Raw genomic sequence first — 118,338 nt, 5'->3', positions numbered from 1 at the left:
GTGGCTCTGCCCTTTCCCGTTGTCACTTCTGTAGGCTGCTGCCTGGCTGTTCGGTGACCTTCCCCGCTGCTCCCACTGCTCAGGCAGTATTTTGGCCCCTGGCCATCTTAAACAATTAATGGAGGGGTGGAGAAACTTGCCATGTTAAATTACTTCCTCCTTTGGGAGAGGGTGAGGTCTCCACATCTCTCGCCTGATACCAATGCAGTTTGTTGCTGTTGCCTGAAGCGGTCACTGCCTCTCTGTTTTCCTTCTAGAAGTTAGAAAAACAATATTTCAGAGCACTCTTTTTGTATTTCTCGGTGTTTTGCTTAACCTGCAGCGCTGCCTCAGGATCTCGCGGAGTGGAGAAACTTCTCTGGACTTAGAGAAACGCAAGCCAAGAGAAGGCAGGGGGAAGATTTTGCTGGAAACCTCTTTGGGAAGCTGGAGACCTTCTTGGGATGCCTGCCGTGGGCTTGTTCTCCTCTAGCAGCTATTCAGATCTTCCCGGGCGAAGGCAGCTCCCTGCCACAAAGCATCCGCATTAAGCAGGTCTGTGCGGAGGGCCAGGCGTGTTCTGAGGGACGCAGATAGCAGCGGTGCCCTACGAGCAGCCTTCGAGCGTTGCTGGCTCTGCCTGTGTCTGTAAGGTCCCTGCAGGGCTGGGGAACACAGCACCCTGCGCTCGCTATGCCCCTCCACCGTCTAGCACTGGAGTTGGCTGTCAGAGAAACCTTTGAGGTCCCCTCCTCAGCCCCGGTAGTGTCATGAGTTAGATTAGTTGGAGCTGTGCTGGGGGCGGTGAGGGCTTGGATTACAGTCCAGAACTCAAAGTGCTTCGGTGGTTCACGTCGGAGGGGAGAGGAGACGCCCCGTCGCACACATGGAGGAAAAAGAGAAAAAAAGCTGCCTTTGGAAGTGAGGGGGAATAAAGGAGGCCGGGAACATGGTAAGGAAATCTCTGCAAAGGGCTCCTGCCCTGGGCACGAGCAGTGCTGCGCGGGATGGAGCCGCTATCGGGGCAGCCTGCCTGGAGCCAATGCACCGTGCTAATGCCGGGAGTGGGAAACGGCTCTTCTGGCACTTCCCGTTACTCGGATGGAGCACTGTACCCTTGGGTGCCAGCCCTGGGTGGTGGCTGCAGGGACATGGAACTCTTGTTGGCACTGACCCCCTCACGGGGTGCCTATGGGGGTGCAGCCCTGGAGCGAGGAGCTGGGATGGGGCAGGTCAGGCAGGGCCCTATCTTTCAGGCTGCCTGGATGCTGGGCTGTCCTGCCCTTGCCCTTTGCTAGTCCTGCTCTGGGGCTGTGGGCACTGCTTCCTTGCAGAGCCTGGAGATGGGGAGAGCATCAGCTTTTTTTCTCCTGCCCAGGGGGGGCATCTAGGGGTTCAGAGAAACCCCTGGAGCCAGGCAGGGGTCCTTCCCTTTCAGTGTCAAGTTTGCACGTGGGGATCCTTGTTTGGGGAGGGGAGAGACAGGCGAGCCCAGCCGGGCAGCAGAGCACCCTGGCTCCCTGGGAGTGGCTGCAGGGCTGTCCCCTGCCCAGCCACACTGGCGCTGCCCTGCAAACAGAGGTGCCCAGCCCTGGGGTGGCAGAGGCTGGAGGGATTGCTAGCCCCGTAGCACCCACTGAGCACCACTCTGGCTTCTGGTTCCTGGGCTCAGGCTGGGATCTGTGTGCCCAGCAGCCCTAAATCTCCTGGACCTGTCCTGCTGTGTCATGGGCTGCTTCTCCACAGCAGAGGGAACAAAGTCCGTGAGGGGGACAAGTGGCTTGCATTGCTGCTGTGCCTGGCAGTGAGTTGCTTTTTTTCTTAAAAGTTCAGCTTCTGGGCTTGGAGAAGCTTGGCTTTCACTGAAGGATGAGTTGTCCAATTTTGGGTTTCTGCAACCTGAGCTAAGCTCACGGACCCATGTCTCTTCCCTTTGCCACCCTCCAGCTCCCCTGCTGGGGACCCCGTGGCTGTCTACCCTCATATGGCCATGTCAGAGCTGTGCTGTGCTCTCCTCTCCCATCCTGCTGTAGAGGCCTGCGGGCATCTCACTACTTCCACTTTTCCATCCCAGTTGGGAGACCTTTTTCCTTCACCCCATGCCTAGTGTGTTCCTGGTAATTTTTGGTCTGTGCTGGTTATTGTATGAAGCTGAAATCAAAGGAGAGCACTGTTCGGGGCTGTGCAGGGTGGGTGCTATCTCTTGCAGCCCCATGGGCTCCATTTTGCCATAGGGACTGGAGCAGCGCTTGTGAAGCTCCTGCTCTGGGAGGCCTGAGGCAGAGACTAGCTGCTGCTACTCTGCTCCTGACTTTCTGATTCCCAAGGGCTTCATCCCCAGTTTAGGTCCTCCTTCACCTTTTTCTAACGTGTGATGCAAAAGCTGTCTGAAGCAGGGGCCTTTGTGCAGCGCGGTGCCAGGGTGGGGTTGTGAGCATATAGGGACCATGCATTGCTGCTGAGGGGGCCCATGTGCTTCTTAGGTGCTGAGCTCAGGCCTGGCAGCTCAAGGAGCAAGAACGAGGGGCCAAGCTGCCACAGATCCAGCAATGGGCACTAGTCACACTGCAGACACCTGTGGTCCATGGCCAGTGTCCATTCGCAGTGCTGTGGTGGACCAGTCTGCATTTTGGGAGGTGCATTTCTGTGAGCAGCTGAGTTGTGACTGTAGCTCCAAGCTGTTCTGTTTAACTTGAATTTTTGGTGTCCTGGTGAATCAACCAAATGCTGCAGGCAAAAGATTTAGATCTAAGTGAATGTGGGTCAGTCTGTTGGCCTGCATGAGGCTTCCCCATGGCCTCGGGCAGTCTGCAAGCCTCTCAGAGGCTTGGCTCCTGATGGAGATCTGGCACTGTGCAGCCGCTGGCTGCCCTGTTCTGTGTGAGGCAGGTGATTCCTCTTCATGGGGTGCCAGTCATGTTTCAGTGTTAGGGATGATGTGGTGTGTATATGGGTGCATAGGGCTGTTGCAGCTGGAGGATGGCTAAAGCACCAAATGTGTAAGATGCAGTAGGCCAAAGTAGCCCACTTCCATTAGAACTGACTTTTGCATCTGTGAAAACCCCATGGTGTGAGCAAGGCAGGAGCCTGTCTGGGCTCTGTCTACCCTGCTCATCCCATCATGGCTTTCATGGCTGGGGATCTGCCCTCGTTCCCTGGTAGGGATTTCTCCTCCATGGGAGAGGGAGCGGGCTTCACCTTGCCTGGTGCCTGCTGCTGCATAGGGCACAGGAGATGGTCAGGGCATATGGCCAGACCACAGTGTGCCCCACTTGAGGAACACCTTCCACCCAAGCAGATGTAAAACCCTGTGCTCTTGGGTGGTTTGGCTGGAAACAAAGAGAGCAACAGCCTTGCTCCTCCACTGCACAGTGTGGGGGTCTGGTTCCCAGCCTCTATCCCCAGATTGTGAGGGACAGTTTCCTCACTGGGAAGTTGCTAAAGCTGCAGTGGCTGGCCAGGGAGCCCAGGGCTGCTTTTCCACCCTTGCTAGGGTGATTGCTGCTGCTCTTCAATGGTAGCTGGGGCACTGTGGACCCAGCATGTGAATTCAGTGAGGCTTCTGCAACGGTGTGCCTTGGACTTGCCTGGGCTGCTCCTCTCATATGGTGGCAGGCTCCAAGTCTCCAGTCATCATGCGGGTGTGTAGAGTAGAGCCTGTGTGTATCACAAGAGGTGCAAATGCTGGTGTCTTCCTGCAGAGAAGCTCAGGTGGCACCTCTATGCTGGCAGGAGAGAGGATGGGTTTCAGCAGAAAACATAGTCTTTCTTTTGTCCTCTGGTTATGTCTTCTCCTGGGGTGGGAAGGAAATTAGTCTGGGAATCACAAAGAGCTTTAAGCATTGGGGATCTTCTTTCTTTATTTCTGTGCCAAAGCCATGAGCAAGATGTTGGAACACAGACAAAGCCCAGAGACATAATCCCGAGCACATGGAAGTGGTCTGAGAGCATCTTCTCTGGGGTAACAAGGATGACGACTTGTGCATTTTGCCCAGCTTCTTTCCAAAAACACTGGGCAGGTGAACATGCTGTTCATTGTAGCAATTTAAAAAAAAAAAGGTAAAATGCAGGTGATGTGCCAGCTGCATCCATGTATCTCTGCCCAGCAATCACCAAATGTGTTCTAGTACCAGGTGGGAATGAAGATACCAAATGTTTATGGGGAGATGCTGCAGGTGACCAGGAAGGACTGTACGCTGAGTGTCAGTGCTTAATTTCTGAAAATCAGCATCCAGTAGCATAACCATCTCTGACCATGCTGCTGGCCATCCACCTGTAGGTGCAGTCAGCTCTGAGGACATACCATGCTAGCAGAAGAGATCATAATGTGAGAGCCTTGTGAGCATCTTGCTGCTGGCCACTTCAGAAAAGATAGCCAGCATGTCTGCTTCTAAATACTAGAGCACAGTCACAGCTGCTCAGCTCCTGGAGCCTAATTTTTTAGCTTCACCTCAAACATAACCCTGTCTGTGACCAATCTGTGCAAAACTGAATCATTCTACAGTCTGTGGGCACAGCCTAAACCTGAGCATTGGTGTTTAGTGTGGGTGGAAGCCACGGACACAGAGGCTACAGGTCTCTTTAGTACCGAAGTGCTGAAAAATCTCCGTTAAAACAGTCAAGGTGTCTTCTGCAGGTGCTATAAACTTAACCCACCTGTGGGCACTCAATATCAGAGCACCTTTTGTTCCTATTCCTGGCTTTTCACCCATGAGGGAGCCCCCTGTTCCTGTTCTGCAGAGCTCAGTGTAGCCAAAGTCTGAAAAAGTGAGTAGTAGCACCAGGTTTGAACATGTTGCTGACTGAAGAGCAATGAAAAGCAAGGATAGCCTGCTAGGGTAAGCTGCCCACTTCTGGTGGTGGGATGATCTGTGCTTTCTACACCACTTGTGATACTGAGTTGTGACTCACTGGATGTGCCCTTGTTGACTCTAAAGGTTTGACCATGCTAATACCTCTCTGCTGCACAGAGTGCCTCGCCTCTGTTGGCTGGCCTAGTCTTTCATTAAAAAATGAACAAAAAAAAAAAAATGGGGCCTTTCTTGTGGTAAGTGCTCCTGGCTGGTTTCATATGTATCCCATTTCTTGCATCACTGGACACCAAGCTGAAACTTCCAAGATCAAAGCAGCACAGAATGAATCTGAAAGTCTTTCTGTCTGCTCAAATTTACCACCCTGGCATCAGGCTGGGATGCCCAGGATGAACCCTTGTTCCAGCTGGTGCAACCAGCCATTGATTTGAATGGAATCAAATGGCTCAGTGGCAGAGAAATGGGGACCAGATGAAGACTGCTGCATGTGCTCCTCCTGAACATTGGTGGATGTGGTAGAGGGGAGTCCCCATGGGGCCTTCTGGTCGCCCCCAATGGGATGCGATGCTGTGGCTGGGTGATGGTTTGTGTGGTGCGAAGAAAAGCTGTAGGAGTTCTGGAGAGCTGAGCTAGGTGTCCACCTTGAGCTTCACAGCCTGTGTTAGGTGTGGCAGCATTCGAAGGAGACCGAGTTGCAAGGCTTCCTGAGCAGGTTCTTTCAAGAGGATACCTTCCCTGAGGCTGCCTGTCAAATTTCAGTGGCTCCCAACAAAAACCTAGTGCTGCTGAGCCTCCAACATAGTTAAAGGATGTGGATTATTTGCTGTCTGTTGTCATCTTTCTGAATACATTTACCTTTTGAACAAGGTCCTTCTCATATGCTCAGGAGGCTGGTATGCAGACCCGTTAATGGATCAAGGGGAAAAATGCCTGTGGATGTATTCTTCTTTGTGTTTGGGCTTATAACCACCCACGTTTTGGCATACATCCCTTCTGTGCACAAAGATGTCTTTTAGAAATCGCTAGTTAAATCTCCACCCTCCTTTGATATGTATGGAAATAATGGGACACGTGAGACTGTCTTCTGTTTGGAAAAAAAGCTATAAAGGGAGTAGCTTTAAAAGCCTGTGTTTAGTCCTTTCTAACTCAGGAGTTTAGTAAAAGCAATGCACTGAATTTATGACTGATTTACTTAGCTTTCTGGGAGGCACGCATTTAGCATTGTATCCGAATATAGGGGAAATGTTTTCATCCGACTGCAGGTCCCAGGCTTGGCTGCTCAGGGGCAGGAGAGCTTGAGCATGTGTGTGTCTGTTCCCCAGTGAGCTCAGAAAGTCTTGGAGCAAAGCTGGGTCCCTCTGACCAGGAGCACTTCTCCCTGCGGGGCACAGACTGATGATTCTTGTGGTGGCCCAGGGCTGAGCTGGCATAGCCACAGCCATCTCTGGGCTGCCTGCGCTGTCCTTCTGGCTGATCCTTCCTCACAGCCTCTTCTTCAAGGTGAGGTGTGTGCTGGCATCTGATGGCTGTTGCCAGCTGTTTTCTCATATCGAAGACATGCGGGGATGTGCTGCTTCAAGGAAGGCTCCATTGTGTGCTTACTGTTTTCTCATGCGATCAGCCAGCCCCTCCTGGAAGTGCTACTCAGCTTCAGAGCGGATTCTGTTCCCTGTTGATGTAGCAGGATTTGTATTTCATGAACACATGGTAATACAGAGTGTTTAAGGCCAAAAGGAACTGTGGCTCATCTGTTATATGGGATACTGGGACCATAGAGTGCTACCTAGCTTCCACCCTGAGTCTGGGAGCTCTCTTTTAACTAAAACATGATCTTTTCTTAGTGGCATCCACACTCAATTATGGAGGTTGCAAGAGATGGAGAATCCACCAGTCCCCATGGGAGTCTGTCGAGCAGCTTGTGCACCTTGCAGAGGAAGGAGTGGGATCTGAACGTGATCCAGCCACAGCCTCGAGCTCAGAAAGCTGGCCCATAAGTAATAATCTAAATGCTGACCCTGTGAAGATCGTTTCTGGCACTCGTCAGCTGTCCTGCTGAAGGATTATCATTTTTCCTCTGAGCACAGCAGGCTGCCCATCTGTTGTAAGATGCCCCCAGATGGGTGTCTGAACACAAGGTGTTGGCTATGGCTTAATGCCTCTGACTAAAAGGTGTTAAAATGAGCTGACCTGTTTGGCTAAGAACTTACCTAGGGTATTTTAGAGCTGGCTGGTATAAACAAATCTTTCATCTGCCTAGAGTGCCCTGTTATTTGGTAGGTGTTAGGCACAAATGGTAAGGGGTACAAGATGCTACTGCTCAGGTTGGTTTGCCAGATGGATGACAACGTCTGAAGTTGAGAGTGAAGCAAGTACTGTAACTAATAGTAAGGTGAATGAGCTCAAGCAAATTCTGCTGTTGGGTAGCACAGAGAATGGATTTTAGTGCATTTGCAAGAAGAGCCCTGTGAAGAAAGGGAGTTTGCTGTAATGTCCCAGGACTTGTCTTGTGTAGAGGTGGCCTGGGAAATTCTTGGCTCCATCTGTGATATCTAACAGGATTTAGCAAGTCTTGTCCGAGCCTGTTGTAGGAACATGACATTCTGAACGTGGAGATCCCTGGCTGAACTGTGGCCAATGGTGCCAAACCAGGGCAACCTGTGCAGTCTGGTAGTGGGAGTGAAGAGGAGAGCCCTGGGTGGTCTTGAGGAGGTGGAGAGGTATGTGTGGCTAGTGCTGGGCAGTGAAACCACAGCCACCATGTGCCCACGCTCTTCCAGCATGAGTCTGTTGCTGGGAAGGGTGTTCCAAAAGTACCCAAAGCTTTACATCACACAGAGTACAACTTAGTTAATTAATTGCATGGTTAGATCTATGCCAATGATATCTGAAAAAAATCTGTGCTTAGACAGTTATTTCAGATTAAGGACTTAATCCCTTGATTAAACTAAACCAAAATGAGCTGGTCTCCAGATGTAGGATGGTGTTTTATACACAGCTCTTCTCATCCACTTGCAGGCCCTTGTTTCAGCAGGCCCTTCCCTTCATCAGGAAGACGTCTGTTTAAGGACAGGGCTTTCAACTGTTTTCTCACATGCACTCTAAACACCTATATCATCTGCCTGATTTATTGCTAATAGAAAGTAACAGGCCTTTGGGAGCAGGGGCTCATTCCTTGCTCTGGATAAGACACACCTTCTGCTCAGTTCACTGAGACCTTAGTACATGTCCCTGTGAGGAAAGGCTTCTTTCCAATTCCCAGTTCTGTTTCTAGCTAGAAGATGACTTTCTTGGATTGTGGGTCAGTGTTTCATCCCCACTTTGGCCTCTTCAATCTGTTCAGCAGTTCTCAGCAACTTTTCTGATGTGTTGGGTGTTGTGCAGACAGAGCAGAAAGTTACAGACGCTGTTCCAGAGAAGCTGGAGTATGAAAACCTAAAGGAAAGGGTAGAGAGGAGTAAGTGTGAATAGAGAGCTCTGGTGGGAAGAGGTGCCAGACTGCTGTGTCCGAATGCACGTGATGCCATTTGCTTTGGGGAGCAGGGTTTGGTCAGGTGATGCTCAAACAGCAGAGAGCTTGCTGTGCAAGCTGCCCCGTGCGTCTGGCTTCCCTCGGGGGCACGTTTAAGCAGAGGGCTGGGGAAGGCCTTGCTTCTCCAGGTGCGTGGGCTTTGCTCTCCAAAGAGCTGCACCAGAATGTGTCTTTGGCAAGGGTGAATATTGAGGTTAGAGTATGCTTAAGAGCAGGTTTGATTCTTGTGTTGCTGTATCAGACCTGTACAACATCCTGCAGGGGGTGTTGGCCAGGGGAACAGGCTCAGGTGACTGTTGCTGGTCCTGTTGCCATGTGCCAATGTCTGCATTTGGCCACCTGAAGCATGGTACAGTCACACTACCTGTACCAGGTTGCCTCTGCCCTCCACTGCTGCCTGCATTTTGCCCTGGCATGAAGACAGCATTGATATAGCTGTGCACTAGCTCCAAAGCTCGAGGCTTGCAGGAGGTCACGCTTCGCTTTCAAAGCGATCTGGGATGTCCCCCTTGAGTGAAAACAAACCAGCCCTGGCCTGGCGGGGGGATCACCCAGCTTTGGGCCTGCCTTTCACTGGCTGAACACGCCCAGACCTACAGCATGCGCAGAAGCGGGACCTCAGAGCTGAAAAGCAAATACATCATTTTTCCCTTTGTTTAATTAAATGAGAGATCATGAGTTAATCGCTTCCAAGCGCTTGTTTTCCTGCAGTGCCTGGAATGATAATCCTGCGCGTTGCCCAGTAGGAGCTGCTTTGGCTGCCGCAGCCGCGTCAACCCGGAGAAGGGCCGGGGGAACAGTGGGAGGCATCTGGAAATGATTCTCTGAGCTCCGTCTGCAGAGCACCACTCCCTGCAAGGCTGTAGGAGCTGGTTTATCCACAGGCTGGAGAGCTGTCCTGCCTGCCCCAGCAGCAGGGGAGCTAAGCCAGGCTACAGCCGTGACCAGCACAAGGGATCCCACGGTGGAGTGCAGAAGGCAGCTCGTTTTCAGAGGCACAGCCCATGGGTGAAGCTGGCCTGGGTGAGACTGCAAACACTTTCCTCCCAAGTGGAACTGGGTGCTGTGCTTTCCTCCCTGAAACGCCTAAAACAATAGCCCAAAGAACAGGTAGAGCCATTCCTGGTTATCTCACAGGAAGGTGGTGTGATTACAGCAGTGTGAATGCCTACCTCTATAGCTGCAACATTTAATAGTACGTTATTTTAGTGAAAACATCCAGAGGCAGGCAGGGTGCCGAAGGCAGGCGCCCTCCTCCCAGCCTCCCCCTGAGCCTCCGACTGAGCAGCAGAGGGGGGAGCTGGCACTTGCTCTGGGAAGATTTTTTTTCTCTTGAACTCATTGCTGCTGTGTGATTAGAGCGGCTCAGGAAATGGGGCTGGGAGAGTTCTCCTCCCTGCAGAAACGGAGTGGGAAATCTCAAATTTTGTCAGAAAAACAAGCCTTGTTTTTAGCCAAGGACCTTTTTGAATGGAGAAATGTCTCATTTTTAAAGGCAAAGCAGCCTGGCTTTCGGCTTTGTATCAGAAAGTGGAAAGGCTTCGTGGAAAGCCCAGAGGTCTGTTTTTACTGGAAATGAGGTTTCTCAGCTGAGAGCTGAGCAGCCCCAGCCAAGCGGTGCAGCACAGCAGCCTGTGCTGGCGGAGGGACCAGCTAACCCAGTCCTGCTCAGCGCCTGCTGTGTGCTCCTTTTCCCCCAGTCCCAAAGCTGGCTGGGGGCCACGGGCAGGCCCTGTGCTGCAATGCTTGGACCTCTGCCTCTTCCCAGTTTCACTCTTATTTATACTTTCCAGTTCTGGGGAGTGGGAGGGTTGGGTTGTTTCTTCCCCTCACCTTTGCAGACTCTGGTCTCCTCTGTCCTGCCTTCACACTGTCCGTCGGTACCTGGGCAAGAGGGGAGGAAAGTGGGTGCGTGCAGGACGTGGCCAGGCTCCGGGTAGCCGGCAGAGGAGGGCAGAGCTGCAGGAGCTCCTGGCAAGGTCTCCCTGCTGAGCAGGAGCCGAGACACTTGGTGACTCAGAGCTGGGCATACCACGGCATCACTTGCTGTGCTCGCAGCCTCTCCCGGCTCTGCTCCACCGCCCAGCTATGCTTCTCACCCTGCCAAGCCACGGCAAGCGCTGGATTTAACTGGGGCACGTTGGGATATGTAGTTTCGTTCTTTGGCTGCTTAGATGGGGGTCTAGGTTTCTTGGAGCTGAGCTGCAGATCCTTTAGCTAAATTCCTGCTGCAAGATGGATCCTCAACATGTTACATGGGCCAGTCCAGCCTTCTAGAAAGGAGCGCTGTCTGCCATAAGTCATGGCAGTTAGCCTGGTCTCACCGTACTGATGGTTTTTAGGAGTCTTCAGACAGCTAAAGACTGGGCTTTCGGCAGGGAAGATCTGTGCCTCTTCATGTTCTCCTTGACAAAGACTCGGCATTCTGTAGACAGAAGTCTTGAACGAGATATTGACTTCTTAGCAAGGTGCTTGGGTGAGTTGTAGGGAAAATGGTGCCAAAGCTTTGTGGCCAAGATGGGTCCAGCAGCATTGTAGCCCTTTCCTGCACCAACTTGTGTTGTCCTGAGCCACTTGGGTTGCTGTCCCAGGCGCTTGCTGGGAGAGCACAGGTATTCTGATGCTGCGCAAGGTGTGTAACCCTGGGGATCTTCTTCCTGCTCCTCTGGCAGGCTGACCTCTTGTTCTCCACACCCATAGGAGGCTCTCCAGGATTCAGACTTAATTGGTGAGCAGCAGGTCCCAAAGAGGAAGAAGTTGAGTCCTGAGTCAGAAAGAAATGGCAGGAGTTCCCAGTGGCTGGAGCTGCTACGTAGCGCTCTCTGTGCCCACAGAGGTAGGCAGAAAAATCAGTTGGTGCACCTAGAAAAGCTCAAGAAGCACCTGATTACTCCAGATGCCTCTTGGCAGGCTCCTCTCCCACCCTGCAGCATCTGCTTGCACCAGGAGAGGTAGATGTGTCCCCTGAGCAGGGTTGTAACTGATCCTAGGCTCCTCTTCCTGCTGCCTGCTTGTTAGTCCTGACTTGGGGCTTCTGCCCAGACACTTGTAACCTTATATTTCCCTGACTCCTGGTTCTTGCTGCAGTCTGTGATGGGGAGAAGGGCTCTTAGGGCTGAGCAGCAGAGCTTTGCCACAACAGTCTTTATTGCTCTATTCATTTCACTGCATCTGTGGCTCCTGTTATATGCAGGGGAGGGAGGGCAGCCCATCCCACCCTACACATTTCTCCCTGTTCAGATCCAAGCCCTCTGCCAGCTGTGAAGCCCTCCTGGGCTCTCCCTACTCCCCTGCCATTCTGGGTGGGACTGTGTTAGGTTGTTCCCATTACACTGCTTTGCCCATGGAGCCCATCCCATCCTCACGTGCTCTTTCCTCTTCCCTTGCTGTGCTCCAAACTGGCAGCCAGCTCCTAGCTGAGGAGCAGTGAAAGCTGGTATGGCCGGACGTGACCTTAACCTGGGCTTTATTTAGCGCCTTGATTTATAGAGGAGTTATTTTAAAAGAGTGTTTCTCTTTTGGGAGGTGTGGTGAGCATGTGGTGGAGTGGTGGCAGTGAGCTGGAGTTCATAGGTTCTCCCGTGCTATTAACAAAGAAGCATTTGAGTCCCAAGGCACCTTTTTGTTTGGGGAGATGCTCTCTGGCTTGCTTGGAAAGCGCTCCTATTAATGTTTGTGCTGGGTGGCTGAAAAGGAGCAAGTGTCCAGGACCCTTCCTGTGAGGGGGATGAGGCAATACTGTTGGAGGCTGGGAAGCCTGAAACTTGCAGCCCTGGAGGAGGCTGCTTCCTCCAGGAGACTCCTGTGCTGGGCTCTGCCAGCTGTGGAAGTGTGCCAGGGCAGGAGTGCCCTCTCCTTGGATTCTTGCTGGGTTTAGCTTGTTCTCCTCCTCTCTGGGCACTGTCCCCTCAACCTGGGTTGCAGGTGTTTTTCCTCATGCCTGCTGGGGGTTGCATCGCCTGCTTGAGATGAAGGATGTGGTTTGTAGGTAGGATGAGCTCTAGATTTCAGGTTTACAGCCTCTGGAGCACAGGATGCTATCCTCTTCTCTTCCTGTCTCGAGCTGGTTTGTATGGGTTCCCTGTGCCTCCAGACCACGGCTCCTCCACACCTGTGGCAGCAGACACTGCCTGCAGGCTAGATGTGTGAGTCTGGCCATCTGCACTCCATCACTGAACAGGACCACACGGCCTCTTGCAGCCCTTGTTGAGGGCCACTCTGCAATCTGAGAAGTTAATACAAATAAGCAGCCCCATCCCTAGGATTGTAAGTTGGTTTAATGAGCCCATGATTGGAGGCGAATCTGCTGCTGTTGCAGGCTCCAAGCTCTGCCATGTGTCACCCTCCGTGTTTCAAGGTGGCTTCTGAGCCCCTGAGGCTCTGCCATGCTTCACCCTCCACCCAGGCAGGACCCATCCCTGGGAGGCCGCCATGGGTGGGTGGGAGCACTGAAAAGCACTGTTGTCTCCATGTTCATCTGTGGCACACGGAGGCTGTGTCCATCCTTGTTCTGTAGCTGCCCAAAGATGCTATGATCGCATGCAGCATGATGGGATGTATGAATTTCCTCCCATGTTGGGGGCTTTTCATGTGGAATTAGCAGAGATTGGTGAAAATATCTCCTCTTTCTACCAAAAAGTAGGGGTTGAAGCCTTCTCTCTGTCCCTTCAAAGCCTGCACAGCTATCATGGCTTCGTGGTATAGTCTAGCCAGAGAGAGATAAAGCCTCTGTGCTAAAGAGTGCACTGTTAAGACTAAACTGTGCAATGGCTACAGGCTATGGTTATTCTGTGTTTTACTAAAGGAAGGATAATATATGACTTGGTTTATTTTAACCATATAAAGGATTTTTGATTCAGTGCCAATGTTAATAATTATCTTGTGAAGGCTTTGCTAAGGCAGTAGGAATGGTGTGAGAACCTGAGTGATGCACTGACTCATGTGCAAATATTTTGACTTCTTTGTTTTATTTGCAATACTAAACGTAACAAATTTCATTTAGGGGGGACTGATATCTAAAAGAATTTTGCTCAAGCACGGTACAGGGGCAGAAGATGACACAGAACCAACCCCAGCTGGTTTTGACTGATATTTTGAGCCTGTGGACTGTGGAGGGTCAGAGGGAAATTGTTGTCAGATGCTACCAGCAGTTATGCTACTGTGATAGAGCCCAAGCACTTGGCTGGGCTCTCTGGGGTGGCTGGTGCCGGCTGGGAGAGCACCTGTGTCAAGGCCAGTTTTATCTGACAAGGGCACAGACGCTTGCTGGGACAGTTGCTGTCAGCAGAGGTTACTGGAGGCACACTTGCCTTCAGCGGGCTGTTCTTGGCCTCTCTCTGTCATTTCACAAGAGCGTGGGAGAGGAACGGTGTGTAATGTTCACAGTGTTAGATCAATGTTTAGCAATATTCATACGTCCAATTTTAAGATGCTTCATCCAATTTTAAGATGCTTCATGTTGGCTTGGTACCAATTTCCCTACCCTAGAGCCCTCTCCGTGCCTTTTTTTAGCAGGTCCAGGATACCACGTAAAGGGAACATTTCTTATTTAGGCTGTCTTCTCGGGTCTGTACAACTCATCCCACAGTTCCTATCAGTCCACTTTCTCTTCTTATCTTTCCTGAACTCTGCTGAGTTCTCCCCTTGTACCCTGTGTGGGGATGGTCTTGACTAGAACTGTGCAGAGAGCAGTCAGCTCTTGGCAGTTTTCTCTTGACCTCCACAATATCTAGTGGAAGATTTTTCTCTGGAGACCTGTTCCTGCAGAGGAGGAAGTGCCTGGGAACTTCCAGCCTTTCCATTTCAATTAATGGAATAAAAGTTGGGGGTTTATATCATTCTTTTCTGAGTGTAAAGAAGCCTGTTTATAACAGCCTTCTCCTGCCATTTAGGATTGCGGTTAAATGCTCGGTCCTAGCATTCAACACTTGGAAGTGTGCACATAGGCCTCCTGCTTTTTGAGTCCTTGGGTTAAGAATATGAAAAATAGCTCCTTAACCTCTGTTTATCTGGTTGAGTTGACCTTGAGGGGTATTGCAGGAGGCAGCTGGTCCCTCAGAAGAGTTACAAACACTTCAGGAGCCTGCTGCCATTTAGCCTTGCTTGTTGCTGACATCGGGAGAAACAGCAGAAGTAATGAAGCAGTGCCGTGCCACGGGCAGCGTGTGGTTTGCCTGTCACCCACGTTCTGCCAGCTCAGGGTAGGCAGGGATTGTGGAACCATTGCCTGGGTGTCCTCATCTCTCCTGTGCAATCCCGCAGGCTGTCTTACAAGAAGGCTTTACAACACAGCAGTGAGTTTATATTGTGCTTAAAACACCCAAACCTCTAAAGCAGGAATTTAAAGACTGTTGAGCTGTGAGAGATGTGAAGGCTGGAGTGAGGAGCATCATCTCTGCTCTGGCTGCAGGTCAGTTCAGGCTTGCTCTGAGACTGTCGTGTTTTCTCAAGCCAGCGGAGGTATCTGGAGCGATGAATATGTGCTCCCTTGGAGTGGAAGAATCGAAGCAGTTTGCTTCCTCCCGATCCTTTCATCCTACTGTTCCCTGGTGGTGGTGTAAGCTGTTGTAGTGCTGCTTTGTTTAACTTTCTCTCCCAGTCTTGCTGTGGGATGGAGGTATGTTTTCAGGCATGTCCATGCAGCTGTTCCTGTTCTGCGGGAGGCTGTCGGACTTCTGGGCCAGCGGCTGAAATGCTTTTCTTTTCTCTAGTGAAGGGAAGTGGATTTAGATCAGATGAGGATCTGGCCAGACACCTGAGTAAACTTTCATTTGGTTTTGTAGCAAAACTCACTCTCACTGGCTGTGAGTTAGTCAGAGGGGTCCCCTCTAAAATAGAAGGAAAGGAGGGATCCCGATCCTCTTTCCAGATGTGTACAGATTTACATTTCTATTATTATTTTTTGGCAAGCTCTCTTGATTTACACCCATATGATAGATCAGATTTTGGCTTCTAGCACTGGAATTGGTGCTGAGACCGTGGGCAGGCTCTGGCTGGCAGGCTCTCCCAAATGAAGGTGGAAGTAGGGAAGCCATCGCCTCTGATCCCCACGCAGGAAACGGGCATCCTACATACTGATGCGCATGCTCAGGCACCAAAAGCCACCCTGTTCACACGCCGTCTGTGGATCCTGTTGTGAGGCATCTCTCGCTGCAGAAAATTCCTGGCTCCCGGAGTGAACCTCTCATGAGAGGCAAACAGCTTTGAATAATGAGGAACTGCACTGGTGAACAGCTTTCCCCAGTACGAAAGAGCTCCAGCAGCTTATCCTGTGCAGGGACTTCAGAGCACAGCAGGCTGAGGAGCTTCTACCCAACTATTGTCCCTGCAACTCCCCTTACCCCACTGAGGAGCGTAACACAGGGCTTTAATGTACCCAAGTGCTGGCCAGCATCTCCAGCCCTGGGTATCCGAAACACGGGGCCTGCTGATCCATCCACCCCATGATACTCTCGCTCGCTCGCACGCACTCACGTGCTGCGGTAATGGTTTAATAGCAGCCCCACCCAGCGCAGTCAGGAGAAGGACTTGCTGCGTAAGCAAAAGCTGGGAAATCTCGCCGCTGTGCACAGCACTCTGCGAGCGCTCCACTCGCGTTTTGGGAGAGCTTTTTTGTGTTTACCTGGGATTGCCGGTGCCAAAAGAAGCTAGAAAGGAGAGCAGTTTGTTCCTTTGATCTTCTCTCCTCCTGCATTTGGAGATGGCTGCGCTCCTGGGTGTAGGGCTCATCAGGGCACCAGGGCGTATCGGGCTGTGGTACCGCTAACGCTTTCTCTCTTGGCAGGACTCAGAGTCGCTGGACGGTTGCATTCAGAGTACGTTATCAGCACTCTACCCTCCGTTTGAGGCTACCGCAGCCACTGTTCTGTGCCAAGTTTTTGATGTGGTGGAGAAGACGTACCGTGGGGATGGACTGCGCTACCTCATAGACTTCCTGATTCCAGCCAAGCACATCCTGCAGTGCATTCAGCAGGATGCCTGTGTGAGTACATCATGCTCTCTAAGGCCTGCGAAGGCTTTCTTGGAGAGCTTTTCTTCTCCTCTCGTATGTAAAACGACTGGCAAAAACTGCTTGCATGTGTACGGCAGCCTAGGTGGGAGGGCAGGCAGACAATTAGGAAACAGTTGAGAAATTGTTATTGAAACTTAACCATGCAGAGATCAGATGTGGAGCGGTGCCCTCGCCTTCCATAACCAGGAACACTGAACAGAAGGCTTAAGGGATTCAGAGGAAGAGGTTTAGAGAAGCGTTTGCTGGATATGGCTGACTCGGGTGGCTTCTAACCCCAGCCATTCCCTGGCCCTGTGGATGGAGCTGCTGGGCTCCCGCCGCTGGCAGCAGGACGTGCGGGGCGAAATGCTGCCAGTCAGTGTTTTTCCCAGAACTCCAGCTCCCCTTTGATGGTTGCTGGAACGGTCGCAAGGCTCAGTAGCCCCGAGGAGTCACGTTACATTTACTGCCAGAACGAGTCCAAGATTAACGTGCTTTACTGTTGGGAGTCTAAAATGTTAGAAACGATGAGTCAAATGCCTCCATCACAAACTTGGCTCAAAGTCTGCAAGATGAAAAAAACCAACCCCAACAACCTAAAACTAGGGTTCGTGCTAACCTTTTTGTCTCTGAACCTAGAGGGTGCGTGTGGTCAGGCTTTTGATAGAAGTCCTCATGGTGGAGGGCAAGGGGCTTCTGGGAGGAGGAAAAATATTAAATAGAAGCTGAAATAGTTACTCATTTGTCTCAAGGAGGTGAAATGCTGAGGGGAAGGACTTATCACATATGATGGATCTATGTAACAACCCCTGGGAGCTGGTCACCCTGCAAGTGCTTTGGTGCAGTCTTTGTCCTGCCGCACTGTCACCAGTCTCTAGCTTTTGGTGCCGGCTGTGTAAACCCAGGAAGATCCAAGGTTGTGCATAAGGACTTTGGGGAGCTGCGCTCTCACCCTGAACGCTCGAACAGGAATTATTCCATCGGTGTATCTAGCTGCCACTTTCTAATTCGATGGTGCGTAGCATGTTTTTCCCCTTTAAAGAAACAAAAGGCTTTTAGCTTGTACAAACTGGTAATTATTGCAAGACGTTTCACGGCTTTCCCCAAACCGCCTTCCTCCCTGAAGGAGGCAAGGTAACAATTTCCCCACGCCCTGAGATCTCGGCAGCTTCCAAGCGCCTGGCGGTGCCCTGGGCAGGTGAGGCGGTGGAGGGGAGGGAAGGGAAGGAGCCTGGCTTGGGAGCGGAGCCCATTGCTCGGTGTGGCCCTCTGCCCCCCCATGGCTTGGGGGAGCTGGGCCTGCAGTGCTGCTCTCCCAAAGGGGAGGTGTTCAGGGCAGTGGCCGGGTGCCAGCGAGGGAGTCTGCTGGGCAGTGAGCGGGGCTGGCTCTCCCTGGGCAGCCGGGCAGGGGCTGGTGGGGCCACACACCCACCACAGGCCATGGCTGCCCTCGGGCCCAGGCCCCTGTGGGACAGGGGTGTGGTGGCAGGGAGGGCCTTGTGCTGCCTGGCAGCCAATGAAAGGACAGGTGAGGCTGCGGCAGCCAATAGGAGCGTGGGGCTGCCTTGATGGGCAGAGTGGCTTTGGCTGAGCTGCGGGCTGTGGAACAGGAGGTGCTGAGGTGGGGGGCCCTGAGGTGGGAAAGGTGTGAGGGCGGTGGGTGCTGGGGGGCCCTGAGAGGTGTGAGGGCGGTGGGTGCTGGGGGGCCCTGAGGTGGAAGAGGTGTGAGGGCTGTGGGCCCTCGAGGAGCTCAGGGTGCTGACAGTCCCCCAGGCTGGCCTGGAGGCAAGGGGGTTGGTGGTGGCTGTGTCCTGTTGGAGGGGGGAACCAGTGTGGTGGGGCTGTCCTACACATGCAGCACGGTTTGGGGAGGGGGTGCAGGGGCAGGGGCCATGCTTGGAGCCACCCTCCTGTCACAGGCCCAGGAATGGGGGCAGGCCCAGGGCCTGCCTGGCACCCCCTGGCCTGCCCAGGAGCCACAAAGTGCAGGGATGGCGGGGCAGCCACCGCCAGTGACCGGCTGCCGAGGGCTCAGCATTAGGTATCAGGGGTCTTTGCTGAGGTGTGACATGTCTGGGAGAGTGGGCAGCACGAGGCAGAGTGCAGGCACAGGCCTCTCAAAGAGCACAGCTGGATGCCCTGAGCCTTTCCTTCTTGCTTGTGACCCCTTCTGGCCCTGACTCATGATTTTGTACTTCCAGAGTGACAATACAGGGAGACCAAGGGAAGCTCTAGGTACCTTGTACTGTCTTTAGAAGTGGGCCCAGGCTATCTGTATTTCATTTAGAAGTCTGCTTGTTTGAATTTTTATTGCTGAAAGTTATTTCTTTAATTTGGTGGGGACTCTTCTTCCCCAAACCCCAAAGCCACTGTGTTCCCCTTCTTTTGTCTTCACTGTCTGAAATCACAGGACTATTTCTTGTTACTTGTTGTTTAAAAGTTTTGCCTGCTTTTTAGAGAGTCTAAACAAAAGCAATGTTTCCTCCTTAGTTTGTAGTTCAGCTGGTACATGTGAACTTTTTCTAAGGGGGGGAAAAAAAAAGTAACTCCTGTCTGAATGGCTACTGTAGGAAATCTTGAGAGTGCTAAATCTATTTCTCAGATTCTGCAGTGACAGAAGTGTAAAGCAGCTTCATGAGGTATTAGACAAGGTCATAGGCTTCGCCTTGGTGTATTAAAATCAATAGCCTGTATGTGATCCCCAGGGGCTGGAGAGGGCTGTGTGGAGGGGTGTGCCAAGGAGTCTGTCTCTACTCAGCACAGAGTAAGAAACCAGGTTTTGCCCCTGGCCTTCAGGTGAGATCCTGAGCTAAATGGACCATTGGTCTGTTCCAGCCCAGCCATCCCCAGAGCTCTAGGAGCTACCACCTTTGTGCCATCTTTGTTGTTGGTGCCTAGCTCTTTCCTCAGAGGCAGATTTATTCCTGGCTGCAACCACTGGGCGTAGAGTCTGTTCCTGGCACTCCTCTGAGCTTGGTTTGGCTTGGTAGCAATTGGACATGAGAAGAGCACATACTGGAGCCTCAAAGTGAAATGTGAAAACAACTGAAATGAGCCTCTTCATGTAATCTTCCCTTTGAAGGTCCTTTTTGGAGCAGGAGCAGCATGAGGATGCTCCACGTTTAAAGTTCTGAAATGTTTAGGCTATTGAAGGACTTACATTCCTGCTTGCACGTTACTCTAGCTCTTGCTGCAGTTTAGATTGGGGCTTTGTAGGGTTTTTTAGGAACTTCAATGCATTCTGTGTTTTGGTGGTTTTATTGGTGAGTTTTCGTCCACTTGTCAGTCAGTAGGCAGACAGGTCATCTAAATGGTGAGGTTTGATTTTTGGATTTCTTGATGTATGAATGGCCCCCAAATAGGTTACTCTGCATCCAGGTTTTAACAGAAACTCAGTGTCAGGTAGGTGCAGATGGAATTCAGCTCTGTTTACTACTGATTGTGTTTCACTTTTCAGTCATATAAACTATTTGTAGTAGTTTGGGAACTAATCTTTTTTTTTTTTTTTTTTTTTGTCTGCGTGTTCTTCCCCCCAGAGGCCCTTGGTACAGATGGTCTTAATGTACCTACTAGAAAATATTCTAATGGCAGCAGAAGAGTTGATGTGCTCTGGTGTAGGGTGCAGTGGTATAGTCTCTTCTGAAAAATAGCACATTGGTTTTGTTTAAAACCTTGTGTACAAAATATTTGGCTTGGGCACTTACTGTAAGAGATATGAGATACAAGCTGTATTGACTGAGGTGCTTTGTGAGTCTTGAGCTTGATGGAAAAGTCAGTGAAGTATGTACAGCCTGAGACTTGCTGAAGCCAGTAGCAACTTCTGCAAACTGGCTGCTGTCTTGGTTTGCTAAATTTAACTGTGCTGTGTAAGAAAGGAACTAGCTGGTAGAGGCATCTGTGTCTTAGAGATCAGAAAGCATAAGAACATAAGACTACCTTTGAGGGAAGTACAAGTTACTGTGCGTTCGGTTATAGGACTTTTAAACTCGAGAGAAAAGAAAGGGAGGTGGGTCTGCTCCAAGTTCAAGGTTAGAATATAAAGGTAATATTAATATGAGCCTTCAAACAAATGAAAACTAAAGTAAGGTTCAGTTTAGTAGTAATACAGCATGTAGGTACAACAGTAAGGCAGTTGCACTGAATGAACAGAAATAAAACTACCGCGACTGAAATGGATATGGAATTGACTGTGGTGAGGAAAAGGGCCTGGCTGGTCTCCATCCTGGAATATGGAAGAAGTTACCATGTAATGCCGAATGTCTGATAACAGGGTTTTTTATTGAATCTGTTAAGTCAGGGATACTAACAAAATACAGAGAACAAGCTGAGTGTACAACAACATGCACTGAGCAAGGACTGAATTAACTGACCCATTAAAAACTGGATAACACTTTTTCATGTGGCTTGTTCTATGGCAGGTAGTGTAAGACTAACCTTTCTCATAAACAAGCTCTCTCTAGAGAGAAAAGTTTTGTTGTCTAATCTCTTCCATAAAGGATTTAGTATGGAGTCATATGGAAAATTAATTACTGTGTCAAAGGGATGGAGGTTTGTGGAAGTATTGCAAGATGGGTAACAAACTGGTGAAGGGGACGGTGTTTGTACTGCAGTGAAAACTGAATTGGAGGCAGGAGTCACGAGACACATATTACTGCTTATCCATGACCTTGGCATAAAAAGTAAAAGTGTGCGTATGACAGATATTTGTAATGAAACCAATCTGGGAGACATGAGCAATAACCTAAAAGAGAAGAGTGATAAATGTATTGCACAAGATGAGCTCTAAAACTTTGGACTTAAGTTTTTATAATGGTAGACTCAGGACAAGCATGTGCCTCCACAAAGTAATAGGCAGAATTTCTGTTGTGAACTGGGGTTCATCAGCTTGGAAAGAAAAACTAGCAGGTGACTGGGTTACTGTAGGGACATGACTGAAAGACAAGTGTGAGCTTAGCTTTAAGAGATGCTTCTAGCACAGTTGGGAAGTGTTGGTGCAGTGTTTTGCAGTGCTCTGCACAATGAAAAAGTGCAACAAAGAAATGTGTTTTTTAAAAAAATAAAAAAGCATCACCAAGAAGGTGCTTCAGGCAGGTCAAGGGAGATGTGGTAAGGGGATGTGACATGTCTTAATAATTTTAACCAATGGGAACCCATCAGGAGAATAAGCTCCAGGGTTGAGGAGGAGAAATCACTGAATCTGATGGTTTGGACTTTCAAGCCTCTGAACAACTTTGCATCAGGTGCAGTGAGGATAAGAAACCTGGCTGGGCTGAAGGTATTACCTGTTGTTTCAAGGTGTGTGAGGATCCAGGAGGTTTCTTCCAATTCTGTGGTTTCTCTGCTAAATGGCAAAATACATGAACTAAAGTGTTTTTGGTTTTGTTTTTCTTTCATCTGTCTGGCCTGCAGAATACAGCATTTTTATAAAGTAAGAGAAACAAGATAAAATGTCTGAAGTCTAATGCTGCCAATACTAAGACTTTGTGCTTCCAGATGACAGCTTTCTAATTTAAGTATTGCATCTGATAAAGGTGAATCCTATCTAAACCCTTGTCCTGACAGAGAAAGATTAATTTAATCATGAAACTGATGGCTTATGTCATGGCTCAATTCAAATCTTGCTTTACCCAAGCAGAATCAAGTTCAAAGCACTGATTTTATTTTTTGAAGTTGTGAAAAATCTGTAAATAATTGAGTCAAGTCAGTTCAGCCATGAAACTTCAGTTCTTTTATTTGATTTGGATTTGTCTGAGACTTGTCCTGAGCTCTGCTACAGTTTGGGAATGAGGAAGTCCTGGTATGCTCAGTGCAGTTCCTTGCAGCTTGCTGATGGGGCTTGCTGCCTTCTTTCTCTGTGGTGCTGTGATGCTGCCTCCTTTCTCCTGCTTTGTCTTCTCCGTATCTCCTCCTGTTCACTGGTAGGTTGCAGCCATCCCTTGCTGCTGCATCCCATGTAACTTGTCTCCACCTGTCTTGCATAGGCTCTCGATAGCAGCAGGTGAGTGATGCTTTTTACCTGGCTCCATGCTCTTCAGTTTGGCTTAACTGAAATTAGGTGGTCATGCTTCATACTCCAGCAGAGAGCATTACGGAGTAAAAGCAAGTCCTCAGACCTTGGCATTTTCATTTTGCATTCCCTCATCAGCAAAGCTTTTCATTACCTCCCTTCCCCCAGACCTCAGTCTAAAGACCCAACACTGCTTCACCAGAGAAAAGACATCTTGTGGTGCCAGACTGACTAGTGGCATCCCATGGAATGAGGTTTCTGCATCTACAGCCTCTTTCTGGAGGCTGGTATTGAGTGTACCTGGTACAACTGTGGATGCTCTGGAAGTAGGGTATATTATTTGCCACCTTCTCTGTTAAGGCTGTGGATGGTCTTTAGTTGAGGACAGTGGGTTTTGTCCGTGTGTTGTAAGCAGACTGTTGCTTGCCTGCCTTTCCCTAATGGAACTTGGTTAGGGATGCTGTATTTTCAGCATCTGAATTTTCACTTTCTTAGTCAGTCCAGGTGGTCCTAATGAGTCAGACGTGAGGTAGACGTCAGGGTCTCGTTGCCTGAACACTGGGAGGTGAGAACTGATTTCTCTAAACTGGGGTTCTGGGGCTTAGACCTCTGCCTGTCTGTGCCGACCCTGCTTTAAAAGAGGGCTGAGACTTCTGACAGCTTGTTGGCTCATATTCAAATTCTGAGATGCTGGTGATTTGTGTTGGTAGCTTTTCTTGTTTCTGCTTTTTAAAGAGAAGACCTCAATAGGAAAAATCCCTTACACTAATAACTAAAGACCCTAAATTCAACTGTTCTGTTGCTACAGCTGTGAAAGAGAAGCATTGATCTCTCTTGTCCAAAAGCTTGAGCTGAGATCAGTTCCTGATGCTGAAAATGCTTTCTCTTTTCTCCATAGGTTCAGTACTGTGGCTTGCTGTTTCGCCATGAGGGCTGGCCCCTGTGTATTCACGAGAAGATTGTAGTCCAGCTGGCTTCCATTGACTGGCGAATCTTGAAGCCTGGTGACTTCTACCTGCAGGTGGTCCCCTATCTGAAGAAGTCTCCACGGATTGTATTGAAATGTCTGGCGAAAGACAAGCATAATGTAGAGGAAGTCGTGATTCCAGAAGTTTCCTATACCTCTATTTTTACTCTGGAATGGTTGAGTACTTTCAATGGAGAGCGGATGGGTATAGCACTGGAAAATTGTTTACTAACCACTGATGATAAAATATTTCGTGTCCCCTGGGATAAAGTGGTTAATCCTGAATTTATAAATAAACCAAAAATAATTGAAAACAATATCATCTCTCCAGAAATAATAGAGGAACGTTCAGGTTTGTGCCTCCCCATGGACCATGCTGAGTGCAGTTCATCAGACCTAGGATCTCAGTATCTACAGGAACAAAGTCCAAATCGAGACAACCTGGTCATTAGCAGCCCAGTTCCACAGTTAAGTGAAGCTCTTGTCAATGGTGTTTGTACAAGTCCTGTGCCTCAAGAGAACTTGAAAAGTGACCTTGAAGGGGAGTACGTTGAGCTGACAGAAGTGTCACTGCCCAGGTTTGGGCCACAAACAGGCTCTCTAACCCAGTCACTAGCTTTAAATTATCTAACTCAGCCCAGAACACGAGTGAATGCATCTAAAGGCAAGCACAGGTTTATTGTCATTCAAGACAGTACCTACTCCAAGAACTTAATTCAGTCAGCACTTATGCAGAAGGAGCACTGTCAAATGGACACTCTGAGGACTTCTTCTACAGAAGTTCTCAAAAATGTAATTCCGTTGGAAAGTGACAAAATGATGGCACGTGAAGAGCTGTCTCCAGAAGGTGAGCTGATACCAGGTGGTCCTGGAAACATGGGGAATAGCTTTCCTGTGGCTCAGTCTCCTGCCTGCAGTGCAGAGGATTCATCTGCAGAGCAGGAGACCCGCAGCGAACACTCAATTGATTGGCGATATGCACTGTGCAGCTACAGCGACGTGGGTGCTGGAGATGGTGTCAACTGCAAAGCACAAATGCCTGGTGCTCCTGGAAACATGGAAGGAGAAAGTGATGGTCCTAGCGGAAATCCTGGTGTTGGAATGTTGGAGCAGAGCCTAGAAACAGTTCTAGATGCTACTGCTGCTAAAGAGGAGGAGATGCTGAGCGTACATGGAGAACCACTGCCTGAGGGTCAAAATGAGGTGACACAGATGGATGCCTCTCCTGTGTCTGTCCTAGGGCCTTTGGGACCATGTTGCACACTGAAGGAAGGTGCTGATGTTTCTTGCCAGAGTGTCAGTGAAAGTGTTGCACCAGACCAGGCCACTCCGTTGTTTATCACACCTGAGAGTTCAGAGGTAGGTGTGGAGAGAGGCTCTCCCTCAGGGAGCCCGGCAGACGCAGGAGCAGTCGGTGCTCTCTGCAGCGATCAGGAAGTGAATCTTAGTTCTCCACTAAATCCTCCAGAACAAAACCAAGGAGAAGTAGATGCATTCGAGCTGGGAAGAAGGGACAGCCCAGAGGAAGTCAAAGAGATTGAACAAGTATTGACTGTAAATGACAATCAGACTAGTCATAATCACTGTTCTGTCAAAGCTCCTACAGATGGACTTTTGTCAGATGGTGAAGAGCAAAAAGTCTCTGCCTGTCAACATAAGAAAGCTGAAGAAGCTGGTCTGTCAGCAGAGAATGATCAGACAGCAGAACAATTGAATAACAGTGACTCTTTGATGGGCCCTGATGCACAAGCAGAAAGCTCAAGTCCATTCAGAACCCAGAGGTCTGGAGAGCAGTGTGAGGAATCACAAAGACTGGCAGAAAACCAGAATGGTAAAAGTGAAGAGAACTCTGTGCTGAACCCAGAGCGTATTGCAGTGCGGGACTTGCAGGGAGGAGAGGAGAACCAGGGAAGGTTTTCTTACGGGGAAAAGTCAAAGACTGTAGCCTTAAAAACACTGGAATCCATTGAAGAGGAACTGGAGGTTGGACCACTGTCCTCAGGACCCACTGAAGGGCACATAGAGCCCACTGCTCTGCACTCCCACCAAGAGGCAGCTTCTAGGGCATCATCTCCTAAAGGTACAGCAACTGGATGTTTGTGTGTTTATCTGTTTGATAACATGGATTGAAAACAAAGTCCTCAAGAGGTATTGCTGGCAAGTATGTCTGGGAGGCTTTGGGGTAACCACACAAACTACAGGAAAGTGATTAAGTTGTCATTTTGTGGCTTGAAATTAGCTTTCTCTTCACAGGTGGGTTTGTTGTTAAGTATTTTGTTTAATAGTTCTTTGCAAATTTACATCAGTACAGAACAAAGTTCCAGTGTAAGAGACTTTTAATTTCAGTTAATGTGATTGCTGGTGATCTCCACCCGTTACATTCATCGCATGCGCATTATGGGTGCACGCAGTAGGAATGCTTGAGAATGTCTAACTGTACAAGTCTTCCATAGTTGAAAATTGGCTTTAGGAAGATAGTTGTGGTAAGAGGAAGCAGCAGTGGATGCCACAGCAAAATACTAGCTGTGTAACATGACCTGAAGATCAACAAATGTGTGTGCTGGTAACTGATTTAAGAAGCAAACTGTGGAGTTGAGGGATTCCCTGTCTCTTCCCTCCCTTCCCCTCCAGCGTGCTTTCTTCAGCTTGGTTATGTTTCAGGTAGGAGCTGTTTAGCTTGAGTGGGAGAGCACAGAGAAATTAAGTATCTAGCTTCAACTCAAACAATATGTTCAACCAGGTATTGCCCAGACTTCTTGATGCCTGGGTTGCTGTGCTGGAGCTGTGCTCCTTAAGAAGGCATTGAATGGGCAATCCAGACCTCTCCGCCTTCTGTGCCAGACCGTAGGCAGGCAGTGTGTAACTGCATGGACATGATGCTGGTTTTGCCTAGCTCTGCTGAGTCTGAAAGCTGTAGCTAGATATGCAGATCACATCGAGGAGCGTGTGTGTGGCGGGGGCGGGTGAAACATGCCATTCCAGTTCAACAGCTCTCCTTCCCTGAGACCCCTGGCTAGGAAAATTACCTGGCTTGAAATATTAGATTGAGAACTCTTGAAAGGGTCAGAGGTACAGACCCGCATTGCTAGAGCATGTCTGACCCTGTGGAGGAACAGATCGAGAGCTGGTTGTCTTGGGTCAGGCTGCCAGTGTAACGCGCTGGCCCTCAGCTGTGTGGATAAGAGCCTACATCACCGCTGCAGCGCTGCTCCAGTTGGCTGCAAATGCTGCTCTTTCTCAAGTGTCCAAAAGTCACATTTTACCTGATGCCTTAGTGTGACCTCCTAATGGAGCTAAAGTGTCCATTGATTAAAATGAAATTTCATTAGCACCTGCACCAAAGGATTTTAATTCCACAATTAGACAAACCCACAGTTGCCAGGCTTCTGGATACTTTTGGAGTGTCAAGCATTTATCTTCTGTGAAATGGAGGGGGTCAGCTCAAAAGCTTCTGTGTGTGCATCTCTCTGAGTGTCTGCCACCATAAGCAGGAAAAAAGAGGTCACCTTCTGCCTGTCTGTAGCTTGTGGGGGATGTATGCCAGGAAATAACCATGCCATGGGTATCCAGTCCCCTGACTGAGCTGAACCTGGCTTGACTTCATGTTTGCACAGGACTGGACCTCAGAAAACCTAGGCTGTGTTGAGTGCTGGGTGTACGCTTTCCTCATGACTCTAGTGGCTGCTTGGTCAGTATTCCCATCTCGTCTGTCTAAAATTAGCCAGGTCCAGCTCGTGTACGAGATAATAAGTGTGATGTTCTCACAGCTCCACAGAACAAGTCTTGGCTGCTGCTACAGATGTCAGTAATGATGGACCCCTCTGGGGTATGTGTGAGGTTTGTTACAATGAAAGACAATTTAAGTGTTTCTGGGGATTTGGCTGAAACAAGTGACATTTGCAGTCCAATTCTGATTATGTTAAACTTTCCCGTTGCAGTTAAAAAAACCCAGCCCTGTTATCTCAGAGTTTGTAAAGCAGAAGAAAAAACCTAAATCACCAGGAAACCTCCCCAGACCAACCAACCAAACTCTTTAAGGCACAGGGCAGCTCAAATATCTGTTAATGCCAGGAGTATTTCTTAAACACTATAGCTGGAACTATAATAAGCTTAATCCATGCAATTACATTTGATTGCTTTGATATCCAAACAAGCCATCCCCTTATCTAGCCCCATTAAACCCTCAGAGATAAAATAATAAGATAATTCAGAGATAAAATTACAAAGTGAAGCAAATGTCCTACATTCAGTCCTACAAATGGACTTTTATCTTCCAGACACTCTGTAGGCGAGTTAAATGTAACTGTTTCTTGTTGGGGTCATTTTGCTCCTGTGATTGGAAACTGTGGATATCTTGCCTAAACTATAAATAACAACAAAGTTTAAGCTTTACTGGGTCAATTCAGATCTGCAGTTCACACCTCAGCAGTAGCGGGCAGACGCACAATTTGCTCTGTGTGAGGTGGAAGAGCTGGCTTATTATGGCAGACATTGTCGATTATGTCAAGACATACTCAGAAATGGGGCAGCTGAGTTTGCTGTGTCTGCAGGTTTTTCCTTGCCCCTTAACTCTCTCCCCTTCATCTCACTCCCAGCAAGCTTATTTTCTGCACAAATATGATCTAACTTAGATTTCGAGTCAAAAAGTTGTTTTGAGTTGGTGGCTTAAAATTTACACTGGTTGCATTCACAGATAATGTGACTGCTGTTTTTCCCTAATGACTAAGTGAAAGTGAATTTTGAAACTCTGCAGCTCTGGGAAGAATTCCTATATTTTGGGAGTGGAAAATATCTTGTTGTTCAAGAAATTGGCTGAAAAGCCATGCTGGGGCATATTCAGCAGCACCTGTTAGGGCGTTCCGTTCCCTGTTACTACATGATGTTAGCATAGATGATACTGGTGCAGGGGCACTTTGCAGGAAAAATGCTAATGTCTCTTTGAAATGCACACAAGCAAATCCTCTTCTACCACTTCCTTAACCTCGGGGAAAGGTGGAACCTGCAAACACGGCAAATTCAGATGTCCCAGTTCTCAATTTGGTTTTTGATGTAATCCTCCGCATTCTACAATTTCCGCTTTAGTAAGTGCCTCCACCCCAGATTGCAAATAACAAACAGTGTGCTTGGGCCTGTTTGGAGAGAGGTGGGGTCTGCGGATCTGAACTGAACCCGAGAAACTTAGGGAAGAGGTTGTTTGGGCAAGATGTACGTAGTCTGGAGGCTGCACAATTCCAGTGAGGTTTCCCTGGGGCTGAAAAGCCCCAGTACCAGGACTGTGTCTGGTGGGCTGAGCAAAATGCTTCTCTTCTAGCTTTTGGGAGCTGCTACCTCATTCCTAAGCAATATCCAAAGCAGGGCTGCCATGTACATTTATGTCTGTCTTGCCCTGGTATGGTACATTCAATATAGTGATGCTCTCTTTCTGGTTTTCTTTAAATGCCACCTCTTTGCAGGCTTTCTTCGTTTCATGCAGATTCCTTTACTATCAACTGTGTGGTTCTGCTTGTTGCCAGGCCTTACAGCTCCTTGAGAAGATGATTTTATGTTTTCCTAGAAAGTCTGTCAGTCTTTAACGTGAAACCTTTGGGACATGACTTACATGATACTTACATGACTTACACGATATCTTCTTCAAGATACCCCATCTACGGGAGATTAGTGCCCCTCTAAAACGCCTCTTCAGGAAGATCTAGCAGCGTTGCCCGAAGTGAATGACCCCTTCATCCACTGGAAGGTGGAGGCTGAGGTAGTACTGGGAACAGAGCTGAGCTCTGATGCATCCCAGAACCGTGCAGAGCCCTGAAGCCATCGTGGCTGCTTACATGGCCAAGTGCAGCAGATGCCAGGCTGGGCACCCCTCAAGAGGGGTGTTACCAAGGAGTAATGGAGCCAGGTCATTATGGCCTCGATGGTGCAGAGCTCTAGAGCCCCTCCTAGTTTCCCCCCACTCTCGGATAATTTTGTGCAGTGAGCCATGCTGCTCAGGGCACTTCTCTCACCCACTTTAGCAATTTTGAAAGCAGTTTGGGCTGAGCCTCAACCTGTAAATCTCCTTCACTGCTAAAACTTGTATTGAAAGCCACTTCAAGGACTGCTTTGTTCCTGGTCCTGCTCTTTAATGAAGTATTGGAATCTGTTAGTAAATAAACTGAGTCAAGTGTCAGCATTGTTGATGCAGCAGGAAGGTAGGATGGTTGAAGTCAATTTTAAATAGCAATTAAAACGTCTGACTTCATACCAAGCAAATAAATACTCTACTCTCTTATTTTCCTAAAGAAAGGTTGATTTATTTGGTGGTAGATACTGAAGTATCAGGATTTGTAACAAAGTGTAGCCTTTTCTTTAGGATATCTTTCTGCTGAACAGTGGGATGGCCTAGCTTCCTACGTAGGATGCTAAAGAAGTATTGTTGAAGATGTATTGTTGGCTTCTAATTCTTATAATGTTGGTAACTGAGGAATAATATTTCTTATGCATTAGGTATTTTTTTTTCTTCTTGCCAGCTACTTTTACATGAAAATTGAAACTTGATAAAACTAGCATTAGTTTCCATGTAGTAGCTAAGATACTTAATTTTAGAAATAACTGATTCTGATAACTTGTGCTTTAGAGCTGAGGTGTCAGGCAAAGGAAGCATTTCTCCAGTTCTCAGAGCTGATTGGTGTAAGCATCCTGTTCTTCAGGGTTTTACCATAGGTTTCTGCCTTTTGCATTAACTGTTAATTAAAAAAGTTTGGATGAGCAGAACAAGGTCTCTTTGGCTAATTTCCAGCTGATTTGTAGGCCTCGAGTTGACTTCGTATTTTCAGGAACTAGTCTGAAAGTGGTGTTGGGGGAGTAATTCTGCTCTGATGGAGCAGCTCTCCCTGTCAGAAACTGGTTTATCACTTCAGCATGCTCAAGATGCTGGAGCTGAGCCAGGGACTTGCACTGCGCCAGACTTTCACGCTGTGAGCAGACGTGTACTGCTTGATATTGTTACCTTTAAAAGTGACTTTGACTAGAGTAATCCTAATCTGAATTGTGTTTTTTGTACCTTGCAAACTTCACCATAAATTGGTTTATTTTTTTAGAATTACAGTAGTATTAATGCTGTAACCAGTTTTGGAACACGCATGCTACTGGCACAGAGACTGGAGGAGCTGCAGAGTGCTGAGGCTGGGGACGCGTCCCTCCCCAGTCTGGTACTTACCTGGGACCTCTTGGGTGGAGCTCTGCTCCAGCTTCTGACTGCTACTTTCTTACAGGGATGGTGTCAGAAGGGGCAGAGACAAGAAAAGAAGCAACTGGCACAGATGTGTTGAAACCAGTGAGTAAAGTCAGTGCCCTGGAGGAAACCTCAACACCTATTACTCCCCCAACATCCCCAGCTTCTGGGACTGCCTGGGGTGGTCGCTCTGCACCTACCATAGTCAAGGATGTGAACCCAGAAGTGCTCAGGAGCGGAGTTGCCTGCCTGCCTGGTGAGTAGCTGAGCCAGAATGTGTCTGGGAAACGTGGTTTGTAGGAGGGCAGGGGAGATGAGCCTCTGTTTGCAGCACTGCAGACTGGTGCCGATTCCATTTCTTTCACCCCAAACCTCTCCAGAAGCAACGCTGCTTGAATCCTCTAAAGTTTCTGGATGGGAAGGACAGGAAGTAGAACTTCCCTCTCATGAAAGTAATGTTAACTTGCTCCCAGGAGTCTCAAAATGTTAACCAAGCACGTATGAGTCAGAAATACCAAATCTGTGGGCTCATACCAGTAGCTCAAAAAGAAAAGAGTGAGGGTGCAGCTAATGATGGGCTGGTGGGCCTGACATCAGGCCTGGTCAAAAGAATAGGAACTTGATTCACTTGGTAGTTAATTAAAGGACAGGAGTTTAGAAGGTGCTATTTGACAGTGCCCTTGTAAAACCAGTTTTATTCTTGGTAATGAGAAGTTTGGTTGATTTAAATGTAGCTGCCTAGATATAACAGATTTTTAGAAAACATTTGATTTTGTGACACACAGGGTTGAAAGGAGTATCCCAATGAAGTGTGGATGAGCAACGCGTGGGATGAATGATAGAGTGGCTAAATAGCAGATGACAGAACTAGCTATCAAGGGAGGGCTTCCCAGAATTGTTCTGCTGAGATCAGTTGTAGGTCAAATGTTATTCAGTGTTTGCATCTGATACAGCAGCAAGTATCAAGTTGCTGCAGATAAAACTTCTGCATGGGACAAATATTGGCAGAGTGTTAAACAAAGCTGAGGCTGTTGGACAGAGCAGCCAGGATCGCTTGGTGTGCAGGGCCCACACAAGAGGTCTTTGTGTTCAACCAAATATGAAGTAAAGCAGAGGAAGTCGGATCTACCTCTCCAGTGCAAAACAGCCGTTTGGCAGCGTCTCCGTCAGCAGCCTCTGTGGGCTTGTGTCCTTCCACAGCCAGTGAGAGGGTTGTCCAGTGTGGGGCAGGACAGTTCTCGATCAGTTCTGGAGGCACATATGAGTTGAAAATTGGCCAGAGAGCAGAGAAGAGGTCAGGCAGACCTGTGCAGTGTGGAGAAAGTGGGAAGGAGACCAGAAAGGCAGCACAGTGATTTCCCACTCGGTGCTGGGGCTGCAAGACCAATTTTGACCTCAGATGGGTAAAGGAGAGGGGCTGACTAGCCAGATTCAGAAAGTCATTTTACCTCTGCATACTTGTTGGTGATGCCTCTCAAATAGTCTGGGCTGTTCTGATGCCTTTGTTCTAAAAGGAAATGGTGAATATTGGAGATGGTGCAGGAAAGGGTGACAGTCCTTGTAACTGATTGGATGTCTTACAACAAGAGACTGGAAGGTTCTTTATCTTGTACGATGATTGAGAATGAGATGAAAACACCTTTGTGCAGGGAAGGAGGAAAGGGAAATAAGACTTTTCCAGTCTTCTGGAAGAAGGTGAAATGAGAAACCAAGTGCAGGGCAGAGTTATGTTACATTCAGACATGTAACTTTGCATTGGGAGGTAAATTGCTAGAACAAATTCCAAAGGAGGATTTCTAATCTGCTGATCTGCTGATCAGGTTGGACATTTTAGGATGTGTACAATGGCCAAAAAAATTACAGGGTTTGAGAGAGGGGTCTTTAAGTGAAACTCACAGTCCATGCTATTGTAGAAGCCTGGCTGTGTCAGCTCTAGTAGTTTCCTTTGTCACAGATTCCTATCGTAATACACAACTGCTAAACGAGGCAAATGCACTTGAATATGGGATGAAGGGATGTGCCCTTGAAATGCCTTGAAGAAACAAGGTTTGGGTTGGTACCACTTCCAAGAGAGTTTGTGTCTAAGGGAGGAATCACGTTTGCTGTAGAAGCAGTGTTGGATTTGACTGACATCTCTTCTCTCATGTGTCTCCTTTTGGATTTCTGTGGGCACTCCTCACACCAGAGGGAATGCACTCACCACTCGGTTAAATGCTTTGTGTTAGACATTGGTAACAATAGAATAAATACATCAGAAAGGAAAACTTCTATAATGAATAGCGCGTAAGAGCTAATTCATAAACTAGTAGCTGATGAAGTTAGGAAGAAATTTTCCTTTCAGGAGGGTTTCAGTCCTGCATTCTGCTCTTGAATCATCTGGTTAGGCCACTGTTGGAGACCTAGCCCTGGTGGCTGAGGTTGCTTTTTTGACCTGGTCAGGCAATTCCCAGGCTCCCATATGGAAGTTCAAGGTTTAATCAAGTTCTGGTGATGCCCAGCCTCCCTGATGGACAAAAGATGTTGCTTCAGAGTAAGAATATTTTTACTGAGCCTGGTTATTGAGCCATTTTTTCCAGTAATTGAGTGCTTTGCTTTTTCTTATTTTCTGATGATCCCCTTAGCTTATGAAGCAAGGCATATTAATAAGCTTTTTCTAATTTCTCTCCAGCTCTTTGATTATACAGTGTCCAGAATACGGTATTTCAGAGTAATAAAACTCCTCCTGAATCACACAGATGATGAAAAATTTTGTTCCTGCTGTTAGCAGGAGAAACCCTGTGTCACAGTTCTGGTCCCTGGGAGGGAGAAAGCCCTGCTTCTAAATGATGCCCATCTGTGTCTGTGGTCCTTACTCAAGTCACGTCCTAGTGACAGATTGAGATCACACCATGGTTTTCTGTGCTTGGGGCTGTCCATCTGTATCTGTTTTACCTGTCAGCTCACATGCCTGTCCCTGGGATGGGAAGAGAGGTGGTCCAGGACAGTATCTCCTGTGGTAGCAATAAAGTTCAGAAGAGACAGAAAGACATAGTTTTCTCTAAGCCTCTGGATTTGTCTTGTGCCTGGGGTTTTTTTTCCCCTTCTCTCTCATACAACTTGTGTGACAGGAAACGGCTCCTGTTCTTGTGAATTATTTTTCACACAACAGAGGTGTAGTCCCTACTGTTCTCCAAATCACTTACCTGCCTGGTGACCATGCACGAGTGCAGAGCGCCGGTCGCTTGAGCAGGCTGACTCCATGGGCACTGCCTGCTTTCGAATGGCAGAGGCAGCTCTGGGTCTCCAAAGTGGTGTGTTTGCCTGCTCTTTACCTCTCCTTTGCATCTGGAGGGGAGGCTGGACGTGATTCCAGAAACGGTGCTGTTGTGTCCTTCTCTTCAGAGTTCTTGGTGTGTGTTGTGGCTAAAGCCAGACTATCGTTTACTTTTGGGAGCTCATAGAGCAGGCTTGGTTCCTGTGATGAGCTGTGTCGCTGGACTTCTGGAAAGCGGGGGGCAGAGAACTGTTGTTCTGGCTAACTGAAGCAGAGGGATTTCTCCTTCCTCAATGTATCACAACTCAGCTGTGTTGCCCATACTGTGCCTTATCTATTCCCTAGGCACTGAGCAAGCTCTAAGCTAATGAAAGCCTGGAACTGACTCTGCCCTTGTCAGAGCTGTAGGCAGGCAAGAGTGTGCTCCGGGGCTGTCCGCTCTGCAGCCTCTGAGGAGGAGCTCTGGGCTCCTGCTCCAGGGCTTTGCTCCCAGGAGATGTCTGGTTCCGTGCTAGGCTCAGCCTGCAGCATGCGTGCCTGGTCTCATTAGGTTGCGCATGTTGTTCTGCAAACCTGTCTGTGTTCTCTTGTCTGACAGCAGTGTGAATATTGTGACATAAGTGGAGGTGAGATTATTTATCTTGAGTTTGAGATTCTTGCTTTTCTCACAAGGTTGGGTTATCATTAGCCAACTTCATCTGTATTTTATGAAGAATGTGTGTTTGGGTAGAAGAGACTAGTCCAAATTTGACACTACCATAAGAAAAGACAAGCAGAGCTCAGCTACTTCACTCTGCAGCAGCATTTGGGTACTTTGGGAGTGTGTTTACAGCCTGCTGCAATCTGCAACATGCACTATATCAAGATCTGTGGAGCATTTCCAGGAAGGTGAGGGGGTGGTGGTAGGGGAGTATGAGGCATACTGACCTGGAACCAGGCTCTGACTTCCTTGTGTGACTTTTCCCCCCCTGCCTCTTTTTACAGGTACCAGGGATAAATCAGGACGTGCAGTGGCCATAATAACAACAAGGAACACAGCCTGGTTAAACCCTCACTGCAATACCACTGAGCTTGTACGCCTTCTTCTGTACTTGCATAGCATCCCAAGGTTTGTGATGCTCTTGGGCTGACAGGGTGGACAGCTGCTGCCGTGTTCACTTTGCCTTTCGGGGGGTGAAAGCCAAGGCAGTGAGTGGAACGGGTTGACTTTAATGGCCTAGGAACCTGGTCCAGACAAGTCCCAAAACTGTACAGATGGGGATGTCCTGCTAGGGTGAATGGGCTCATGTTCAGTAAGCACTTTGGCTATTCTGTATGCGCCTTGTGCACATGGTGTGATAAAATTGGGTACGTACCGAAGGTTTTCATGCATCGCCATGAATCCAAGCCCTTCTTACTATCCTTCACTAGCTCAAAGTGGGATTTGGGAGCTATGATGGGGCAGTCATGCAGCAGCTCTGTGATACAGCCTTGTGACATGATATTTTAGGGCCAGGCCTCCAAGCTGAGAGGGAGGGAGGATCTGCAAGGGTTGAGAAAATCTGCCTTGATGCCTGGCTGACAATTGGTTTTGGAGTTTTCAGGCTGGAGTGCGCTGCAGCTACTCTTCCTTTCACTGTGACATTCTTACCCCCCAGCTCATCTCAGGCTCTACTGAGACTGTTTTTCTTTTAGATGATTAAAATAATAAGAGGTAAAGCTAACAGTGATTGTTTTGAAGCCTTTAAACCATTGATAAAGGGAGCAGGCTTAATCCATGAGAGAGCTTCTGGTATTCGTGCTTTGGTTATTATGCTTCTCCCTTCAAATCTGATTCTGGGCAAGATAGATGCTGGGTCTAATCCAGAATGGCTATTCTTGGGAAGCAGTGTGGCTAAGGCCAAGCTTGTCCCTGAGTGCAATTAGGAAGGACTGGTTTTCCTGTGTGGATTACACAAAGTGGGTATCTGCACCTTTGCGATCAGTGAGATGTGTCCTAGGAATTGGAGAAATGGAAAGTTCAGGTGGAAATAGCAAAGGTAAAAACTGAATAATCCAGGTGATGGCTTTCATGTATATATTTTTGGTTAGGGGAAGGTGGACAGTGTCCTTACAGAGCTGTAATGTACTGGGTTTTTTCACCTTGTCATGACTATGGGCTCTGTTTCCAGAGTCTTGTTGATTTGCATTGCTGGCAAACATGACCTGTTTTTCTCTGTCCTTGCAGACCAGAATGTCAGGCTTTGGGTCTGACTGTTCTTGTGGATGCTCGTCGCTGTTCACCAGTTCCTGCTCTCTTCAAGGCATTCAGCATATTGCAGGTGAGCCTTGAGCTTGGGCAAAGGAGCACTAGTTGGCTTGCCATCTTGGTTGCATGTTACATCTCCATCTGCTGCTTTTGTCTCCATCTGCCACCTGGCTTTCAGTTGGCTTTGGGAGGTGGAGTTATGTACCCAGCCCTGTTTTAGGAAAATGACCTGGACTTGCCAGACTGCAGACAAAGCAAAACACCTAAGCCAGTCTGAGTTAGGGGAGAACACCCCTCCCCACCCCTCCAAATTTGCTTCCATCTCTGTGCTGAGGAGCACGTACCCAAGTCATGAACTATCGTGCTCAGAGCTGTTGTCCCCAGCACAGAGAGGCTGTGTGAAATATGCAGGGATTTTTGCCCACCACAGAGAAGAGAGGAAGAGAGGCCTCTGCCTGCTGCTGAGGGGAGGGAAGGACGCTGCTTGTCGTGCCAGGTGGAAGAGCCCATGCAGCTGTTGATGTGGCTGTCGGTGAATGATTGGAATCGGACATGCTGTAACTCTATATTGCTTCAGGTCAAAGGCTTTCATATCAGTCATTTGGAAAGCAAGTGGGTTGTGTTGCCCCCGCTCCCAGATAGAAGCTATCTGCTGCTATTAGAAAGCCAAGGAGATGCTGGGTTGTAGCTGTGACTAATCTTGTTTAAGCAGGTGTTCCTTTTAAATCAGAGCTTAGGTCTCTTAGGACTCAAACTCTGCAAACTGGAACAGGGCAATGTTTTAATGAAGTTGGTGTCTCTGTGGTTTATGTGCTTCAGTGCCACATCTGAGAGTTGGGGCTGAGTCAGAGGTCTGTCCTCCTGCTTCCTGGGCTGGGTGGAGCTGTGAGCTCTATCAGAGTGCTCGTTCTCTGTGGTGAAGGAATAATCTGGTGCCCTGCTTGGTTCTGCAGAGGTAACAAGCAAGTTACCTTCTCTTTTATGCTGTGCCCACATGGCAGTGGGCTTGCTAAAGATTTTGAGTATTTTGTTGCCCATGATTGCACAGTTGTCTTAATGGGATGATTTGGAAATCAGCAATGCGTTGAGACGCAATGTGCTTTTTGAGTCCCCAGTCTCATACGAGCATGCGAGGAATAAAGCCATGCCAACCTTAAATTTCCTATCCTCTGAAACTAGACGGGGGAGGGGGGAGCTTTTTTCAGTGCCTCTAACATCCTGCTGTGAGGGCTGTTTGGCTCTGAGCACCTTGTTATCAGGGTGGTGCAACAGTTAGTTAACAGGGATTAATGTGCTGCTAGAGTTGAGTGTGTGCTCCAGGTAACAGGGACTGACAGAGGCTTGATTACTCTGCTTGTGGTTTTTGGATCCTTACCCTGACTCTTCTGCAGATTCCGTAAACGAGACCTGTTCAGCTAGCTCATCATCTGGTTATGGCACAGGAATAATCCCCTGGCTCCTCTGAGCCTCTTGGAGATCCTTAGTGTTTGTCTCTGTGATCCCATGGCAGTACTCTCATCTGCTCTGAAACGAGGACAGAGAAATACAGAAAACTGACTGTAACGACAGTGAGGCAGGCTGAGCTTTCTAGAGCGTGGCAACGTTTGCTGGCCAGTGGATGCAGAAACACAGACTATATGTTATGCCTCAAAGGTCACAGAACAGATCATCTCCTTGGGGTCCTTTCTGAAATCCCTGACACATCTCCCAGCGTCTCTTATCTCTGGCAGACTGTCTTTTGGAGCTCATTTCTCTGCTGTTCTGCTCTTTACTTCAACGGGATTATATTTACATGGCTTTTGTGAAGCCTGCTGTGATAATGTATGTGGAATCTGTTCAGTGTTGAGATCCAGTGTTGCTTGTTCAATTTTGAAGGGACGTTTTCCCCCCCCCCCCGAGCAGTGAGGAGTGCTGCTTCACAGTAGGTAAGCACAGATCGGATGCCCTAGTGCAGAGTCCCTTCCTGCTGCAGTGCTTGGATCTGTTAACCCTAGAGAACCTTCCTGAGGAGGGAAGACTGATCCCACAGGCTTCTGGTTCAAGATCTGTCAGTCTGAGGAAATACTTCACTCTTCCATCCTTCCAAAAGAAATGTGTGAACAGACTTTTTAAGTGCTAATAGACTGGTGCTAGCAGGTAGCTTTCCCTACAACACTGGGAGACTGCCGGTTGCTCTGTCTATAGCCACCTTGTAAACTGGTGAAAGCTTCTCACCCTCTCTGCCTTCGGGATGGGGGGAGTTGTGTTCTGCAAGACTTTCTTCCTCCTTCCTTTTTAGACTATGGGTGACTGGGAGGTCCTTCTGTCCCAGACAGCACTGGGAGCAGGGGCAGAAAGCGCTGCAGCAGAGCTAACTCAGGAAGGAGCAAGGAGGAACTCTGGCAGCTCTGTACGGAGGAGAAGGGAAATGTGCAGTGCATACATGCTGCAAGAATAGATCGTGCTTGTTCCTGTGGGAAGCTGCGTAATTGATGCTTTGGAGTAAGGATTTTTGCAGAGGTAAATGCTGCTGTGATGTTTGCTCACAGGTTGTCACCAGTAAGCTCTGTGCTGTGGGACCTGTTCAGAGGAACTTTGCTGCTCAGTAGTGCTGGTCGGTGAGCAGGCAGGGCATGAACACACATTCCATGTGTGTGCTGACCTTCAGTGAACAGGTATCTGGGATTTGCCTCTGCCTGAGTCTTTACAGAGTGAGATTCTTTTGGATTTCGCATCAGTGCGAACACTTAATCCTGTAATCTGCTGCATCTGTGTGTGAGTTGGGAAGGGAAGAGTCTGTTCCTGAAGGCAAAAGAGATAGTATAGTAGCCATTGAAAGCAGAAAAGTTCTGCACAGAGCTTTGTGTTCAAGAGGTATATTTACATGCCCTGTTACTGTGAAAGTACGGAGGACCTTGGTTGGACGTTAAAGACCAGGGACCTCCTACTACTCCATTAAAAGTGGTCACTTTGAGATTGAACGTGGTACCTGGGGGCTCTCCCATCTGCACAGGTATTCCTGGCAGCCTGTGCTTCGAACTGTGCCAGCGTTAAGTCTGGTCATGGGCTTCCATTTGGGTCAGGAAGCCAGAATACTGTTTGAAACTTCAGTCTGAGAAAGATCTAAGAAAATATCTAATTCGTTTTTTTTAAAGAAGAATAATAAAAGGATGGGTGTTTACCCTGGTGCTTTCCGAGCTCCTGTTGATGCCCCTCTATTCTATGCTGTCCTCACTGTGACTGTTTCGGAAGGTGAGGGGTTCACTTACATGTGTGTGACTGTTTCTTTGCTTCCAGTTAGCTGGTTTTGTTAGCAAAGGTGGTAAGAGATTGCAGAAAGCTGCAGGAAAGCTTCCTCGAGTAGCATCCTGCTGCTTCCAGCTCTGCCTGTCTCCTGAGGTGCTCCTGTAAACTGTTTTAGTCAATTTGGATTGCTCCATCAGTGCTGGATGAGACTGACTTCAGCTGTTTAAAGACAAAAATATGGTAAAAAATACTTGATTTCTTTGGAGGTATTACTTCTTCTTGGGTTGGAAAACCCTGAACTTCTCCCCTGACAACTTTACTTGTGAATCGTTTTTCAGTTTCTATTTTCAGGAGTAATGAGCAAGCGAGTGTTTTGACTGTTGTAACCTCATGTTACACCATCACTACCTTTATCCCTCACTCAGATTGCACATCTCATGACTGTTGCAGGGAAGAGGGGTTGTGAAAGAATGAGTTTGTTTAGTGCCATGATCTGTCTTGAAACTGTGGCTAGTCTTCATCCTTCAGCACTTCCTAGCAGACAAATTCAGAGTTGCTGATACAGCTGTAATACCTCCCCATCCTCTCCTCAGATGAGCTTCAATATTTACCTAATACAGCCTAATTATGCAATAAATTCTTTTTGGCCTTTTGATCACTGTTCAAGTAACAGTGAAAGTGTGAATAATTTGCTTTGGAGAAGGAGCTCTGAGAAGACTTAGAAACCTCTCATGGTTTTGGAGGGTGTTTCAGTTGGGATTTTTTTTCCTGCCTGTTCAAAAGGATCCTGTTTTAGGACTAGATGAGAGAAAAGTCTTTTCCTCTGCTCTGGAATCTCTGCTGCTGCTTTCACTTGCAGAATTGGGTCTCCTTGTGTTGGCATTGTTTCTTAATTGCTGCACTGGGCCCAGTGTCAGGTTAAGTGATTCAGTCTGTGGCTGGTCCTCTTGCCTCTGTACTCTGGCTCTGCTGCTAGTGTTGGGTATTTAACCCTAAACACTGCTGGAGCCATTTATTTAAACAGAGTTCCCCTGCTGTCATGGCCTGTTGTGCGGCAGGTTCCTTGCAGCTTGAGCAATACCAGAAAGGATCTGTTGCTTGACTGTTTGAGATGTTTCCAGAGGCAAAGACCATCTAGGAGACATCTAGATGGGATGGCTCTTCTTTTTAACCATGTGGAATGACAGGCTGTTCTCCTTGCTATCCTGGTCCAGGTGTCATGTATATAGTGGGCCCTGTCTCCATGGTCTGGATCTTTCTGCTACATTTCCCTCTTCCTGCTGTCGCTCTTTGTGCCTGTTTCTCACTTCCCTGTAGAGTGCTTCTATAATGGGAGAGCTGCTCCCGGATCACCGAGTTTGAACTACAGCTGCCAGACATCCATTGTATTTGGAATTTCTGTTGGTTTAACAGTAGCAACAGGATGCAAGTCCTTGATTGTGAGTTGGCAGTAAGTAAAGACAAGACGACGTTTTTGGCACTGTGAAGGAGAAAAAAACTTCCTTTCAGTTAGGAGAAGTGACCAGGAAAGTTATCAAGAAAAAACTTGGACATTGAACATAGTGGTGTTTTTGTTTGGTTTTTTTCGTTTAACCTCCTGACACATTTCCCTCTGTAGAAGGCAGAGGTTTTTTTAGTACAGCCAAGACCTGACCTCTTTCATTGCTTCCTTAAATACTGCAGGACTAGTTGGTCTGAAGGATACAGCCTTGGTGCTCTGTAGAATGGCCTTCCCTATACCTGGTGACTGCCTTCCAGGCTTCATAAATACTTTTGAAGAATAAATTGCAATCTCCTGTACAAACCTGGTGTGGTACATTCTCCTTAGCATCCCAGGCAGATTGGTAATGGATTTGCGCTCTGTTCTGTTGCAGGACATAGATCCTCACTGCATTCATGGAGTACTGCTTCTGGTTGAAAGAGATCTGACTTTTCGGATGGAGAAGCCACCAGCAGGACAGGTAATGGAACCATTCATCCGGGGGCTGCTGGGGAGCTCTTGATAGCCTTTATTTAACTCTCCAAACAGCAAATTCTCTGTCCACTGATGTATGTTTATTCTCACATGAAACCTCTGTAGTTGCTCTCTGTATTTTATGCTTGTGGTCTCTTACGGGTGTGGTATTTATAGGGTTGTAAAATTTTATGTGAGCTGAACAGATCTCTGTCATGCTCTGTTTATTGCTGAGTCCATCAGTGACATTTGCGCCATAATTATGTCAGTCTGCTGGGGCCCTCAAGACACAGGGGGTTTGTTTGGGACCATGGATAGCTGTATGGAGGGGTCCTGCACACCCAACAGTAATAGAGATGATTTTCACATTCCCCTGTTAACAAGAGGGGAAATCCTTGGTCAGGAAGAGATCACATTAGGCTAAATCCCGCACTCCATCTGTTGAAGGTACTTGTTGCTTTCCTAGATTTTTGCATATCTCATGTTTCCTCTTGTCATAGCTGCTGCTGTCAGTGGCTGAGAGACTTCTGCAAGAGGGGGAAGAGGAGATGGGTATGTGTGTGAGGTTCCCTTTGCAGCTGAAATGTCTGGGAAGATTAACAGGAGGTGCTAATGGAGGAGGGAAAATCATCACAACATCACTGAACACCCCCACTAGAAGTAAATCTGCCTTGGTATTCCATAGCTGTATGAGAAATGTAGGCTCCCAGCCACTCTGTGGTGGGTGAAGAGTATCAGACTGCATCTTAGTCATCTCCCTCTGCTCTAAGACTGTTACAACCTCCAAGAGTGGACTGAAATTCTGTGCCTGCCGAAACCCTGTAGACTTCAGAGTAGGCCACGACCTCCCTTTTGGCTCCTGTGGATAAAGGCATTGTGAATAGCATCAGGTTTGCTGTGTGTGTGGCGGGCTGCTCCAGAAGGCTAAAGAATAACAAATGCTGTTAGACCATTTCCTCATTGCCCCCATGTGGAAGAATTTGAAGTCAGGGAGGGGGCTGCAGGTGTGTGCATTCAGGGAGAGCTACAGAAGACATTAAACACATCGAACAAATCCAAAGTGTGTAGGAGGGAACAGAGCAAAGGCTAATAAAGGCACAGGCATGCGGGAGGAATCAGAAGCATCATCACTATTTTGGGAGGAGGTGGAAACTTCATGATGTGTGTTGGGGGGATTAAATGTCTGCACCTGAGTTTCTGTGTCTGGGCTGGCTTCCATGTACCTGCAGGAGCACTTGTCTGTTTCTCTGGTGAGTATAAAAATGCTCTGAGAACTTGCCTTCTGCCAGTCTGTAGGATATCTGTGTCAAGATCCAGGAAACACTTGGAGCAAATAGCTGCTGTGATGAGTGGAGAGTTGAGGGTAGGGCAGAGGCGGGTCCGTTAGACTGTTGTTTTCTAGGAAGTGAGATGGGAAGCTGGGGGCTGGATTTAACCTCTCAGACTCTCCAAACAAGTGCAAATTGCAGCACGATGTGGGAACGTATGAGGGAGTTGCTCTGCTTATACTAGGAGGTACTGGCTCTGGAGAAGGCTGGCTGCTGCCAGACTTCCATCACAGATGTTCTGCTTGGTGAAACAGCATGTTGTGGCCTGCATTCCCTCAGGGTTCTCCCACTAAGCTGTACAGCAAGCTGCTCTAAGATTGGGGTTTTTTTTTCTTTCATATTGTAGTCATGTTGCAGATACACACTGTGTGCCTTGTTTCTATGCAAGATTGATAAAGAAATAAAGGATACTGTCTTTCATTAACCTTCCCCCTTCTTCCTCTAATACTCATACCTTAATGCAAATGTGCTTTTATTTCTTCTATTCCTATGCAGTTTGAACTTCTCACCTCCATGAAATCCCTCCATAAGCACATAGACAGCTCACAGCTGCCTCTAGAACTGGATGGGACCTTCCCTTATTGCCACCGGGACTGGTTAAGCTTCCGCATGGTGAGTAGGATGTCCTGGATTCTTTGGTATCTGAGAGAAGAAATGGCGTGGTAATGGGGCTGAAGCAAGAGGAGCCTGTCAACAGCTTAACCTACAAGCATTAAAAGACAGTGGTTCCTGTAATAGCTGTGTATGCAAGTGAATTTCTGTTATCAGAAGAATACTAGTACTGTCTTCATAAAATGGATGCACACTGTGGCCTATTGGCATGACTGCAGGAAGTAAAATTTTAGTTTTTAACTCATCTGTTTGAATTACATTAATTCTTCCTTCCCTTCAAAATATGGTCAAATCTGAAACAGAATCCTGTTTTGTTGTGATATACAGTGGCTCTTCTGTTATATTTGGAGGCTTAAAGGCAGGCACTTCTTAAACCAATCTCAGGAGAAGGTGTTAGTATCATGTTGCCATTGAAGTAACAGTCAAGAACTTGTGCATAATAAAAATAGTTAGATCTTGTTGGTTTTGGAGCAAGTTCCCCAGACCAAGCTAAGATCTCCTTTAGTAAAAACTGCAGTCCTTGCAGGAGTGAAACTTGGAAGTTCCTGATAACTAGTTCACATATTTCTAGGAATATCTTTTTCCTCCTTTAGATGTAGTTGACTTATTTACCAAAGTTGTCATTAAGAACTCTTTAGAAAGCATCTAAACTAAAAATACAGAGAAGGTTAACCCAGGGGGAGTGTTGTATTCCTCCTTGAGGTGAGCAAACAAAAGCTTCCCCATGCAGATTCCATTCAGTGAGACTTAGGGCCAAGGTAACAGCAGGAGGCAGTACCAGCAGGACGTTCCTTCTCCCTGTTGTTTGGCTGCTTTGAGTACACCTTGCTACCATGAGCCTGTTTGACCTGTGTGCTTTTCTCCAGAACGTGGCCCAAGGGATCTACAGTGAACCGTATCCAGGTGTTGGATTAGAGCCAGCCTAAGGTGCAGGGAGGGTGACCACTCTGTGGAAATGTTTGAGCTGGCCCAGGTTAAGCCTCAAAGGTAGAAGGGCTGAAACTGCAGCATCCAAAGTTTGTAAAGGAGGTAGCCCTGGCAAAGTGTGCTGCAGGCACTGATAAGGAGTGCTGCAGCCACCAGTGCAGCACACGCCGATGATCTGTGGCAGGACTGCAGGTGTTGCTGGCCATGCAGCAGGATATGTGCAGACTGCCAGAACTCTGCAAAAGTAGCACCTGTGGCACCAATACCCACACGCGTACACTCGTGCTATGGAGGGAGCATAAGTCCTGTGGATCATGTGCTTGTTGAATCTTTAAAAGCTGTATTGGCACGCTGAGACTATACAGGATGAAATCTGTAAATCTGCACACAAACTGGCTGTCTTCACGCTGCTCACCCTGGTGAATGGCAGAACCATCACCTCTGCTTCCAAAAGATTCAGTGGTCTTTTGGCTCTGACCTCACGGCCCAGAGTGCTCTGTGGCACACTGCAGCGTTTGAAGCAGGTTAAGATATCATTGATAATACCACTGTGTGCTGGTGGCAAGCTTCAGCAGTTAGACTTAACATTTGGCACATGCTAACTTAACTTTTCCAACTTATTTTAGAACCTATTTTTTAAACTACCATCTAAAAGTACTTGTATGAACCTGTGCTGATGCAGTAGAGGTACAGAAGCCTGATCTTGGTGCCTAGAATTGAATTTGAGAATTTGAGGTTTATTTGGCAGTGAGGACGCAGAGAAGCTTTGCAAGAGGTTGTGAATTAGTTTTCTGAACAGAATTGAGAAAAGCTTAGAAGTTGAGGTGCTCTGAGCAGAAGAATAATTCTTGAAGGAAAGAGCATGATATCAGACTACTTCTTGTTTGTGTCTTGCATCTTGACATGCAAAATATTACCAAAGGGAGTTAGTGTAGGAATCAATCTGTATGGGTTGCCTGTTTATACGATGTACCATGTGTGATAATGACCCATATGCTCAGCCCCTTTAGATCTGCAGCTATGTGGCAAACAGCATTTATTTCCTGTCTGGGTGATCTCACCTGCATCCTGCCTGCTAATCTGTCATTGCTGGGGCTGTTCCAGCACTCCAGGGAGGAGGAATTCAACTCAGTAAAGATTCAAACAGCTGCTTTTTTGTTTTGTTTTGAGCATGGTTGTTTTGGAATCGCTGTTTCTCCCTTCTCTGATTTCAGTGGCTAGAGGGTGGCATCTGACAGTATTTAGGCTTTATATCACTGAGTTTTCTAAAAAATACTGTCTCATGAACCCCTGTGAAATGTTTTGGGGTTTTGGGAGTTTTTTCTGTTCCCCCCCCCCAGCGAGGAGGGATTTCAGATTCATTGGTAGTTTAAGGTGCTTAATTGTGGAAGCTTTCTGATTTTCCTAATCTTTAATTTACACTACTTTTAATATGAAGAGAAATTATTTAAAGTAGAGAAATTCCAAGTACTTGTTCTATGTGCTGTTCCTCCAAAATTCATGCATAGTGATTCATCTTAGTGGGAAGTTACAAGAATTGCTAATAGTAGAAGAATGTGGGACATAAGTGGACTAACTTTTTTTTTCTGTAAAGCATGACCCGTACGAGCCATGAGTATCTAAGTTTATAAGGTCTGCATAGAGGCCTTGGTATAGCATGATGCATCTAAAGCTTTCTGATGGGCTTTGCTGATACAGCTTCACTGAATTGAACCCTTGGATTAATGTGTTTGATCCTCTCTTGATTTCTGTACTTTTAACCTCCTGCAAGCTGAAAAGACAGCTTTCCTGTTAGTCATGAAATGATAATCTCTGCCTTGGTCCTTTCTTCTTATAGAAGCTGGAACACTTGCTACAAGGATGCCAAGGTGCTTGTGCCTTCCTCCAAGGAGCTATTCATAAAGTGGAACCTGGAAAATTACCAGATAGAGCTGAGGTAAGCATGTCCCTCACCTTGTATCAGAGGTGAGCCTGAAACAGAAGAGAGCGGGAGGCTGGATAGCTGCAGAAAAGCTGTAGCTTTGAATTTGCAAGTTGTAGTAGCAGGGTATTCAGTGTGCTGTGTGTCACTGCGGAGCTGTCAGGACAGTGGGACTAGTAGAAGCTAATCCAAATGAAGTGGTAGAGGCTCCACTGGGTGTAGAAGCTGGTTCTCTGATCCCTTGGTGTCACCCAGGAGACCTTTTCTTCAGCAGTGCTTGTTGCTGGTGGGTGCTTGCTCCAGCATTGGAGTGCATTGTTAGCAGCTCCACAGCTCCGTAGCTGGCCCTAGCTTTGGTGTCTCTAGTCCTGAGCAGCTGCCTCAGTCTGTGCCACACCAGGTTGGGTTGAATGACCTGGAGTAAAGTTAGGTGACAACATAGACTGTGCTCGCCAGGCCAAGGCTGTGCTGTGATTCCAGCTTTGCTGCCTCCAGAAGAGAAGTTTGGAGGTGGGCAAGAAGAGGAGGGTACAAAGACTGAGCCTGTGTTGCTGCCAGCATTATATTCCCCCACTCTTGAGAATCTACTGTACCCCTGACATGGTAGGAAGTTGCTGCCAGCTCTGCACGGAGGGTCCCAACAGTAAAACGATGGAAGATATCATAGTGGTCCTTCTGGGGTGTACATCCACATTCTGGATATGCAGCCACACACCTTCATGTGCATCTTGTCCCACAACTTGGAGCCGTGCAGGTTCAGGCTTGAAGAACAGTAGGAGCTAGCTGTGAGTGGAACATGAGGCTGGGAAGCTTATTCTTTCTATGCCCAGCCAATGGAGTATGGACAATGATAGGAATTGGGTTTCAATTTTAGCCTGGTGAGGAAAGTATCAAGAGTGTAAGGAGCACTCTTTATCACTTTGGACTTGGCAGGCTTGAGGGAAACAGCTGTGGGAATCAACCTCCCTCTTTCCTAGGTGGGCCAAGGTGAGACCTGGGGTGTGTGTGTTTTGGGTTGGGCGCTGCTTTTTGCCTGTTCCCTCATTACCTGTAGGTTGCAGTAACTGCTCATCTCACTCTTGCGATCCCTCCAGGAGGCAGCTGTGGTGCTGAGGAATTACAGGCAGTTGATGAAGAACGTTCTTGAAGATGCACGGCTGGTCAGGCTGCAGCTGGAGGGTGGAGCGCTCCTGGCCAGACTGAGGAAAGAGGAATCTTGTGTCACCCTCACCCATGACTACAGGTGAGCCCCAAGATTGGAAGAGGAGATGGAGATGGACAAAAAGCAGGCACTGAGAGGCTCTGTGAGATGATCCATCGTTGCTGCAGGCTAGAGAGCAGCTTCGTGTAGCAAGGCCTTTTGTTGAAAACAGCAAAGGTGAAAAGTCTAATGAATTTTATCCTGGCTGCCTCTTCCCCAGTCCAAAAACTTGTCTGGGTGGATTCACTTAGATGGTTGAAGTTCCTTTTCCAAGCCAAATCAGACTTTTCTTCTGTAGGGGAGAGTGGGCTGGATATTTTGTGCACCTCCAAAACACAAGCCTTAATTCACAATGCCAGTGATGAATGTTTAGGTCAGGGGCATTATCGCTGTGTGATTTGCCAAGGCACTCCTTATGCAAGGGGATTTCCAAGGACCTTAACTGCGAGGAATGCTTTCTGGCTGAAGCAAGCTCTGATCTCCTCGCACATTGGTACGGTTTGCACAAACAAAATATTCACTGCCCATTTGCAGAATTGGTATGAGAAGCAGGGGCTGAGAGACACCAGCTGTTTGAAATCCCCAGGGCATTGCACAACTCCTGTTTGTACTGTTAAAACACCTGAAGCCTATCAGCGTGTGAAGGCCTCTCTGCTATGTGCTGTGCAAACAGCAAGGTAGAAAGACAGCCCTTGCACCCAGGAGCTTCCAGCCAGAGTGGGAGATAAATGCTGGTGTGTGGGTGCAGACGAGGGCGTAGCGGATGGCAAGGCGGCGTGGAATGCCTCCACACAACCGCAGCCTTGCTCTGGTTAAACTCCCTGTTGCCATCGCAAGCTGGGAGGTTTTAAGGGAGGGAGCGGAGAGAAGATAACAAAATAGCTTGCAGGATATCTCACCCAAACAATGGGAAAAGAACTACGTTTCTCTTTGAAAACTCAGCAAATGGATGACAGTGCAAGTTGCTACCTGTCACTGGGAGATGGGGGTCAGCATTTTGGTGCTGAGTGAGAGGGGAGCATGGGGACAGGTGGAACTGTTTCTTTTCTCTGCTTGCTGTGACTCCTGTCAGCAGCTCTGGCTGGCTGTGCAGACACAGTTCTCTTGCTGAACTAGTGAAGTACTCTCAATGCAATTTTGGGTAGAATTAGTACAGTATAGCCTTTTTATTCTGCCATGATGTGAGAAGCACAGATGATGTGGGTTGTTTTGATTTTTTTTTTTTTTGTTTTTTTAAGCAGCGCACAGCAACTTTAGAGTCTTAGGAGAATGGATGTGCCTGCTTTTTATGTTTTGTTTTGGTTTTAAGCTCAGCCTGTGTTCTTGTGCAGGGAAATGATCAACTTTGAAACCTGATCTGACAGAACCCCTAAGGATAATTTACTGCTTTGATTACTTTAGCAAGGGCAGGGGCGGGGGATACACACATAATTCTTTGACTGCACAGTGTCTGAGTGCCAAGGCTGTGTAGCATGTTCTCTGTTTAACTGAAATTATATTTGTTGCCTGCTGGTATGAATGGAGAGTGTATGCTACAGGTCAAATAGATGTGACTGTCTCTAGCCCGAGGAGTGTAAATGAATACAGTGGGAGAAAGTTACTTCTCTTCTAGCTTGTGGAGTGGTTGCAGAAACTAAAATCCATGCAGTATTTTAATTGAGGAAGTCATGCTCGTCATGTAACTCGGGGCAGAGGACTAAAGAAGTCAACTTTTCCGTGTTTCAGGATCATTTTAAATGGGGAAGAAGCTCTGTGACTTGGCCAGAGAACTCTGAGGCACTGTTGGTTTTAGATCCTCCATGGCTCTGCACTTGCTCCTTCTCTCTAAACTGGTGTGCAGATACTAAAAGTTCTGAGTTCTGCTAACCCTGTAAAGACTCCTATGGTTATAATTTTCAAAGGCTTCTTTAACAGGTGGGATCAAATCAGGGTAGAGACAAAATATTGTAGTTGGCCTACTAAGCTAGCGTGAAGTGGCTATTGATCTATGTGGGCCCAGTACTAGATTTTTGACTGGTGATGTGTGAAAATGGAACAGGACTGGTTGTGTCTGTGCACTCAGCAGGGCCTGTTGTACTGCTTTTCTGAACTTTGAATTGTAACATCTTGATCAATGCTTAACAGTCTTTAATTCTACACCCACTCTCCCAATACTTGAAATCAGATTATTTACAAAAGCAAGTCAAATGGCTTTACCTTCTGAGCCACCTTTTGGCTCTTGTGTTAGTCATATGTCCCACTGTTTTAGTCTTCTCTCCTGTGGTGCAAAAGCCTGATCAAGCAGAGGGTCATGTCTGCCAAGACTTCTTAGGCAGAAGTTGAGGCCAGCTGTGATCAGGTAACTGTGAAAATGTGCAAGAGTTGCACATAAATAGAGGAAAAAAATTTAAGAGCAGTTTTCTGGACTCAGCTCCACTTAATTAAAATATGCCAACCAAAACTGCAGAACTTAAGGTAAAACATGTGATTTTTTTTTTTTCTTAAGAGGCACAAAGAAGATAAGCCCAGCTGCACTGTCACCTTGGGATTATACAAGCAAGACATTGACTTGCTTTTTTTGCAGGGGATATGTTTTGCTAGCTCTCACAGCTGACTTTCTTGCTAGTTTGTGCCTTCATGTAACAAAAAGAACACAGGGAGGTGGTAAGAATAGAGATGGACAAACCCGTCTGAAAACACTTGACTGCAGGTTAGAGATAGTATGCTAAAATAGGCAAGGAAGCAGGCTTGTGCTCTGTGCAGTCAGATGTTATCTGCCAAATACCTTTCTGGAGCACATAGCAAACAAGACTTGCTTTAGTCTTTCTTTAGTAATGAAACCCTTCCGTCGGGGTTGGTTTTGGCATTTTTCCCCGCTCTGCCCTCCTGGAGAGCCAAGATGCCCTTTGGAATGTTTCGTGACATGGAGCAGTGGGGTCTCATTGCTGCTCAGGTCTGACCCAGGCTTTGTGAGGGTTTGCTAAGCCTGTGACATGGCTCCTTTCCTGCAGAAATTGAACTCATCCCATCAGAGATGTGGTCGTGCAGGAGAGATGCATTGTGGTACATCCATTTTTTTCTCTGACAGATGCTTTATGAGCCTCTGGGAGTCCTTCCTGGATTAGCTTATCCTGAGAGATGCTGTAGCACCACAGTAGTGGCTTTGACCAGTAACACTACTCACTTTCTGTTCCCAATGTGAGCTGACCAAGAGTCTGTACACTACTTTCTCTACCAAGTACTGCTGTAAAAGATAGCCTTACCTATCTAGCCACTTATCCACAAAGGGAAAGAAAGACATCTCCAAGCAGTCTTTCTGGATCTCAGCCTTTTCCCGGCTTAGAAAGGAGGAGCTCTGTCACCAGGACATGCATCCTGCAGGCAGCCCATCACAGGGAGTTGGCTAAGGGGATGTGGTGTGCTCAGCTGGTCCCACACTGCTTTCCTACCTTCAGGAAGACCAGGCTGAATTTGGCCTGGAGTTGGTGTGGGTGTGGTACTGATGAGCCAGTATCTTTGTGGCGCCTCTGTAAGTGCTGTAATGATAGTTTCAGCACAGGCTGGCCACCCAGAGGTGCAGGTGGACTGCTGAAGGCGGCATTGTCACTTATTCATTGTTGGTGGAGCTGGCTGGCTTTAAAGCCAGCACATTTGCCTTCACACCATCTGCTGCGCTGAAGGCTCAGTGCTTCTCCAGGTCTGTTAGCTGAAAGCTTCCAGGTTTTGCTGTCTCAGTCTTTTTGGGCATTGAAATGCAGATCTGTAAGCCTAGCTGAAGTTCCTGTCGGTAAGTGTGAAAAATACCACGGAGACATCCATCACTTTAATGCTATTAATACTTTTGCACTTTTGGACAGGAAATTTTTAATAAACAGTCCTTATTATAAGTTACATAGAGTTGGCTAGCAGGTCTGTCTTTGGCTGCTGGATATCTAATGTATCGATCAACCAATCTGTGGTTCACAGGCAACTCACTAAGCCAGCTGTGGAAGGTGGACTAGTGCATCGCTTATTTTGTGGTGGATTTTGAAGACTTCTCCAGGTTTATGATGGAAGTGTCAGAGAAGCTGCCAGAAGCCAGACAGCAGCAGTGGGAGCTCTTAATAAAGTGAGGCAGTTGTGTGGGGCTGGGCAGCAAGACAGGGAGACTTTTAACCTGGTCTTTAGCCAGACCCACTGTTGTTCTCGTTATTTCTGCTCTTCCAGCATAGCCAAGAGCTGGGAATGCTTGCCTAGACAAAGTGTCCGGTGATGCCTTTTGTCCTCTAGATACGCTATGAGTCAGAAGTGAAGTAATGAAGATAAAACCATTTTATATTAATATACAGATGCTTTATGCTAGTTGAACCAGAACACACCTGGCGCATGCCTGGCTCTATCAGCCAGGTGTGTTCTCAGTGTGGCATGGGAGTGGGATTGCATCATGCTCTGCATGTTGGTGGGCAAGATAGCCACAAGACTAGATGTGAGAGCTGAAAGAAAGAGGAAAAACCTCAGATGGTGAAGGAATGACCAGGTTAGGTGTTGGGCTCTGTGCAACATGGAACCAGCAAAAGCATAATCTCTTCCCCCAAGCTCCTCATCTGAAAAGAATTTGTGCTTGCAAGCTGTGAATAAGCAGCTTATAAATAGACGGAGGAGTGAATTCTCCTTTTGTTTGCAGAAGGCAGTATAGTTAGTCTCTGTACTTTGAGGGTGGAGTGGCTAGAGCCAAGAGCTGGTTTTGTGAGCTGGCTATTTTTAGTGTGGCTTGGTGATCTGGTTGGAAGCCCTGGGTGGGGACCTGAGCTGAGCAGAGGTAATGGGCAGTGCAGAGCAGGCTTCCTGAGCAGCAGCTGCCAGGTTCCTGATGCTGGACCTGACTCAATTGCAGCAACAAAGAGGGTGATCTTATGGCTAACAGCCTCCGTGGTTCTTGTGCCTGGCTTCCACATGCAGTACTGAGGCACTAGGTCTACTTGAAGCTGTGGCCGGTTAACGTAGGGGTGTCTGCTGTTGATGAAGCACTAGGTTATAGCTGGATGGTGCTGTAGGAGTTCATGTCTGTGGGTCTTTTACTTGTTAGTAGCAACTCCTGGGATGCTTCAAGGCAGGCATGTGCCACTCTGCAGAGTGGTGTACAAGCAGGAGTAAACTTGGATAATGTACAGGCTCTCATGGGCTCCAGGAGGGCCTGCTGAGGGACTGCACAAGCACCATCTGAAGCTCTGTCTGGGGTAGAGGCAGAGCGACTAAGCTGGTCATCCAAAACATGGGACAAGTTAGGGGCAAGGGTAGAGAGAAGACAGGTATCTGGTGTGTCGGTCCCAGTGTGGGGAGACTGGGCTGCCTGGCATTCTTGGTTTGGAAGGTAAATGGGGTGTGCATCTGCAAGCTGACAGCTGCTGCCATATGCTGGTGGTCATAGCCAGGCAACCTACATGGGAAATCCTTCCTGGAGATATTGTCTTCTACCATCCCCTTTCTGCTTTAGAGATGTTTCTGTCTGTGCTGTGGCCAGTTTGACGGTTGCTACTCTGTGTGTTTGTACATGCTTCTAAAGAAGGCAGTGCTTGTGTCCCTTTCACGGATGCCATTTTCCTGGTTTGCTTAACTAGTGCTTGCTCATCTTCCTGCCTCTCTGGAGCTTTGGGAACCTCTCATGCTGCCACTTGCCATAGTGCACATGGCTGACAAGGTCTGCGAGAGGCACCTTTCATTGATAGGTGTCCTTTGCATATTTTTCCTGTGGACCTAATCCTAAAACCTTCATCTCTTGGTTAGGACAAGCTCTCAGTATGCCTCAAGGCAAGATGAAAAAATGTGCTTGAATCCTGGCCTCAAAGATTGGCAGCTTTCTGCCATGAGGCACCTCTGTGCTGTTGCTGGCGACACGGAAGATGCTGACAAACACTAAACCTTTGGCCCTTAGCAGTGCATGGGTGGCAGTGCTCTTCCATGGTCTGTCTTGTTTGTGTCAGGTGGAGGGAGGAGCACACAGCAACACTTCTCTCCAAACACATACCCTGCTGCTTGGTATTCATTTTCGTTACAGTCTAACCTGTTCCCTCTGTTGCGTGGTGGTTTTAGCCTGGTAAAAAGCACTTACGCTCGCATTAAACAAACCTCGTTGCTCTGCACATAAGGGAGCGTGGAGCCGTTGTCATTCTGAGTGTATGAAGTGCTGTGTGAAGCCAGTTGTGGCATTTGCAGAGAGGTAAAAGATTGCAGAGTTCTGTCTAGGTAAGTTTTCATTGTTCTCTTAGGCTTTTCATCAGATGATTCCCCTCAGCTCCCTTTCTGCTATTTATTTTCTGCTGTCTTATGTCCTAAATCTTCCTGGATTCAGTGGGAATTTACCCAGAAAGCTCTGGTTTTGCTTGTTCTTGTTTGCAATATTTGTCATGCCAACAGGGTATTAGGTAATTAATGACACACTGTGTCTTTTATCTGTTTAAAAATATTATGGAAAAAATTGCAAAAAGTTTCCAGTATAGGATGTTAGCTGAACCGCCTGAAGTTCCTGGCTCAGCCCAGACCATCCCACAAGCACCAGTTTTTTATGTGGCCGAGTCGGGGTAAATGTTTCTGTTGCTGGGGTAGTTAGTAGCACAGTCACTGCTATTATATGTATCATAAACGCTGGGAGTGTGCGATCGGAGGATGTATAAGGGAGATAGGTATGTGACTTTAATAACAGTGGGTATATATTTGAGCAGGGCATCTTGAAACCCTGGTGGTCCTAACTGCAGGAACACAGCTGTTAGACTAGTGCAGTCGACCTAGATAAGGAATGTAAACATAAATAGGTTAATGTGCATGGGACAAGGTTTGGAGGTGGGAGTTTTCTACAACTGGTAGAAAACCACAGCGTGATGCTTGGTGTTCCCAGAATGGTGTTTCCACATCCTATCTCAGGCTCCGCTGCGGGGTGAGCTTTCCCCGTAAGTGGGCTACTTCTTGGTTTGGGATTTCTTATAATGTTGTTTTTTCCAGCCAGTTTTATGGATCTTACTGGGCTTTACAATCAACCAGAGACTGAACACAAGTTTTATTGTAACTGAATGCAAGCCAGGCTGAGGAAAGAATCAAAGGTTGCAGCTTGGGACTGCACTTGGACACTTGTTTAACTGCATGCATCAGTCCCTTCGCTTTTAAAAGGACTTCAGAGTATATTTCTGCTAAAAACATGTTTAAATGAACTGTGCTCAGAATAGAATTCTCTTGGCAATTATGGTCTGTGGTGTGTTGTATTAATTGGATGGGTTGTTCCCAGTGCATGTGCTTGTCAGGTAACCTAGTGAGGAGGGATTCAGTCAGGTCTGTGGTCTCAGCCAGATCTGCTGTTCCTGTCATGAATGGCAGGAATCCCACAGGCAACCCCAAACTTGGTGTTTGACCTCTGTGCCTTTCTAAGGACACTTTGGGGTTCTAAAAACTGTACCCAGTTCCTCAAATACTTTCATTAGGTAATTAAAACCACTGTGGCTATTTGTGTGCTGCAGAGAGTAATTACAGTTTATTTAGCAATATCTGCGTTAGCTTCACCATGGCCAGTTTGAATTTGAACCTCAGCTGCATGTGCAGTTTTCAGCTTGAAGAGCAGGACCATGCATTTGAGGTTGACCTCATTTTATGGGTTCATTACAAATATGGCAGTCACGTAGGCTGCTACCAAAATGCATTCATGATTGACAGTGGCTCTAATGCATTTCTCTTCCTGTGAAACAGGCCTCAGGCACACAGGACTTTCCCTGCTAAGCTGGAAGGATTTCTTCCTAAAGCTTTGCTCAGGATGTGTAAATGTTTTGTAGCCAAGGTACCAGCACAAATGATCCGGGTGATGTCCTTGGACCAAGCCATCCTTTAATCTCCTAGTTGCCAGATCCTATTCCCTTTCTGCCAAAACCTGTAGAGACATCCACAAGGGAAGTTCAGCACCAGGAGTGGAAGACTAGATGAGGCTAATGTTGTAACATGCTTCTTCTACATTGCAGAATGATCAGGGACGTCTGATTTTTCCAGGGCAAGGGACATCTGATTTTCCAGGGCAAGTTAGCTGCAATATATTTGCCTAAAACCCACCAAATACACTAGAAAAAGGCAGTGTGTCTCATGTTCCTTCCATCCACGAATTTTTGCTATTTTAAAATTGACCCAGGTTAGTTGGAGGATGAGCTCTGGTTTTTGCCTTCACTTTAACTGTTCCTCTTGCTGTTGGCTAGAGCAGTTTCACAAGGGGCAGACAGTAAGTTGCAGAACAGCAATGGTTCTACTGCTTCCCTCCCTACGCTCTTCTATTTGTGTCTCCCTGGCATCGGCAGGCGTGGCTCGTGCAGCACCTGCTTTTGCAAGCCTGCTGGATGCCTCTTCTGTGGCCATTGATTTTTTTTTTTTTTGAAAACGAATTGGGTATTTTGCTTTGAAAACTAAAGTGTAACTCTCTAAGGCTAGATTTTTATTTTTTTTTTTTGAAGGATGGATTCAGACAGAAATGGTCTTTCTAAATTATAGGTTTAAAATTACCCTACCATTATACAACTGCTTGGCACTTCTCCAGAAAACTGAAGATGTTTGGAACCTTTTCCACTGAAACGATAATTGCCCAATGAAAACAGGATTTGGGGAAACATAAACTGACATCAAGCTACTCCTTTTTGCTATAAATTATATTGACTCTGCACTATTGCAAAATTACTTTGGATGATTTGACTATGGAAGAATGTAGTGAAAGACTCTTACCACCACACTCACATGTGCAGGGAAATTGCAATGCATCCAAACAAATCTAAGCTTAGACAAGACTTTCCACTGACTTCAAAGAACTCTCTGCTTTCCTTCCTCAGAGTTGCACAGGCCACTATTAAAATATCTTTAAGGTGCTTAACAACCAGGTGTTTTCCTTTTGTGTGGCAGGATGGAAGTCCCTTTTTCTTCTTCAACCAAATTTTCAATATTTGGTTTGTTTACTCCAATGAAGGACAGGAATGAAAAACTCTGAAGTCTGACTCTGAAAAAGAAATGGTTATTTATGCCAATCATTTTCCCATGAAACTTCCTGTTGCAGGGTATCCTTGAGTTTACTAGTATACTAGAAATTATTTAGGAAGTTTTTAAGGTGTGGATCTGCAAATGGATGGGCATGTGTAAATAGGTAAACAGATGTACAGGGATTTTGGAGAACGTGCTTAATGCCCAATGGATGCTTTCTGTGAGCACTAGAAGTACACAAGTGAATCGAAAAACCAAACTTTCCCATGCGCTGTGAGCGATTTCTTTGTTTGGCTCAGTTTGCCTACTTACTTTATATTACAGGGTGGAAAGGGTTATATTTTTCCTCTGTGTAAGAGAGTAGAAGATGGATGTTAGTCAGAGAGCCTGTCGGGCTGGTAAAAATGAACTGTCAAGTGCTGACAGCGTATGAATGGAGTTACCTTGGAGATGCAACGGAAGACCAACAACTAGACGTTGAGGTTTTAATGAATGCCTGCCAAGCGAGGCAGAACGTGTGAAAACAGCGCGGCTGGACCTTGAAACAAAGGACTGAGGTGCTGGGATGCTGGAGGAACTCGGCAGAGGAGGAGGGATGGTGTAAGGCCACACCTGAAGTCCCTCTGGGGCACTGAGCCCAGAGGAGCCGTTTGGAAACATTTTTTTTCTGGGTGGCTCGTGTGCAGTCATTCAGCAAACCACTGGCAGGACCAAGAGAAGGAGCAGCCTTAGGGTGTTGGGTTGTGCCCTAACAAGTGTATCAATAGCTAGCTGCAAGCATCCACAGAAGACAAAGTTACTTAAATGACAAGAGCAAGGGGTTTTAGATCATGATATATACCCTAAACGGCCTGATTTAGATAAAAACAAGAGCTAATTTCCAGCCCTCTTAGCTGAAATGAATTCTCTGTCCAGTTCCTGCTTATAATATAAACTCCCAAATGTATCCTAGACTGAGGTAAGTTTGAGGTGCCTGTGGATCAGTAAAGCAAAGGTTTTACCTGTATGCATTCAGTAACAGGGTGTCATTTTTAGTTCCATCGAATCAGCTGACTTAGAGGGAGGATGACTGAGTATCTGTAGACATGTGTAGCTGTCACGTTATTTGTTATTCGCCGGGATGTGGATTACATCAGATGGCTCAGAGGGCTGAGTGCTCACTTCTGAACTGGAGGCTCTAGCTTGGTTCTTCTCTACCACTTTCTGCAAATGTAATGCAGGTTTAGTTTTACTGAGATCTTCAGAGTCTGGCTCTTTATTTTTCTAGTATGGCCATTAATCTGGGCTAATTCTTTCTATGGAAGGAACATGTGTGGGGCCAGAAGAGCGCTCTTTGGGTGGACTTTTTTTCAGTCTTTCAGCTCAGCAGCAAGCAGTTCACCCAAGCACCTTCTCTTCTCCTAAAGTTGGACTCCTCAGGGCTTGGCAGGTGGGCCAGAAGTAGTATTTTATTGCTGTAGTTTTGAACCTTACTTTCCCTGGTGTGGTTTGCTGGTCATAAGGCCGATACTTATCCCAAGTGTGCTGCAAGAGGCTGGTCTTGTCCATGATGGCATGGTGGCTTCACCTCTGCACAGTGACCTTACAATTTCTGTTTTTAAAAAAAATACTTAAAACATGTTTGTTTTGTAATTGCTTCCTATCCCTCTACCTTGAGGGTGATTTTTCTCATAGTTGCAGTGCTGTCTTCAGGAGACCCTATGTTTTGTGACTTTGGGAAATGTGCTGACTGCTACGTGGGAGTCTGTAGTATTTAGAGCCTCGCAGCCCAGGCTGTGACTGACTCCTATCAAGAAAAATAGCTCACATTTGAGACAACTGGAGACGCTTTTTCCTCCATTAGGTATGGAAAGGAGTGGAGTGGGACTCGCTGTGTTCCTTCCCCTATATTGGCTCCCACTCTGTGCTAGGTCAGCCAGCTCAAGAGCTGTAACTTGTTTCCAGTTGCTACGCTATAAGGTTACCATCTTACAATACCTTATTAAACATTGAAACAATGCATGCTTGCCTTCTCATGGGCTTCGGTGGACAGGAGGACTTCCACTACAGAAAGGACTGCAGGAAGCAGTATCAACACCAAAGTGATTTCCATGGAAGCTTAAGGAAATGTTGGAAAAATATTTTGCCTCACGAGAGGAAAATTGCAAATGATTCTATGTAACAGCCTGTAATGTCTAAAGTTAAAGGTGCTCACTTGTCTGTGCCGGTGGGAGGAGGAGCATTTGATGTGTTGGTGTGCTTTTTGGGTGAGAGCATTCATGCCAGCAGGGACTTCAGACCCACGGGAGTAAGACACGAGGGTGTCTGCCTGTCTGGCCATCAGTATTGTATTTTGCTGGAGCCTTATGCAGAAACTAGGGCCTGACAGATACGCTCTGCTGCACAAAACTCAACAGCGTTAATGTTGTTGCCAAATATAACTTCCAGCGATCTTCCGAACTGTTTCTCATTAGCTGTCCTAGCTGTGTCACTGCTGCTGACGGGAACTGGCCTTCACAACCTGCTCTGTAAACACACTTCCCAGAGCTCAGCCTGGACAGTGGTTATGGCTCTGCTGCTGCAAGTCTCCTGGGCTGGATGTGAGTCTGTCCCTAGGAAAGGATTACAAAACAGAAGGCTCATATCATCACTGTTTGTTTATGGCGGTTTGGGGAAACGCGGGAGCAGTGTTACAGCTCGGATCTTTCCATTGAAGCTTGCAGATTCTCTGTAGAGAACCTGTTTCCACTGCAGTAACACCGATCTTAATCCAGAAGCAATTCGGGGTTTTTTGGCTGTACTTTGGAGAAATTCATTCGGTCTAATGGCATTTTGAAGAGGAAAAACAAAAGTATCTGAGAGCCTGAGGTTTGAGAAGTTGGCTGTTGCACACTGGGTGGAATTCTGAATGGAAAAATCCTGTGGATTTCTGCTATGCAGATCTAGTTGTCCAGACCTATTGCACTACCTCACGTCAATTAAGTACTATCTCAAAACTACAGGATGGTTGCCACTAAATGCTCCTATTCAGTTGCATTTCATAGGTTCAAGATTGCCTGCAGCCCAAAAAAGAAAGAAACGTGAATGCTGAATTGCTTGTATTAATTTCCATGAGTAAAGCTTTCAGAGTTTTATTAGCTATCTATTTCACAAGTGCTTTGAATAATTTTAATAATATGATAAAAAATCCATGCTCTTGTAAGCCAGAAGGTTGTAAGACAATTGCAAAATGAAAGCTGGTTTAGGGTGAGTACAGGAGATGCTCAGGCAGCTGAACGTGCTGGTGTAGAGCACAGCTGAAGGAGGCTGTAGTATTTTGTTGTAGGTGTCCGTTCAGTCTATACTTGTAAAAGGAGGGGAAATCTAGAAGCAGAACAAATATGAGAAAGGATAACATTCAAGGTTATTCTTTCTGTCTCCTGGATCCTGTCTATCATTCACCTGAAGCTGTGCTGGAGAGGTGTTGCACACATCTGAAAGGAACTTGCTGGTGTTCATCATCCTGCCAGGATGTGCCGAGTCCCTGGCTCCAGCATCCAAGGGCACTGGGCTCCAGCCTGAACCCCTCCATCCCTGCCTGTGCCTGGAGGAAGTTAACTTCTGCTGTGGCCAGGCTGGCAGGGAGAGTGCTGCCTGGAGTTGCCTGTTGGGCTTTGGTCAGCACAGCTGCCTGTGGAAGACAGGGAGCTCTGTCTCTGAATCTTTCCAGCACAACATTGTAAAATTCAGTTTCTCTTGGTGCTGGGGTGCTGTATGCTTTGCATTTTTGTTTGACTGGTGGAAATACTAAGTGTGGGATATCAGGTGCTATATATTATTGTTAGTCAGGAGAGATTGGCTTCATAGTGATTACTTATTATTTAAATGAAATTCAAATGGTGGTTTTAGACACTGAGACTGCCTGACCCTGTGTTTTGTGAAAGCCTATTGATGCAATAATCTGCACTTATGAAAAGCTCAGTATCCTATCTGACAAGTACAGTAGATTTTGCAAGGAGCCCAACTGGAAGGAGATGCTCTTGTCCTTCCTGCCAGGTTGTCTGCACTGGGATCAGAGTGGTGAATCACCAGAACGTGCAGGGAGCAGCATTATTCTCCTTCTGTTCTCCATACAGAGATGGCTGTCACGGTTCCACAGGGAGGATGACCGAAGTGCTGCTGTTAGCCAGGTCACTTTGGTATGAAGTGCTGGGGGAAGGCCCCAATGCAAAACTCCTGACCAGGCTTGTGTCCCCTTCCAGAGACGCACTTGATGCTGCCAGTGTGCTTTATAATCGAGTTGATGAGGGCGTGCACCGACTGGTGATGCTGTCAAACAAACGCATCCAGGAACTGGAGCTGGTGATGGAGTTCGAGAAAGTGGAAGAGTGTTTTAAGGAGGTAAGGCCTGTCTGTCAGTTCCAGTGACTGCCTGCTGCCACCGTCTGACTGTGTGTCCCACAGCAGGTACTGGGCCTGTTGATCTTTTGTGTGAAGATGTAGAGTGATGCCTGTAGACCCTTAAAAAGAACAACTGAACATAAGAATTTGAGAGAGATTCTTCAGATATGCTGAGAACCAAGCCACTGTTATGCCTGGTATCTCCTGGTGCCAGGTAAAAGTCTCCTGGCTGCTTTCTAGGTGTGGATCAGTGAAACCCCATAAACATCTGCGATGTTTTTTTCATACTTAAAGACCACAGTGCAGTGGCTCATTGGTAAGCAGTACACTTGAAGGTGGGGTGTCTTTTCACACTGGTCAGCAAAAGTACTCTCTCAGCAAGACTGAGGATCCATTCTTCATGCTCTACCTTGAGAAGCAGCAGAGCGATGGCAATAAGCTGACGATGAGTCTGCGTGTCCCCTCTGGGCTGTAGATCCTGCAGGGTTTGCCTACATCCTGCTGCTGAATGAGCCACACATCGCATACCCCACGCTCGCTGTGTGACTGTTCTGTGCCCTCTGTTGTTCAGATTCCTGTGCAGTGCTCAGGTCCCTGCTATCCGATAAGCCCCGGGCACGCTCCTTTTGCTTCTGGGTGCAGCCCTATATACAGTCTACAAGTGGGGGAACAGCCTCTTTTCCTTAGCCCAGGAGCTATGATCAATGCCCCCCACCCCCTGCACTTCTGTAGAAGCTTAAAATTCCCCTTCATGTGGTGCTCATTGAAACTCTTTACAGCTGTGGGATAACTGAAGCAAACAGGAACTAGTTTTCAGAAAGACCTTGAAACCTGTAGCCACATAGAGAACCTTAAAAAGTCATAAAGTAGCTCAGGCTGTCTGAGCATCCTACAAGATCTGATCAGTTCTTTCAGTGTTGCAGATCCCAGATGTGCTCCCTAAGCCTGAACTTGACCTTGAGATTATGGAGTTGCATAGTCTCCTTTGCTGTAACTCGTCAATAATGACAAGGTTTTTTTTATATCACCTATTACCCTGTGTGTGAAGGGTTGTGTGCTGTTCGGAGCTCACCTTAGCAATCTGCATCCTTAAAGATCAGTACTAGGGCTAGTTTCACCGTTGATCTTCTATGATTCTGGGCTCTTCTCCTCTGGAGAGAACTGGATTTGCGAAGGAGGCTGTAGCCTACTTGCTGTTTTCATAGGCCAAGGTGGATCCAAGAGTTTTAATGATTTCCCATTTGGAGGTAGACACTCAGGCGCCATACACTACATGTTCAAGACGTGTGATGCAAGAACCTAGTAAAGACTCCCTAACACCAAACAGAAATGAAAAAAGGCACCAAAGCAGACTCTGCAACCTGTCCTGCTTTAAGTTGAACATTTTTTGATTGAATTGAGCAAAACTGACTGCTCCCATCTTTACTTTGCGTGCAGATCACCAATGATGGCAGCAGCTCCTCCTGCTTTTAAGCCTGCGTAGGAGCTCTAAGCAGCAGCGGTGTGCCCCTCTGCAGTATGGGTCACAGCCTGGGAACCTGCCCCCATCTCCTCCTCTTGCTGATGGGCTTGTTCCATGAGCACAGACTCTCTCTCAGTCCACAAGACTAGGATTTTGTCCTTAATTGTGGGGTTGAGTTGGGATATGAATTTAGATGATAGAGGAAGACAGGATGTGTGGGCATTAGGAAACATTCAGTCTATCCCTTGCCCCAGGTGCAGCTATGCCTGAAGCACTGCAGACAAGTGTACTAACCTGTTTTTAAAACCCAGTTGATGGAGATGCTGTGTTATCCTGCCTGGCCTCCTGTGTCTGCTTTGCTTTTAGGACACTCTTGTTAGTTCTCTACCCATGTTTGAGGATGGAGGTTTATAACTGTGGCAGTGGCTGGGCTCTGTTGAGGAGCCTGCAGTTACTGCACGGCTTTGTGGCGAGCTGCCTTCAGAATACCAGTAGCTGAGAGTCCCAGAGAGCCATGAAACATTGCAGATGGGGGGAATCCGTCAGTCATTCACACTGACGTAGTTCATGTCCTGCCAGTCAGAAAAGGGAAGTTATGTAAGAAATCTGGCAGCAGGAAGATTTTACCCCACTTGGGGGTAACAATAATAGGAATATCAGGCCAGCCTGCAGGTTGCAGAGATTGCATTAGACCATGGCTCACCTGAAACAGAGCCCAAGCAGCTACTTGCCCTGTTTACGCCTAAGGCTAGTGAGCAATAGCAGAGCTTTGCAATTACTTGGTAACCTGAAGTGGAAAAACTCCTAGCAGGAGGCTCAGACTGAAATGCCAGGACGGGGGGGAGAAGTGTACATGAACATTCTTTCCAGTAATGAAATGACCAGCGTTATGAGAGCAGTTCCTTGCTCTTTCCACATAAAGGCCTACCTTGGTGAGTAGCACAGGGTGACTAATAATGACGCTTTTCCCTTTTCTCCTAGGTCAGCAGTTGGATTGAGAATGTTGGCAGAAAACGGCTAAAGGAAACAATCAACTTGGATGATTCTTTGGAGATGCTGCTTCAAGCACAAAAGCAGTTCAGGGAGTTTGATCTTGTTGCCAGTGTAAGTGTTGTCCAACGGGCAAAATATATTTTCCAGAGTCTGAGTTGGTAGCGTGTGTGCCTTGTACATGTTCAACCAAAACGGTGATGCTAAGGTGGCATTGATAGAGGGTTCATCACCAAGGTGTGCGTCATTCCTTCACACTACTTAGCTTCCCTGCTCTCCTCTTCTGGACAAAGCCACCAGCTCAGCACCTTAGTAAATGGTATTTGCCAGTCCTGAGGAAAATAACTAGTGATGGAAGATGGATTTTTTTGTTGTTGTTGTTACTTCCTTGATGTGCTTGTAACACTGCCTTTTTTTTTTTGATCTGAATTGACCCATGGCCTTGCTGTGTGGGCATTTACAAGCTGCTGTGTAGCTAATATAAATCGTAAAGGAGGTCAGGGCTCTAGAATTCTACTGTAAACAAGTATAGCCCTGCTCATGTGATTTGAACCTTAAAACCCAGTGTAATTAGCCCTAGCTGTTAATGACCTTGAAGACTATCTACTATCCATCCTCACACGCAATCCCATTTTGCTTGCAGGAATATTGCAGAAGGGGGCAGGAAGCACTAAAGAAGATGGATCGATGGGAAGACTTTTCCTCTGTGGATGTGCATTCTTACAGGGTAAAGCTGCAGACCTACAGAGATCAACTGGAGGAGTTCTGCACTCAACTGGATGAGAACAGGCACCGAATCTGTGAGACAGTCAGGCTGTATGAATTCTTTGACAAGGTAAGACAAGGCATCTGCTGCACGGAGGAAAGCATAAAAAAATCTGCTTGGACTCAGTTCAGAGCTTGGTTGTTTATGAAAGGTGTGAAACAGTGTGTGTGCACCAACAGGGTCTGTGATCTGCGAAAGCCCCCACTCGCTCATGTGTCTGCAGTGATATTTTTCAAGTCAGTATGTGGAAGAAGGAATGGGTGTGTGTTCAAGAAAATGTCCACATCTGTTAAGAATAGAAGTCTTCTGCTGTCTGAGCTGTAGCTTTTAGGCCCCTCTCATGGCCGCAGTACACAGAAGGATCATGGCAGTGCTGGCTCCAACAACAAGGGCCAAGAGATTGGCTGCTTGGTTCCAGTCTTGGCCACCATGCCAGGCTGGGCTGTCTGCATTTTGTTCATACTGTATCCTTACGTGTTGGTAAATTCTGCCTTTTGACACATCAGGAGTAGCACCCTGCTATTCAGCCCTAAATATAGCTCAGCTCCTCTCTTGTGGAGGCCTGCGTGAGGGAACAGAGCACCAGAATGGGGTGCTGGGAAGTGTGGCTGAGAGAAGGGGAGTGCGTTGGCCCAGGCATCTGGGAAGCAGAAGAGGATGTGTGTGGGTGACTGTGCTGAGCATCTGGCCTTCTCACCTGTCTGGTTTAATGCACGTGCACCCATTTAGCAGACCTGCAGTTGGATTTGGTGTCCTTTAATTTCTAAAGTTGCAGATGAATAAACAGTAGGATTTTTTAAGTGCATTTTAAAATACGGCTTTGGCAAGCACAGAAGGCCAGGGAGCCTGTGCTCCATTTATTCCACACTTGTACAAACATTGGGTATTGAAGTTCTCAAATTCCAGAAAGAGTAGACACTAAAAGTTAAGCTGTACCAGATGTAGGTGCCACTTAGTTGCTGTCTCTGAGCTGCCTTGGCAGCCAGAAGTGCTCAGAGGAGGGGGGAGGAAATTCAGCTAAACATGAAAACATCGAAAAGCATCCTGTGTGAGGGAGGAAAGTGGGGAAGGCAGCCCAGAGCTTTGCTGTCAGGACATGTGAGGATTGAGTTTGATGCTCTGCAGGTCTGCTCTAGCTCATCTATGTAGTTTGCTGTGCAGGTGAGGGACCCTCTTGCTGTGGGAATGTGTCTTTTTCTTTTTTTTCTTTTTTTTTTTTTTTTTTTCCTCCAATGGGAAGACAAGTGCCTCCTGTGCCATAGGAGAATGGCAAGAACCCATGCTCTGCTCACTCACTGAGCACAGATTTTTAGGGGCTGCTCTGGTCCCTGAACACCCCTTGCCTTCATGGGGGATCCTGGGAAGGATCTGGGGAGGATGGCTTTCTCTTTCTTCTGATAAACTGAGGCACACAAAGGTGCCAAGCCCTGCTGGACATATTGGCAATTCTGTGACCAAGCCAGACATTGGTCCTGTATGAACCCACCCAGCCGAAGCTGGAGATCTCTGGAGCACAGACACGGACTGTAGCATGTGATGGCTGCTCCATTCAGGCGTGGAAACTACATTGCAGTAGTAGCTCTTGAGCTGCCAGGGTAGTCAGACATGACTCAACAGCAATAGGTGTTCTTCCACAGCTTCAAAGCCTTTCAAAGCCTGGGCCATTCCTAGGGGCACAAATGTTACACAGACCCCAACGATGGCCCATTTCTTTTCTTAGAGCGTCGTAGCACTGCTCATACAGCTTCTTTTTGGTGGCTGACAACTGAGGGATGCAGTCCTTGGTGGCAGCAGCATCATCATCCCTCTTGGTTGTGCCTTTCATGCTGCACAGCCCCAGTGAAAACTGAGTGATAGTGGCACAGTGTGTTTGCACGCTGCTTTTGTGTGGAGGAGATGTATCTCACGTAGTGAGGGAGGAGGGTTTTGATCTTACTGGTTTCAGTAGAACTATAAACAATGCTGGTATTGTAAATATAACATGTGTATTGTGAACTGGTGGCCAACTGAAACCAGGGGTGTGGGGGGGATACATGCTGCAGCTGTAGGATGAGTGCAGAAATCGCTGCACAGCATGAAAGTTCTTTCAGTGCCTATTGTGTTGATCTTGATCTCCAGAATGCTTTCTGCCTTCCCAAAGCAAAGTCGGTGGTGTGATCTGAGCGGTGGAGGGGGAAAGCAGAAGATTTTATCTAAACTGATTTCACTCTCTTCTGATGCTGAGCTGCTTTGACCTTCCTGCAGTGACCTTGTCAGTGCCTGCCTAACCCCCTTCTCTCTTCCTTAATAACTGAGGGGATATCAACAGCAGGAGTCTACGCTAAGCAATGTCCTTGATTTTTTCCTTCTTGGAAAGAGCCTGCAGCATGCCAGGCCCCAGGATTTGGGGAAGAAGCCTGAGGGATGCATAAGCAATGTACATACACCATGGTAATGAGCTGGCAAGCTTAGATCTCTCCAAACATCTCAGCATGCGCCAAGGGAGTGGAGCACCCACCACGGGAATCATGGTATCCATCCCTCACGCACCTCATCGCCTGCTAGGAGTGGGAGGCTCTGTTCTGCTGGCCATTCTTCTGCGTGTGGTGGGCAAGTGTTTCGTAGGGTGCTGCCTGTGGCTGCTGGACAGGCCATGGGACAGAACGGCACAACCCTTCATGGTCCGCCAAGACGCTGTACTGTGTTTTTCACTGCTTGGCAGTTCCCGATGGCCTGACAGAGCTCCCTGCGATGAGGCAGGCTTAGCTGGGCCAGACCACATGGAGCTTGCACATGGGCTGGCAGGGTTCTCTCCCCAAAGCCATGACTGGTGCCAAGCTGGATGTTTCCATTTGTCCCCGCTTCCTTTGTGGCAGGAGCTCTTGGTGCCTGACAAGGGCAGGATGATGGCTGGGCTGAAGGAGGAGGAGTGGTGAAGGAAGCTGCCCTTCCCATCTCTGATTGCAGGCGGAGGATTGTTTTTCAGTACCACAGACTCAGTGTGGGCATACTCGAGGACTTGCCATCTTTCTGTGGCTTCAAGCCTGGTCTGGCCACTGTCCCTTGTTTACTCAATTCCATGACTGTGTTGGGATCTGGCACTACACAGTTCTTTGGGGGAGAACTGGGAAGCTGAGCAAGCAAGGGTGTGTATGTTGTACCAAAAGCACTGATGTCTGCTTCATTCTGGGGTGCCTGCAAGGGCGGCCCCCAGTACCCTGCTCCCCCACTGCCTCTCCTGGCTTTACAGTAGCACTGCCATAGGCACACCATCATTAGCAGGAGGAGCTAGAGCAAGTCTCCCTCTCCTTGCTTACTGCGTTAGCCTACACGCTTTTCTCTTTCTCAGGCTTCCTTTGGGTGAAATTATTTCCCAGGTGACTCATATCCCAGGTCTCTGCATGCTCTTGGCTCATAAGCAAAGTGCCAAGCTGCCTGGACCGTGGGCTTGAAGTGGCCCGTGTGAGAGCTGTGTGCTCTGCTACCTAACTCACAGTGGCATGTCTAATGAGCTGGAGCACACAGCACAGGCTCTGCCAGCCCCGGGGATGACAACCAGTCCTGCAGAAGGTCGGTAGCAAAGGCGCACGATACTTGCTGGCAAAAGCCACTCTGGTGGAAAGCACTGGCCCAACCAGAAAGGGCAGAGTCCCCTCACACTGGCTGAGCACCTGCACACCCTGCAGTGGTGTGGTGCCCAGAGCCTCGCAGCAGAACTGCCTGTATCATTACAGGAGGGCTTGGGGCAGCCCCAGGGGCTTTTTCCTACTTGTTGGGATGTTTGTGCTCAGGGAAAGTATGGGCATTGCTCCGCCGTGGCCTGGGAGCCTGTTGAGCTAGGGCCCTTGCCTTGCACTTCCTTTTTGAGGGAAGCCATTCAGTGACCTGGTGCTCAGGGTTGTTGGGGTGAGGATGGTTGAAAAATAGTAGCGTTTCTCTTGTTGGGATTTCTTGGGGCTCCGTGAGCTGTTCCTTCTGGGGTGTTCGCTGTCCGCCACCCTTGGATCTCTTCCCTCAAAGGACCCCATCAGGGTGTGCTGCTTCTGGTTCCTCAGTAACAGTCTCCAGCTGTCCCCAGCTTCTTTCTGCTGCACATAAGTTGCTGCTGCTTCCGAGCTCTGCTTGAGTGGGCAGAGCGCTGCCCAACCCCTCTCCATCTGTGTTGACATCTCTTGTGGAGTGGGTTACCTGCGCTCACGTGGGGATCTGCCCCCCACAGCGGGTTCTCCTCCGCACTCCTCCTCCTCTGGCTCTCCTCCTCAGCCACTTTGTTCTTTGTGGCTTAGAAAACAAAGCCTTTGGCAAGTGAAGGAGGTGCCTGCCCTTCCTGGGGGAGGGCCAGCTGGCCTGCATTTGATTATGGCAGCGCCTCCTCATCCCTTCCCATTGTCCTTGCTGCTGTAGGAATGCCAGCCTTTTTGCGCTCCATCCTGTGAACAAGTGTTGCTGCCTCTGGGGCCCAAAGAGGGGCTGGGGCCCTTCTTCCCATCCCTTCAGGCCCCCCTGGCAGGAGAACCTCTCTGCACATCTCCATGTACCTTCCCTCCGAGTCTCATACACCCCGTCCTGACGCCGGCAGCAGACGGACACAGCAAACCCTCTTGTAAGTACCAAGTGTGCGGTGCCCCGGCTGACGTGTGAGTTGTAGTGAGATTGTTTGGAAACAATGTAGAGAAGTCTTTTCACTCGGTTGCTTGTGCGCGTCTGTATGCATCCAGCATGCATCAGAGTGCTTTGTGTATGTCTTTTGTGTGCTCGGACAGAGCCCTGTGGGCTCTGTGCATCTCTGCATGGTCCCTCCGAATGGAACGCCAGGGTTGCGCTGTCAGTAGTACAGCAGTGCCTGTCCCTCTTTATTAGAGGTTATTGCATGATCATTTCAGTGGACATAATTTAACTGCAGCTAGAAGCCCATGCTGGGATTGCATGCCTCCAGCCTAGCTGGATGTACACACAGGGCAGGTGGTACCTTTCGATCTGCCTGGACTTCTGTTAAAGGTTGGGACAGCATAAGAGGGAGCTGCTCTCCTCGACTGCTCCAAGGTTTGCTGGGCTCCTGTCCCATGAGCGACTGAGACCTGCTGGCACCGTGTTCCCAGCTTCAAGAGAGAGAGCTGATCTTAGATGTGACAGCAGAAATCCAGAGAATGATAAATCAGCTGACTTTCGAAGGCATCATTACCTCTCACTTCTCCCCAAAAGATTCAGAACAGTGACCTGCTGATATCTTGTTTTCTGCTGTGCTTGGTTTCTGGTGGTGTACCAAATATAATGTCACAGATGATGGTTTTGAGAGGGAGAAAAAAGAAATCGAGTCCCCTTCAGACAGTAAATTATCGATGTTTCTTTTTACTTAGCCTTTGATGAGGAAAGATGGGTTTGTGAATGCTGGTCTGTGGGATGCTGGAAAGGATCCTGGTGGCTGCGACCTAAAAGTGTGATTTTTCTATTGCAGGCTGTTTGGCACAGTTTGAAAGTTAATTTTACTGAAAGGGCGTTACGATTCCCTGCTCTGGGAGTATGCTTGGAGGAGAAGTGGGAGCACAACTTAGCACCAAAGTGGAAAAAGAGGCATTTGATGTGTCATTCCTGTAGCATACTTATTATGGACATACCGGCAGGTTGCCGTGCCATGATGCTTGTCTCTTACTAGCAGTCCTGCACAGGTCAGAACGTGGCTTTGGCCCCCAGCACCTCTGAGCAAATGAGGTTTTTGCTGTGGTTTATAATGAAGTTTCAGGGAGAGGCTTAAAATGCACTGTTCTCTCTCTACCTCTGCGCAGAGATTTGCTTTACTTTTCTGGGGACTGGCTGCATGAAATTCCCAAATGACAGCTTTCATCTGGTTACTGCTGCAGGTACTGAAGATGATGAAGGAAGAACCAAGTAGCACAACAGAGAGGAATATCTACTGTGAAGCATCTTCCTGATGCTGTGAAGCTGTTCTAGGGGAAGCCTCTGTTGTCTGGTAGCAGCATTCTCACAGCAGCTGTCTCGTCTCCCTTTCTCTGTTCTCTCTCTCCTTCCTCAGTTATGCTTGTGAAGTCGTGCCCCTAGACAGACATCTAGTCTGATTTGCTCTCCTGTTTCAGGGGAGTCCTTTTTCATGCGCAGCCTGAAGCGGTTGGGGGAATGAGCCTCGAGGTTAGAAAATCGATACTCTGGCAGAGTTCATGCAAGGTTAATGCGTGAAATCTCACCCTTCTTCCCGACAGGGTTTTGCTGGAGAAATCTTCTTGCAAGGTTAATAAGCCTCTAATGTTTACTTTCCCATCAAAGCGTATCTGTGTATCAGAAAGTTTCTCTTTGCCTTGGAGATTGAGATAGCCAACTTTGCACAAACAAAAAGTCCTGAACATTTAAATCTGATCTGCTACAGCTCCCCTGTATTTTTCCATCTTGCAAAACTAGTGATTTGGAAACTGTTCTGTCTTACAAACTCTCCAGTAATTCACTGCTAGATCTACTGGTGCCCATGCTATTTTCTCCTGTGTTTCATCAATTACTTTATTGCCAAATTGGCTTCACAGCAGTGCCCCTAGCTCCCACAAGCTGTGTGACAGTAGGTGAATTGCTGCTTAAGTGCTAGTTAGCACCAGCACTGGGTGCTCCTTTCAGGTTACACAACACTGGTGTGAGACTGGTGCATAAGTCTGTCCCTCTGTTACAGGGCAGCAGTGAATTAATTAGGGTTTTTCATGTGCTAAATCCAAGCACAATTCACAGTGGAAGGTGAGGGGTTCTTGGGTTCAGATGCTTTCGAGCACCTGTCCCAGCGCCTCAGGCTCTGCTGTAGTGCAGTATGAGATCTGTGTGATGTGTCTGTGGCATGTGGAAGGGGGGAGAAGCCTTGATCTGTCTGGGGTGGTCCTCCCTCCTGCTGTGCTGGCTGAATCCTCCCCTTCACTGGAGGGCACAGCAGGAAGAAGAGGCTGGGGGAGCCAGCCAGTGTGTAGCATCTTTTGGAAGGCTGCTCACCCCCCAGCTGCCTTCCCTGATCCCAGGAGTGCCAACGTGTTCTGCCAGTGCTGTGTATGTAGGGGGGCAGTGCTTGATATGCTGAAAGCACCTTCTGCCTTCATCCTTGATCACCAGAGCACCTCTGTGTAAATATTCCTCGGTGTCCTTGGCTGCCTGTGAGCATAAACTGATGGTTGTCCGAAAGTCCGGGGCTCCCCTTCCCCGAGTCGGATGGGATGAAATCTGCAGGATCACGACACCAGTAGCCAGTCAGTAATGGCAGGGAAGCAGCATTTCCTCCCAGCAGATTTAGGGATTTCCTAGCTCACGTTGCAGCTGAGCTGCAAGGGGAGCACATTACACTTCATAGAATTGTAGAACACCAGGTTGGAAGGGACCTCAAGGATCATCTGGTCCAGCCTTTCTTGGCAAGAGCACTGTCTAGACAAAATGGCCCAGCACCCTGTGCAGCTGAATCTTAAAAGTGTCCAATACTGGGGAATCCACCACTTCGTGGGGAGATTATTCCAGTGGCTGATTATTCTCATTGTGAAACATTTTCTTCTTGCGTCCCAGTTACTCCCCAGGAGTAACTTGTGCCCATTCCACATCATCCTGTGACTCCTTGTAAATAGGGAGTCTCCATCTTCTTTGTAGCCACCCTTTAAATAGTGGAACATGGTGATAAGGTCTGCCCTAAGCCTTTTCTTCTTAAGACTGACCAAACCCAACTCTCTCAGCCTTTCCTCATACAACTACCCAGTCCTTTGATCATCTTTGTGACCCTCCTCTGGACCCTTTCCAGCCGGTCTGCATCTTTTTTTGTACAGCAGGGGCCAAAACTGAACACAGTATTCCAGGTGTGGCCTGACAAGCGCTGAGTAGAGTGAGATGATGACTTCTCATCTCATGATATCTCATCTGCTGATACCCTTGTTGATGCAGCCCAGCATCTTGTTGCCTTTCTCTGCCACTGCAGCACCCTGTTCACTCATGTCCACCAGGACCCCCAGGTCCCTTTCCACAGAGCTGCTCCCCAGCCAGGTAGGTCCCAGCCTGTGCTGTGCTCTTGGATTATGTTTTCCCAGATGCAAGACCTTACACTTTTTTCCTTGTTGAACTTCATAAGGTTCTTGTTAGCCCACTCTTCTAGCCTATCCAGGTCTTCCTGCAGGGTGGCTCTCCCTTCTGAAGTGTCCACTTCCTCACTCAGTTTGGTATCAGCAGAAAACTTCATCAGGGTACACTTGATCCTATCACCCAGATCACTTATGGAGATACTAAACAGCATTGGGCCCAATATCAATCCCCGAGGGACCCCATGTGTGACAGGTTGCCAGTTTGAAATAGAGTTATTTACCACCATGCTCTGGGTGCGGCCTGTCAGCCAGTTCCCCATGCTTGAGGTGTAAGATCTGATACTAGCAGAGATCTTTCCTCACTTGACCCCAGCCTTGTGCATGTGTGCAAAATGAGTTTGGGTGCTTCTTGTCGCTCTGATCTTGGGACGGGAGCTGCGCAGGGTGACAGATTTTCTGAATGTTTGTGTGCTGGCATCCATCTGGATGCTCGGATCCTCCTTGGAGGCTGGTATTGCCTTTAGTCACGGGAGTTAAATAGATCTGTTCAAGCAATCTGGACATGAAGCTCCCCTCAGTGTACAGATGGGGCTGAAGCTCACAATGGCTCCCATCTGCATATCAAAGCCCTGGACATATGGACAGGGTTCTCCCAAGTACCCGCTGCCTCTGATCAGGCTCCTTTAGCTGCTCCAGGGGAGCTTGCATCCTCTGAGTACATCTTAGGGTGCTCTTAAACCAGGGAGCTATTTCTAGCTTTGTCAGCTACCCTGAAGAAGGGAGGCCCAAAAGATGTGCTGGGTGTCTGGGTTTGGTTTCAGCTCCACATCTCCCAAGGCACAAGCACCTGCAGTGCAGTGCGGAGAGATCCCAGCACATCACTGAATAATTAAGTGGTGTTTGGTTCAGCTTGTCACAGGGGAAAGGATGCGGATTGAAGACTACAGAGGAGCATCGAGGCTCCCCCATCCAGGCCCGAGGGCATACTGGAGGTTTTGCAATCCCCAGCTGGGCACGGAGGACCTCATTAGAAGGGAGCCAGCACGGAGCAGACGGCAGACATCTACCACAGTCCAGTCTGTCCTCACTGGCCTGCGGTGTACTCTTACAGCAGGGTATTTGTACAGCGTAATGATGTGGCTGTCGGGACAGATGTAAAAGCAAAGCATGCAAAAAAAACCTCTGGAGGTGACATTAGTCTCTGAACAGAGTGATTTGTTGCTGTTGTGCAGGTTGCCAGCTACGGTGACTCACGCATTTTGCTGTGGCTTGGTCTTGAATCTGGCTGGTAACGTGAGGCTCTTGGCTCTCTCCAAAGAGAGGAGTGCTACCCTTAACGAAAAGAAGCTTGAGAACGTACTGCCCTTTTCCTCCTCCTCCTCTAGGCAGTGGTCGTACATCCACAAATACACACTCCCTCCTTCATGCCTTCTGCTTTCTCAACCGTCAGTGAGTTACATTCAACATGTGTAACTCATTTCAAGTCAATCTTCAGATGGTTTCATGACTCTGTGGTGACTGGTGTAGGCTGTAGCCAAATGAAGGACCAGCCACCAGATTCTAGTTGTTAGGGGCAGACAGAGAGAAGGACAGTGGCCAAAGGAGACTTCAGCGTGTAGTTTGGGTTTGTAACTGGTGAAGCATCAAAAGGGAGAGCAGATAATACTCACCAAGACAGTGAAACAGCATCTGTTCTTTTTCTGGTGGTAAGGGATTGTGAGCAGAATTTCACTGACAGAAAAGCTTTGCTGTGGGTGCACAAAGCTGACGAAAAAATGGGCAATGCCTCAGACGTGAAGAGGGTGGCTTGCAGCAAAGGCAAACATTAAAATTTCTGATCTTACTGGGAGCAAACTCAGCCCCTGGTCCTTTGGACTTGGGAGCTTTTAAATGTTGAGAAAATACCCTTAGTGAGACAGGAAAACAGGGGGAGAAAAATCAGTGCAGAATCTACCCGAGGATGCCAGGTCATGAGGGACTGTGGAGCAAAAAGGAAAAACTGAGGGAAAACTGCACATTGTTGGCTGTTGAGAGGTTTTCTGCAGCCGCAGAGCAGTGGAAGCTGTGGGAAGGGCAAATCTCAGACACTTGCTGCCCACCTTCCTAGGGAGTCACTTCGTACATGCATACACATATAAATATATATGCATACGTGTGGGTCTGTATATAGATATTTAGTGAAACTGGTACAGGCTGCTCCGTGGAAGTTCTGAATTGTACTGAAGCAGGGGTTATTGTAGCGTGTTGTGATTCATTAGTTGAGTCAGCCTGTCCCTAATGGAGCTACCCTAGGTGTTGCCTGGCAGTTGCAGCAGTTAGAGAAAAGAAGGGCAAGCACGCGTCCTGCACGCCAGCTCCAGCACAACAAGCCACATTTGCCCTTTGGGTCCTCGTGCTGTCGTCAAGAGAGCAGAAATCATGTGCAATCCTATTTTATCCAATTATATTCTCCTGTAATTAGACTCTCCTGGACTTGTCAAACCTGGCTGCCTAGAGGGGAAACGAAGGGATTTTTGAGCTCTCTTCGTGTTCACCCAGAGTGCTGCTGCAAAAGGATTTCCAAGCACGTTGCTCTAACGAGCACCCTTTGATGGTGCTTGGGCTGTGGTGTGCTGAGACCAACCCTGACCAGTGTTGCTTCCCTGACCCCTTGTTCTGCTTTCCGGCCCAGCTGTGGGCATCTACTTGTTCTCCTTTTGTATGCTTAAATCCAAGGAGTTTGTAGTCTGTGCTTGTCTCTCATCCTTTGCTCTCCCACAGTGTTTGTGCAGCATCTGGCACTTGGTAACAGGCGGAAATGCAAATACAGGATTTAAAGTTTGTTTTCCTTAGCAGCTAGTTTTAGGGGAACTGGTGATTTTAGTGGTCTCGCCTCCCTTGGAGAGAGGGGAGGGGAGGCACTGTGAGCTACGCAGCAACTCAGAAATGATTTAGCTTTTTATTTCAAGAGGGTGAGTCCTTTCCTCAGTGTTTAAAGCTGAGCTTTTACCAGCTACATCCCATGTAGGACACAGTTTTGATTAGTTTGGGTTTTGCTGCTAATGAATCCCAGGCAGAGTTTCAAATGCAGTTTGGAAAAGTCGAATGCTACAGAGTGGGGAAAGAGGGTAACAGCCATCTTCTGCATATAGAGGAGATTACTTCTAACTTGTTAGCTTTGCTGAAATGCTTGTGCTCTGAAATTACATGGTTTCTTGTACGTCCAAGCATAGCTGCCTGCTTACAGAGCCACAAATCTTGCTAGAAGTGAGCAAGGGGCTTCAGCTTTTAGAGACCTGAAAAAAGCATTGCAATGTCTAGGAGGGATCACTCTTTTTCTCCAAAGCTCTTGTGTGTCAGGTGGTGGCTGGCTTTAAATTTTGCTTGAATCTGGGGTTGCTTGGGATCTTTTCTCTCCCTGTTTTTTGCACTGTGAAAGAAAGGGGATCTGGCCTGTGCCCAGTCGGCTTGTTCTCCGCACACTTCAGTAGTTTTCGTGTGAAGCGTAGCCCCTTCCCCCTCTGCCTTGTCTCCGGTTACCAGGGCTCCTCAATCTGGTATTTAGGCTAGCAGCATTTGCTTGTGAATAGCCAGAGCTGAGATGATGCACTGAAGCAGTGGCCCTGCCTCAGTCCGGCCATAGGGGATGGTGATGTACAGCACCGAGCTGGATGCAGCCAGGATATGGACCCCCTCTGTACAGACGGGAAGGTAGGATGGGGTCTATTTTTAACCGGTTAATTGACTTATCAGGGTCCTGAAGTCTTGCTCCTTCCCTGTTTCTCCCTTGATGGGTGCTATTAGTATCGGTGGGTGGGAGTCTGAGGAAGGCACGAAGCAGATCCAAGCGAGTGGTGAGCTTTCTGCTATAGGTGAGCACTTTCTGCTATAGCTACTTGGCCACTGAGTAAGCTGAGAAACAGGCTTGTCACTGTTTGCCAGCTGACAGCTCTCGTGACAGTAAGGTTTTAGCCTGGATAATTTTGCTTTCAATATATTTTGATGTAAAATGGCTTTTTAACTGTGGTCTTTCTGAACTGTCAGCATACAAGGCAGTCCCCAGCCACGGGTCCCTGCTAATGCTGTGCGTGCAGCAGCCTGTGACAAGGGACACATCAGTGTTGTGAGCAGGAGTCAGTTCTCAAAGCGGCCTAAAGCCATGTTGGACTTCAAAGGGAATAAGCCCAAATGAGCATCTGTAATGAGGTGAACACCTGGGAGCAGGCACTTTCATACAAGAAAGCAGCATTTACTTTGGACTTGTGTTAAGTGCCCTGTCACTCTTTACTCTTGTGCTGTGACTGGTGTCTCAACTCTGCAGGGTTCAGTGCCAAGACCTTGGGCTGCTGGCAGAGCAGGGCAGCTGCGGGAGTCAGTGCCTACGTGGCACCATTTATAGCTGTTGGGAAATGCTTGGCTCAGTTCACAACGGTACCTGTGATGCTTTGTCCCTTTCTGGCTGCACCAGTTCTGTCTGCTTTGCTGCAAGCCAACCTTATCTTGCTCTCCAAACTCATGGCTGAAGTTACAGGCACTTAGAGCGAACATGGTGGTGAGAGGAGTTCTTGTTAAATGGGGAGTTTGTGCAGTTGTTTCTTGCCACAAGAGACCTGCAGTTAGTTGTGTCTCACTAACAAACAGCAGAGCGGAGCACAGCTTGCATACAGGAGCAGCACGAAAGCTCGATCAGGGCTTGTTGGATTATGTTGGTTTCTTTTTCGTTGTCTTTGGCAATGTTCCCAGCTGTTGTGCTGCTTATTCCTCTCTGTTGTAGAAAACAAGAGAGTGGGGCACTTGCAATCCTGGGACATCTCCACAGAAGGATGGGGGTCTTGGTCTATCTTGTGCTTCAGTCATCATACCCACAGCTGTACTGCATCCCTGCCTGTATTGTTGCTCCTATTAGCATCAGTCTTGGCTTTTCATCACCCCCATCTCGGCTCCCCTGTGCAGTCACTTTGGGTTCAGAAGGAAACCTTCTCGCAGCAGAGTTAGTCACCCCCCTAGGTGCATTTTTCTTCTGCAGAAAGTTGGAGGGTTTGTAACCGGCCTACTCCACCTGCCTCTGCCTATTCAGACACCCAGTTCCCTGTGACAAGAAAAATACAGTTATAATCATTGTCTCCCCGCAGGAAGATAAAAAAGAGAATGTTTGGACAAAGCCAGGCCCCCTTGAAATTGCCCTTTTTGGCATATGTCTGCAGATGCACAGTGTCTGTCTCCTGTCTTGCCTACCCAGAATGTGTCTTAGAGATCACTGGACCTTGAGCGTGAGAGGAATCTGGTGGGTTTGTGATAGGTTTGGGCTGGAGAGGTGTAGTATCTGAGTGGTGGCTCAGGTGAGGATTGGGGACCCCTGGAAAGTTTTTCAGTGCAGTGCTGGCAATGTGACCTGAGCCAGGGCCAAGAAGCTTCTCTTGGCCTGTATTTGCAGATGGCACTTCAGTGGTGCCAAAAACAAGAGACTCCAGGAGCTTCTGTCCTCGAGGCACTGCAAGCCTTGCCCATGGTGAAGTGAGCAGGGACCAACACAGGCTTGAGGGTTGCGCCGTGCTCCAGTGAAGTCCCTGGCTCTTCCTTAGGGCACAGCAGGTCCCCAAGAGCCCCTGCATCCCCGGGGCAGCCTGGCAGGACCAACCTGTTGCTGACTCCTCGTGAAGCTGCTGGATAGGTCAGCCCTGTGTGTGCAGGAAGCATACATCTTTAATCCTGTAATTGAGAGTTTCAGTAACGACTTGTCTGTAAAGATCAAAAGCTGAGGTACAGGCTCCTTCCTGCCTGGTTCCAGACGTGGTTGGGAAGATTCAGCTTCCCTGTGCACAGGTGCCACCTCTTATATATGAGCAACTCTTGCAGCTTTGCTGAGAAGCTTTAGGGCTGCCTGCTCCCCAAAAGCCCCACAGCTGGAGAGCAGTATCCTGGCTTGGCTGAGTGTGGTTTGTAACCTTACCAGGACACAGATGATGACAATACCCCTGCCTGCATGAGGGTGTTCCCTCCTGGGTGTCGGGGCACACTTGGTCCCTGCAGAGGGCTGCCATTTCATGTGCTAAAAGGGGCAGTTGAAGCGGATGATGTGACTGGAGAAAGCCTTGGTGGCCACTTAACATGTTACTAAGCAAGCTGCAGGGTGTGGAGGGCTGCTCCCATTGTGCAGGGAACAAAGCTGAGCTATTCACTGGCCTGTGACAGGCACTGGGGATGGAAGAGCTGCCATCGAGATTTAGAGTCATTTCTGCACAGCCCTCACCAAGAACAGACAGATACCATATGAAGATGAGAGGTAGCGGGCTGCCTCCCTGTGTGGTTTGCAGCACTGATTCCTCTTCACTGCGGCTCCACGCAGATCCGCAGTGTTTCCTAGAAATAAAAGAAGCCTCTTTTCTCTCTATCTCCCATCTGTGCATGGAACTGAGGTCCCCAGCCTCAGAGAAGGCCTTCACAGGATGACTGCCTTCTCGCCTGGCTGCTGTAAAGGCCAGAGTGGCCTGCTGGCTGTGCCTCTCCCGCTCATTGCTCTCAGAACCCTCTTTCAGAGCTCAGCTTTTCCTATCAGTGAGTGGAAAGGGAGCCAGCATGCAGCCTTTGGTCAGGATCCCCCATTGACCTTCGCAGCCAGAGAGGTGAGACGTGCCCTTAGCCCACGTTGACAGCCAGCCCTTGCTCAGGGCAGAGCTGGAAGGGGCTGGTGTTGGTTTGCGTACAGCTGGAGGGAGCAGCTCAAAAAACCACAGCAAAATAGGCCATCTGTCACTGCTGTGTGGATCTGCTGGGCTCCACTGCACTCGGCGTTTCACCTCGCCTTGATGTCCTTCTGCCTCCAGGGAATAAAAGACCCTCCACATCACGGATAAATGCAGATTCTCACCAGTGTCTGGCACATCCTCTGCCTCTGCATGCCCCTCCTGGCCCCCAGTAGTGGGCAAGTCTAGAGCATAAAGCCTGGATCAAGAGAGAGGCATGTCAGGGGCCCGTTGCTGTGCTAGGCAGGGTGATGGGAGGAGAGGGGACTGCTGCTCTTTCGATTGTCCTATGCTGCGGTTGCATGGGGCTGTTTGAGAAGCTTTTTCCCCGGGCAGCTGCTGGTATTTCTGAAGCGGCTCCTTGCTCCGCATGAGTAATGGGGCTGGCTGCACGCACGCCGTGCAGCTGCAGCTCAAAAGAGCAATGTGGACGGCTGTGGGAGCTCCTGTGGAATCTGTCCCTGGAGAGACTGCTCAGTCTGCAGGCTACCACTCATGTGCTGGCATTCAGCTCTTGTACAAACAGCAGCGCTTGGCTCTCGGAGCTGTCCCCATCCAGGAGCTGGGCAGCATGGCAGCAAAGCCCCTCCTGCCCTGCCAACCTTTGTCACCAACAGAGTGAGCTGGCACTTGATCTGTTTGACCACCACGTCCCTCCCTCGTGGGGATGCAGTGTCTGCTCCGTGTCTGCATAAAGCTTGGGGGGATTTTCTTGGTGTCTTAAGGCTCTATTCTGCATAAAAATAAGTACTTTAAGCTCTCTGAATGAAGACTGGTGTAGTAAGGCTGTTCAGCAGGTGGGAAATGGTCTAAGGCTGGTCACTTTGTCGCTGGCACTAAGCCTGAGTGTTGCACCTCTGCAGAAACCCAGCAGGTACACAGAGCCTGACAGGTCAAGTGTTAGAGATGGTCTGGCTCACTTCAAGGGCAGCCTGTGGTGTTTCCACACATCCATGGGTCTTGGGCAGTTGGTAGAAGGTGCCAGGCAGGCCCGTCCTGGATGTTTTCCCTGCCTCGTGCATCAGATTTTAACAAAAAACTCTCTGTTTTCACTGATGAGCAGTAAAGTTCCCTGGCCAGGCCTATGGCAGCCAGTCACATCTCACTCTATAGTTAAACCTTGTCATCATTCCTGCTTTATAGAGAAAGTAGTGGCTTATGAGCCTGAGTAATTCAGATGTTTGCCTTTCCTCTCATTTTTATCAATGGCAGGTCTTAGTGCACGGTGCTTCATTAGCCCCTTTCCTGCCCTGGTGGTACGGCACTCTTACCTTGCATCTGTCACGCTGGACCACATTTTGTCCCGCTCCTCTTGTTTGACTGATACGGCAGAGCTGTTTTAGCAAGGCCAGCATATGCACCACTGCTAGAGTTAAGCCCCATGAAACTGCTTCCAGCATTCCTGGAGTATTAGAAATAAACTGCTGAGCTCAGTATTCAACTAACCAGCACAAGCATGTAGTGCACTAGCAAGCAGGGCCAGGTAGATAGGCAGCGTGCAGCACACCACGTAGGTGCCAGCAGTCGTGGAAAATGCACAAGCTGTAGCTGGACTGCAAGGATGGGTCAGAGCACTCGGGGTGATCGCAGAGCCCAGCTCCGATTGAGCTCCAGGCCTCTTTGTGGTGTCATCTCTGGGGAATCGGCATGAGGAGCAGCAGTCCCATTCCCTGCAGCTTGCTGATGCCCCCTCGACCTCATCTTGCATGGTAGTGGTGAGAATGGCTGGGCAAAGGAGGAGGGTGAGTTCCAGGCTACATACCGAGCAGGGCCACACTGAGGTGTGAATTCCTGCAGGATTGGCAGCAGCTTCCCCTGGGCCCCCCTGCCCAGAGAGGACAAACGTGCCCAGTGTGGCAGGGACCTGGTGGGGAGGTGGAGCTGTGGCAGAGCAGCCAGCACAGCTGAAGCCCTCTGCATAAGGAGCTGTTTGTTTTGCTGAATTGTTAAGCCCCATTGAAAAATAGCAGCCCCCCCTCTCCTCTCTCACTCGAGGAACTGTGGTGGCCACACACTGATCCTTTCTCTTGTCTTCAGGCACCAAATTAGGGTTATTCTTCCCTGAATCCCTCTGACTGGTTGTTGCCTTTTGTTCTCACGCTCTGCAGGCGTACGAGTGGGCCTTGGAAGGGATGCGACACCTTGCCTGCATCAGCATGGAGGACTGCAGCTCTGCCGAACACTGTGCAGGTGTGATCAAGTGCCTGGAGAGTTACAAGGGGCAGCACCCAGACATCAGCGATGCCCGGTTCCAGGAGATGAAGGAGTTGGCCTGTGAGCTGAAGAGCGACAAGGGACTCAAGCAGTGGAAATTTGCATGGTCCAAATGCCAGGAGACCAAGCTGGTTTTTGAAAAGAAACTCGAAGCAGCTTTGAGAACAAGGAGGTCTCTGCTGTCAGACCGCAAACCAGCTGCCGGGGAGCAGCCCCGGGCCAGCAGTGAAGCTGGCAGTCTGTCCCACCGGAGGCACTCCGAGGGGGCCACCTCCGGGTCCCACTGGGACAGGACTTACAGCACATCCCATGGCTACAACAGGCCCAACTGCTCTCCGGGGTGGACTAAGGAGAAAGCTCCCTCACCCTCCCTGAGCTGCCCTGGCGATGTCAGTTCTGGGGAAGAATTTGCCTGCCAAGCTGCTCTGAGCCCTGGTCCTCACTCGAGCAGAGTTTCTTTTGCCAGCAGTGCCTCCAAGTCTCCAAAACTGTCTGAAGAAAAGCCAAATCTGGAGAGCATATTAGAAACTTTGGAGGTGAAGCCATCGTGCACATCCACTCCAGCCTCTGGGAAGCTGCCTCCCAGGAGGATGCTCCGGAAAGCCCAGAGCTTTGACCTCCCATGTGGTGAGAGCCTGTGGTCAGGCTGCCAGAGGACGCTGAGTGAGCCAGCCAGATATGGCAACACCGGCGTCTTTATTAAGGGGCTGGAGGTGAGCAGCACTGAGCTGGTGGACAGGACTTTCGCCCTGCGGCAGCAAGCCACTCACAGCTGGGCTGCAGACTGCCTGCTGGAGGGACAGAGGGGCTGCCTCTCTGCCTCGGAAGCCAAGAGCTGGGGCAGGTAAGTGGCTGTGACACTGGATGCTCAGGTCGTCAGGGTGGTGAAAAGGCAGCCAGCAAAGATGTGAAGAGCTCTGCAGTGACAGTTACTTTGGCAGTGGGTACAGGGCAGATAGATGGAGGTGGAGCTCCAGCTTCCCTGCGTGCCTGTGCGTGGTGCTGAGCGGGCCCACAGGGATGTCCCCACACAGCCTGGCACCTGCCTCTGGGGGAGGCAGGGGAATGGGATCTGTTGCTCTTCTTCCACAGCATGGTGCCCCCATAAGAGGGGAAAGGGCAGTTCCCAGGCAGGAGAGGGAATCTCTGAACATTGCTGGCATTGGAGGACAAGGGTTTGCAGAAACACAGTATTTGGGGACCTAGCAAACCAGTGGTACAGGTGCAGTGGGAGAGCAGAAGCATAGTGCACCATCCCATACACTTTTGGGGGGTGCTATACCCAGAATGGTGGGGAGGCACTTCTAGCACCCTGTGACAGCAGCCTCACAGAAGTTTTTTTTGTATTTTTGTAAGAAGGTGTTTGTATTTGCCCTTTGGGGCTGAGATCTCTGTGTACTAACAGTTGGCTTTCATTCTCTTCTTTCCCTCCTCTGTTCTTGAGTGTCTCAACTTAACTTTGTTGTCATAGTGCAACATGCCTAGGCTATGGAGAACCCAGGGGTGGGAGCTGTTCTTGAAAGGGACTCACCAGGCAGGTCTTTCTGTTGCTCTCACTGGAAAAGATTTAAAAAAAAAAAAAAATAAATTGGTGGTAGAGATGAGAAACGAGCGCTGGATGCAGAGGGACCACAGAGCTCCTCCACTGCTTCTGCGCTGGATGGGATGGCTGGGGACAGTGAAATCTTCTGGAAAGGGCCTCTAGTATCCTAGCATGTGTCAGGAAGGCTCATGGCAGGGGATGAAGACCAGCAGATAGGAAGCGAACTGTTTGCTTCTCAAGGGAGCGATGCAGCAGCCCTCCTGTCCATGCACGCTGAGCCAGTCCTGCTGTTCAGTCCTCTGAACAGCCAGGAGTTGGCCTGGGGGCAAGCTGAGAGGCAGGGAAGGCAGACACACGGTCAGAGTAGTTATGTTTGGTGCTGCAGTGCCTCGCAGTGGAAAGCTCGAGTACCTAAGAGTGATCCTTTCAGATCGGAGCAACCCATGCTAGGAACTGCCTTTTGCTGATGAAGTGATACGAGATTTGTTTCCCATCTCATTTCCGCTGGGACAAGCCCGACAGCACCTGGGTCCAGAGCTCATGTTCTCTGAGGATTAACAATGCCTTCTACAGCATCCAGGCATCAGGCTGACTCCTCCTCACAGAAGTTATCATGACTTCTGCCATCCCTGTTGCTTCAGGAGTGCAGCCGTTTGCAGAGCAGCCTGTTGTGTCCAGAGCAGAGGCTGGGTGGGCCCAGGGGCATGTGTCCTGCTGAGGTTAGGTCAGGACCACAGTCAGCTTGGAGCTCGTCTTTCCTGAACAGAAAAGCCGACAGAGTTCCTTGGATCAGGCACGAGCTTTGTCAGTGCTCAGGCTCAGAGCTGTCAGGAACAGTTGTGAATCTGAGCTTGGATGGTGCTAAGCGATCATCTCATCTGTGCTGGGTCTCAGGGAGAGCTTCCCTAGGGGTAGGGCAGGGCTTTGCAGGCACTCTGCCTGCTGCACCCTGCTGCAGTCTGGGTCCCTTCAAGGCTGAGTGTTTCCTATTGCAGCAAGCTGCGGCACATCATTGATGAGATGGTAACTACAGAGCGGGAATACGTGAGGTCGCTTTCCTACATCATCGATAGCTACTTCCCTGAGATGGAGCGCCTTGACCTCCCCCAGGACCTGCGTGGGAAGCGCAGTGTCATTTTCGGGAACCTGGAAAAACTCTATGACTTCCACAGCCAGTACTTCCTGCGAGAGCTTGAGAGCTGCTGCAACCACCCGCTGCGGGTCAGCCACTGCTTCCTCCGACACGTAAGGCATCAGCACCTTCCCCCTGGGGCCAGGCTCCTCCAGACGTGGGCTTGGCTCCTGTGCCTTTACATTTGGCTATTCTCGTGCGTGTGGCTCTTTGGGAGTGGTTGGCTTGTCCCCTGCCAGCTCAAATGCTAGGTTGGACCAGGATGGCTCTGCAAGGCTGAGCCCAAGCAGCCACGGATGCTCTTTGCCTTTCCTGTCGCTCTTTGCTACCAAGAGACGCTGTTGGGGAAGCAAAATATCTGCTCCTTAAAACCCACCTGCTTCCACAGGAGCATCTCTTACCCTGTCTCCCACCTGGTGTCAGTGTGGAATGAATTCAGTGAGCAGGAAGGTACAGACCTGCTGCTCTTGTTGGAAAGGGCTTCTAGGGAGAAGCTGGGGGCACACTGGTCTTAAGCTCAGCTGCCCCATGCATGTTTGCTGCTATCAGGTGACTGGTATCTGCTGGGGTATGTAAGGGGCAACAGGACAGTGGTTTAAAAAGTCCTAACTACTTTGGGAGTAGGAAAGACAAGAACATTCCCTGGCTCTTCGTGAACTTGAAGCAAAGTCATTCCTGGTGTGGTAGGAGGCTCTGGCGCAGCCTGGGAGAGGCAGAAGTACTAGTGTAACCAACCCAGGGGCATGGCTGTCGCTGCGTCCTGGGTGTGCGTTGGTCTCACGTGGGGTCTCTTTTGCAGAAAGACCAGTTTGGAATGTACGCGTTGTATAGCAAGAACAAGCCGAAGTCGGACTCACTGCTGGCCAGCCATGGGAATACCTTCTTCAAGGTAAATTCCACTACCTGCATCATGATTACTGTTGGTGTTTGGGTCACTGCTCTGTTTAAACAAGCCCAGCTTTCCTGCTTAAGGCACGCTCAGCACTACCTCTGCTTTCCTGGCACGGCGCTCTGCACAAGTGTGTGTGGGACAGAGATGCGGTGAGTGCTTTGGGAAGGAGCCTAGCACACAGCAGCATTGGTCCTATGGCCTTGAATTTCCCTGCAGAGCAAACAGAGTGCCCAGTCAGGAAAGCTGTGGCTGTCAGTGCCCACCTGGGGGCACGGGCCGCTCCACGGGAAGCTGCTGCCTTCACTCTCTGCTGTGTTTCTCAGTTCAAGCAGGTGCAGCTTGGGGACAAGATGGACCTGGCCTCCTACCTGCTGAAACCCATCCAGCGAATGAGCAAATACGCCTTGCTCCTGAAGGACCTGATCAAGGAGTGCAGCGAGGCACAAGAGCAGGAGCTGGGCTACCTCCGTGCGGCTGAGGAGATGGTGAAGTTTCAGCTCCGCCACGGAAATGACCTGCTGGCCATGGATGCCATCCGTGACTGTGACGTACGTTCCGGTGTCCTCCCCTGTCTGGGGGAGCAGAGCCACACTTCTTCCCCTTTTCTAAACTTGGGGTCTTTGGATTGTATGGTGAGCCTCCCCACAAATTCCCACAGTGATCAGGGTGCCGTCTGCCAGCACAGAGCAGGGTCTATTGATCCTCTAGGACAAACAGCCTAGATGCTGTTATTTGTGCCAGGCCAGCTGCTTGTCATAAACACACTCCCAGGTGCTTACTGGTGATGTGAGGCAGCCTGACAGTCCTTGCAGATGGTATCCTGCAGGCTGCCTTCAGCCTTTCCATCTCTTTTGAGCTGGTGAGAAGAGGATCAGGCAGAGTTTGCAAGAGGAATTCAAACTGATGCTGATGCCAGGGGTAGGCCAAAATCAGCTAGGTGGGATTTGAAGGAGAGGCATGTGAAGTGCAGCACTGGGGGAGGAGAAACCACAGGGCTCAGGGTGGAGGAAGATGGATCTGGGGCAGGAAGAAATGAGGGATTGACCTTCTGACCCAGATGTGCTTCTGGCAGTTTGATGGGGCTCCTTTCCTCTTCAGCTCTCCTCTTCCCCCTAAGATAATGCTCTGGCTGCTGCCTTCAGTTGCAGCCCAGAGGTTTGTCACAGATCTGCACAGGGTGACAGCAGAGACATCTGTGGACTATGCCTAGGAGAGAGGTGCAGCTCTCCCCTGAGCTTTGGGCCAGTTGTTTCAGCCTGATGTGGCCCCTGGCAGTGCCACACAGCCACTCTTCAAGAGCCCTCCGAAGATGATGGGTAGCTGCCACTCCTTCACCACCTGGGCCACAGCCATACGGGACTGGGGCTGCCTGGACCTGATCCTGCTGGGGTCTTACCAGGATGTTCACTGTGTCCAGGTGAACCTGAAGGAGCAGGGACAGCTGGTGCGGCAGGACGAGTTCACCATCTGGCTGGGCCGCAGGAAGTGCCAGCGACATGTCTTCCTCTTTGAGGACCTGATCCTGTTCAGCAAGCCCAAGAGGATTGAGGGTGGCTTTGATGTGTATATCTACAAGCGTTCCTTCAAGGTAAGGGCAGCCCTGCAGCTCCCTCTTGTGCAGGTGTCGTCTGTGGCTTGTTTCCCCATGGACACATGGCCCTGAAATGGGAAGTGGGAGCTGAAGCATTTTCAGCAGAACTGCTCCCACCACTGCTAAGCCATTTCCAAGTCGTGCAGTGAAGCCAGAAGGGAATACTTTGCACATTAATGCCTGAGCCTCCTCCATGCTGTGAGATGTGGGGCCAAGGTCTTCTGAGGGATGCCGAGTGTGAGGGGACAAAGCAGTGTGTGTGTGCGGCAGGGGGGTGGTGCTGACTCTGGATGAAGTGCTGGGAATTGCCTGGGCTGTCTCTGCTCAGCTGTGTCCAGACTGTACCTGTTCCTCTCTGGACCCTCAGGGTCCTTCCCCTTGGGACTGCCAAGCTGGGGCTAGCTCTGGCACAGGATGCAGGCAGAGTTTACTCTTTCTGCTCCTGGTGGAGCCCCAGTTGATGCTTTGCTCTTCCTTTTTCTGGCAGACTGCAGACATTGGTCTGACAGAGAACTCTGGAGACAGTGGCCTGCGCTTTGAGATCTGGTTCCGAAGGCGAAAGTCCAGTGACACCTACATCCTCCAGGCCAGCTCAGCTGAGACTAAGCAGGCCTGGACCAGTGACATTGCCAAGATCCTGTGGCAGCAGGCAGCCCGCAATAAAGGTGTGATTCCTTCCTGGGGCGTCTGTGCCGCAAAAGGTGCGGGAGCCCTGTTCAGCTCGTGCTGTCCTGAGTAGGTTTGGAGCCTGTTACAGGCAGCTCTGTGCCACAAGCAGCTGTGTGCCAGCATGCAGCCTCAGGAGCATGTGCTGGGCTTGGCTGGGCATGTCCCTTCCCTGCCCCTCATCCCCAGGGAACTTGGCCAGCCCAAGCCCTGTGTGACTGTAGGCACCCGCCTGGACTCCGTGAGAGAAATGGGAGATACTAGCACAGGGTTCCCTGCCCTGTGAACGTGGGCTCTGCTCCTCAAAGGCTCTCTCCTCTCTCGGTGATCTAGGCCACTACTGGAGTGGCGGCTGGCTGACTCCCTCCTCTTCACCCCAGGCTTCCCGCTTGGCAGGACTCTTGTAGGTGGCATGGCCAGAGCAGGGCATGACTGCTTATCCCTGGGGGACTCCTCAGGACTGGAGAGCAAGGGGAGAAGAGATCTAATCTCAGTGGTCCTGCAGTGCTCTGGCCTGGGACTGCATAATGTCTGTGGGGAGGGTTGGGTCAACCTCACAATGTGGCTGTGGGTCTCTTCCTCTCCAGAAATCCGTATGCAGGAGATGGTCTCCATGGGTGTGGGCAACAAGCCCTTCCTGGATATCAAGCCCAGCGAGGCAGCTATCAATGACCGTGCCATCGATTACATCATGAAAGGCAGAGGTCAGTGCCAGCCCTGCCTGCCCTCTTGCTCCATGTGAGCTGGGCAGAACTGGTGCTCAGGACTTTTTGGTATGTTTTCCGTCAGGCGCCAGGACCAGAGCATCAATCGCCGTGTCTCTGTTTGACCATTCCAACCCGTACAAGAGGACACAGGCGCAGCTCTCCGCTGGCAGCACCCCAGCAGCCTACAGCCCTTCCTCCTCCTCCCTGCTGGGGCCCCTCAACCTCCACATGTACCTGGACCAGGCTCTGCTGCCAGGCGTCCTGGCCCCCAGCCGCCCCTTTGACATCGGCACCTGCATCGAGGAAGACGAGCTGGAGCACGAGACGAGCAGCCAGCCATCGCTGAGTACGTACGGGCTCGTCCCCACGCCCCGCTCTGCGCTGTGCGGTCAGGCCCAGCTCACTGGCATCGCGGCAGTCCCTGTCTCGTACCCAGGCTGGGGCAGGGAGGGCCCTGTTCCTTCCATGCCAGCTCTGTCTCAGCTTTCACGGTGGGAGTTTAGCTCAGATGCGTTAATGAAGCGCCCGCTGATCTGCAGCCAGCCCCGTGGCAGGCTTGGTGCTGCACACTGGGGCTGCTGTTGGCCTTGGAGACCAGTGCTTGTGTCTCTGCCCCTCTGGTACGAGGCACTCTGTCCTTTCCTCTCTCCAACATAGTCCAGTGACCCCTTGGCTTCCCCTGTGTGAACTTCCCCAGCCAGTCTACACCAATCTCCAGCATCATTTGCTGCACTTCCTTGGGTTATTTTGTTGCCTATGGCTTTTAAGAGGCCTAGACAGGAGGGTGGCTTTTCTGTGGGCTTGTGTGGCCGGTGCCTCTGCTAATAGATATGTTATCAAATGTATGTGGCTCAGTCATGTAAACCAAATTCATGGTCATCAGCGACCTTCCTCTCTTCCCCCAGCAACAGAGAGCTCAGAGTCATCGCACTGCATGTCAGGCAGCGGCTCCAGCGGCTCCGACAGCGGCTGTGTCTCCAGCATCCCCCAAGAAAGCTTCTGTGAAGAGATGGGCTCACCCCCCTACCTGCCCCTAGGCTCCCAACACAGCTCTGCGATGGAGGAGAAACCCAGGTTCACAAACAGCCAGTACATTTCTGCAGTAAGTGCAAACAGCCAAAATACTCTCTTCGCTTTGCCTGTTCCTGCAACTGCCTCCCTGGTTCAAGCTGCTGCCTCTCATGGCAGGGCTGAAGATGCTGCTTTCAGGCTAGGAGTCACTGTGGGGAAGTGACCGTTCCTCTCGCAGAGACTCGCTGCCTCTGGGGCGGGTGGAAGCCCCTCTCTTGCAAGAGCCTCCCCGGGGGTGGCCCTGAGGAGGTGTCCTGGGAAGGACCTGCAGTGCTGGAGGCTACACCAGGAGGGGATGCACACACAGGAGCTGTAATGCTGTCAGGGGCTGGGGTACATATGTAACCTTCCGGGATGGGTGGAGCTCTGCTGCCAATGCTGCTGAGCTCCTTTCCTGGGAGGTTTGGGTCTTCTGGGGAGCGATGAGATGGAGGAGTGGGAGCCTGTCGCTCCGAGGTGTCAGTGTGTCTCCTCTTACGTTCCTGAGAGCTCTCAGCTGCTTCCCTTCCCACTAGATCGTGTCCTGATGCTGTTGTCCTCTAACCCTGTACTAATGCTGGCTTCTCTCCTCTGCAGAAAGCAGGCCAGGTCACCATAAGTCCCTCGACAATAGTGTGAGCCCCTCTGCACACGTATACCGCCTAAGGAAGTGGAGTTGTTGTAAGTAGCCCCTGCGGGGGATTTTCCAGCAGCTCTGAGTGCTGGTCAGGTTTGTCAGTAGCTCTGAGTCAGGAGAACCTTACCCTCTGCTTCTCGATGAGAAGTTTTCCACATGTGTTCCTGACGGGTCTCTGGGGCTCTCATTCAGCAGGTGAGAGCAGACCAGCTCCCACAGAGGTGGCTCCCATGGAGCCGTCACCTTAAACGGCCACTCTGACACCTCCCTGGTTTGAAGAAGCAGAAGGAAAAGCAAAATCACTTTCAGGTAGTTGAGGCTTGAGCACCACCCAGTCATCAGTGTTCAGATGAGCTGCTTCCCCCCAAATGCTGCCCAGCTGTCTAACCACTAATCTGTTTCTTGTGGCTGTTTGCCGAAATCCTGCTCTTAGTTTCTCTGAACTGCTTTGGGGAATCCACGGTGTTCTCCCCAAGCTGGATTTATCCCACTGTTTCCTTTGAACCTCCAAAGGAAACTGCACATTGCCAGGTGGAGGAACCTGCTAGGTTAGGGTCTGGATGTCCCGAGGGAGCTGCTGGTTGTTGCTCCTGTACTTCACTTACTGATTTCTGGAGGGTGCCTCATCTGCGAGGAAATCGCTCTTGATCTGAGGAGGGCTGAGCCCTGCAAGACTCACAGTGGGGCATCCCACCCACGTGTGGGTGGCAGCCCTTGGGAAGTCACATCACGGCTCACTCAGACTCGGCATTTTGCTCTCTGGCCTTAGGACTGAGCCCCGCTTTTCCCAGGGAGCAGGGGGGTACGAACGTGAGAAGCAGGACTAGGGCTGGAATGGCCAAGGCACAGGGTGGTGAGGAGGTTTGGTGCTGGGGGGGGGGTGTTACAAGCACACGACTTGAGATCTGCAGGTACAGGAGTTCGTAACCAGGCAAACAGAACCAGCCAAGGTTAAAACTGAAGGTCCAGAGCCCCTTTTGGTGGGGGGGTCACAGATAAGACTTTGGAAATGGCTTCACGGAGCCTTTGGGTGAGGCCTGGGGTGCAGAGGCAGCCCCCCGCGTTGGGGAGGAGCCGTGCTTCCCCTGCGAAGGCTCTTCAGTAAAACATTCTTTCCCCACCAAAACGCAGCTCTGACAAATGGTGGTTTTCAAGCGTTTTGCAAAATCACTGCTGGCCCGGACAGAGGGACCTGTGGGATCCTGCCACGTCGCAGGAGTGCAGCCAGTCTAACCCATTGCACGGTGCTGTGTTCCAGGTTTGATTGCCATTTCAAACTCACTGAAGACCCCAGGCCTCTGACCAGCAGAAGGAGACAGTCTTCACCCGTGAAGATACTTTTTTTTTTTTTTACACATAATCAGGCGCTTTCAAACAGCCCCAAACCTGACCTCTGGCTGGGGGGGAAGTCCCAAGAAAGTTTCTGTCAATGACACATAATAGTTTTGGTGTTGGATGGGACCTTGGGCATTCAAAACTTGTTAGCCCTATATTTATGAGTAATAAGTAACATAGCAGTTTGAAAAAAAAAAAAAAGTATTATTTTTAAAGCTATGAGCTGTACAGATTTTTGTTACGAGTGACTCTGTTACTATTTGTTCTGTAAGCTGCACATTTTATAAAGTTTTTGGAAGGGCATGAAGAGAAACTGAGGTATTTAAGAAAAGTAGTGTAACTTTCTGTTTCAGGGTTATATTGACCTGGAGCTCAAGATTTAACGTCCTTCCTTATGTTCTAAATATGTCTATCATAGCAATAATTTATTTTCCTGGCTTAACACTTCTGTTTTAATAAAAGCAATTTCATTGTTACAGTGAATCGTTTCTTCACATGATTCTTCCAGGGCCTCGGTGCTGAGCTTATCTCTGTCTTAACCATCTGTCAGCTCTTGTGCTCTCCCTGTGCAATTTCTGCACTAACCCCCTGCCAGCTAAATGGTGTAAATCCTGAGGGTGTTCTCCCCGGGTGGAGACAGACGGCGCTGGGAGGTCAGAAGGCTCCTGGCTCTAATTTACGCCACTCCCCACGCAGCCACTGTCCCCGTGGCAGGTCTCTGTCCCCATTGGGCCCAGTTCTAGTTGCAAAGTTAGACCCCAGCGTGCCCTGTGGCGGCGGTGCCCCGCCTTCTGGGGTGACAGGGCCTGGCTCTTTGCTTCGCCTCTGCCTCAACACCCCTCCAGGTACTTCAGTCCCACCGCTGTGGCTTGTCTGAGGAGCTTTGGCTGGTGGGGGCATCCGAGACTGACAGGTTTTGAGCGTAATGGGTTGATTATAATGCTGAATCTTAAATGCACGTTGTCTGAAGTAGCGCAGTGTCACTGGGGGACAAACGTGCACTGTGCTCCGAGGCTGCGTCCTCGTGAGTAACATCAAAGCTCACTGGGCCGGTGACACCCTCCCTCTTCTCAGAGAAAATTAAAATTAGCATTTCTGGAAACTGTAGTTACTTGCTGCCAAGCTCCTGTTTACTCCTGGTTGATGAAGTGCTATAAATGCAGCTCCCCCAGGTGTGAGCGCAGTGGTGTCACATTTAGCCTGAGGAAGATGATGGAGCAGTAACTCACTGCCGGTGGGGGGGAGCTGCCCGGCCCTTGCCAGTGCAGTGCTCTAGTCTCGGATGTTAAACCTCACCCCCCTGAGCTACCCTCAACAGACAGACCGTGCTCCTCCAAGTTGGAAATTCCTGTACTGTACATAAAACACTTGTTTATTTTTAATAAGCTGGATGTTTTTTAAACCTTGCTCTTTTTTTAGACAGCAAAGAGAATGCAGTTTGACACCTATGTACGAAATTGTGTGGGAAACAGTTGCACAGGGAAGATTTTAGAAGTTACTATTTTAAAATAATTGCTGAGTTAATGCAAGATTTGGGGGCTGTCAAGACAGCGCTAGCTCATGTCACGAGGGAGAGAATTTACTAATGCAACAAGAGGAACATGAAACTTCCTGAATTTCTCAGTTTCAAAGGTTTCTACATTGCTGGAAAAACCTTTAGTAATGTTTACCTGATACTGTTTCTTCAGGGTTTGATTGATTTGTCTAATAAAGGTTATTTTCTTTATATGAATCTTGCTTGCGTTGTATCTTGATTTCAACACGGGGCCCTGGGCTGCAGAGGAGGGATCGGGTGGGCCCTGAGCAGAGCGGTTGTCCCTGGGCACCTAAACCAGGCTGTTGGGGTGAAACTGGTGGTGTCTCACCCTCCTTCACACGATGGGCTGCAGGGGTGTGAAAACAGGAATAGCAAAGGGCCACAAAGGGCTTAAAATAAAACATGAAGACCCCTGATTATTATTCTGATTTTATCAGGCAAATAATATTAACAAATCTGTTAGCAGAAAGAAGGGATTCTTGTGTTCATTTTGGCTAAATGAGGCCCCAGGGAAGGGACAAGCTTTTGCCCCGCTGCTGGCCCAGCATTTTCTAATTTTCTCCCCAGGGAATCATCATCTGAGTGCGAGGGTTTATCTGCAACCCCAGTCAGGAGTGGGATGAATGCTGGGTCATGGGTGGAAAACTGGCCTGGCCAGGCGGGCAGAGGGAGGGACGGCAGCTGTGCGGGTGCCTGGGGCCAGAGCTGCAGCCTGGTTGTGTGAAAGCGTCATCTTCTCTTAAATAAACCCCACGGGTCACTAATAAAAGTGTAAGAAATGGGACAGAAGGTGGCAGCTGCTACAAAGATCTCTGATAAATAAGGTCGCTGTTTGAAGTTAAAGTTGATCAAAAAGGCTTTTCCTTAAGTGGCAGGTGAGGTGTGCACCCTCCCCTGCCACAAGAACATAAAAACATTTCAAAAAAGTAGCTGGCTCAAATTTTTATTAATGGTCTGTGAACTTATGTTTCCAAGGCAAAGTATGAAACCGATCCAGCAAACCCTCTGCAGACCAGCAGGTCGAGGCAGCGGCTGAAAAAGCACAAACCCACGACCACCCTCAAATCACGGCAGCACCCCCCGACTCTTTCTGTTTCTTAGCAACCCTCGAAGTCTTTGGCCCACTTTTTGTGGGTATCTTCTAAATGAGCAGCAGAATTTTAAACTTCTATTGAGACTATACATGCCATGAGTCAATCTGTGCTATAAAGTGCCCCTCCTCCCTTAACTCACTCTGCAAACCAACCTGGGGACAGTGAACCAGTTTAAACAAAGCCAAGGGCATTTGGAAGAAAAGAGGCTCAGCCGTACAGCATCACCTGGTGGCAAACGCTACTTACTTCCACCCACTGAAGTAGCTCTCAGGGAACATTTATGCCCCCTTTAAAATATTCCATGGTCAATAAATCAGCCACAAACTCCCTGGGTGTGAGATGCTGGGTCTGAAATACAGAACACAACACGGGCGGGCTTGCGAGTGCCCAGCTCCTGCCAGCGAGCACAACAGTGAAACTACCTGTTGGCTGAAGTTCCCAGTCCGGCCTTGGTCAGGGTTAATTGTTAGATTAAAAGGGTTGGTGTGAGGGAGCCGGGCTGGAATCAATCGAGTGCACACACACGCACCCACGAGCAGAGGAAAACTGGAGGGCAAGCTCTCCCAAGTCCCTCTCCGTACACCTTTCTCCCCCTCTTCCAGGGGAGAAGAAAAATGCTTCTGGTTGGAGCTACATAAAGCAGGACTGCTGGGGAGGGGCTGTGGGGGAGATCAGTTACTTCCAACGCAAATTAAAAAACCCTGAAATCCCTGGCTCCTTGGGATCAGGCCCTTATTTCTGCCACAACTCCACAGCACAGCACTGCTATTTATTTCTTCATTGCTGCAGGATTGACTGGAGGCCAAACCTCCCCACCACCCCCGGGGTGTGTTGCTAGACTGCCCGAGGCTGGCACTCCAGTCCTTTGCTTCAGGGGTTACCCTTGGTTTTAAAAAAAGAGACCTGGAAACACTCCTGGCACCCTGCTGCTGCACCCGCACCTCGTGCTGAGCAGCCCTGTGCTCCCTTCGGGCCTGCAGCTGCCCAGCTGTCCTGGTTTTGGCTGGGATAGAGTTAATTTTTCTTCTTAGTAGCTAGAATAGTGCTGTGTTTTGGATTCAGTGTGGGATTGGGTATGAGAAGAACGCTGATTGATAACGCACTGATGTTTATGGTTGTTAAGAGATCAAGGTCTCTCCAACTCCCCATGTCCCATCCGTGCTCAGGTGTGCAAGAAGCTGGGAGGGGGCACAGCCAGAGCACCGGACCCGAAGTAGCCAGTGGGATGTAATGTCATGCTCAGTACAGACAGGAGGGGCGGCCGGGAAGGAGAGGGGGGTTCTCTCTTGTTTCCAGGATTGCTATTGCAGGGTCTTGGCTTTTCAGGATCACTAGCCAGGGTATCAGTCAGTGGGTGGTGAGCAGTTGCATTGTGCATTACCCATTAGTACTTTCTGTTATTGTTTTATTTTATTACAATTACTAAACTATTTTTTATCTCAACCTATGAGTCTCCCTTTCTCCAGTTAATTCCCCCATCCCCCGGGTGAGGGGAGGATGAGCAAGCAGCTGCGTGGTGTTTGGCTGCCGGCCGAGTTCAAACCACAACAGTCCCTTTTGGCTCCCAACGTGGGGCCCGAAAGGTTGAGATGACGACAGATCTGATCAGCGTGACACCAGCGCAGTGACAACCGTGGCTGCCGGAGCAGCCGGGTGGTTGGTGCCGAAGGGGAAGAGCCCAGTTTCTAACTTCTGCCACCCCGGCGATGGCTTGGGGAAGCCAAGCAACCATGGCTCATCCGGGCTGTTAGATGTCGGGGGAGGCAGCGGGTCTGCCTCTGGTCTCACTGAAGAAGAGTTTAACCTTGACGAGATTCCAGTGTATCCATGAGAGGCCAGAAAGTCCCGAGAAGTGCCATGGAAACAAGGTTAGAGAACTAAGATAAGAAGAACTGTCCTGACGATTCAGGTGAGAAACTATCACCCAATCATGAACTGTTAGTTGCTAAAGTAAACCAATCCTGTATGAACACCTACTTTGAAGAAGGTTATAAAAGGGCTTGTTAGAACAATAAAGGTGCTTTTGCAGCCATTTTGGTCATTTCACACAATCTGATGTTTGTCGTGTCCATCTCTACTGCGACAGTTAGAAACTTGTACCTACCCACAGCCTGTTCACAAGGGTGACCAAGGACCTTGGCTGGGATTTCTTTGGGATCCTTCTACCTTACTGAGTTCAGGATGACATCAGTCAGGATAAAGTGGCACTTCCTGGTGTAGAATATGTCCTCATGCGAGAGAGCAAAGGTAAGAAAAACTATATCTACAAGGAACAGTTGAAAGAACACAAATGCATTAGGAAAAAAAAAAAAAAAAAGGTGGTTTCAACATTCACCATTTCAGTTATCCAGCCTTTGGGCTTCTTAATGCCTTTCCTGTCCAAGCTTTTACTGCCCCTGAGTCCTAACAGCCAGTGTTCAAATCTCAGCTCAACGTAAGAGCTTGCCTGAATAAAAACTGAATATGGATTTCAGATCATTGCATCTTTCCTGCTGCATCGAAGAGCTCCACCAGTAAATATTCAAGGCCCCTGCTAGGTCAGGCAGCTGCTGTCCAGCTGTTTTGAAGAATTAGATGTAAGCAGCAGTTCGGCTGCGATAACCTTAGTTACTCAGTCAGAACTAACAAACCCTGACAGAGAGAATGGTTTTCATGACAAAAGCTCTGCAGCAAGATCCTAGAGCTATTTACAGTTCCTTACCTTTGGGCAGTGCTTGATGGGTTGGAGCATCCAGCTGGCTGCCATCCAGCCCAGCGCTGCAAACAACGCTTGTTTGTACAACCAGAGGATGTTCAGCTTTAAGAATCAATCCTACGTTTCTGTGGCCTGCCAGGACAACGACGGTTTGTTTGCTATCCCTTGTTTCTGTGAAGGTATACAGTTTGAATTTTCCACCAAGGCCTCTCTCAGTAGTAATGGCACAAACACATTTGGCCATTTTTAAGTACGAACGCAAGTATTGTCATCTTCCCTTCAAAGTTATGCCTTGTTCTGTCTTTATTCTGTTGTGATGTTTTGCCAGGAAAGGTGAAACACCACTAGACAGTAAACGACAATCTTCGCACCAAATAATTTACAGCCTTAGGTACAACCTTACACGTCTTCTCTACTTCCCTCTTCCATGTGGAAAATTCAGAGTAACCATTACGTACTGCTTAGCGGAACCCAAGCATAATTCAGTCCAGGATTCTTTCATGGAATGTGAAAGAGGCTTTTTTCCTAGGAAAATAACAACCTGGCTTGCACTGCTATAGTAACAAAACCATCCACAATTGTTATTAATACATTTTGCTTTGCCAACGACTCTGTGAAAACCTGCCCCGCTGCCCACGGTGGAAGTGGTGCAGGGTAAATCACATCCTTCTCAGGGTGTCAGAACTAGTCTTGGACTGAGCTTTTCCACTGTGCTTTCTTGAGTTTGCACTTAGTAGCTTGGCTAAGCGGGTAAATTTTTTTAACTCCTGCACATGCCTGTGGAATCTTCTGGGTTTAGTATAAAAATCATCCAGTTTTTTTGCTAAACTACAGATTTCTGTAACTAACTAACCGGATCACTTAAGCACATCAAACAAGCACAGCTCTAAAGGCAGAGTAACAGGAGGCAGTGAAAGAGCAACTCATTCATGCCAGTGAAGCTAAAAGCTGCTCCACCTTTCTGGCAAGCACACTTTTAGTATTAAACTCTGCATAAACAAGCGGTAAAATCCACCCCCTGCTTAGCAGCTGGCAATCAACTCACTGTCTTTTATGAGTTTCATTTGCAAGGTTTTGTCTCTTCCTTCACTGGAAAAACTTCCTATGAGCAGAAGAACAAGAAAAGGGCTGAGACTGTCACTGAAATTCATCAGCCTGATCGAAGTATCTTGTTTATACAAGTCATTTAGTTAATTACTCCCATCATTTTTGAAAACAATAATCGTAAAGCAGTCATCTACCTTCTGGTTGCTCCCTGTTTACATTCTCTGCATCGTTTCCTACTGCAGGAGTAGTTTTTATGGTGCTGCATTGATGCGTTCCAGCCCTTGGAGTAACTGGCAAACTCTGTGTGAACACGTACTTCTCCAGCTGCTTTCCTTCAACCCCAACTTCACATTGGGTAACGTGATCGTTCCCTTGAATTGTAAAGCTTATTTTTCCAGGAGCAGAGGCAACAGGAGCTTTGACACCTCTGTCCTTTTCAGGAGTGTTGCACTGAGATACACTCTCTGTGACACCACTGTCAGATGTTCTCATATGCTGAAAATCACACCTTTTGGAGCTCACCGTGTCCTATTCTGTGTTCAGTTTTGGGCCCCTCACTCCAAAAAGGCCATTGAATGACTCGAGCGTGTCCAGAGAAGGGCAACGGAGCTGGTGCAGGGTCTGGAGCACAGGTCTGATGGGGAGCGGCTGAGGGAACTGGGGGGGTTTAGTCTGGAGAAGAGGAGGCTGAGGGGAGACCTCCTGGCCCTCTACAACTCCCTGAAAGGAGGGTGCAGAGAGGGGGGATGAGTCTCTTGAGCCAAGGAACAAGCGCCAGGACAAGAGGGAATGGCCTCAAGCTGCGCCAGGGCAGGGTCAGACTGGCTCTTAGGAAGGATTTCTTTGCAGAAGGGGTTGTTGGGCGTTGGAATGGGCTGCCCAGGGAGGTGGTGGAGTCCCCATCCTTGGAGGTGTTCAAGAGTCGGGTTGACCCAGCGCTGAGGGATCTGGTGGAGTTGGGATCTGTCAGTGTGAGGTTAACGGTTGGACTGGATGATCTTCAAGGTCCCTTCCAACCAAGATGATTCTCTGATTCTGTGATTCTGTGATTCCTTTACCAGGGAAATTAATTTCTGGATGTGACTTGCTGAGTCTTTACTTTCTACTTGCTCTGTTAAACTGCTTCTCATCTCTCTCTTCCTTGAAGGGCTTCCCAAGTGTTTGTAAAAGCTGGAGTTTACCAGGCTGTCCGAGCATGTGTCGTATCCTCCAGGTGTATTCCTCCGCTTTATCCCTTTAGCCTGCAAAATCATTTCAGAATACTTCACCCCACTGGTCTCTTGCTTTCCCTTCAGTTTTTTTATATTACTCCATGTCTTAATACAGCATTTTGTGGAATCCACAGCTGCACATGGGTACACCTAAAAATACAGTGAAATGTTATTTCTAATTGATACGGAAGGAAGTGTAAGTTTTGCCTTTCCTAATAACTGAGGTATTTTACTCATTATAATACAAGTATTTAAGGACTGAGTTCTTAATCGTGGAAAATACATTCTCACTTCTGTGCTGGCTGCGGGGCCTTAAGGGTCTCCAAACCCAGCCACGATAATTCAGTGCTGGTGTCCTCAATCACCTCAGTTCCTAGTGCTGAATTTTGCTGAGCCTGAAGATGGACACTGGCATGGCCAAGGCACACAAGCAGCACCTCAACATCCCTGCTACTGCTACAGCTAAGAGAATTGTGGTTATCTGAACTGACAGCGGCACGTTCTGTCCAAGAAAGATGGTTTGACAAGTTAAAGCAAGCTGTGCAACCACTCTACTACACGAACGCCAGTGTTAAGCTACAGGGTGGACCAGTTTGGTAGCAGCATGTGAATGCTACAGAGACAGCACCTTAATTTCTTCTTTCTTTAGAAGACTGAAGGCAACTTTCAGCTGCTGGTGTCCAACCAAGGACTAAAAGTATTCAAAGACTTGAGCAGGAAGAACTTTTCTCCCTTCCACTGACTCCAAAGACTAGATAAAGGTTCTGCAGGATGTTATCTTGCCTGAGTGCACTGCTCAAGCTTGCTGCTGCCATCTTTACCACCTAGGAACCAGAAGATCTGCCTTTGAGGTCCTCCCTGCCCAGCGGGATCAGAACCTTTATCTCCTGTGACCAGGCAAAGTGCCCTGGTTTCCAAACCACACTGCAGTCTGCATTGAAAGCACTTCCCACCCTTCGGTGACAGGGACTGCTTAAGCAACCAGGCATGTGAATCACAAGACCAAAAGGAGGCTCTAAAAGACTGTGGCCTTGTGGGGTTTAAACCAAGATAACACAGACCAGAGGATCTCGACCTTATGCTTTGGACTGCATGACTTTACAGCATGCAGTCATTGGATAAAAACAGAAATAAAAGCCCAGCACTCAGCTAGGCACCCTGCCTTGCAATCGACTGGGGAATTAAGTGTGGATCTCCCCCTAAGTTATCTCTTTACAGAAGGAGCTCTCTCGTGGTTTTGTGACTTGCAAACGGAATCTCTATTGCCGTTCTCTGTTCCCTCTTGATGCTTAAAGCCTGGCTTTTAAAAATGAAGATGTTCTTTTTTTAGAGAGAGAGAGAGATTTCCAAGACTAATTTTGTAGATGATTTTGGAGAGGAAAAAAAAAAAAAAAAAAAGCAAGATGGTACTGGCAAATTTAAATTTGGCACTTTTCTAATTCAAATTGCTTTTAGAAGTGCTTTATGCCAATGTATTCTGAAAACCAAATCTTACTTCTTTCGGGTCTTTGCTGAACTCATGCTCTTCATTCCAAGACACAATACTTAATCTTCTACATGGAAGAGAAACTCCTTTGTACACTTCATTGTTTTGGAACCATAATCTAGAAAATGAATAATTACAATGATTACAGAACTTTTTCCAGGGGTGACATCCAGCCAACCTGCAAAAGGAGCTGTCAGGACTTCCAGTCACCATCAGATCTGTGCATATCACATGCATTATTATTACCAACTACTTTTAAACTACTGGGAATGGAAGGAGTTCACAGTTATCACCAGTACACGATATGAGGGCAGCAAAGGACCAGGAGTTTCCATCGCTCGCCTGTGATGAGAATTTCTGAAATGTGATGTTGCATGTACACAGAAGATAAAAATTATTTCTTGTATCTCTTCCAGTATCCACAAAACCTTGACCAATAGCTTTATGTAAGCCATATCTACCTGACATCAGATTTGGAGTTTTTTTCTCTCTTTTCTGTGAAGAGGTTCTAGATACTTTGGGGAGCAAGTTACTCGGATTCAGGTTAACCACCCACATTCATGGTTTCAAAATTGAATTTTGAGTCCACTTAAGGAACTCAAGTCCCGACAGTGACTGCCTGAGCTACACAGCAGTTTCTGAAATGGTGAAACAACTCTGGAAGCACAGAGTAGCTGCTGCTCTCCATCTCCTGTAGACAGAGATGTGCTAAGCTTGCCTCTGGAGCTGACATATGACCTAGCAAAGAACTCCAGGGACCAAACCCCATTGGTTTACTTTGTTAGAGGCCTTTGGTGTATATGATAGAGATGCTGACACCTTCCCTGATGGGAAAGCACCAACGAGCAGTGGAAGAGTCTATGTTAGAGTAGCACTAGTCCTTAGCTAAAGCCTCCTAGGGAATACAGAATTTTGTCATTCACGTGTAGAGTGCTTCAGAGTTCCTCTGACATCCTCCTCTTGCTCTACAGGTATAGGAACATGAGGTTCCTGCACTGGGATGAGCAAGTGGGGGAATGACATTTAGGATTTCTTTTTCATAGAGATCTACAATAAAATCCAGAACTGCTGTCACCACTGGTGGGATACTGGTAGCTGCCACTGGTGTGTCCTACTACTGCCCACGGCAGTACAATGAGGTTGGAAATCCTGATGCAAACAGACCATGACATTGGTATTTCAGAACCTGCTGCAGTGACTCATGGTCTTTTGGGAAGATTTTAATGGGTATATTTTTACTTTAAAATGCCTAAATGGCCTGTGAGCAGCCTAAATAAGAATACACAAAATTCCAGAGCTCTGTTAGAAAAATACTGAAGAGAAGGCCATGCGAGGTCATCTTCTAAAGAACTCTGCATTCAGGAGCTGAAATGTCTCAGTTCTGTGGGCTTTCCAAAAGGCCTACATTTTAGTGTTCTGTCCATCCCTCTAATGAGCACAGTAGAGAATAAAACACTAGCGTTTGCAGATTCACAGATTTTATAAGGCAAGAGAAGACCACTACAATGATGAGGTCTTCAGTAACACTGAATGCCAATTTCTGTTTTAACAGCTAAATATCTTTTAGAAAAACACCCCATCTCATTTTTAAAGCTGTCAGCAGCAAAGACATAAGTCTCTGAGAAAATGTTCAACGATGAATTAATATACCAAAAAATTATGGCTTATTTTCAACCTTAATTTGTCTAGATTTAAATTCTAGCTCATCTCAATCCTCTTCTGTGATGCTGCATCGAACACGTGCCATTCTCCTCTGCAGTGCTGGTGAATCCTCCAGCGGGTCTACAGAAACCAGCTGGGGCTTGGCAAAGCCAGGGCTAAGCCAAAGGTGATAAATCAGACTGTCCCTGCTCAGTCTGGTGTCTCTGTACAATGGTTTCCAGTGTGCATTGCAATATTCTCAATATCTGGATTTAGGGGGTCAGTTGCCTTTTTCCTTGGTTTCTGGAGAGCTGGCTGAGGACTAGTCTGTTACTGTTCCAGAACCCAAATAACTGATGGGAAAAAATGTGGCCCAAAAGATAGTGGAATTTGTCATCCTCCAGTGGCTGCATTTCAGAAGGAAAGGAGAAAATTGTGCTCCTTTCAAAGGACAAACGCTGCTAAGTCGGATGAAAGGATGTTACGTGATAGAAAAGAAAAAGAAAGAAAAGAATTTTTCTCTACCTGTATGAATCAGAGTGATAAAGAGCCTCTAAAAGAGAAGGGCTCTGGTACTCCGCTGCTTCTTGACAAAAGGGAGGCCATTGTCTGTAAATTGCAAATAAACTGAACTGCAAAATCACTCAAAAACAATCTTACCAGATTATTTTTTCTAAATAGATATTAATTTTGGAAGCTCAAGCAGTCACTACCCAGAATGAAAGATGCCTTCACACAAGTGATTTTTCCTTTAACAGATACATAGCCTACCATTTTAAATACTGAAAAGTACCCAAGCCATTTTTTTCAAACCAGTTTTAGTGGGGTTTTTTTTGCTGTTTCATATCTGGCATCCAAACAATGAGAAAAAAAATATCTGGTTTTACTGACATAAATAGAAATCGTCCCATCGACTACCACTGACTTTCACAGATTCTGAATTTTGTGTCAGGAATCTCAAATTAGACAACACATTTTTTAAAAGGCACAACCAAAATAAACAAGTTCCTAAACCAGAGGTGTTCAGCAGCACCTTTCTGAATCTTTGTGAAACTTGCTGATTTCAATACTTTTTCCAGCTTTTGCCCTTCTAGTTAAGTGAAAACTTCTGTTCCCACTTTTTTTTTTTTTTTTCTTTTCTTCTTTAATTAACCATGGGTATTGATGATAAAACCCAATATTGAGAAGCAGGATTCCTACTCTGCACTGTGACACTCATGACACTTTTCTCATGTGGAAAATTCACCGTGGCATTTTCCATAGGGAATCCCATAAAAACAGTTCATGGATTTGATGGGCTACTAGGACATCCACCATTCCCAGAAATATTCTTAGCCCTAGAACATGATCATCTCTGCTAGTAAGCTCTCAGTGTTGTGCTCGGCGCTACCCAATTTACACTCTCTCCAACAATTCCCAGACATGTTTTGGCCATTCAGATGTTCCTGGGACTGTTTGCAGTGGACAGGAAGAGTGAAGCCACCATCTCTGGGAGCTTAAAGAAGATCACTAGAAGAAAGGCAGCTGGTCTCATTGACCAGAAACATTCCCAGACGTATTTAGTTTGCTGGTATATGTAACTGCAGTGTCTGACATCTGGCCCCCTATGACTTTGATGACAGACATGAAAGCAACCAGTGGCCATTATATCAAAGAAGCCACTGGTGTAACATTTCCATTAACTTTGGGGAAAAGAATGAAAATAAATACTCCTCTTGGATACAGCTAAACGTGCTAAAAATGACTACATCAGCTGGTGATCTGTGGTGAAGATATTCTGCCTACTAGAATCAATCCAGCAAACAAGGGCTTCGAGGACTGAAAAGACCAAAAGATCTTCTGATTCCAGGCAGACCTGCAGTGCTGAATGCAAAAGAATTGTGATGTGTAGTGGTGGCAGAAGCATCAGTACCAGGGGCACTGCTACAAGAAGCCGTAGCACCAAAGGGGTGGTGAAACACGTTGAAGGAATATCCTTAGGAAAAAGGTGTTTAAAGACATCTCGATGTCTGATACAGTTTAGAAACCTAATAGATTGATATGTATATGGAGGGAGAGTGCCCTCTTCTTTGTAGGCACCCCCTGTTTATCCATTCCTGTACCACTGCAGTTTTGGAATATGTATTTTTCAGCATTAGAGCAGAGATACCAGTAGAGGGGGCAGATGGAGTATTTTTCAGCTGGGCTAGCCAGACTTTGCGTTCCCTGCATATAAAAATCTGAACAGAGATTCAGTGATGCCATCAATAAAAACATTTTCCTTTTTGCTAAAGTCGTGCACACAGTACACCAATCTGTGATATACCCTGCAGTGCAATTCCCTGGCATATTGATCATTAGAATAAAGACATACACACTGAAACAAAAACATCTCACAATCTCTGAATCCCAATAATTTATGTTTAGATAGAACAGTTTCTTCAGGACTAAAAAAGAAAAATCTTAATTCTTTTGCACAATCTTTCTACAAAAAAAATCAGAAGACAAACTCCCATGCTTACTTACCCTACAACCACCTAATCATATAAAAGAAGCACAGTAATTCACTCTGCTTACTTAAATTCATTTGGCAAAACGAATTTCCCAAGTCTTAGAAAGTTGAGAATGTGCCGAAACATTTGCCCATCTCCATAGATTAGAAGAGTTTGACCACATGCGAGCCAACAGACTTTCTTGTCTTTTGACAGCAGCTCTGGGTACTACAGAAATAAAAATACATGAAGACCAGATTCCTGACATTAGTTATAGGGAGAAAGAAATCCAGACAGGATTTTTCCTTTCTCAGTAAAAGAATTAAACCAGTTCCATCAAGTTTATTTATATTATTAGTTAAAATACTTACATTATTAGCCCAAAAAGTACTTTCTTGGGAGGTCCAAGATTTATTTCCCCTAGGCACTTGACCATACTTCCTAGTTTAAAATGCTCAGTCTACATGTGAAGCTCTGATAATTCCACGTTTTCCTGTCAAAACCATTCTAATAATTCTTACTACTAGAAATATGGATTCTAGTCTGTGGAATTATAAATTCTGTCTAGGAAGGTTCATGTGAAGGCGATGCAAAGACAATTAATCACCCATACCTTCAATAAAGTCTGTAAATAAGTTTCATACCAGTTACTTCCTACATAAACTTACACAACCTGATGGAGTAAGCACACGGATACTTCTGCTGTCCAGTCTGCATCTAGGGATGGAGTAACAGATAGAAAGATGACAACTAAAATAACTACAAGTAGTAATTATTATGTTACAAATACCATGTTAATATGATATGGGATTTTACATCAAAATATTGCAAATAATAATTCTTTGAGATAGTGCCTTAACAGAGCGCTCTCCGTGCACACAGAGCTGGAACTCTCATGTTTTGTTTAGGGGGTCATATGCAACTGCGAGCAAAAGGCAAGTCAGGATGTAAGGTCAGAGTATGGGCAACCTGGTCCGTCTGTGCTGCAGCCGAACCACCTCTCCTCAACAGGTTTAAAATAATAGCCAGAGGGCCACATGCAGTAGCATAGTCATGTTTGCTCATTTATGTCACCCAAGACAGGTGTATCTAAGTATACTGTTATGTTGCCACAGAAATAAATAATTTATTTCCAAAGTAGTGGAAATAAGGGGAAAATCTGACAGGTCTTTGAAAGTGAAGATTCAGCTCGTCAGCAAGTGTAAAGCTGGTGGAATTCCAGGGCAACCTTTTTTTGGCATCATTTCCCATCTTCGCAAGGAGCCCCACTTCATTATTTCCCTTGAAGGTGACAGTATGAGGGCAGGGCCAAGCCTCAAAGAGCGCTTATGCACGGAGAGCAGATATAACACAACAGCTTTGGATGTATTTTAGGCTGGGTTCAGCCCGCATCTTACCTCAGTGCGGCAACAAAGATCTAGGAAAGTTTCTGTTGGAATCTTTAATAGCATAGTTCACATTACTATTTATAGTCAGTAAGTTCTGGGACACTGTTTTAGGAAAATCAAAATACATTTGCATTCAAAAAAAAAAAAAAATGTTTAAGAGAACCCCAAAACACAGCTAACTTTGAAAAGGGCTCCAAATTGGAGAATTGTGTTTCTTACAACAGCCTTTGCAGGCCTTTACAGAACACAGACGAATCACACTCTTAAAGGAATTATTTATAGGGCTATGGGTAATGATATAAATAGATTCTACTATCTCTAAACAATGAGCCAACTAGCATATGCCTGTCTGATGTAGCTACTATAACGGGACTATCCATCTTCCATAACATATGTACAACTGAGGCATCAGTTACTGCTAAGACATTCGAGTCACACAGTTACTTTTTCTAGCATGTGTTATCCACCAGCCTACACAATAATGACAGACTTCATTAACTGCTGCTTCAATTTAAGATCAAATCCTCTTTCTCAAGGGTTATAATTCTGTCTAAGAATCGATAAAATTCACTTCTCCCTGCATACACACTTTTCGCAGGGGACAGGGAAGAATACTTTGAACATCAGCCGCTTCACCTTGTTCTGGTGAAATATGCTGGTGGGCCAAAACGGGAAGGGTAATCATCCCCTACAGAAAGCCTCAGAGGAACTTGAGGGTGGAGTAAACTAGAAGTAAGGTCACTACTACAAAACAAGAAGCCAGACTTGCAAATTAGCTACAGGAATTACGTTTAGGATCCTACAAGCTGAAGTCTGAACCACGAAGCTTGTGCTTGGGTGGGGCAAAGGGATGTCTGCACTCATTGATCACAAAGGGATTGTTTGTCACAAATGGAACAGGGAACTACAAAGGATGTACCGAGGAAGCTAACTCCAGTAGAATTAGAAGTAGCATAATCTAAAGTACCGGGGAGGTTTCAACTGGATTACCTTGTACAAAGTGTGATTAAATTTCTCTTTTCTGAAGCACATGGCATAATAGAAAAGGTGGAAAGAACTGGCTTAGGAAGGACAGGTTAGAGGAAGATCTTATTGTCTACAGCGAGGAGGGTTTAGGGAAGACAGAGCCATATTGGTTTTGGAGGTACAATGTGCTAGGCCAAGAGGCAACAGAAAAAAGTCGGAACAGAGAAAATCCCATGTGTGACTTTATTTAGCACAAGAGTAGTTGACTATTGGAACAGGAGTCCAGAAAGGCTGCAGGATCTCCATTCTTGGAGATACTCAAAGCTTTTCCTGGCAAGGTTCTGAGCAACCCAACCTACTTGACCCTGCTCTGAGCAGAGAGTTGGACTAAATGACCTCCAAAGATCTCTTCTGGTCTAAATTCTATGAATATGGGGAAACTGGGATAGGTGAAAAGAAAAATCCCTAGATTAATTGGGGAACCATAATAACTCTTGTTAAGAAGCCACAATAAGGGCTGATAGAAAAACGTCATGATTTTTATATAAATGCATTAGAGGAGAAGAGGGGATAAGCCAAAGTGGAAGCATTCAAGTTAGAGGTGTTTTAGCAAGAGCTAAATGTGGCTGTGAATGCACTTAGGCTGGAATTTAGAAATAGATTCCTTAGTTCAATAGCAAGAGTTGTAAGAACAGTCCCACACCAGAAAACTGGGAGCAAAAGAAACCTCATATTTTTAAGGTAGAACATATTCTGATTAAAGTAACTTGGATGGTCTAAGCTCGAAGGAACTGGATTCAGCAAATCAATTCAGTGATGAATAAGACTGGCAAGTTTAGCAAGTAAAATTATTCAAAACCATGAATAGTACTACATAAATCCAGCGAAGACTTGCTCTATATTTCACCTAGAACCTAATGTTACTACTCTAGTCTTCACCGGTTGGCAACAGCCAGGTAATAAAGCAACAGGGTAGCAGTAGATCTTAGGAAAACAAGCACTGTCAGTCAGCAAGACCTTCAGGTTACTTTTGTACTCTAACAATCCCTCAAAAGCCAATGTAGATCATTGACTGATTAGTTGTATTCAGGCAACACTGCTCATTCTACTTTAAAATGAAAGAGCTCTTGAGAAATCTCTGCTCTCTGCTGGCATCTGTTGTTTCAGATAGCGTTTTAAAGCATCTTTCATTGGCTTACATGTGGTGTCTCTTTGGTCGAAATAAGCACAGAGCTCTTCGATTTCAGAAATATTTTCAGTGAGAGGAAGTCGGCAAGTTCCCAGCCAATTCCTATCCAAAAGAAGGATATCCAAATTCCTATCCAAAAGAAGAGGAAATCACTAAACTTTTTATCCTTTCTCAAAAGATATTTTTACTGCTTATTTTTAATGAGTACAAGTCAGGAAATACGAATTCCCCTAAAAATGTATTTTTGCACCTACTGAGCTTTACTTGTAACTTAGCACATCATTTTTGTATTGAGAACCCTGAACAATCCAACATCAGCAAATAAAGCTATCGCACTGGAGCCATCAAATAATAATCCGCAATAGTTTTGAATAAAGCTTTTAATATGGTATTTCTCCCACACTGGATCATTCACTAGTGCCAACAGCAAGTGCAGACAAGATGCTAGGGGCAGAGATGAGCTGACTGTATGTTTGATCTTCCTGTTGCCTTTCTATCCCCCTTTACAGACTGGGTATTGTGTGTTTGTGTGAGATTTGAAGTTGGTTAAAAGGTGCAGAAAGTTTTTCAATCCGTAGCTGATGGATATCTGTGTGGCTGAGCACCTCGTTGCATGCCAGGCTTGAATCACAACCAACTGATTCATTGTGATTTCTTTTGGTTTACTTAATTCAAATCACAACAAGCAGGTGAATGATTCACTAAGGAGCCATTTTCCTATATGATAGGGATTTTATTAAACCCGTACACTGATATGGTAAATCTGAGTAATAACGCTAATATCACAGAATCACAGAGTTGTCTAGGTTGGAAAAGACCTTGAAGATCATCCAGTCCAACCATCAACCCAACATTGACAGTTCCCAACTCCACCAGATCCCTCAGCGCTGGGTCAACCCGACTCTTCAACCCCTCCAGGGATGGGGACTCCCCCCCTGCCCTGGGCAGCCCATTCCAACGCCCAACAGCCCCTTCTGCAAAGAAATCCTTCCTAATATCTAGTCTAAACCTTCCCTGGCGCAACTTGAGGCCATTATCTCTTGTTCTATTGCTTATTACTTGGTTAAAGAGACTCAGGGGAAGTACGTCTCAAAGAACCAAGCTCAAACCCAGTATTCAGAAGTCTACATTCTTTCTTGGACTAGGCATAGCAGTGTGACTGTTCTGTGACTTCAGAAAAACCCGTACCCACAGGTATTTAGATGCTTTTGAAAATCTCATACAAACCTTTTTAAACGAATGGTAAATCTTAAGTTTTAAGAGCATGTGTCTATTAAAATATTTACATATATTACTTTGGCATTTTAGGCTTACCAGGCAACAACAGAAGACTGCCAGCTTGCATAGTTACCTGCAAGTTTTGCTGAAAATGAATACTACAAATACTAAAGGACAAGCTGCTGAGAACAGGGCTCCTTTTCAGCTTCAAACACATTAGATAACTTATCATTCTTTAAAAGGTTATACTGATGTTGCCTGGTGTAAAGGCAGGGTGGGTACCTGGCGTGCTGGAAGAGGACGCCATTGCTGGAGAGGTGGAGGCAGCTCCTGCCCAGGTGCTGCCCAGAGCTGACTCCGGGGAGTTGGCCAGCAGTCCCAGTGCCATGGCGTGGAGCGGTGACTGCGGTGGGGACCCCCCTGCTGCTGCCCTCCGCCGTCCCCCAGCCCCCGCGGAGCAGCCGCCTGCAAGAAGAGGAGGTCAAGACTGCGCCCCAGAAGGTCAGTGGTTAATAATCACTGACATATTTTCCACTATTCTCAACATTTATGGAAACGAGTTGCCAAGACTACTCAGCTCAGTGTTACAGAATCACGGAGTTGTCTAGGTTGGAAAAGACCTTGAAGATCATCCAGTCCAACCATTGACCTAACACTGACAGATCCCAACTCCACCAGATCCCTCAGCACTGGGTCAACCCGACTCTTCAACCCCTCCAGGGATGGGGACTCCACCACCTCCCTGGGCAGCCCATTCCAGCGCCCAACAACCCATTCTGTAAAAAAATGCTTCCTAATATCTAGTCTGGTTGATCATATGAATACAATTTCCATTTCAAACACCCGATTTCACAAAATAACATTAAAACCAATGCATATAAAGAAGAAAATGCATAGCTATGTACATTCTATTACCTCTATAGATCTTCCCAGCATCCATAAACACAGGAATTCCCAGAATTAAAACCTCTTCCTCCAAGGCATCTACGTGGGAGAAGTCATCAGGCAATTTTCTTTGCTCAGAGAAGATGTTAACTCGAAAATAAAAATAAAACATAGGACGTGTGTGTTGACATCTTCCGTGCACTGCTCAGATCTAGCAAAAATAGGTTCTTAATTCCTTCAGCATTACTATTCACATACATATACACAGGGGATAAATGGACAGCAGGGAACACTTTGTCTGTGAAAACACAATCCTAAAACCAAGGTTTACGCTAGAGGAGACCAGACACGGCATAAATGATAGGAGAAGCACAGCATTAGGTCAGTTTTATCACAGCATCCTGAGGGATCCATGTAAGAGGTTTTCTGTTTGGCTGCTTTTTTCTCCCCTAGGCACAGTCCATCCCACTGTGCACGTAAACGTGTTTGCCCATATGCTGACATCAGAGGACTGGCAGAGCAAAACTGTAGAGATTCCATCATCTACCTCATCTTAACTGAGTTCACAGAGGATGAAATAACTATGTTGATGGAGCAGGCAGGTGACCCTGCCATACTTTTGAAAAGTACTTGTCTTCTTTTGAAGCTGGAAGATTATTTAATGAATGAAACATGATTTTTTTACTAGTGAAAAGATATAAGATTGCGTAGATATTTAGAGTCACCATGCAAGCTTTGTCTAACTTAATTACTGATTGTTAACAGCCGTTCTGGTACCTCATGTCATTAATGCATTTTAGTTCAGAAAAACGGTGGATTAATAAAACTCAAACAAGTAGGGCCATAAGTGGGTAAATTTAGGTATGTGTACTGTGGGAGGCACCCACTAGAGGGTTTGTTTTTTGACTGCTAAAACAGGGCAATAAAACTGGCAGACAGCAAAACCAAACCAAACGATTAAAAGATTCTGATCTTTAAAGAAGTATTATCGAAGATAGAAACAGTTTAATATAAAAAATTGTTTATATTGTTTACATAAAAATAATAAAAATATTTATTATTATGTCAGAATAATAATAAAAAAGAACAGTTACCTATGAAACGCAACTCACTGCACTTGCACTTGATCAGGGCTGCGTTCTCAAGCAGCCACAGCGAATTGTCATCATGAACTAGTACAGGATATGTCACCAAATCTAGTGGCAAAAAACAGTAACTGACCTCGTGTTCTGTATCTAGCAAGGGTGTATCCACTAGCCCTAGGGGAGCTCTTTTGTGTAACCCTAGGAAAAGAAAATCAGAGAAAATTCAAGGCTTAAGTAAAGAAAAACGGAGCTCAGATATACACTTTGGAGATCTGAGTAGTACAGCAAAGCCAATAAAAGTGCATTCATCTTGTGCAACATTTAATGTTCCCCAAGGGGTGAAGTCTTACAGCCCAGCACAAATGAATAAACATTTGCGTGGGGGTTTCCTATTTTTTAAAAAAAGATGACTAATTAAAAAAAAAAAAAAAATCACAAAAAAAATTTTGCAAGACTCTTAAAACATTCCTGGCTTGCAACAACTGACAACAGTCCGTGGGCATTCCTAAGGGTGGGAAAGAACTTGTCCGTTTGGGACACTTCCCTGTGAATGCGGAACTGTTGGAGGAATCTCTGATGGCTTGTTGGCACATTCTTGTGTTCTCCAGTAATTCAGAAACAATCTTTCAGCTATTGGTGTACCTGAAGGCTGGACACGTAAATTATATTTCTCCTTCTTCAAATTATCTAAAAGCTGTCAAGACACAAAGTTTTTCTATTTACTACTTGAATTCAAATAATTAATCCAAAAATCAAAAGCAGCCATGGGGAAGAGTCTAAGCCATGCTACGCTGCGCTTCACATCACTAAAATATGTCAGAGAATACTGTGTACAGACAAGAACAAACATATATTAGATTCCTAAGTTTTAGGTACCTTAAGGTCATTGGAGTGAACATCTGGAGAATATTTATAAGAACTTGTAATAAAATGAATATTAAAAAAAAAGCCAACTATTTTTCAACGTCTGACTTTAATGGCACTTCCTTGTGTTCTAGCTCTGGAATTCAAGACAGCACGTTGGCATGTGTAAAAGTATACAACAATAGAAATAGCCAAGAACCCAACACAAAGCCTGAAAGACTTTTCGGGCTCTTTTTAATAACATCATTACAATAAACTGTATGAATAATCATTAGAAAGAGGAATTGATGTTTGGCTCAGTGATAGGAATGATGAAGTCTGTATTTCCTAATATTTTACTGAACGATGAACAGATTATTTTAGACTTGGAACAAATGGTTACGTACTGCTGTAGGATATTAAAGTAAATTTAGAGCCATAGCTATGACATCTAAAGCACGTGCATAAAACAGCTTCATGAATTAATAAGGTTACACTGACAATCACTTAAAAGCCAGAAAATGCAAGAACTCTAGCTCGGCGGAATGTGTTCCTGGTGATACCACAACAGGTCCATGTCAAACATGTGATCATCTAGTTTGTTAATATAACAGACTACTGAAGTTTGGTGGTCTTCCTCTCCCAACCTATTTGGGGATGTTACATCTTTCAGCACAGTCCTAAAAGAAAATCCAAAAGTGTTCACGTTCGACCCAAAATGCCAATATTTTGAGTTAAAAATAACGAGTGTCATAGCATTTTTGAGACAATTCCACCAAAAAAAAAAAAAAAAAAAGATTAGAAACCAAAAGAAACTCAGAGTTTAGATTAAATTTAGAGGAAATGCAAATATTAATGTACAAAACCACACATTACATCCAGCCAGGAGGTATGTACTCAACCTTCACTGGGCACAACACAAAACTACGGTGCAATTAAAATAAAAAATACTTGTCTCTAAATAGCAAATTAAATATTCATTGCAGATATCCATTTAACATTTCTGTTTATGCAGCTATTGAATAGGGGGAGAGGAAGAATTGTCATTTCCCCATTTCACATGACAGCACGTTCAGGGGTGGCCTCTTAGGATGAATTTGTTTTCACACAGACTGAACCTTCTCAGGGAACTACAGAAAGGGCAGCCCCACCCTCTTCGGATTAGAAGGTTGATGTGAAACAAGATCGGTCAGTATAGTTGTCATCAAGCACAACAGCTGGCAGATGGAAGCCTCTGCTTGCTTTAGCTTTAGTTAAAAAAAGCAAGTAGTGACTGTTGAACAAGCTCTTATGGAAAGGTCAAGCGTGAAATTTGTAACATTTTCTGTACTCATCAACTGAGGGAGATGAGCTGAATGTGGCGATTATTTGTTTGGATACCTACCACAAGCATTGGTAAAGTTATATTCACAAACTCTCTGGCATCCTTCTACAGACAATATTATCTAAGAATGAGAAAAGAGTTCTAATAAAGTCACATAGAATATCCCACTTTACTTGTAATAAAGGTGTCAGCTGCTAAATTAATGCTTGCTCATCCAATAGATTCAATTCAACACAGCTGAGAAAAGATAACTTTGAAGTCTGCACGTAATAATGAAGGTGCCTAAATACAAAACTGTGGGGACTCAGAAGGAGTCCCTGCAAGAAAATGGACGTGTGAGCAATCCTGTGTATGAGCGAGGATGTGACGAGGGACTGACCCTGGAAGAATGAGGAAGAACCCAGGAAGGTAAACAGCTTCAGGGTGAGGGCCTGGGCCGAGAAGTTTGTACAATGTCGATGTGGCAGTTTTCATCCAACCAGAAGAGAGCCTAAGGAGCATGTGCAAAGCTACCTGTCAAATCAGAAAGAATTGTACCATGTGATTGTATCTCGTGATTCTCACCTTCAGGATAAAAGGCTTGTCCACCATATTAAAGAGGCATTGCTTAATCACTGTGTGATGGTTTGCATGCGTTTAACTCCCGCATCAATCTTCTGCACAAAACCATCTTGGTCAATAAATAATCTTAGATTTTTCAGACTGATCTTGTACAGAAGCTTCTTTCCACAACAGAGATTCAGGAAACTGAGCGACTTGTACTTCAGGGAATTGAGATATATCAGCCACTGACATTAAAATTAATTAACTCTTCTTCTGCAGATTCCATAACACTGTCTGGTTCCTTCAAACAGAAGAGGAAAACAGGTCAAGAGGCAAGATTGAGCCTGTGAACTCTGAAACAATAAGACGTTTTATTTTAAAACTGCATCGGACTTTTTGCATTTTATTTCCCATTCTGTGGTAGCTTGACAAAAAATAAAGCATGGGAAAAACAACCTAGAGCATTACCTTCCCATTCACTTAACTAAGGAATGTGCATGCATATGCAACGCATATTCCTTAGTTAATATGTGTTCATGGTCAAGGATCACGACAAATCAGCAAGTTGCAAGGTTTTACATAACGTAACACTTATGGTTAAATCTTTGGACCCACCTGGTATACCTGTATACTGAGTTTGTTACACAGAACAGCAAATGAAACACGGCAAATGTCTTCCTTAAACAGTCAAATAAAAGTAATAAAATGAAAATAAATGCGTCATAACCTGCCACATAACCTCCCAGAGAACCTGTTGCCTATGGACACACCATTCTATACAGTTAGTCACTATTTTAAGGTGCAGATATTTATTACTATGCGGGTCACAATTCTCTTGACAAGACAGGAAATAAAATAAATGTTCACAGTGAAAGGACGTTTGATAAGCACATAGGTGGCTGCGAGCTAAGCAGAGAGAAAATTCACCTGAAGCAGGACAAGAACACACAGTTAAGGCCTGTAGCCAATTTTTTTCATGTCATTGTATCACACTGAGATGTGGATTAGTCTGCGCCCTGCTGAAATGGGCAGAAAAGTCAATTCAAGCCTGAAAATGAAACCAGCCTGTCTGCCTTCGCCACAGCAGCTAGCTCCCAAAGCCACGGAGACAGAGTTTGTATTGACAATGGATAACACAATTCTTACAGCAGAAAAAAACGTGGTGGAAGATAATACCTGATGCCTTGGATGTTTTTAGGCTATTTCTCATACATGTGGTTACAGAAAAGGGAGTCAAAAAGGAAATCTGGAGAAGGATGGGGAAAACCTCCCACTCTTAATAAATGCGAGAATTGAAATTAGTAGCTTCTGGAGAAAGCTTGTAGCTGCTGGAGAGCTGTCATAATCAAAACTAATGATGGAGAACCACAATTACGTTACCCACAAAGTATGCTTAGCCAAGACTTTTTCATAGTTATTCTCATCATCAACTGATACTAACCAGCAGTTTCAAAACAAATTAAATATTTGAATACAACACATGAAACACATGAAGAAAAAAAAACCCAACCCTGGTCAAGCAAGAAAGATGAAAAATTTTAAAAGAAAGATGACAGGATACTAAAATCTTGATATTTCTAAGGTTCCTTCCAGTTTTGGGGGACAGGGGAAGAGAGCCAGGACCACCAAAACCCACTCATCAATACCATGGCTCCAAGAAAACTACTTCCAGACTTGCTTGAGGCAATTCATGCAGCTCAGGCTGCCATTTCAGAGGCATCAGCCTCAAGCTAGCAGCCTACCACTGTGCAGTGCATGGCAGCATCAGGCCCAGGGGGGTCACCCGGGTGTGATGAGGGTGACAAATCAGGGGTGGTGGGTGACAGGAGCCCGGTGGTTGGGGTAGGGGGGCTGTGGGCAGCTGAGGGGCTTGGGGTGACGAGGGGCACATGAGCTTGCCAAGGTTACCTGTCCACCAGAGATGGATTTAAAGCTGGAGCGGAGGCTGCTCGCACACCCCGAGGACGCTGTGATAACATGATTAACAAATTATAATTATAAGCTTTTTTCAAGAGCGCCTACCTGCTGTGGGAAGGCCTGTGGAGGGGTCGTTAGCTGCGTTCTTTGCAGGGTGGAGGTGCCCACCTTGACGGTTGAGGCCAGAGAAGGTGAATTCCTTCCAGTTCCAGTACTCATAGCTTAAGCTTCATATACTTCCCATCTTCAGGACATAGATTAATTGGGCTTTTGTGAGCCAGCACGTTAACAAAAAGCTGGTGGTAATCCTGTTGTTACTGCTACCAAGCAACTCACCATGAAATAAAAGTGTGTCATCACTAAGAGTGTTTACTCAAAGATCTTGAAAGTACCCCTTGTAATACAAACCACAAGAAAACCCAAAAAACATAAAATAACACCAAAAGGATTCTTTTTTTTTTTTTCCACTGTCTCAGTGGTTTCTGATCAAACACAAGTTACAGCTATGAAGATTAGTTAAAATTTGTGCCAGGATCAGTTGCCACTGTCTCTCTGAGATGCCTCGGCTCTGTAGAAGCAGCAACAGCAAAAGGGATAACGTGTGATTTCACCCAGTAAATGAGACAACAGAACACAAAACTCAACAGGACAAGCCAGTGAAATATAAAGGAGGAATCTTACGGGAGCCACAACCTCAGTTTGGCTTTTCATTTCTTCTGTTATTGCTGAAAATAGCGGTGAGAACATCAGTGTTTTTTCTGGTGGCTCTATAATTAAGCCTTCCTGCTGAGCTTATTGATTAGCACTCTGGTCCTGTGGGGCACAACAAAAGGTAAAAGGAGGTTACGACTTCCCGTCATGCTTGACTTTGGAAGTTGATGGCATGGATGTACGGTCAAGCATGGCTGGTCTTGGCTCACCTTCCCAGCCCTGATGTTGGAATCGGTGACCACCCGCAGGCAGGAGGAGGACAAGCACATGCCTGGACCTCCAGTTGACTGAAGTAAACTTCAGGGCAATTTAAAAAAATTTAAAAAAAAAATAATTCCAATTTCAGAAGTGATCCAGGAACAAAGATCCTCAATTTTATACCTCTCAGTGAAAGCATAGCACGTTGTTTCTACACCCGGTGATCAGACTCCATTTAAATTCAATCTTTTAGTTATAAAATAGTCCTGCTCTTTTAATATAAAGCTGGCAGTGCTGTGGAGAGGCTTGGTTTAAAAAATCCTTTCACCATGAGTTACTTTGTTGTCTATTTTAGCTGCACTTGAGGGTTTTGAGACAGCCCCAGGACCAGGGAACTCCCAAATGAGGATCCCTACAAGGGAAGGGACCATCGTCCTACAAGGGAAGGGACCATCGTCCTACAAGGGAAGGGACCATCGTCCTACAAGGGAAGGGACCGTCGTCCTACAAGGGAAGGGACCATCGTCCTACAAGGGAAGGGACCATCCTCCTACAAGGGAAGAGACCATCGTCCTACAAGGGAAGGGACCATCCTCCTACAAGGGAAGGGACCATCGTCCTACAAGGGAAGGGACCATCCTCCTACAAGGGAAGAGACCATCGTCCTACAAGGGAAGGGACCATCGTCCTACAAGGGAAGGGACCATCGTCCTACAAGGGAAGGGACCATCATCCTACAAGGGAAGGGACCATCGTCCTACAAGGGAAGGGACCATCCTCCTACAAGGGAAGGGACCATCGTCCTACAAGGGAAGGGACCATCCTCCTACAAGGGAAGGGACCATCGTCCTACAAGGGAAGGGACCATCGTCCTACAAGGGAAGGGACCATCCTCCTACAAGGGAAGGGACCATCGTCCTACAAGGGAAGAGACCATCGTCCTACAAGGGAAGGGACCATCCTCCTACAAGGGAAGGGACCATCGTCCTACAAGGGAAGGGACCATCGTCCTACAAGGGAAGGGACCATCCTCCTACAAGGGAAGGGACCATCGTCCTACAAGGGAAGGGACCATCGTCCTACAAGGGAAGGGACCATCCTCCTACAAGGGAAGGGACCATCATCCTACAAGGGAAGGGACCATCCTCCTACAAGGGAAGAGACCATCGTCCTACAAGGGAAGGGACCATCCTCCTACAAGGGAAGGGACTATCGTCCTACAAGGGAAGGGACCGTCATCCTACAAGGGAAGGGACCATCGTCCTACAAGGGAAGGGACCGTCATCCTACAAGGGAAGGGACCATCGTCCTACAAGGGAAGGGACCATCCTCCTACAAGGGAAGGGACCGTCATCCTACAAGGGAAGGGACCATCGTCCTACAAGGGAAGGGACCATCCTCCTACAAGGGAAGAGACCATCGTCCTACAAGGGAAGGGACCATCGTCCTACAAGGGAAGGGACCATCCTCCTACAAGGGAAGGGACCGTCGTCCTACAAGGGAAGGGACCATCCTCCTACAAGGGAAGGGACCATCCTCCTACAAGGGAAGGGACCATCGTCCTACGAGGGAAGGGACCATCCTCCTACAAGGGAAGGGACCATCGTCCTACAAGGGAAGGGACCATCCTCCTACAAGGGAAGGGACCATCGTCCTACAAGGGAAGGGACCATCCTCCTACAAGGGCTGAGCCTCTCAAAACCCCAAAGGAAAGGGTGGGGTTGCAATTTATTTAAAAAGTCAATTAACACAAAGGTAATGTGAAAGGGTTTGTTAATTAGATGCTGTTTGTGTAATTTCCTTTAGATAAAATAGGAAACAGGTGAGAAGCAACACCCAAGGAATTAAAAACACCGAGGAAATCTGGACTATGATAGCTCATTACTTGACTAATCATTGTTAGCAATTTTTAGTTTAAAAAAAATTAATTTAAGGAGGGCTTTATGTAAAGATATAGGAGTGCTTATCAATATTTGTAAGCTTTCTCTGGGGACAAGGTCAACATTTAAAAAAGAAAGAGCATTGATATGAACGTAGGCTAACTCCACACATTAATATATAAATTATATATATTAATAATTTAGATCGTAAATGTTAATATATAAATAAATGTGTAAAATAATAACTGCATTCAGGGACTGTGTCACACCTCACCGATGGGATTTAATATTCACTCCGGTGAATATTCACCCATTATCAGCTCTGTGTGTTATTACTGGAAGTCTCCGCTGGCGTGAAGACAACTTTATTTAATTGTTTCATTAATAATCTTCCCAGACAGCCGTTTGGAGGCTGCTATGAGGCAGGCTTTTGTGTTAGGTTTTTGGTTTCAGTTGCTGGTTTCTCTGCCATCCTACCCTGGTAGACTTGCCTGCAAAGAAGTGACATTGATATTGAAGCACTGTTGGATGCTCTCAGATGACAAATCTGTTAGGGAGAGTGAAAAAAGGGCTGCTGGACTATATAAGGGGGAAAAGGGGAGAGTATGTTTTCTGAAAAATGAAACATAAGGATAATTTTATTATGCCATTGATAAATAAATACTGTATAAACAAATGGATGGTCTCTGTTGTCCTCTTCGCCTGTACAGCGTGAGCCCATCGCCAGTCCAAAAGCTTTTCTGTCAGACAGGCCCTGTCTTTAAACGGTGCCTGTGAAGTTCTATCTACATTCAGCTAAACGTTTCACACTAAAATCCCCCGCTGCCCATCCGTGCTG

General features: G+C 47.5%; 2 protein-coding genes across 4 annotated transcripts; one reads left to right on the top strand and one right to left on the bottom strand.

Moving 5' to 3' along the window:
* The first annotated feature begins 281 nt into the window (after positions 1 to 281).
* On the top strand, positions 282 to 91,903 carry PLEKHG4 (pleckstrin homology and RhoGEF domain containing G4). Of its 3 annotated transcripts, XM_074881568.1 has the most exons (24): positions 283 to 931; positions 16,103 to 16,300; positions 23,215 to 25,363; positions 30,531 to 30,746; positions 34,728 to 34,851; positions 35,950 to 36,043; positions 41,070 to 41,156; positions 42,973 to 43,089; positions 45,854 to 45,952; positions 47,032 to 47,180; positions 60,308 to 60,446; positions 62,890 to 63,012; positions 63,542 to 63,733; positions 80,513 to 81,462; positions 83,157 to 83,406; positions 84,093 to 84,182; positions 84,509 to 84,733; positions 85,603 to 85,773; positions 86,264 to 86,441; positions 87,030 to 87,146; positions 87,232 to 87,495; positions 88,055 to 88,251; positions 88,797 to 88,880; positions 90,095 to 91,903. In XM_074881568.1, the coding sequence occupies exons 1-23, from the start codon at positions 929 to 931 to the stop codon at positions 88,836 to 88,838; spliced, it is 6,174 nt and encodes a 2,057-aa protein (XP_074737669.1). In that variant the 5' UTR covers positions 283 to 928; the 3' UTR covers positions 88,839 to 88,880; positions 90,095 to 91,903. The 3 variants fall into 3 exon arrangements, with proteins under 3 accessions (XP_074737668.1, XP_074737669.1, XP_074737670.1); XM_074881569.1 differs by lacking the exon at positions 88,797 to 88,880; XM_074881567.1 differs by having other exon boundaries at positions 282 to 931; positions 88,055 to 91,903.
* KCTD19 (potassium channel tetramerization domain containing 19) lies at positions 90,826 to 114,930 on the bottom strand. Its single transcript, XM_074882105.1, is given in 28 exon segments — positions 90,826 to 91,077; positions 91,755 to 91,945; positions 92,037 to 92,054; positions 92,942 to 92,954; positions 93,049 to 93,150; positions 94,907 to 94,933; positions 94,935 to 95,065; positions 95,504 to 95,629; positions 96,543 to 96,599; positions 96,739 to 97,072; positions 97,600 to 97,905; positions 99,251 to 99,359; positions 101,408 to 101,491; positions 103,439 to 103,581; positions 103,967 to 104,070; positions 106,817 to 106,998; positions 108,397 to 108,454; positions 108,457 to 108,579; positions 109,030 to 109,149; positions 110,094 to 110,293; positions 110,639 to 110,778; positions 112,425 to 112,545; positions 112,912 to 112,946; positions 112,948 to 113,010; positions 113,012 to 113,095; positions 113,410 to 113,425; positions 114,703 to 114,761; positions 114,817 to 114,930. Coding segments are annotated over 28 exon segments (3,312 nt in total).
* Positions 114,931 to 118,338: the final 3,408 nt, after the last annotated feature.

Source organism: Strix uralensis, chromosome 12 (assembly GCF_047716275.1).
Source record: "Strix uralensis isolate ZFMK-TIS-50842 chromosome 12, bStrUra1, whole genome shotgun sequence".
NCBI classification, from domain to species: domain Eukaryota; kingdom Metazoa; phylum Chordata; class Aves; order Strigiformes; family Strigidae; genus Strix; species Strix uralensis.
This window is presented reverse-complemented; position numbering and strand designations above follow the sequence as displayed.

What these genes read in the sequence shown, in the direction of transcription:
- PLEKHG4 (XM_074881567.1), top strand. An exon ending in AGTTTGATCTTGTTGCCAGT is followed by an intron (nt 63,013 to 63,541) that starts GTAAGTGTTGTC and finishes TTTTGCTTGCAG; the next exon opens with GAATATTGCAGAAGGGGGCA. An exon ending in TCTACAAGCGTTCCTTCAAG is followed by an intron (nt 85,774 to 86,263) that starts GTAAGGGCAGCC and finishes TTTTTCTGGCAG; the next exon opens with ACTGCAGACATTGGTCTGAC.